Source organism: Gigantopelta aegis, chromosome 3 (assembly GCF_016097555.1).
Source record: "Gigantopelta aegis isolate Gae_Host chromosome 3, Gae_host_genome, whole genome shotgun sequence".
In the NCBI taxonomy this organism is placed as follows: Eukaryota; Metazoa; Mollusca; class Gastropoda; order Neomphalida; family Peltospiridae; genus Gigantopelta; species Gigantopelta aegis.
Genome location: NC_054701.1, coordinates 52,950,255 through 53,094,433, shown reverse-complemented (window position 1 = coordinate 53,094,433; position 144,179 = coordinate 52,950,255). Strand labels below are relative to the sequence as shown.

At 35.9% G+C, this 144,179-nt stretch overlaps 5 protein-coding genes across 6 annotated transcripts; 2 read left to right on the top strand and 3 right to left on the bottom strand.

The window, feature by feature from the left end:
* The first annotated feature begins 418 nt into the window (after nt 1-418).
* LOC121368235 lies at nt 419-11,811 on the top strand. The gene is made up of 7 exons (XM_041492872.1): nt 419-1,005; nt 6,041-7,066; nt 7,933-8,119; nt 8,694-8,939; nt 9,271-9,442; nt 10,653-10,804; nt 11,210-11,811. The coding sequence occupies exons 1-7, from the start codon at nt 664-666 to the stop codon at nt 11,392-11,394; spliced, it is 2,310 nt and encodes a 769-aa protein (XP_041348806.1). The 5' UTR covers nt 419-663; the 3' UTR covers nt 11,395-11,811.
* Nucleotides 11,444-15,181, bottom strand: LOC121368236 (P2X purinoceptor 7-like). Of its 2 annotated transcripts, none has more exons than XM_041492875.1 (3): nt 14,813-15,181; nt 12,004-12,225; nt 11,444-11,608 (listed from the first exon to the last, which is right to left on the bottom strand). In XM_041492875.1, the coding sequence occupies exons 1-3, from the start codon at nt 14,986-14,988 to the stop codon at nt 11,473-11,475; spliced, it is 534 nt and encodes a 177-aa protein (XP_041348809.1). In that variant the 5' UTR covers nt 14,989-15,181; the 3' UTR covers nt 11,444-11,472. The 2 variants fall into 2 exon arrangements, with proteins under 2 accessions (XP_041348809.1, XP_041348808.1); XM_041492874.1 differs by having other exon boundaries at nt 11,444-11,617; nt 14,813-15,174.
* Nucleotides 15,182-48,230: 33,049 nt separating this feature from the next.
* LOC121368233 (zinc finger protein 267-like) lies at nt 48,231-141,064 on the bottom strand. Its single transcript, XM_041492870.1, has 5 exons — nt 140,956-141,064; nt 122,304-122,456; nt 116,143-116,831; nt 74,017-74,379; nt 48,231-50,004 (listed from the first exon to the last, which is right to left on the bottom strand). The coding sequence occupies exons 2-5, from the start codon at nt 122,450-122,452 to the stop codon at nt 48,638-48,640; spliced, it is 2,568 nt and encodes an 855-aa protein (XP_041348804.1). The 5' UTR covers nt 122,453-122,456; nt 140,956-141,064; the 3' UTR covers nt 48,231-48,637.
* Nucleotides 92,031-115,671, bottom strand: LOC121368234 (zinc finger protein 808-like). The gene is made up of 3 exons (XM_041492871.1): nt 115,302-115,671; nt 93,545-93,985; nt 92,031-93,054 (listed from the first exon to the last, which is right to left on the bottom strand). Exons 2-3 carry the CDS (start codon nt 93,972-93,974, stop codon nt 92,417-92,419), a joined length of 1,068 nt encoding a protein of 355 aa, XP_041348805.1. The 5' UTR covers nt 93,975-93,985; nt 115,302-115,671; the 3' UTR covers nt 92,031-92,416.
* LOC121368717 (modulator of apoptosis 1-like) lies at nt 129,843-130,472 on the top strand. Its single transcript, XM_041493464.1, has one exon. It carries the CDS (start codon nt 129,843-129,845, stop codon nt 130,470-130,472), a length of 630 nt encoding a protein of 209 aa, XP_041349398.1.
* Nucleotides 141,065-144,179: the final 3,115 nt, after the last annotated feature.

The window sequence follows — 144,179 nt, the reverse complement described above, 5'->3', positions numbered from 1 at the left end:
AGAAGACTTGGTCTAAAGACTTAAATTTGGTTAATGTGGACTTAGTTGGTGAAATCGGCCGAATATGTTTACAAGAAACTAATTTTAACGACTGGCCTCGGTGGCGTCGTGGTAGGCCATCGGTCTACAGGCTGGTAGGTACTGGGTTCGGATCCCAGTCGAAGCATGGGATTTTTAATCCAGATATACCGACTCCAAACCCTGAGTGAGTGCTCCGCAAGGCTCAATGGGTAGGTGTAAACCACTTGCACCGACCAGTGATCCATAACTGGTTCAACAAAGGCCATGGTTTCTGCTATCCTGCCTGTGGGAAGCGCAAATAAAAGATTCCTTGCTGCTAATCGGAAGAGTAGCCCATGTAGTGGCGACAGCGGGTTTCCCCTCAAAATCTGTGTGGTCCTTAAAGGAAACATGACACGTAACCACATTATAGCTCATTTTAAAAACAAAATGATATAAAAATAATATACAAATAAGTTTATAACAATAAAATGCGTGTAGTTATCTTAAAACGAAGAAATTACACCGATCAGTATCAAAGTATGATTTATGCATATTTTTCCGTAAGCTTTCGGAAAAAACCGGAAGTGACGTCAGAGCCGCTATACTCTTTCATTGTTTATATATGGAGTAAGGGGCGTATGATCTTTTCAGAGCCCAACAATGCCGTACTGTGCGGCCTTTGGGTGTCAAAATAAACAGTTTAAAGGATCGGGATTATCTTTTTTCGGTTTTCCAAAGGATTGTATTCGAAGAAAGGCGTGGATATTTTATTGTAAAAGAAAAGATTGGACACCAACGCCGTATAGTACTTTGTGTTCCGTACATTTTTCACCTTCAAATTACGAGACTTTTCCAGCAACGAAAGAAAGTTACGGATATCGTAATGCTAGAGCAAAATTATTTGTAACAGCTATCCCTGATGTTCACCTATTACTAGCACCAGAAGAGCCAAAGACGCCAAAAACATCACGAGGGGCATATGCTAAACGAAGACGAGCTGAGGTAAGTTTATCTGTTCATTTCATTTTCTTGTGCATGTCGAAATACTTCCATCCCAACTTCCAATAGAAGTGTTTGGTTTTTTTCATTATCAATAATTACACAGTAATTTGATAATTTTAGGACTTTCCTTTGACACATAATACTTATAAATATTAGGGTTACCTTCCCTCTTAACGGACTAGATAATGCACGTGTACCTAAAAGAAATTACTTTTATTTTCAATATTTTTGCTCTCACCAGCACGAATCGGAAAGAGAGAAACTGTATGTTCCGGGGGAATATTTAACATGGATTTATGTAGATCTATACAAAAATACTATTATCAATTAATTCTATGTTTTGACCAGAAAGTTAATTATTGATAATCCACCAATTTACAGAATATTGTATTCATACCAAATACATCCATTTTATGAATCCAAACTGGTGTACACATACAATTAGTATTGTGTCAAAGAATTGTTCAAATACAATATGTGCTGCTAAAATCTTTTATTCATTAACAGATACAGGTATCAAACATGTATTGGAATATATAAACCAACATTTCTCCAGTGAAGGATATATGGTAGCCCCACTTCCATGGCTAGTAATATTCAACGTTGGGCTAGTAAATAACTACTATTGCCATGCCCAATGGCATTTTTTGGGTTAAATGTTGCAGTTAAGTCTATTTTGTAAATATGAATATCCTGCCCCAACCCCTCAATGTTAGTGTTTTTAGACTTTAGGTGACATATTTGATTATTACTGTTATTTAGTAAAATTGTATTAACTTTCAAGTAAAGTAGGGCTAGTAAATTTATAAAATCACTGATCCCATGGCTAGTGGATTTTATAAACATTGTAGAAGCCCTGAGGATATAATCGATAAAGATACATAATACAAGATAAAACTTGGGTTGGGGGAATTCAAATCAATTGTGTCGTTGAGATTTTTGCTATTGTCAATCATCAACAGTTTAATTATTTATATTAATATACATTGTTGACGGTTTGGCATATCAGATAATGATGAACAGAAAGAAGAAACTGTCCAAAAACTATAATTTCTTTACTGACTGGGGTTTATATTTTGAATTCGAATTAAATCAGATTATCATAAAAATACCAACAAAAGGCAAAATATAATATATTATCTAAAAATATATAATAAATTGCAAACAATAATTCTACAGAATTAAATGTCTTGCCTACCCTACCATAAACTTATTCAGTGTCATTAATAGTGCATCTGTAGATATATATCCATCTCAATGAATGTTAATTTTTTTTTTTAAACATTAAAAAAAATTAAACTTCAAAAAATTTAATTAAAATTTTTAAATAATAAATTTTGACATGCACTGGGATGAACATTCATAGATAGAACTATAAATGCAGCTTTACTGATGCAGGACATATAATTTATGAGAAATGTAGCTACATTTGTACAATCAGTGTTGAGCTAAATGCAAAAGTTGATGCTGCAGCCAACGAAAAAGTAATACCTATACTTCGTCTGTTTAGTTTGTACATGTATTGTAAAGATAAGACAAAAATCACCAGACTTAGCAACTTCAGGATAACGATGTTGTTGACAACTGGTATGGTTACTGGTTATAAAACTATATTATATGAATATTGTATGAGAAGTTTATTTTTGCTCGACAGTTCAATTAATTAGGATTTTATGAACTTATTTTGATAATGAAAACACTTAAAACCAGTAAATATAATTGGTTTCATAAATTAACATTGTTTCATCAGTAGTATTTGATATACATATCATTTATTAGTTGTTTAAGTGAACTGGACAAAATGTCACGTCCTGGCTCGTACTGAAATTTTAAAAAGTAAATATTACATCATACAGGATATTTTTTTAGTAATTTGCTATATGGCATTTAGAAATAGACTGGATATTGTATTAAACAGTGTATTTCAATAAGCAAACATTCTACCAGGAGAGTAGAGTTTTGGAAATAACTGCAGTGTTAAAAAAGTGATGTCCATTTTTGTCACATCCTGGCACATTTTACTTTTCACTTTATAAGTCTTTTTTTTTTTGTATACGAAAAATGAAATTAGGCCTGACATGCTTATACTACTATATGTAATGAATCCGGGTCATTTCGCCCTTATTCTTATTCGCCCCCGAGTCGTTTCGCCCTTATTCCCGTTCGCCCTGAGTCATTTCGCCCTTAGAATGAGTCGTTTCGTCCTCCATTATGAGTCGTTTCGCCCCTATGTATTGGGGTGGTCCGAAACAAAATGTGGACAACTACAATAAATTGCTCCTACCTTAATTACTCATTATACTACAAAGATATATTTGTTTAATACCGATTCTATTCGAGATCAAGAAAAGGCCCAAAGAGGCCCAAATTCAAGTAATCACATAGGCTACTCATGCTAAGGATGACCTGCTAATTAAGCAGACAATCCCCTGCAAGGCTATATTGTACCAGGAGTAAATATCCCTTCAGATTCTTTTAACTGCTAATTAAGCAGATAATACCCTGCAAGATTCTCTTGTACTTTCAGTTTCTCCGAGCTGCTAATTAAACAAACAATAGACTCGCTCAATGATTACATCTGTATGTGATTTTTTAAGGGGAACTCTTAGTTTGTACCCAAAATGAGTATATTCTCACAAAATCTTTTTAAAACCCCCACAAAATATGCTTTATTTTAAAACATTTTAATAACAAAATACGCATTATTTTAACAAAAATGCCATATATAGCATACAACAATTTTTTTTTTAAACATATCTTTTTAATGACTTTTTTAATGTAAACTGAAGCAAATGGACCTAATTAGAAGAAAAACACACAAAATGTAATAATATATAAATGGTGTTTATGGTTCATAAAGGGTTACAAATTGATAACCTATATCTGATTTGCAACTAGAGTCACGTAAACAAATTTATTCATCATTCACAAACATTTAAACATGAGGGCGAAACGACCCAGTATGTGGGCGAAACGACACGGGGCGATTGGGAATAAGGGCGAAACGACCTGATACCATATGTAATGAGTCTATAAATGATAAAACTGCATTTCAATTTAAAAAGGATTTTTAGTGAAGGAGATCATAAGAGTCAGAATGTCACATCCTGGCTTAAATCATTACCATGGAATGACCCATATATAATATAGTCGATGATTCCATGAATCTCTATCCAGTGCCTCATTTATAGGAGGATTGCCACTTGCAAAGATATCCTTTACTGGAGATTTCATCCCCACAAAGAGGACTGTCACGCTAATAATAGTTTACTAAATAAAGACAGTGTATAATTATAATATTGTTAAACAATAATATATAGAGGATTCGTCACAAGTGTTTTTTAATGTGGAAAATATGAACCGAGTCTATGTTAATCGGTATTTGTCGAGGCTCTACCGAGACAAATACCGATTAACTAGACGAGGTTGATATTTAACATATTAAAAAACATGAGTACTGAATTCTATTTATCCTATAACACTCCAAAAATTACATTTTAATTATTATTTTTTGTAAATCATAGTACTAAAGCCGCCACCATCGGTAATATGACATCATCACGATTAGCACAAATTAGTTTGACGTCACACGTTTTAAACGAATCTTTGAAAACATTACGCTCAGGTATACAGGCCTTGTTGGCTCATAAGCAAATGACCCATCCACAGTAACAAATTACCTCAAGACCTTGCAGATTTGCATACCATTATTAATCGGGTTAATAAACTAAATTATCACATGGGTTTATGACATGGATATCATGGTATGTAGACAGGGCTCAAAATAGTGGCCTGTGAAAAGCTATCCAATTTATAGACCTACATGTATGATATAGCAGGTGAAATAGAAATTCACTTGTTAAAACCACCCAAAAATGTGCATGTCTATTTACAAAAGACATTATTTTACAATTAACTCATTTGCTATTTAGCTTATGATTCTGTTAATAGTGTTATATTTTAATTCCTTAATGCTCTAAAATAAATCCCACAGGTCCTAATTTTCCACACTATCCCAAAGCCATCCAATGCCCTGTCTTATTTCCAGCAAGCCATATTTGTTCTTAGCAGGACATTTGTTTTTTGGGCCATATTTTACTTTTTATTTTAACCCTGGCCAGAGTTCACCCTCTTCATTGCCAAATTAGCACATATTGCTAATTTTTATACATGGTGGCTATGTACAACATTTTGTTTCGGGCTAATATTAGTAATAAAATAATCATTAAATAAGCAGTTAAAAATTAATTTTCAACAGAATACTACACATATATCTGAACATTTGCTGAACAGAAATTTGTTCCGGTGTGACCCTCTGCCTGGTACACATGCATATATACTATATAAATACTCATGCACATACACATATATTACTTCATGCCACACTATTTCATGCAAATCATTATTTAGTTTGAAATGAAGATCATCAGAACTTTATTCAGAATGCAAATTTAGATAAAAACTATTTTTTAAAGATTTGATGTATTCTTTTAAAAACCAGTTACATGTGTGTGTGTGTTTATGTCTCTTAGATGTCTGTTAGCTTTGTACTTCCACACACACACAGAGATAATCCAAACAAAGAACTACAAAAATGTAGATAGCAAGGGATTAAATTACTAATTAGGGGCAATAAACTGTCTGCTGGTGCATGTACCTGTAGATGTGTGGTGTCACTTCAAGAAGCATGAATGCTTTGTATTCAGTAACAAAAGGATTTGTCTCTATGCATCTTATCCTAAGGGCAATGAATTCACTTCACACATAGGTGATAATTAAAATCACAGGTGCAGTGGGACCAGGTGTGTTAAGTATATTTAAAATAGCAACATTAAAAGATGTCTCTTAGCTTTGTACTTTAACAAAATGCATGCACACTCACACCCTTTTGTGATCCCCATTATTGGAAATTAAATATCATTAATACTGCAGATGCTATTGTGTTCATAATTACAAATTAATTCCAGTTAATCTGAATTTATTTAGTTTTCAATGCATCCTCTGATTTTGCTCACAAATGTATTTTTATTTTCAGGTTCTTCAGGAAATAAACATCGAGACCTATGCCAGTGAAAGTAATCTTGATGGTGGTAATAAAAAAACACCATTACCAAAAGATGCCCCTGCTGTATGTGATACTTTTGTTCAGAGTCCATCAGTATTGTGTGAGGATCCTGTACCCGATTTAAATGCAATCCCCAAATGGAATCCAACAGTGAAAAGGCAGCAGGAACAGAAACTTGTAAATAAACCACAACAGAGAACAAGAAGGATCCAAGTCAAACCAAAAATAAAGGATTTTTGTGTTCAACACTGCCCAACCACTGTTTCAGTGGGTATTCAGTGTGATTTATTAAAACCTGATAATGATCAGATACATGCAGATAAATGCAGTGATCTTGAAGACAGTGGTGATGATGATGACGACAGTGATGATGATAGCGATGACCCAGATTATGTCCCTCTGTTTGATGAATCTTGTGAAGATGATTCTGAATTTGACGAAGAAGAACCAGATATACAGTCATACATTCTTAATTCAAATTCATTGCCAAATGACGAGAGACAATATTTGATTGCCGAGAATGCACTTGCTGACTTAATGTCAGTTTGTCGACTGTGCAGTGGGATCTGTACAGCTACTGTAAAGAACCAGATCGGTTTCATGGTGACTGTAACGCAAGAATGTGCCAATGGCCATTGTTACACATGGCAGAGTCAAAAGAATTATAAAAAACTCCCATGGGCAAATTTGTTTATTTCTGGTGGTATTTTGTTCAGTGGAAGTAGTCCATCAAATGTGATAACTTTATTCAACCATATGAAAATACCATGTATCTCTGTAAGGACATACTACAGAATCCAGTCGTGCTATTTGATACCTTGTATAGAGAAGTGTTGGGCAAAGTATCAAAATGACCTGATGACAACTTTGTCAGGTGCAGATCTCTCTTTGGGTGGTGATGCTCGGTGTGATTCTCCAGGACACTGTGCCAAATATGGTAGCTACACCTTAATGGATCTGGAAAGAAAACTTGTCCTTGATGTTCAGTTAGTACAGGTAAAAGATATTATTTAGCATTGTTATTTTTTTTTCATCTATAATTTGAAGGGTGTGATTACTTACTCCCCTAAGTTACATCATGGAGAGCCATTTAAGATAACCATATTGATATAATATGATTTAAAATAACCATATTGATATCATACCATTTAAGATAACCATATTGATATATTATCATATAAATTGATATGCTATGGGGAACTATAGAACTAATCCCGGGGGAGTGATGTGCATGAGAGTGATAAGTCCCCACAAGGTCTGATATGATTTACTGTAATCATCATTTTCCTTTAGCAATTAATATTTTCTTTTTTATACTGTGGGTCAAGTTCGAGTGATAGCACAGCGGAGTACTAACTATTAAAACAAAAATTATGAAGTGCTTATAAATACTGATTTATCAGTAAATTGGCGTGCATTTATATAGTATTACTATTTGGTGTGTGTGTGGCTGGTTACTAGTCATTTCGTACCATCCATTTCGTACCATAGTCGTTTCGTACGATAGTGCTTTGGTCATTTCATACCTTTTATCCCGTACCATAATGTTTGGTCATTTTGTACCCAGTATTTTATTTTTGTCAGCTGCACAATAAATGATTGAGGTGCAAAATGACCAAGGTACGAAATGACCAAACAGACACGGTACGAAATGACTTGGTTCCAAAATGAGCAAATAACTATGGTACGAAATGGTAAAATTGGGTATGAAATGACTATGGTACGAAATGACTGGTTACTGTATGGCTTACAAAACATTTGATATGATCAAAATTTACAGGTATTCCTATATATGTTATAATTTTTTAAGTGTGTTTGTGCTTTTTTGTACAATTATATATCTTATTAATTTTTACTTTAAGGTAAATGAAGTAAAAAATTCACAGAATATGGAATTGGAGGGGTTGAAGAGGTCATTGGAACATATTAAGAAGTTTGGCTGTCATGCACTAGAACTGGTCACTGATCGCCATGTCCAGGTGAAAAAGTACATGAGAGAGAAAGAAGGCCAGACCAGGCATTATTTTGATGTTTGGCACATGGCTAAAGGTTAGTTTAGTTACTGGTTTTACAAATTAATTGCATCCAATAGTTATAAAATGGACATGTATTTAAGAAAATAAATCAAACAAGATATTATTATGTGCTGAAAAATAGAAATGTGTCTACTTTATCATCCAGCAGCATTTATGATGAGGGTAGGTATGCAGGTCCCACCCTGTCCACTGCCACATTGTTTAGGGTTTTCTTTCTAAAACTAGAATTACCAAATGTTTGACATCTAGTAGCCGATGATTAATAAATCAATGTGCTCTAGTGGTGTCATTAAACAAAATTTTAAGACCTCCTTGGGTGGCTACTGATCTCTTCCCCCCCCCCCCCCCCCCCCCCCCCCCCCCCCCTCCATCTTGTGAGCATATGTATACAAATAAAAGTACATAATTCAGGAAATAACCAGGGAACATTTTCTATCACATCTTCATTTGCTATTTAAGTCTAGAGATTGGTACACAATTGTAAAAAATGTCAAATAATAGTTTCTTTTCTTTTGATTTGCAACTGTTGATAATATATATTTTAAAAACCACATCTTCCCTGATAACAATTTGTATTTTTCATACAGGTGTTAAGAAGAAACTTGAAGCTGCCTCTAAAAAGAAAAGATGTGAAGACATTATTCCATGGATACATTCCATTTCCAATCATATGTATTGGGTATCGGGAACAAGCAGCGATGACAAAGACATGAAGCTGGCGAAATGGAGGTCTGTTTCAAACCATGTAATTAATGTTCACACCGGCCATGGGGCGAAATTTGCTGCCTGCGAACATGAAACCTGCAACACTGAGAGAGTGTGGCTCACAGCTGGCAAGTCAATTTTTTGTTTGTTTTATGTTTAAAACCTAGTGTTTATATAAATATATTTAGCGATATTCCAATGATCAATTATAATCAAAGTTGATTGGTTAGTGTATACATACTGATTTTAACGGATTATTGATTATGAAATTCCAACTAATTCCCAGCACTTCAAATATCAGAGTAATAATTTATGCTATACTGTTCTGTATCATGTCTTTCAAATTTTAGATAAGTATTGCAAAAGAAAAGAATAAACAATATTAAATTTGTAAAATCTCTGCATTTGGCGGCTTTATGTAAATTCTGAGTTTCATTATAAATATGTTTATATTTTCAGGATCAAGATCCCATAAGTTGGTCAAGGCTATCATCAACAGCCCATATCTGCTAAAGGACATTCCACATTTATCTCCACTGCACCAGACATCATCACTAGAGGTGTATCACAATGTTGTAAATCACTTCGCCCCAAAAAGTACCCATTTCTTCATTTCTGCTATGAAAGCTAGGTAAAGTATACCCAGATAATTATCTTTGTTGATTATCTTAGTTTAGAAAATGTTTAGTAGTCGTATATTATTTGAATGACAGATGTCAATATTTTCTTTTAAATAATTTGGGATGTTAGTATTATATTGCTAAAAATAAAATTAAGGTTTGTTTTGTTTAACGACACCACTAGAGCAATTGAATTATTAATCATTGGCAACTGGATGTCAAACATTTGGTAGTTTTGACATATAGTCTTAGAAAGAAAAAACGCTACATTTTTCCATTAGTAGCAAGGGATCTTTTATATGCAATATCCCACATCCTTTGATATACTAGTCATGGTATACTGGATGGAACGAAGGATAGCCCAATGGGCCCTCTGACGGAGATTGATCCAACAGGGCTACATCCCACCCCTGCTTAAAATAATGATCGGAATGTAATTCAGTAGTATTTGCTAACTTAACATGTTTTCCCCATGCTAGTGTATGTCAAAATGTCTTACTAGTATGTGCAAGTTTGTTTGGGCAAGTGTTTTTATCGACATTTTATTTATTCAAAGAGTAGCATATGTAAATAGACGCACATGCACGAAGGCCAACCTGTATAGAAACGATGTAAACCACTTTACGCACTGTTCTGAGAATTGCTATAGCTTTGTAATTTAATCACATTCATACAAAATCTACAATGAATTGCATTAAAATTACATTTTGTTATAAGTTTAAAACCAAATACAAAGACATAAACGCACTCTTTAAACTACATGACGTCATTTTGTGTTTGCCAAATCGTGATGTCATATTTAGTACCAACAAGGTCATTGGTTTGGAAGCGTCAAATTATCCAATAATACTGTTCGTTAAACCAATGCAGAATATTTCTCACTGAGAAAATATGAAAAATATTTCCTGCTACGAGTGACCTCTGGGGTAATAATAGCAAATATCTCTCACTTCTCTGTAAACCGTAAAGCAGCATTCTCGTTAAGAGATGGGTCACACCCAAGTGTCAGCCCTACAATAATCAGAACATACAAGACTGTAGTCGTTCTGATTTAGGTATTCGCACAGTACGGTTTGATTGCATACGACAAGTTGTGCAACTAATCGCATAATGAGAACGCCCAATACCATTCTCCAATAGGTAACAAATAGCCATACATGATACAAATATCAGATGTTCTCCAATATGGTTGTTGATATACAATATACATTTAATTTTCAGACTGCATCTTGCTGCTTTCCATTATAACGAAAATGGAAATAAAGCTCAAGTCGTAACAAAGGATGGCAATCTATGTTGGCGATTGGTTTATCCCAAAGCAAAGAAAGGAAAGGATGCGGTCATAAAAGCTGTGAAGGAATCCTCTAGCTACAGTAAGTAAACACTGCACAGTAATAATATTTGGTACATTAAACTACATATATATTATAGATTCAGGGTGAGATAGTAGAGTATTTACCTCAACCAGTGTTATTCCCCATTCAGACAAATGCTGTATGTCTATTTGCCACATACTGTACTGTTTACTATCTCACATATGTGAAATTGCATATAAAGTACCTGCTGCAGATGATAAATAATAAATGTAGCCTTTGTGATAGTTACAGGTTCCTCCCAAGATTATTAGATCTTCGACACAGAATACTAGTAGCTATAGTATAAAATGTTGGAGGTGTGCTCAAATATACCATTATTATATTACAAGGAAGAACTAATCAACAGTATAATGCCTGTTGCTTCATTTTATATGTTTTCATATTTTTAAACTTCATTTTCAGAGTATGTGGATACACTGATGGAATCTTTAATGCAAAGGCGATACCAGCTGGATAATTACGGAGTTGCAAGAACAGATGTCAAGCAGACAATGTCAAGCATGCCTGGATTCTTAACAAATGACTATTACAGAGTGGAGAAAACAGAAGCTGTGCAAAGACACAGATCACGATTCAATGCTATTTGATAAGCTGTTTATGTGATGAATATCAAGTGATGACCAAAACAAGATATTATAGTGTTATGAACATTTTTATTAATTTATTTATGGTCTAGCATATTGAAAGCCGGTGTAGATTTCTGATGGGAAACTGTCTCTAATCTTCACAACAACACATGCAGGAAGCACACGGCGATTTCTTTGACCAATCCATCTCGCAAATCGTCTATAAGCAACATATCTGTATGTCCTGTAAAGGAAGAAACAGCAAAGAAATTGTAAATATTCAATACATCATGCATATTTTATGGAAACATTACTGTTTCAATGTGTTTGCATCAGATGATTGTTGTTCTAATAATTATCTTTAGAAACTAAAACGTGACCATGTTTAATTGTTTATTAAATAAAGGTCATTTTGTGAGGGCACATGTACCTTGAAAATATTGGCATTTAAATAATATCACATGACTTTATATTTTTATATGTACAATAGAGCTATTCTAGGAAATGCATTAAAAAAGATGAAATTGTATGCTAAACTATGCCAGGGTCTACTATGCTGCATTTGACCATTAATTTTTACTGTGTCAAATGGATACAATTATGTAAATTGAATCAGATTATTCTTCTTACTCGTGAATGGGATCATTGTCATCGAGTGGTCCGTCCATACGAACATAGTCCAACATGGCCAACTCCAAGACATGCATGTTGAGGCAGTTTACAATAAATCCCTCGTGCTGTGACACACACTCATCATCTGCCATGTCGGCCTTGTATCTAGCTGCTGGCACCTCCATACAACATAGGCATTCTTCTACAGTGGCCATCAAGGCACAATTACCACAGTCACACCTGAAACAAACATGTATTTATTAACCAAAAGTGAAGGAAATGGATTGTATTCTTAAAGATGTCATGAATATTTATTAAAAGTAACTGACCTACTTTTCTTTCCAACTTTTTTCTCCACAAAGACAGCAGACCCTAGTTTTATTAAGTACATAATAGGTACTACATACACTGAGAAGATCAGAAACACATTGGATGTTGAAAAATAAATAATATGAGCAAGTTGTAAGCAGCATTTTGTAACAATGACTTGATAATATTAATATACCATAATCCCTTTTACGATTAAAAAAACACCCCGTTATTGATAAATAGTAGATGTATATATTTTTTAATGTTTTTATTTGTAATGTGTGTTGGTTTTTTATTATTATTTATTGTAAAATACTTATGGAAGGCCTTGAAAAGAAATTGTATGTTTCTGGAAAATCAAACCTACCAAGAAAAAAGGCTGGCTTTTATTTTTGATTTGATAAAAAATGTTTGTGAAATGAGTACATGTACATATGAAACACTTTATCTGGACGAACAAGGATGAATGTAGTTATTAATAGCTTGTATTTGTACAAATCTGGTCACTTCCCCTACCCCATGAAGAAAATAGTTGACAGGGCTTTAGATATCTCTAATTTGGACACAACAGGGATTTTTTTTTTCAAAGTACATCAAGGTCTTATAATACTGTAATGTTATTTCAATTACTGAAGGGCCGGCATGTTGTACTTAATCTGAGCATGTTTATGTTGGGTATACTTATTTGGAGTAAAGCATTTATCACCTTAGCTTCGTTGCAATCTAAAGCCCAGACTTCATAGGAATATGATATTAATTCTTTAGGGATGTTCCACAATTGATCCAACAGGTGGGAGAGCACAATAACTATTTTACACCTGGTGATGTATAATTTTCTATGCATACATGATTTAAGCATATTTATTTTGTGGGTGGTGGGTATCTAAAACCGGACACCCTCCATCTTTCATGGAACAGCCCTTAGTTAATTACGCGTGTTTGTGTGTGTGTGTGTGGGGGGGGGGGGGGGGTAATTAATATTTATATACATGTCCAAATAATAAATTATTATTTTATCATCATTTGTTATTATTATTTTATCATGACCTACTGAAAACCAGAAATGCCTGCAAACATCTTGAGGTACTAGTATTCTTTGAATTTGCTTCTTCGGCAATTGAAGTAAATTAAACAATGTCACCATTTTTGGTGGGTACACTGAGGTGGTTTGATTCTCGGGTAAGCACTCAAAACTAACTTAATACTCCATACCCACAAGCTGTTTGAGCACTCAAAAGTAAAATGAGCACCGATATTACAGCACAGAGGTGGATCCAGTCATTACAACATTTTAAAAAGGATTCGTGAGTTTTCAGATGGCAAATGATCCGAGTTTCCAAAGGGACTGAAATCTCTAAAGGGGTTTGGGGGCATTGTGCCAGAAAATTATGAAATGTGTTAGCAGGGCAAATTAGTGTTATATTGTGAATGTTTAATTTGAAGAAAAAAAGAAAAGAAAAAAAAGGACATTCAAATTGATGCAAACTGGCCAGGATTTTATATTGGAGTGGGGAGGGGACCTACAATATGTATGTGTGTAATTATTTGTAAAAATGGGTGGGACATAACCCACTGGTCTCATGCACTGTCGGTTTAGGATTGCCCATTGGACTACTTCTCTTTCCATCCATCCTTAACCAATGTCTGACGTCATATAACCGTAAATAAAATATGTTGAATAAAACACTTCTTTCTTTCCATCCAGTACACCATGACTCGTATATCAAGGACTGTAGTATGTGCTATCCTGTTTGTGGGTTGGTACACAAAGTTCACTTGCTACTAATGGGATTTTTTTTTTTATTTGTCATGTAATTTAATTTGCATGGTGAGGGGCCCCCGAACCTGAAGTGCCCAGACCCAACCCAAGGTCTATATTCCGGCTCTGCCTTAATAACTGTAAAAAAAATGACCATATGTTTGATATCCAATAGGCTAGCTGATGATTAATAAATCAATGTGCTCTAGTGGTGTCGTTAAAAAACAACTAACTTACTTTAAAAAAAAAAGGTTTGATAAGAATGGGGTGGGGCATGGCCTCCCTCTCCCCACCCCAAATTTTATATATTGGGGGGGGGGGGGGGGGGGAGAGACACTGAATACATGTATATATGATTTAAAAATAAAAAAAAAACTAACAAAAGCAACAAACGATGGGGTGGGGAAAAGGCTTTCTTTCAGAAAAATTTAAATTGTAAATAATTTCAATTTGGGTTCACGTAAGAACAAAAGTAAATGTTTTGGGACTAACAAAAATACTATTGTTGTGTGCAATTTAAAAAACAATTGTCCTATAACAGTATAACTTATATAACTTAGGCCCTATACCGTATACGTGGTCGGACACCGTTTGAAGGTTCTGACAACCGACGCTGATGTCGCGTATTCATTTAATTTTCAACTTCAACAGAAATAAAAGAAGTATAATAAATGACAAACGTAATACAAAAATCGCGTACAAGCGGTACAAACAAAAGGTAGGTAATCCTACTAATAGTCATTACCGTCCACAACTTACCAGCCAAGATCGCCAAATCTGCCGTCTGGTATGGGCCTGGCACCATCGGTGTCTCCACCCTCCGACTCGCTATCCGTTTCTTCTTCCGTATCACTGTTGTTAATAAATATGTGTCTTTCTTCATTTACCAACGGCTCAAACTGATATGGCAAAATGTTTTGCGAACGAACATTCATTTTTTTTGGTAAGCTCTGCTAGTCTTGGATTCTTTGTGAGCGGTACCGACTAATGCTAAGTGTAAGGCTTTTCAGATCAAGCGTCTCGTCTCTGACGTCACGGACCACGTGATCGCCTTGCTCATTAAAGATCGGCAATTTCCGCTAAGAGCTCGTATCTGGGGTTCTTTTATGGAGATATTTTAAGTAATTAATTTTTTATAAAAAAATTTTTTAGGTGATTCAATTTATAATTAATTGTACATGGTTGGTGCCAAATATGGTTTACGTGACATGTTTCCGACTCTTTCACAAATAGCAATCCAGACAAACAATCATTCACTCATCTCATCAAAGCTAACAAAACATATATACGCATTGATAAAATCTTCGTGTCAATTAATTTGCTGCATGACCTGAAACAAACAGAAAGAAGAAGAGAAGGGTTTTACGTGCACATTCAGAGCAAGCTGTTGTAGTGCACGCCTATACTGGGCACAGGGACCGGCCTTGGCCGGATCTCTCTGTCCAGGACAGGAAAGGTGGAGGGGGGGGGGGCGGGGTAAGAGAAGGCACGCCTGCACTGACAAGTGCAAGGGAGCACCAGCAGTCCAAATGTTGGTGACAGGCGGGGTGTTATTGGTGCTATGGAATTTTGAATGTCCCGTAGGATTATATCCGAAGAGAAAGTGGTGCGCATTTTCATGGAGGAAATTTGGCACAATTTTTATGGTCGTTCTAATTGAAATAGAGAGGAGAGCTAATAGGTTTTGCTTTTAGTATTCCGAGAGTAGCTCTTTATTATGACCTTCTTGGTGCTGTAGGGTGTGTCCCTAGGTTGCCCGTAGGGCCCTTAGAAAGGGCCTGATCTCTTCTGATCGTGGCATGACAACCCAGGGGAGACTCGAGTCAATGCACCCTATGATATGTTGAAAGTGCATGCCGTGTTCGTGTTTACCTCACATTTTGTGTTAAGGTTGTTCCTACTGTATTGAGTCCTTATTCTATGTTTCCAACGGCTGATCAAAGCCACCCATCCCCCCCCCCCCCTCCTTGAATTGCATAGTGAATGTAAGGAGGTGGGGGGTTATTAGTTACTCTGGCTATCTAATTTGAAGGGGATTTCCCTTATAGTATGAGTGTAGTTTAAAAAAGCCTAGTGCTTTGCATATAATAGTTTTTAGGTAGTAGGTACGATTCATTCATAACAGACACACGAGTATCGATAGGTATGCCTCCCCGTCCCACCCAGGCCCCCCTAGGGAATTATGAGTATCTAGTGTACTTATATAACTTCGTTAGCTAATCTTACTTGTATCTTGTTTCTTGTTTTCTTTTAATGTCAGTCGTCTGTTCTGGTGTAGTAACTATCACTCACCTTAGTCTGCTGTGGAAGGAATTGTATCTACTACCATACATACATACAATTAAGAACGCAATAACATTTTGATATATTTTATTGAACAGTCCTCAGTTTATGTACAGTTCCTGGTCGTTGATTGGCTAAAATCGCTCACTTGATGTTTCTGTAAAAGAGATGGTAGAATTTATCCTAGAGTTCTATCCTGGTGACCTTGCTTGGATTTCTGGTTGAGGATATCAATTGCTACTTGGAACTTATTTACAGCATGCATATTTTTAAAAAAAATATTTTTATGAAAATTTTTTTTTTTATATAACATAACAGTCTCTCGTCAGTTGAATAGGTGGGAGCGTAAATTAACATATTAGGTTTTAGTACTATCGGTTAGCTATCCTGCCACCAGAATCACCCTCCGAATTGGAGTGCTAATCAAGTCGAGTGCAACAGGGTGGCAACTTCTCTTCTGAGGGTGGGTGGTGGCAGTTATGTTTATTTTGGTTAATTAGACGGCTAGCTTTTCCTTGTTTATTTTCCCTATTTTTATAGCCCCCTGTCTGGTGTTCAACCACTGGTTAGGAATGCTAATCGTGGTCGAGTGCAACATGGTGGCAACTCCGTTTCCAATGGCTGAAGGGGTGACAGTTGGTTTATAGCTTTGGCTTGGAAGACTGCACAAATTGATAGAGCACTTGAAAGATTTAGTTTTTAGTTTTTTTTATCTGGTTGTAATAGGATATTTGGTATTATTGTGGCAGGGTTGCTAATGTTAAGTATTTTTAGTAGGTGCATTCTATGGTTGTTATGCATTGGGCAGTCCAGGAGATAGTGTTTCATATCTTGTAATGTTTTTAGCTATTGAGATTATAGTGAGGCAAAGTTATGGTAGAACAGTGCAAAATTTGATACTAACATGCCACTTTGCATACAATTAGGTACTCATCTGTAAAGTAAAATTTGATATAGGACCAAACTGACAGAACCCCCTGTTGGCCAGGTGACGTGATAATCCAAGATGGCCGCCCACTGTAGGGGGTTCATTACGAACATTTCGCTATCTGACTAATTATTGGGCGATTTGAGAAATTTAAACATAAATTTATATGTAAGTAAGGATGATCAGTTTGATAAAAATGTTTTTGCAATCCAATATGGCCGCCATGACTAAAATTTTAAAATAGCGGCCACATGTCAATAGTGAAATTGTCAAAATTGTTAATAAAATCAATTTTAAGTTGATCATATTGTTTTAGATTACATATTTCATGCCTAAATTGTATAAAGGATATGTGAACTGCAAAATGTAATAAGATACAATATTCAAAATGGCCACCATAATTTGTAATCGCATATTATAAATGAGTTACCTCAAGTTTGATATTCAGAAGGTGCATCTCACAAGTGTTATCATAAAGGAATACTATTTTTCATTATTGTTTTTAAGTTTTTGGAAAGTCTTGTGGCATTTAAACATCAAATAAACTCAACATTAAAATTGTCCAAGTAAATATTGTCAGTAGTATACTGTTAGTCAGATTCATGTACATCCTGTCGTGAGCAATGGCCTTGACAGAAGCATAAGTCTGTGCAAGGCAGAGATGACTTTACACATTTACATCTCTCACATCGACTTTTACAACTGCAATGAATTAGTTCTTGACAATGGGTAGAAGCTTCAGGCACCAATGTCCATAGAGGAACAAACCCAGATTGAACTCTTTTCCATCCACAATCGATGATTTCAGGTACTGTTGGATTCTGTACAAGACATTGTTTCCAAATATTTGCTTGCAGAGCTGCTCTCTTTGTGTGTTGCACAAGGGCTGCTTCAGTTGGTGGTATATTTTCTAACTGTCGCTTTTTCCTGGCGAAAAGTACCTGACGACATTCATTGACTTTATCAGTTAAGCTTGTTCTGTCATATAGTAAAACAGTGTATCGCTCGACCATGGCCATTTGTTGACTAGAAATGTCTGTTGGGCAGTTAGACAGAGATTTAAATGTGTCTGTTACCTCTGGAAATACCTTCCATATATCCCATTTTGTCTTTTTGCCACGTCCTGCAAAAGCAGACACAGTATCACAGCCTGTGAAAGCATGCCAGTATGGAATTGCCAAGCAGATATCTGAGCCAAGTGTTTGAGAGCACTCATGAATTGGAATGTAACGCTTGTGTTTACCAGTTCCAAACTCTATCCAAACCTCATCCACTGACAAGCCTTCAAAAGCAAATATTGCCAGAACAACAACATCAGAATCCACAGTTTTGATCATGATTTTCTTATGGCCAAGACTAGCAGCATATTTGGAATGTAAAAGCAGTCTTTTATCCGCTTCTTTCTGTCCACAAGGTGACAACCCTTCTGTGTCAACTGACGATGGTGGCTGTATGATTACTTTATCGAAGATGGTACATAAGACTTACTTCTCCTGTATCTTTGCTGGTTCTTCAGCCAATAAACTGAATAATTCCATTTTATTTTCATCAACTTGAAGAAGTGAATTCCACTGTATAGGGATTTTAGTTGATGGTAACACCTTGTACCTCTTCCCTGATCCACGCCTTTCTCTTGTATCTGATTTTAAACTATCTGGATAGTACCTATCAACGAAGACATCCACTCGTGATGATGAATGTGACTGTACTGCAACAGACTTCCAAAAAAATGGCTGTAGTCCTCAAAGGTTTTGGCATTTCCAGGTTTTATCATGTGCACCAATGCAGGACCATCGGTAATCACAGCAGTTGCCTCTGGCACATAATACTGGACTGTGCAGCAACTTTGTAAGCAACCCATGACATCTGCTTTACTCCCTTTTCTAAGCTTTCCATATTCTGAAATTGATGGTGGATAGGAATGATTTTCATGGCTGAAGAAGGCTGACAAGTCTCCTTGACGTGTCTGGCATGCAGTGAACATCTGTGAAAACAGTCAACAGTCTTTTGTGAGTGAATTTACCTTAGATTGCATCTTTGGAACAATGTAAGTATTGTTTTCTTTAAAAATTTGGAGTTTGTTTTTCTTAATGATGTCATGAACTGATGCTTTGCCGTCAATTAATCTTTCTTGGACATATTTGGTGTACTGTTCCTTGCCAATTACTAAAGCATTCCTTACCGATTCAGTTGCATTCTTGTTCATGAGTTGTGCTGTCGTCAATGAGATTAACTTGTCATCACCATCGAAGATATTTTCTCCATCTTCAAAAGCTTCCACAAGATCTTTCACATTATTCTGTAAACGTTTCTCAAATGCCTTGTCTTCATGATGACTATCTTGCATTTCACCAAAGTATCCAATGCCAGCTACCTCCTCAAACTCCTTTACTATTCTTGCAATTTCTGGTCCACCAACCATTTGTGCATTTGGACTAGCAAACAAACCTACAGCACCTCCATCCATTTTGATATCCCTGTTATTTTGTTCATGGATTTGGCCATCAGGAAGACATGCGAATGCTCTAGTAGACTTCAGTGTAACAAACTTCCCTTTCATGAATTCCTCGTTCACATTTGGATGTTTTACTTTCAACTCTCTCAAAGTTTTACAAAGACTGGTAGCCACCTTGCATAGTGAACGTTGTCTAATGAAAACATCCATGGACATATTTGAGACAAGGCATCCACATACATCTCAAAGTTGGCCTGCCGCATACTATGTATAAACATCAGGAGCAGCAGCTCTAACTCGATGACCTTATACCAGTAAAGAAACTGGACAGACCTATCACACTCCATTTTAATCCACTCACTCAGATGCAATGGGTTTTCACTGGTTCTCTCATAATTCTGCCAAGCCTTTATGAGTACGATGTGCAAAGATGCCACAGACACTTGATATGCATATCTTGCACGTTTCACATGGGAACCTTTGAGAAATTAATCAGCTTTTCCAGAAGAGGTAATATTTGCTTTTGTTAACATTTCGCACCATCCACTGCCTTCTAACCATTTCCCAATCAAATTAAGCATTGACATCTCTATGTGCAATCCACCCATCATAACAATCACTTTGTCTTCACCATATTCTGAAGGTAGTAACCACTGGATCTGCTTCGCTACAGCATATACGGGTTCATCGTATGTAACAATAACGGGCTGATCAGGATTTAACTTTGAAAGTGATGCCTTTATGATGTCTATTGCATGTCGAACCATTGCAGGTGACTGTACATATTCATGTAGAAGTGGAAGCATTGTGGAAGAGCACCTTTGGGTCTGTTTACAGTTCTGTTTGTTGGCATGGAAGGCAGACCAAGCCACAGGGATGTTTTCTGAGACATCATGATTTACACATTTCTCTACCATATTAAGCCATGGGGATGATTCTGAGACAGGATCAAATGTTTCAAGTTCATCTGAAGAGTTGATATATGTTATTGGCAATTCCGCTCCCCCCCCCCCCCCCCCCCCCCCCCCCCCCCCCCCCCCCCCCCGACATGACTAAAAATAAGGTGTATTAATATGGGAGTGATATTCCTTTTAAATGGAAAAGGTTCTCAATAATCTTTTTTAAGGTTTCAGCAGTCAAAAGTGATGCACAAAAAGGTAATCCATGCAAAATGTAAGTGACGGTAGCCATCTTGAATTATGACGTCACCTGACCAATAGGGGGCGCTGTCAGGTTGGTCCTATGTCAAATCTTACTCTACACATACTAACCTATCTGTATGCAAAGTGACATGTTAGTATCAAATTTTGCACTATTATACCCCTATTTGTCACAACTTTGCCTAGTGGGATAGATTGTTTATGTTTTATGTTGATGGCAAGTGCCTTTTTTTGCCCCATAATCTGCTATTTCGTTACCCATAATACCTACATGAGCTGGGACCCATTCAATTGTTACGTCTAGGTTTAGTTGGTTTAGTTCATTTAGTTTTCTATAGATCGCTGAGATAATATCTGTTCTAGTGGTTCTATTAGATTGAATGGATTGGATGGAGCTGAGACTATCGGAAAAGATTACACTTTTTGAGTACTTGTGGTTTTTGATCCATTTTAGTGCTTCTAGAATGGCTGTCAGTTCTGCTGTATAAACTGAAAGATTCTCTGACAGCCTAGCAATTTTTATTAATTTAGGATGCCAGGTAATTTTTTCTTCTACTAATGCATATCCAACCCTGCCAGTATCTGGGGTTTTGGATCCATCTGTGAAGATGTGGGTGTGCACCGGGTAGTTTTCGTTGGCACAGACTTTGTATAGAATTTTTTTGAAAGGTGGAAAAGGGGTTTTATCTGAAGCTGTTTTAATTAGTTAAGGTGTGTGGCAATACACTGGTTGGTTTAGGGTGTGCATTGCCACTGGTATATCGTAAATTCCTATTTCGGTTTCTATATTATATGCTGTAGTAGCGAAGGATTTGCCTAGGTTTATATTGGATTTTAAGATTATGCCTGCTTTTTCAGCGACTGGGATAAGTTCCTGCACTGGGTGTTCATGATCTAACGAGTGAACTTAAGGTAGTACTTAAGGTGCTGAAGTTTTCTACGATGGTCCAGTGGCATGATGTTAAATTCTGACTCTAAATTTTGTCCATTAGTATTAGCGGGTACCCTAGCGATTATTCTAAGAGCTTGGTTTTGAATTACATCTAGTTTATGTAGTAAGTATGGGGAGGCGCTGCTGTAGGCTTGTGCTCCATAGTCGAGTATGGAGAGTATGCAGGCTTTGTATACCATGAGCATTGCCTCAGTTTGTGCTCCCCAACTCGTGCCTGATATAGCCGTAAGTAGGTTTAGTGGGTTAACTAAGTTTAGAATATGTGGTCGAAAGGTTAGTTTCGAGTCAAAGATGACTCCTAGAAATTTAAATTCTTTAACTCTGGGTATTAGCTTACCGTTGGAAGTTAACTGACATTTTTCTGTAATATTGTTTTTGCTAAAGATCATAAATAGAGTTTTAGCTTCGGATAATTTAATCCCCAGGTTAGGGCCCATGTCTAATTGCATTTTCTTACAGAGAGCTGAGGTTATTCTGCCTGTTCGCCAGATGGCGCAGTCATCGGCAAATAGTGCTGTATTTAGAGGTGAAGCTTGGTTTGGTTTTTCTTTGGCGTTAAGCGCCGTGGTTAGATCATTTATAAATATGTTAAACAAGGTTGGTGATAGGACCGAACCTTGTGGTATTCTGTTTAGTGTATCTGTTTTTTTCTGAGTACTGGCCGTTTACTCTGACTGCTATAGATCTGTTATGTATAAAGTTATTAATAAAGTTAAACATGTTCCCTTTTATTCCTTTATATTTAAGTTTAGTTAGTACACCTTGTCTCCATATCATGTCGAAAGCTTTTTCAATATCTATAAATATGGCTATTACTTTATTAGATTTTCTGAGAGCGTCATTAATGGTATTTTGTAGTCTGACTATTTGATCAATGGTGGAGTGTTTAGTTGTAAATCCACTTTGGGTATTTGCTATAAGGTTATTTTCTATTAAGTAGTTGTTAAGTCGTTTATTTATAATGGTTTCTAAGGTTTTACATAGGTGTGACGTGAGCGTTATCGGTCTGTAACTACCTGGAAGAGAGTGATCCTTGCCTGCTTTAGGGAGACTAAAGCATTCAGCATGTTTCCATGCTTCGGGCATAGATCCCTCTCTCCGGATCTTGTTAAATAGCGATAACACCACCCCTAAAGCTACTTTCCCACATACACGACCTTTATCAGGACCTTAACACGACCAAGCTCGACCTTAAGGTCATGCATGGTTGTGGAGCATCGTAGAAAATATGCAAATATGTGCCATGTGTACGACAGTCATACGGCGCATTACGATGGTGTACGTTCTTTATATGGTGGCAATACGACTTGTATACGACTGGTTACGACTGTGACACGACTTAGCACGATGTCAACACGATGGCCATAAGACCTAACAAGACTTCAGTACGACCTATACGAATGTCATACGACTGTACAAGACCGCGATACGACATCCATACGATTTATATATATATTTATTTATTTTTGTCACGTAGCCTGATGTGTATATATATGGGATACAGATGCCTTCCTGTGCCAGTCACCATGATGTTTGAGGAGGAGCAACACCTGCAAGAAGATGCTTTGGATGAGGAGGAGAACCTTCTGCTCGGTATGTGTTTTTCAGCTATTTTTAGAATGTTATTAGTGAGTTCACTAGTGACTTCATTTACTTTTAATTCAGTATTAACTTTAAGTTTTAGGCATTCTTTGGAGAATCCTACCCAGTTTGCTTTAGAGAAATTAAATTTAGGGGTAAATATTTCTTCTTCTGTGAAAGATTCATTAGTTATATTTAGTTATTATGGGCATGTGGTCACTATTAGGAGTTTCCAAGACTTCCCAGTTTGAATGAATGAATGAATGAATGAATGTTTAACGACACCCCAGCACGAAAAATAAATCGGCTATTGGGTGTCAAACTATGGTAATGGAAATAAATGAAGTGATGATCAACATCAATATAAAAATTCAAGATTTAAACAAAAACAGTGTAAAGAACTGTGCAAAAACTTAAATTTTGTGCTGTATTGGCCATTTTCAAAGAAAATGTTACACCCCTGCACCACGGTGAGGTTACAGCATGCGCAGGGGTCCCAGTTTGAGTTAGCTCCTATATTATTTGAAGTAATTGTTAGGTCGACGGCTGAAGTGCTTCCATTGATATCAGAGACAAAGGTGATGTTTTCGTCGTTTAGGCAGACTAAATTGTTATTATTAATAAAGGTTTCTAGAATGTCGCCTTGGAAATCTGTGGTGGGGCTGTCCCATAAGTTACTATGGCAATTAAAATCTCCTACTATGATTACCTTATTGTTTGAGTTGATAAGTTTATTATAGTCGTTTAGGGTTAGTTTATTGTGCTCTAATCCTGGCGGGCTATAAACGTTAATGGCGTCTATACTCCTAGTATCATGCTGGCTGGATTGTTAGGCCGAGGACTTCTAAGTTAGTATTGTTTGGTGTATGGAATTTTATTTCTAAGTGGGGTATATTATTTTCGATTAGTGTGGTTAGTTCTCCTCTAGTATTGGTTTCTCTATTTTTGAAATAGCTCGTATATCCTGGTATTTTGAATGGTTTGGTTAGATTATTTTTATTGTTATTTTTAACTTTATTTTTGGTAGAAGTTCCTAACTAGTTGAATGAGATCAGCACTATGTCCCATTGAATGGAGGCCTTTAGCGTTCCACTGGAGAACGCTAAGGCCCTTATTATTTGAGTTATGTTTATGAGTATGGGCGTATGGAGACTTGTCTCCCATATTCGATCCCGTAGTTAATTTAGGTTTTGGTTTATTTTATCTAGTTTTAGTTTCAATAAGCATTTCTTGGCTTGTAAGTTTGTTCTTAATGTTGTTTATTTCAATAAATAGAGTTTTAATCATTGATTTTAATTCACCGACTTGGGTTAGTTCATTTGTTTTTACTTTGTCTGCGTAGGAGATATTGGCTGTTACAGGGACTGGTTTTATGAGGTTTTCTTTTGGTTGGCTTATGAGTACTTTTTTATTGTTTAGCTGCCGTAGTGCCCTCTGGTAGTAGTGGCATTTGTCGTCATGGGCCATGTGCCGACTCAAGCAGTTAGGGCATTGAATTGGGCGGGTACAGGGGGAGTTGCGGGAGCTCCTTGTATGCTTCTAGCCGCATCTGTAGCATGTTTGTTGTTCTCGATGGCTGCGGCATTTGTTGGCTCCATGGCCCCATTGTTGGCAGTGGCGACATTTAGTAGGTTTAAGATCGTACGTCAGGAGCGTGTGTCGGCGACCTAGGATGTAGATATAGCGGCTGGTGGCGACAGAAGTTGTGACTAGTAGGTACCCATTTGTCCCTACTATGACGTCTTTGATGTTTAGCTGGGGATTTCCCGCTTGAAGTGCTACTCTAGTTGTTTCCTGGGGTGGGAGTGGGTTTAGTCTAACTAGCCATTTACTGTTGGATGGGATGCTATGGCTATTGCCTGGGTTTTCAGTTGTTTTGGGGGTTTTAGGTAGGGTTTGGGTAGGGATGGTGGTGGTGGGTGTAGGAAAGGGGGTAGTGTTAGAGGTTGTGAGTGGGGTGGGGGTAGTGGGTGCAGAGGTTTGGGGGGCTGAGGTGGGAGCTAGGAGTGGGTTGGGGGTGGAGGGAGTGAGAGAAGGAGGAGGGGTGGTAGAAGAGAAAGAGATGGATATATGGGAGTTGACTTACTTGCGGGTGATTGGGCACCAGGTGTTGGTTTTGTTGGCGCTGCTGTCGGTTTAACATTCCTGATCTTTTTTGTTGGTTGAACATTTTTGGTTGATTTTGCTCTTAGAAAGTTTGCTGCGGTTTGGTATCTGCTTTTTAGGGGGCTTTTGGCTTTTGGCGTCAGCCCGTGCTTTTATAGTGACCATAGACTTGTTTGGACAGAACTTGTTAGTTATGAAACAATTACGAAAGGGCCTGGCTTGTGGGTATTTAATAATAGCATTTTAAAAGATAAATCTTATACAGAATTATATTCTGGGAAACTTGGCGATTAAAAAAGGGTGATTATAATAATTTATTAATTTGATGGGATTTAGGTAAAAAGAGAATTAAAACTTTAACTATTGATTATTGTAGGGAGAAACGTAGGGAAGAACGGAGGTACATAAAAGACTTGAAACACACTGAACAGCACTTAACACAATTAGCAGAACAGGAACAGATGGATGAATTAATTAGGGTACAGAATAAAATTTTAGAGTATGAACAAAAACAATTACAGGGAGCTAGAATCAGGGCTAAAGTTGAGGAAATTGAACAAGGTGAACGATGCACGTCTTATTTTGTTAACTTAGAAAAACAGAAGCTAATAATAAGTATGCATTCTTTATTAACTGACGACGGGAAATTAATTGAATCACAAGAAGATATTCTAAAAGAGACAACTAATTTTTATAAACATTTGTATCAATCGTAAAAGACGGACACTTTGGCACAAGACAACACAAGACAAGACGAAGACCGGGATTCAATTGAAGGGGAGATAACATTTGAGGAAACTTTAATCGCTATTAAATCCTTTGCCAATGAGAAATCCCCGGGATGTGATGGATTGACGGCAGAGTTTTATCGAACCTTTTTCAGCGTAATTGGCAACGACTTAGTCGAAGTTATTAATGATGGCTTCAAAAAAGGGGAGTTAAGTGTAACCATGCGCCGTGGTGCCATTGTTTTAATTTGGAAGGGGAACGACAAAAGATTCTTAAAAAACTGGCGACCTATTTTCTTATTAAATTGTGATTACAAAATTCTTACTAAAATTTTGGCCTCAAGAGTTCGGGACATTTTACCAACTATTATACATCCAAAGCAAAAATGTGGTATTAAAGGCCGATCAATTCATGATGGAGCGGCACTGATAAGGGATTTAATAGATGTTGTTAACTACAATGATCTTCCAGGGTTAATTATTTCATTAGATCAAACAAAAGCTTCTGACAGGGTGGAATGGGATTTTCTTTTTAAAGTGTTACGAAAATTTAACTTTGGGCCTAACTTTATAAACATGATAAAAATGTGTTATACCAATATTGAATCAGCACTCTTTTGTATATTTTAGTTGCAGAAACTTTAACGGAAGATGTTCGGGTGGAGTCGGAAATTAATTAAATTAAATTACCAGATGGTCTAGAAAGTAAATGGGTAGGATATTCTGATGACGGAAACGCAACACTTTCAGATTTTAATTCAGTAAAGAAATTATTTTTACTTCTAGAAATTTATGAACGTGCATCAGGAGGTAAAGTCTTGGGTTTTTAATGGGTAAACTTAGGTACGAGAAAGACACTCCACTTGATATAAGATGGACCAATGAAAAAATCAAAATACTTGGTTTTTATTTCGGCAATATTGATGTTTCTAAAGATAACTGGGAGCCAAAAATAGCAAAAATTAAATTACTTTTAAATATTTGGAGTAAACGAAAACTAACACTACATGGTAAAGTAACTGTTGTAAACTCACTGGCTGCTAGCGGAATTTGGTATTTATCAAACGTAATCGAACTACCAGAAATATATGCTAAACAAATTGACATAATGATTTCAGACTTCATTTCATGCACTTAAAACGTGATACAGAGAGTGTTCAGCAAATCTTGGACGAACCTCTACACGACAATAAGTACATACCACAAAACACGACTAAGAGCAGACTGATAGGAGCACGATTAATTTTAGTTAGGGACATTTGGGGACGAAAGACTTTCGACAGCGCGATTTTTCGCAGACATTACACAGACATAAAGGAAAATTTTCCTCGACAATGGCTACGATGGCGAGTTAGACGCCATCTTTCTACTAGAAACCGACGAGACGCTCGCCGACGTACAGTTCGCGACCACGAAGGACTTGTATACGGTCATGCCATCGAAAACATATAAAGACGTATTGTGAAAGGCCAAATGGGGAAAAACGTTTGGTGAAAACTTAATTTGGAAACATGTTTGAAAAACCATCCATTCTGGGTTAATTGAAAATTGGAATTTTGATATAATTTACAAAATAATTCATAACGTCATTTGCAGCAAGGAAACACCTTTGTGATTGGAAGATTGTGTCCTTGCCAGTGTGTCTTGAATGCAATGACGTCGACACAGTCTTACACGCCATTTTCCACTGCCCGAAAACAAAACAATTTATTAACGATGTGTAATATCTTTTTCAAAAACATTTTGAATCTAATTTCAAGTTAAATGCATTTATAATTGTATTCGGTATATCACATAAAGTTGGCAATAATGCGTCGAACTTGGGAATTTTTCTTTGGAGTAAAGTAATTAAAACAATTTGGGCCTCTCGTAAAATGCTAAAAGAAAATAAACCATGTAATGAAATGGCACTTTTCAAATGTTATGTCAAAAATCGTCTAGAAACTGAATATTCTGCTGCAGTTGAGCAGCCACAGAGAAGAGAAACATTTCTAAAATATTGGTGCTACGAAGACATCCTTGCAACGTGCACGGATGCCTTCGAATTACAAATGTTATTATAAAATGAAGATGTTTCAAGTTAACCGGGTATAAAATTATTATTACTTTTAAATCATGATAATAATATCTTCTTCTTTTTTTTCATGTTTCAAAACTGATTTGACCTGTATGTATATATATTAAATTTTATTTCAATGAGACCCGGTTAATTTCGTCAAATAATTCGTTTAATGTATACAGAATGTGTGACGTTGTTTTGTAAATAAATGGAGTACCCGGCATGTTTGGGTGTCCCCGAAACATTAACAAAAAAACCCCCAAAAAAAACCCAAAAAAAAACCCAACAACATTGTTCTCTTTTGTTCTTTACATTTACATTCTTCTTTCTTTTTTCTATCTACTTTCCTTTGTTTTTTATATCTATTTTCGCTTTATATTCCTATCTTTCTGTTTATTCTTTTGTGGGGGTTTTATCTTAAATTTTCTTCGTTTTTCTTTCTTCTTTCCAGTGTATCTATCTTATTTCCTTTTGTCTCTGTCTATTTTGTTTGTCTTTCTGTTATATTATTGCTATTTACTTTTCTTATCTTTCATTTTCACTTTCCTGCTCTCTTTTTTTCTGTTTGTCTTCTATATTATCTTCGTTTTTTATTTGACCATCTTTCTTCCTTTTAGTTTTCCTTTCCCTTTATCCTGATCTCTGACACTTTTATTTTCTCTTAATCTTCTATTCATTCTTTCTTAGTCCTATTTTCACTCGTCTATGTTCTCTTCCTTTTGTTTGCCTTGTTTTCGATAAACAGAAGGAAGAGAAAAAAAAGAGACGTGAAAATAGGAGGTAGAAAAAGTAAATAGCAATAAGATAATAGAAAGACAAACAAACTAGACAGAGACAAGGAAATAAGATAGATAAACTGGAAAGAAAACGGAAACTACAACACAGGCAGGAAACAAAAAAGAAGAAACTATAAGATAAATAAAGTCAAAATAATAAATAGGAATATAAAGCGAACACAGATTTAATTATAAAACACATGATAAGCAGACAGAAAAAGAAATGTAAAGAATATAAGAGGAAAATCTGAGGGGAGTGTCAGGGGCCTACTTTACATTGCGAGGACGAGTTTCACCCCTGTCAGAATAAGTCTCAGAATAAACTCAAACATTAAGTTGACACGCCCATACGTTATTTCTAAATAACATTTGGTCTGAGGAATGAGAGACAAAAATAAAAGAAAGTTTGGAAGGAAAGAAGACAGTAGAAAAGAGGTAGAAAAAGGAAAAAGAGAAGAAAGGAAATGAGAAGTAGAAGATAAAGGAACTAGATGAGTGCTTGTACAGGTGTGTAACGCTAGAAATAAACATTTGGATGGAGTAAAAGACCGATTTTTTTTTAAAGAATATAGTTTGTTAATTGTATACGTCTGTGTCAATATGTATTTTGTTTAAGCTAGAAGATCAAGCCACTTGGACCAGTTGTTATAAAATGTATCATATTCGCAATTTTTTAAATATATATTTTTTTCTATTTGAAATTTTTTACGTAGAATAACTTTAATCGCATTGATACATAAATTTCTTTTAAGTATTTTCATCGTATAAATATAGTATTTAGTATTAATTATTAACCAGTTTATATTTTGGGCCATTTTTCCATCAATCATCCCAAAAATCACTAAATGTTTTGTTAGTGAAATGCGAAATCCCGTTTCATGAAATATCCAATTTTCTAAACTTTTCCAAAGCTCTCGTACCTTGTCACAATCGTAAAACAAATGTTGTAAAGTTTCAGGTAGTTTATTGCAGAATGAGCATTTATTTGATTCAGAATAGTTTATCATATACTCTTCAAAAAAAGAAACGCAAAACCACATTGTTGTAACATTTGGAGAATTAATTTAATTATTGAATGGTGAGTCCGATAATTACCAAATGTTGCAGGATTGTTCACAATTCACTCTAGTCCATTGTGATTAAGTGATAGGACACACAACCAAGGTCAAGGTCATCTGGAGTCAATACCGGGTGTGGCCTCCGCGTGTGTTGACAACTGCCTGGCACCGCCTGCCCATTGAAGCAACCAGAGTACGGATGACGTCCCGGGGGATGGTGGCCCACTCGGCCTGCAAGGCTGCTGCCAGCTCGGGCAGGGTCTGGGGCTGTGATTGTCGCTGTCGGAGGCGTCGGTCCAACTCGTCCCATAGATGCTCAATTGGGTTCAAATCCGGTGATATCGATGGCCAAGGAAGGACATTAATGTTGTTGTTCTGTAGGAAAGCCGTTGTGAGACGTGCTGTGTGAGGCCTGGCGTTGGCCATAACTGGAACGATGTGTGGCCGGAGGATCTGGTCAATGTAGCCCTGTGCATTCAGGTTGCCCTGCACGTGGACCAGGTCAGTTCTGCCAGTGTGTGAGATGGCTGCCCACACCATGACACTACCCCCGCCGAATCTGTCCACTTCCTGCACGCAGTTTGCCACATAACGTTCACCACGACGCCTATACACGCGACATCTTCCATCATGACGTTGGAGCAGAAATCGGGACTCGTCACTGAACCACACCTGTCTCCATCGCAGTTGAGGCCATTGTCGATGAATCTGGCACCACTGCAGTCGGAGTCGACGGTGTTGTGGTGTTAAGATGACACCTCGAACTGGACGTCTGGCACGAATTCCTACCTCACGTAGGCGGTTCCGTACGGTCTGGTCGGATATCCTGCGCAAACCTGGTATTGCTGCGGCTGTGGAGGTGGCAGTAGTCAATCGTTCCCGAAGGTGGCGTACCCGGATGTAGCGGTCCTGCCCGGAGGTAGTGACCCGTGGTCGACCGGATCTAGGGAGGTCACGTGTTGATCCATGTTGCTGGTAACGGTCCCACAGTCTGGAGATGGTGCTTGGGGACACATGGAATGCCCTGGCAACGGCCGTTCTGGATTCGCCTGCGTCTAGTCGGCCGATGGCATTGTTTCTCTGCGGTTCACTGAGACGTGGCATGTCCTGGATTGTCAACTGTCGGCCAGATACAGAGGCCAGGCAAGCGAACACCCTGCACTTTTATACTGTCGGTGTTCATGTTGCACGTGCAGACAACGCACGTGCAGTGGTGACATGGTTTGCACGTGGTTGCGTTTTTGCGAATATTCACATTTTGGAACTTTATTGTACAGTAGCTGCGTTTTATCGAATGTAACCATGGGAATGTGTTTGGGACATGCAATGGCCTTATATTCACAAAGCATGAACCGGTAGGAAACATAAAATCGGAGTTATAACCCATTTGTACCCTTTTGCGTTTCTTTTTTTGAAGAGTATATATAGAAATGTATTTGTGGCAAGAATTCTGTGCAGCAGTCGATATTGAAACCATATTAATGTAGTGTCTTTTAAACATTTAAAAGGTAAAACATAATATTTTGTCCATGTAAGATGGTCAAATATTAAACCCTTGCTTGCATACTTTGTTTGTGACTTTGGAGTGGTGATTTTATTATTCAAAATATTGTACATAACCTTACTTGTTGTATTCTTGTTCAACAGAAAAATCAGTTTAAAAGGAAAAATTGGTATTTTAATTTTGCTAAACTCTGTTACAGTTAAGCTATCTTGTGTTTGTAAAAAGGCTTTTACAGCGTTTGTTAGCGATGCATAATGTAAAAAGTTAGTATTTATGTTATATTTTTGGGTAAAGGATTCAAATGTAAGAAAGTCTCCTTCCTCGTCCAGTATGTCGCTAATAAAAATGACTCCTTTGTTAATATAGTTCTTATACATAAATGGTTTATTATTTAATAATATGTTGGTATTATACCAAATATTCAATCCTTGGATATCTTCAGTGGTTTGTAACTTTTCATATTTTTGAACTAGTGCCCAACTACACAAAACATCTTTCCAAAACATATTTCTTACTCTTTCCTTTTTAATTACAAGAAAGTAATCTCCGTATATAACAAGGTCTTTAGTTCGTAACTTTGTGGTGGACTCAAATAATGTAACCCATTTTGTACTTTGTCGGAAAATTCTTTGTATCCACGTTGTTTTTAAAGATGTAACAAGGTGTACTATATCAGGAATATTTAAACCGCCATATTTATAATCTTGTACTAATACATCTCGCTTGATTTTTTCTGGTTTATTTTGCCAAATAAATTTAAAAAACATGTTTTTAAGAGCTAGTATCATATGTGTTGGTGGATTTGGCAGTGCTATTAAAAGATGTGTGATTTTTGGTATTATTAAGGTTTTAAGGACTGTAACCCTTCCAAGTACTGACAATTTCCTAATTGACCAAAGTTTCATTACATTCTGCATATCTTTAATTTTCGAATTATAATTACAATCTATAATTTCATCTAAATTAACTGTGAAATTTATACCAAGGAGGTTAAATTTATTTCCACCCCATTCTAGCTTCCACCGTGTATGATGGTATACTTCTTTAGAATATTTTTTGCTGCCTATCCAAATGGCTTTAGACTTTGTATAATTTATTTTTAAACCTGAGATATCTGAGTAGTAATCAAGTAAAACCATTGTACTTTCCAGAGACTGGGATGTCCCGTCAAGAATAAAAGTAGTATCATCTGCGTATTGAGTTATTAAATATTCTTCGCCTTCAATAGAAATACCTTTAATGTCATTGTTATTTCTCACAAGAATTGAAAGAATTTCGGCACAAATTAAAAAGATATAAGGTGAGAGTGGATCTCCCTGCCTACATCCTCTTTCGAGTTTAAATGTTTCTGACATATGACCGTTTTGTATTACACTCGACATCGAATTTTTGTACAAAGTTTTTACCCATCTTATAATTGATGAATCAAAGTTAAATATATTTAATGCATTTTCTATAAAGGACCAAGATACTGAATCGAATGCTTTTTCAAAATCTACTAATATTAAAAGACCAGGTATAAAGTGTGTTTCGGTATATTGCATAATGTCATATATTAAACGTATATTTTCTCCGATATATCTTCCCTTAATGAAACCTGTTTGGTCATTATTTATTATTTTATCTAGGACAATTTTAATTCTGTTAGCTATGCAACCAGCAGCTATTTTATATATACAATTTAAAAGAGTTATAGGTCTCCAATTTTAAAAAAACTGCTTTGGCTTATTTGGTTTCGGAATACAAGTGATTATTCCTAATTTTTCTCACACTATTAATGAACGATTTCCATAGAACATGCACTAGAGGACGGATCTGTAGAATTTCATAAACTTTCTTTGTTTAGTTTTAGATTGTGTTACTGTAAATGAGAAAGAAAGAAAGAAAGAAAGAAAGAAAGAAAGAAGTGTTTTATTTAACGACGCACTCAACACATTTTATTTACGGTTATATGGAAAGAAAGAAAGAAAGAAATGTTTTATTTAACGACGCACTCAACACATTTTATTTACGGTTATATGGTGTCAGACATATGGTTAAGGACCACACAGATTTTGAAAGGAAACCCGCTGTCGCCACTACATGGGCTACTCTTCCGATTGACAGCAAGGGATCTTTTATTTGCGCTTCCCACAGGCAGGATAGCACAAACCATGGCTTTTGTTGAACCAGTTGAACCAGTTTACACCTACCCATTGAGCCTTGCGGAGCACTCACTCAGGGTTTGGAGTCGGTATCTGGATTAAAAATCCCATGCCTCGACAGGGATCCGAACCCAGTACCTACCAGCCTACTGTAAACGAGAGTGGTGTAGTTACTGTAAACAAGAGTGGTGTAGTTATACTGTGTATCATATATATCGATAGGGCATTACCTTGATTTCTTTTGCCCCTGAGCCACCCTGAGTTTGTTATATATGGGTTGAATTTGCATTGCTCAACACCTCTTTATCATATGATAAACATTATATGTTTAGTTTCAGAATAATCTGAATATTAAGCTGATCTACGAATTTCAACATTTAACGGGGCGTCACGTTCAAATAAAATCTTAAGCCACCCCAGACTCTTCATATTTCCACAGAGCATGCACTACAGGACCGATCTGTAGCATTTCATACAGTTTTTATGTTTAGTTTCAGAATTGTGTGAGTGTAAACGAGCGTCCCTTAGTTATGCTGTGTACGATATAAATGGATGGGGTGTTACCGTGGAAGTTGGCCCTGAGACCTACTCAAAACAATTTAAGGGTCAAAAATTTATAACCAAATAAGTTTCAGAGTGTATTAGATTGATGATGTAAACTACACCAAAATTTTTATTTATTGTTCCATATTTACAAAAAACCACAAATAAACGTCACTGTATACAAGAAAGTCACATGACATGCTGTCAAAGTTGAAGGTTGTCAAACATGGATTTTACACATTAGAACATCCGTTTAATAGTGTGTGAATCCACCCCTGGCGCGAATACACTCGACACATCGTTGCCTCGTGCTGTTGATCAGACGTCTGAAGAACTCTTGGGGAATGGCCTGCCACTCTGCCATAAGAAGTTGACCCAGATCATGAAGGTTGGCCGGAGGGGCATGGTTATCCCGAACTCTCCTGCCTAATTCGTCCCAGGCGTTCTCTATTGGGGCCAAGTCAGGCGAATATGCTGGCCAATCCATCCTGGCGATACCTTGTTGTCTGAGAAAGTCCATTACCACCCTGGCGCGGTGGGGTCTGGCATTGTCATCCTGCAGAACTGCCCCGCCGCCAATCTGCTGAAGGCCTGGGAGAACCAACGGCCGGATAATCTCATTTAGATAGCGGTTTCCATTCAGATTGCCATCCACCACATAGAGGGGAGTCCTGTGGTGGATAGAGATGCCGCCCCACACCATGACGCTGCCACCACCGAACCGGTGACGTTGTTTAACGTTAACGTCAGCGAAGCCTCCCCAGGACGTCTGTAGACACGAACCCGACCGTCGTTGAACTGGAGACTAAACCTGGACTCATCAGTGAACATCACTCGACCCCACTGAACACGTTGCCACCGCAGATGAAGCGTGCACCAGTGCCGTTCTGTGACGTGGTAGGAGTGGTGGTCGAACAGCCTGGCGACAGCAGCGTAGATTATTGGCTCTCAGACGATTGCGTATGGTTTGATCCAGTCGCAGTCCGCAGATTGTCACGTAATCGGCGTGCAGTGGTTGTGCGTTGACGTAGAGCCATATTGGTGATGTAGCGGTCCTCTCTATTTGTAGTGCTTCGGGGTCTTCCCGAACGTGGACGATTTCGAACAGAATTCGTTGCTTGGTACCGTTGCCACAGTCGGCCAACGACACTCTGACCGACACCAAGTCTCAGAGCAACATTTCTTTGTGTATTGCCATCCTGAAGCCAAGCAATAGCCCTTCCTCAATCTTCGATAGTCAGTTGAAGTCGTACCATTGTCGAATTTGGAGTGTGCACCGTACACGAACGCAAGCTCCAATTATACGGAAATTCAGCATTGGGAACATGGAATACACATGCAAAGCGTGCAAATGAAGCGCTTTGTGAAAAAGCAAGTTATGGGCACTTAGCAGACCTTTCGCTTTCGCCCTAATTTACGTGCAAATGTAAGCATGTTTTCGCCATTAGAACTAGTCGACAGTGTCAATGACAGTGGATTTTAATTCATTTATGGGTTGCTTAGACCCACTTTCGTCAAAATGGAACAATACCATGCGTGACATTATGGTCTAGCTAATATAACTGACATTCAGAAAATAATGTCGAAAATATCGTCTGACCCTTAAATTCTTTTGAGTAGTATATATGGTTTGAATGTGCAGTGCTCAAAACCTCTTTATCATTTGATAAACATTCTATGTTTAGTTTCAGAATTGTGCTTAGCTTTATTTTGCACTGTGTATGATTTATATTGATGGGGAGTTACTTGGCAAGTTGCCCCTGAGCCACCCCGTGTTTGTTATATATATGTATTGGATGTGCACTACTGAATATTCGGTTATCATATGATAAACATTCTATGTTTAGTTTCAGAATTGTGGGTCTAATCTGAATATTGAGCTGATCTTCGAATTGCGACCTTTAATAATTTTTTGCGTGGATTACCACTTTGCTTTATTTCCGAGCCATCCCATATTATCGTTTATTCCTAAATCATCCTAAATTGGTTGTTTTCATAGACAAACACTTATATCTGAATTGAAGTTTTTAAAGAATGTTAATTGCATCTTTCAAAAAGATATACTGAATGTTGAATGTTGTTCTGTCAGAGCAATATTCAATATTGAATGTTGAACGTTGAATATCGAACCAACTTCCGCTTCCCCTTCTGCTTTAGCTATTATGTGTGATAATCTTGGTTACCTGGGAGGGGAGGGGGGGGGGGGGGGGGGTAGAGTTTGCACATTCTATTCCTGAAGAAAGAAAGAAATGTTTTATTTAACGACGCACTCAACACATTTTATTTACGGTTATATGGCGTCAGACATATGGTTAAGGACCACACAGATTTTGAGAGGAAACCCGCTGTCGCCACTACATGGGCTACTCTTCCGATTGGCAGCAAGGGATCTTTTATTTGCGCTTTCCACAGGCAGGATAGCACAAACCATGGCCTTTGTTGAACCAGTTATGGATCACTGGTCGGTGCAAGTGGTTTACACCTACCCATTGAGCCTTGCGGAGCACTCACTCAGGGTTTGGAGTTGGTATCTGGATTAAAAATCCCATGCCTCGACTGGGATCCGAACCCAGTACCTACCAGCCTGTAGACCGATGGCCTGCCACGACGCCACCGAGGCCGGTCTATTCCTGAAGCTGCATTTGGATTTAATTTCGGCAGTCCACCCACTAACTGGTTTATTTTTAATGTCAGGCTTTGTTTTTGGAATATTTCTTCCGCTAGTTCTATTATTTTATTAGTTTCGAAGTGGCGTCATCAATGTTTACGTTATCCTCTAGCGTTTTGTCTTGCAGTCGCTGTTGAAACCAAGTCGTTAGAAAATTAAAATTTTGGGATACAAATTTCATCTTCAGAGAAGTTAGCGTTGCATCTATAACTGGTTAAAATGGGAAAATTGTCTCTATTAAGGGTATCCATTAATTCCCATTGAGCATTTGCTCCTATATTAGCTGATGTTAAAGTGAGGTTGACGGAAGTACTTTTGTTTATATCAGATATATAAGTGATACTGCCTTCGTTAAGACATATTAAATTATTATTATTAATAAATTCTTCAAACATTTCGCCCTGTGGGTCGGTGTTAGGATTCCCCAACAGTGTGTTATGGCAGTTAAAATCACCGACTAAAATTATATTATTGTTTTTATTTATGAGATTATTATAGTTTTGAATGGTTAGGCCACTCCGAGCAGTTCCTGGAAGGTTATAAACATTAAAAACGTCGAGTGGCATAGTATTATGTTGAACTGTGAGTCCTAAGACTTCTAAGTTGTTATCAGTAGGTTGATTTTTAATTTCCAAGTGTGGTATATTTTTCTTAATTAGTGTGGCTAGTCCATCTCTAGTGCTATTTTTCCCATGAGCATAGTAACTGGTATAACCAGAATTTTAAAATATTTTACAAGTTTTAATTTTATTTGTTTTAGAGTTATCGCCAGCGCCTAGCCAAGTTTCTTGAATGCAAATGATATCTGGCTTGTTGTTACTAGTGCTTATCAGTTGGGTGAGCTCAGCACCATGTCCCATTGAATGGAGGCCTCTAGCATTCCACTGGAGAATGCTGAGGCCCTTATTTCCTATGTTAGATTTATTATTGGGGGCATTTGGAGACGTGTCTCCCATTGCGCGGTCCCGTAATTAAATTTAGTTTAGTTGTAGTGGTTTATTTAATTAGTTTTTCGAAAGTCCTAGATTATTTTTGATAGTTTAAATTTCTTGAACTAATGTTTCAATGACAGATTTTAGTTCTCTAACTTGGATTTGGTCTGTAGATCCAAGTTTATCTGCATAGGTTACTGTTTGTGTTACCAGTTGCTTTATTAAATATCGGCCTAGCTTCCTTGGTTTGGTTTTCTTGAGGTTTTCTGTTGTTTAGTTGCCGAAGCGCCTTTTGATAATGATAGCACCTGGTGTCATGTGCCATGTGTTTGCTCAGACAGTTGGGGCATTGGATCGGGTTAGTACAAGAAGAGTTGCAAGAACTTCTCGCATGCTTTTGGCGGCAACGATGGCAAGTGGGCGGGTCTCTATGGTTGCGCCATTTGGTAGCACCATGCCCCCACTGCTGGCATTTATTGGGCTTCCGTTCAAATGGAAGGAGGGGATATCGGCGACCTTGAATGATGATGTGATGGTCATCGATGGTGTTGGTGGTAACTAGTATGTACCCGTTGGACCAAGTAGTGGCGTCTCTGAGTTCGAGTTGAGGGTTGTTTGCCTTTAGTGTAGCAAGAGAAGTAGCTTGAGCTGGGAGGGGGTAGAGTTTGGCCAACCATTTGTTAGAGGAGTGGTGGCAGGGTGTTTTGTTAGTTGGGGTGTTAGAGGAGGATTGAGTGGGGGTGGTGTTTGGCTGTGGATTTGTGGCTGTTTGTTCAAATTGCCAGCGGCTTTGGAAGTAGGCTTGGTGGTAGAGGGAGAGTAGAAGCAGTGGCATTTCAGTTTCTTAGGTGCTTCGGCAGATTTTTTTTATCTGGTTTGGATCTCTTTATTGGCTGTACTACTTTTTTGGTTTTATTTTTGATAAAGTTGGCTGCTGTTGGGTATTTGATGGTTTTCATAGGGCCTGTTAGCTCGTTTGTTGACTACTGCTTTAAAGGGTCTTGTAGCAGCTGCTTTATTGCTAGTAGTAGTTCCAGTACGAAGCTCTAGTCCTGGTTTGCTACCTGGTTTGTTGTGGCTTTTTGCACTTACCGAAATACCCGTGACTGATGTATGGCTGTCAGATTTGACAGGTGGCTTCGCGGCGGACGTTGTGCCTTCGGTAGGGTCCGCCACAGTCATCTGGTTGATAATTTTGACAGATGGCATTTCGGCGGACGTTGTGCCTTCAGTTGGGTTGGCCGCAGTCAGCTGTTCGCCAACACTAGATAGATAGATAACCAATTTAATGTGCTCATATACCACTAGGGTTTCGAACACCGACTCGGGATGGGGGGGGGGGGGTGTTAGAGTTGAACATGAGCAGAATTTAGTAAAAAGGTTAATAGAATTTTGTAAAAAAAATAATAATAAAAGGTTACAAGCCAAAAATTAAAAAAATTGACTGCTTGGCCGAAATTTGGAGCATTTTAGAAGGACAGTCCAAAAATAAATAAGAGAAAGAAGAGTGGATCGGACTATTTAATAATATTTTTAAAAATAATAATTTCGACATAACATTTGGAACAAAGGTCTAAAAGTTTAAAGTCCGATTTATATATGTCCACGTGAGTGGCCTCGTTTAGGCCGTTTGGTTGCACAGCTTATAGAGACGAGATGGGTTGCATCCCGTCAAGAAGACCCCTAGATTGACAGTCATTAGACATTGAAGGTGTAGTGCTGTGCTGAAATACAGATTTTGAGAAGCTGGATCTGTCTGAACGAGAGAGAATATCAGACTAGGGTATAGTCCAGTCATCATGGGTTAGTATAGTGGTGCGGACGGGCCCGACTCCGGAGGATACGAGATGGTATCAATATAAACAAAGTAAAGTCTAGAAAAAAGAGTAGTAGGGGCTGACCCCGCTTCCTTTTTCTTCTTAGAGTGGGGTGGTCAATCTTCCAGTGCTGCTAGGACAGGATCGGACATGTAGAGACTAAATGAGAACAACCGTGGCGTTCTGCAGAATGGCCGTCATACGAGTCATGGAGAAACCAGTCGATATAGTTAGCCGGAGAAATGACGTGGAGGCAAGGAATCTCGCTAAAAAAGAATCCAACCTGGTGTTGCTGGCTGTCGAAACGAGAAGCGTTCCAGCGTTCAATCAGTTCCAATGGCCACATACATCCCAATAGAAAACTTCATTTCACTGGCAAAAACAACAAAATGAAGGATCCCCAAGTCGAGCACACGAAAGCATGTGCAGTGTCCAGGAGCAAAACAAACACGTCTTATCGCGTCAAGCTCCAGACTGGGAATGTCGCCAACACTGCCAGATACCTTGGTGGCGGAAGTCGTGCTTTCAGTTGGGTCCACTTGTCTTTCACTATTGACTGGTGCATTCTGCTGCTAGATCACAATGCTGTTTGACGTGTCGCCGTGCTCTCTCAACTTGCCCCCCCCCCCCCCACACACACACACACAGACACACACCTGGGGGGACTTATGGCAAGCTTTGGAATGTTATTGGAGTTCTGCATTGCGTACACTGGGCCACGGGCGAACTGTGGTGTACGGGGATGCGGATACCAAGAAGAGGAGCAGAAGAGGAGAAAGGAAGAAGGAACGTGCGACAGGGGCGGCTCAACCGAAACGACCTCGGACATAACAAGCGACTTGCTGGACACCGCCATGGCCCAGTCGCCGCCGCCTCCCGTGACGTCTACTCCCATGCCTGCTCCAGTGCAGCGGTTGACTATACAGACCACTCCCATTGAGCCGCATGTTGCTGTTGTTGGTGCGATGGTGGCTGGAAAGAGGAAAGCGTCATCTCCTACAGTCCAGCCAGTCCGACAGCCAAACCCCCCCCCCCCCCCCTGCACGCAAGGACGACTGGCACGTAGCCCTGGGAAAACTGAAGACACAGTACCACAACTTCGTGCAGGGAGACACTACAGATACGGTGAAGCTGAGAGGCAGGTTCTCCAATCAGGACTGAAACCACTACCAGACGGATGCCACTATGAGCTCCACACACTCAGGCTGCAAGAGAACAAGATGGGACTCATCGTGACACACCGGCGCCAGAAGACAATTCAGACATGGATAGCCACACCATTCATAGAATCTTATCGGAGGTCAGACTCAGGATGGGCGTGTTTGAAACCCTAGTGGTATATGGCCATGTTAAACTAGTTATCATCATCATCATGGTGCGTAACTATCAGTTTGTACTGACTGGTCCAAGAACGTTATTTTTTTTTTTTGGGGGGGGGGGGGGGGGGGGGGGGGGCAGGGCCTTATTGGGGTTGCCGTTGGCAGTATGGAGATGTTTACTATCATCCGTGATTTGCTTGAATGTACTGGCGACATGTTGGGTGCAACCGTAGCTGGGGTGACTTTTGGTTCTGCCAACATGTTCAACGTCCGTGGGTGTACCGTGACCGGTAGAACCTGTACTATGGAGCTATGGTGAGTTGAAATAAAATGTCTACAGATTTGAGCGTCTCTTCTCGGCCTTTAATAAAGGTTTTGCCATTGTCAAGCCGGGTATGAAAAATTACATCAGTGATCCCGTTCTTTGTTTTTTCGTTCTGGATATTAGCTACGATATGCTGCCAGTAAATATACTGGTAGAATGTTGGGTTTTCACCGTCAAATATGACCTGTCGGAGTCCTGGGATGTCGGGTGACTTGGGTATATGCCTTTTTGCGAATTCTAGCGGGTGTGACTAGGGCTTGGTATTTGTTATTAAGAATCACCTCGGGGTGAACATCTAGTTCCGTTTCGCTATCCGATTCTAAGTCGATTTCCTGGCTGAGATTGGGAGATCCTCTGTGTTTAACAGAGCTACAGGGAGAGGGGGTGGAAGGGCGGTCCAGTGATTTAAGAGCTACTTCGTTTGCCCTAATCTGAGGTCTTGTGGAACTGAACTCCATGTCCGGGTCGATGTTAAGGTCATTACCTGGCCCTGTGGCCGGCACTTTTGAAATAGTGCTGCGCGAGTCGGTGGTCTTTACTGCCTCAGCAGTGGTAGTCATGGGGGATGGAGGGGGCAGGGGGATGGAGGGGGCAGGGGGATCTAGGGGAGTCTGTCACTATCTTATCGGTTGCTATCATTGTCTCAATCTCACTCTAATTTCAGCTATACTCTCTGGTGTGGTCGGGCTATGCCCGCTACCTTGTCTGACGATGGATCCGGAGTTAGTGGCTTCCATTTTTGGTGTGTTTAAAAACTAAGTAAGATACATTGGGTCTATGCAAATAGGGATACGCTAAATTAAGAGCTATCTAATCTATCGCACAAGATAATGAATCAAATAGCAAACAGAAAACTACAATGTAAAACAAGTCTATTCTGAAATAGAAATGAATGCAAAATACAAGTGTGACGTAATTAACAAAGAAATTAATTGTAAATATTATTCATATATGTTATTAATAGCAGGAATTAAGCCTGCACTTATGCATGTTGTGTAAGAAAGGACACTTACACTAAGTTACAGTGACGTTTGGTTCACCGATCGGCTGGGCATAGGCCCTTCCGGTTGTGGCTCTTCAGCTATGTTTCCCTTGTATACTTTTAGCCAGCTGTGCAAGTCAGCTGACCATTGGCAGTGCACGTAGCATATAGCTGGGTTTCCCTTGTATATTTTTAGCCAGCTGGCCTCAGACCACAATTAATTTCGCTATATGTTTCTATATAGCCTTAGTGGCTATAACATTTTTATTAATATCAGCAGGCCCGTGAAGTTTTGTATGTACCTTTGCCTGCATGGGGGACACATACCCTGAAAAGGACAACCCCTGTTGTCCAGCTCTTTCTCCCAGCATATTGGTTTAAACAGACACACCCTCTAAACCAGGCCGGAGTACACCCATTTTACACAAAAAGCACTACTTTTGCATGGGCCGGAATTACCACAAACAAGTCTTCAATGTCAACAAGTTACACATGTTTACAAACTACATGCTATCCCCTGTCACTTCAGTCAAACAGTTGCCACTTCATAGCTGTCTGCCATGAAATAATCACAGTCAAACAGCAGACTACTTGCGCGGTGAAACTTCCGGATTTTGGACAACCAAATGGGAAGATAACTGTAATCTGAGGCCTATCAGTCCATTTTTTCCCCTAAAAACTGGCCCACACTAATGCATTCCAATGATATACATATTAAAGCAATGCTCGGTAAGTATCGGTATGTCACCTTTAAACTGAGAGTATACAGAGGCTGTGTTAAAACACCTACCACAGTGCCTTGCCATGGCCAATTTTAGCAATGGAAACTTGAGGGACACCAACTTCAAAATGTAATAACTTTATCAAATTTTGGAATTTCTTCATACAATGAGCAGCTATTTTTTCTTCTACATATGTTCTATCTGCACAGTGTTGTCTTGGAAAGATTTTGAAATATTTATAGGAAAAAAAATCAATCATTAGATTTTACTTCATTTTTAATTAAATATTAAACTTAAATTTAAATTTTTGAGAAACAAAAAAATCTAAAACTGTAAAATTTTGCATTTTAGATATGATAAGTGGAGGCTTAGTAAAGATATGGTGACTGAATTCATGATACATTATTAGAAATGTGTCAGAGGGATGGTGAAAGTCACAAAATTGGGGCCATTTGCAACAAATGTTTACACACTAATTTCAGGGAAAATTAGACATGATAGGCCTCATATTCAATTTTGACCTGCTGTATTTACTTAATCTACTTCATTTACTGTATTAGACATGTAGCCACTTTGTAAAAGGCAAAACAGTCCATATAAATGCATATTAAATGAATATGCCCTACAGATATTACTTAGGTATACACCATAATATTTTTTTTGTTGACGACAACTTTGAAAATGAAGATTTTGTCACAAAATGCTGATATAAATCCTACCAAGAGGTACTTGCACCATATTTTTCAGTTTCCAGTGATAACTGTTAACAAGTGTAGTCATGTGCCAGTGTCTGGGATACCTCAGTGTAGTATTTCTTGATTGGAAGGATGTTTGTAGTAATGACCACTGAATATGCATTATGGATTATTCTGCCATATGTATTACAAGCCAAATGTTAACCTTTTTGGCACATTTTCTGCAATAAACTTGACAAGTATACCAGCATCTGATTACTGAACACAATAAATACATTCAGACAGCATAGAATATTAGCCTATTAGATTTTCTAAGGATAAAAGACCATTTTTGAAAAATGACTGAAGTGTGTAATTTACATAAATGTAGGTGAAATGTATTATTAGAGTACTTAATCTTGTTAAAAACTGTATACTATTTATTTAAAGTGTTTAATTACATTTAGTAGTGATATATTCATTATATTTAGATCTTCTGTCCAATTGCAATAATTGAGAAACTCATTAAAATTCAATATGTAAAAAATTTTAAAATCTCAATATTGACTAACAAAATCCAACTTTTGCTCTTTTTTACCAAATTATTAGCTCAAAACTGTTAAAAAAATATTGCAACAACCTGTAGTAACATCAGAGGTCATATTATGCTATTTTGGAGGATACTGAAATTTAAAAGTTGAAAATTTTAATTTTAATTTTTAATAAATTCAAAAAAAATGTTTTTTAATTTAATAAAATATTTAGAAAATAAATAAATTAGTTTTCATATTCCTTGTGGTATGCACAATCAGTCTGTGTAATTTCACCTCTCTGGTTATAATACTTTCATCAGAATCAAGCATTTAACCGGTGTAATGTGTGAACTATATCAGGCCTCAGACCACAATTAATTTCGCTATATGTTTCTATATAGCCTTAGTGGCTATAACATTTTTATTAATATCAGCAGGCCCGTGAAGTTTTGTATGTACCTTTGCCTGCATGGGGGACACATACCCTGAAAAGGACAACCCCTGTTGTCCAGCTCTTTCTCCCAGCATATTGGTTTAAACAGACACACCCTCTAAACCAGGCCGGAGTACACCCATTTTACACAAAAAGCACTACTTTTGCATGGGCCGGAATTACCACAAACAAGTCTTCAATGTCAACAAGTTACACATGTTTACAAACTACATGCTATCCCCTGTCACTTCAGTCAAACAGTTGCCACTTCATAGCTGTCTGCCATGAAATAATCACAGTCAAACAGCAGACTACTTGCGCGGTGAAACTTCCGGATTTTGGACAACCAAATGGGAAGATAACTGTAATCTGAGGCCAGCTGTACGAATCGGCCGACATCGACTGACCAATGGCAGTACGTGTAGCATATGCATTGCTGAGAGGGAACGTTTGCATTGGGGAAACTTTTAAAATGTAAAGGGGGAAATTTTTTAATGAAGTTATGTCTACTCGTAATTATTATGGCAAAGATACAAATTATTGACACCGTATCATATTTTGCATTGACGCAAGAGAGTAGAAATAATTGGGGATTCCCTCATGAGATCAGATGCTGGGTCTCGCCAATCAGTGGATTGTTTGGGATGCCCCAACCAATCGGATGGAAGTTTGCTTTGAAAACCTCTGCGGGTTTCAAGCAGAGCCACTTTAATTTCAATTTTCATTGAGCGCAGACGTTAGTTATTAAAAGCGAATTTTATCTTTCTCCCACTGTCCCTTTATACCTATGTTTAAGAAATACATGTATGTAGTTGTAGTTTTGTATTAATAATAGTATAGTTTGTATATAAATACATGGTTATTCATTTGTGTTTAAATTCATTGCGTGCATTCAATGAATGCAGGGAATGCATTTGCGTATTCCACTTTCAAAATAAAACCATGATTTTCTCCCCTAACCTGTGAGTTTTGTTTTGTTTACTTATATATGTATGTACTGATGTTAACGCCTACCTTGATCCTTAGTACGAGAACTGCTCCAACGTCTTACTTCATCCGGGTCCAAGTCGAGAGTGCTAACTTTGATAGCATTCGGCAGCATTCGGCTAAGCTATACATCACTGAAGAGGACGTGACGAAAAGCACCTACAAGTAATGATGGCTCACAACGTTCTAAGTGCTAATTGTCTGAAGTTGTGTTTGTTTAATTAACGTATCTGGTAATTAGTACTCCCATCCCTGGTGTTAAATAACGTTATGATACCTCAAATTAAACTGTGAGCCACTATCTAAACAGTAATTATTAATAACTAAAGGTAAACATGTATTTAAAGGATAACCCTTGTGCAAAGCCCAAATAACCAATAATTTACCCGATTAACTAATTAGTACAACTTAATTACAACTCCCAACTAATTTCCTTTTGCCAATTTACTCTACAAAATACATATCAAGATATATTAAGAAAATCAACTAGAAAGTTATAAAGTTTAGCCAAGTTCAAATACCAGTATTTATTAACTCCATTACATGTATAACACACCTCATCCCGGCAAAAGAAAATGTTCACACGAACTGAGCGAACACAATAAAGTGTCCGCACACACAAAATGTATATAAATGTTTGCATAGGAATAAAGTCATCAACCAATGCCGATGTTCACTTCATAACAAGTTATTAAAGACATTGATACAATACACGTCATTCATCACGGGGGGGGGGCGGTGCGGGCGGGCGGGATAAAATGTCTGCAAGTATGTTTGACGATCCTGGAAGGTATTCAATTTACAGGCTGTATCCTTGAATCATCAGAATCAACCTCAGTATTCTTGGGTTGGTGTGCTTCACACGGTTAATAAACGTCAGTGGATTATTGTGCGTGTGTGTGTGTGTGTGTGTGTGTGTGTGTGTGTATATATATATATATATATATATATATATTTTTTATTTATTTTTTATGGGTTTTTTTTTTTTTTTTCTATTTGTTCATAAATGTATGTATTGTAATTCTGTATTGTTTGTAGCTAAGGGCCTCAGGGAAGATTAGCTTTTGCTAACTGTGTTACCCTCACTAAATAAAGAATTTATCATTATTATTTATTATTATTATTATTGTCCGTGTAGACGAAAACATCACGGTGATTTGCTTTCACGTAAATGTCAAAGTGTTTCAGCGATAATATTAACGCAAATGCCTCTTTCTTCATTGTTGAATAATTTCGTTGATGAGGGTTAAACTTCTTTGAGAAATAACTAACCAGGTCATCGAGGCCATCGTCGTCTTCTTGGAAGAGCACTACACCTGCACCAATATCACACGTGTCAACTGCAAGCTTAAACTGTTTTGTAAAATCAGGAGCAGACAGGACTGGTGCACTGCTGAGCATGGTTTTAAGTTGTTTGAAAGCATGGTCACACTTTTCACAAATTTGGTTTGTTTTCCCAGCAGGTCAGTCAATGGTGTTGCGACTTTAGCGAAGTAAGGACAGATTCTTCTATAATATTCCGCCATTTCCTGGAATCGCCAGACTTCCTTCCTGTTAATAGGTGTAGGAAAATGGCTCATGGCATAAACATTTGCGACCACAGGGGCTACATGACCATAACCCACTTTATATCCCAGAAACAGTATCTCTGCTTTAACGAACTCACACTTGGCAGGTTTATGGTTAAGTCCAATCACCTAGTCTTTGTAACATTTTTCTAAGAGTGATTAATTGTTGTACCCACGTAGTGGTATGAATGACAACATCATCCAAATATACACTAACATTTTCAAGTCCGTGTAGAACAAGTTTCATCAGTCTCTGGAAGGCTGTTGTCACGGTTTTCAAACTAAACAAGGGCGGGATGTAGCCTGTTGGAAAGTGTTTGCTTGATGTGTGGTCTGTCTAGGATCGATCCCCGTTTGTGTGCCTATTTCTCGCTCTAGCCAGTGCACTATGACTGGCATAATAAAGACCGTGGAATATGCTACCCTGTCTGTGGGATGGTGCATATAAAAGACCCCTTGCTTTACATTTTTTTCTCTTCTTTGTTTTCAATGGTTAAATCTCCCGGATCTTTTGATCAGACCAGTGGGACTGACGAAGGGCAATATCATTATTTACGGAAAATCATGTGACTAGTTTTCGACCAATAAGAATACACATACACTCTCATTATGTAATAATATACAGTACACAAAGCTGTCAAAGGTACATACATATATATATGTATCCTTGTGTACATGTGAACCACCCTATTAAAGGGACATACCATAGTTTTTAAACATGGCATATTTTTTACTATTATAGCCATTTTTGATAACTGAAATCATACTTTACTTAGATTTTATGGTTTACATTATTAATTTCCGTGTTTTTGGTCATCCTGGTGTTTTTAATATCACAAAATGCATTTCTCATATTTTTAAAATCACAAGTGTGTCTAAAAAGTAAGTTATGGAGTCGAGTGTTAGTCTATTTTCAGAGGGTACTTCACCATTTCAAAGTCATAGACTCATGTTCCTCTCAACTGTAACTTTATCCAAATGTGTTACAGGTTTGTAAATTAACTAAACTTAGTGTTAATTTTCATGGGTTGAAACTAGGGTCTGTCCCTTTAACAGGAATTGTTTCTGTGCACGTGCACTGTAATGTACGATTGATTTGATGAAAGTGTTTTATTTTGTTCAATTTACTATCGTAATCAATCAACAAATTGTGTATTTTTTATGCCTACTTGTCTTGTCTTAATTTGTGCATTTTTTAAATTATGTTTTTGTGAATTCAACAAAGGTATTCTGTTTGCAGGTTAGCCACATTCATGATTTTCATGATGTTTTAAATTTGATATTAATAAATGTTACATCTCATAGAAAATATATAGTAGCAACACTTGAAATACAGACATTAATATATTAATAATCTTTGACATAAACAGGAACCTGTGTTGAATCAACTTTCCATTCATTCGGCAGTCCATCATTTACAATATTGTTCAAAGATGGCTGAGTTAAGCTCATATGCATGTGGGACACATTTGTGACTGGCACCTTTGACAGGTTTGACATATGAATTGGTACACTTGATAGAGATGACACAGGTACATTAGACAGTGTTGTAATGGTTTCATTTGACATGGTTGAAACTGGTAAATTGGACAGGTTTGACATTGTCAAATTTGACGTAGTAGCAGTTTGCCCATTAGGAATGCCTACCACAGGTTGTTCTGCTATGCTTGACACATGCAAGTTAGAGAAAGTAGCCACTGGCAGACTGGATAAACCTTGTACTGATACATGTATATTAGACCCTGAAACATCTGATAAGTTTATGAAGTTTGACACAGATGTACTGTTTAAGCTAATGTTTGGCAAGTGAGACATGGGAATACTTGACAGGTTAGAGATGGGTAATCCTGACAAATTGGATACTGTTATTTCAGCATGTGCATTGGAACTGTATGTTGGAATTCGATATACTTTCCATGGGTTACTAGTAGGTGGTGCTTCAGCTTTGATAGCCTCAGCTGCTGCTTGTATAACCATATCTGTTGCCATTCGTTCGTCCAACATCTCTTCTTCATCTTCATTTGGTCTTGCAGCCTGGGGAAGAGGTGCATCCACTTTTAGTTCAGTATCTTCACTTGAAAAATCAGGAGGACGTGATCGACATCTCTTTTTGTGATGTGACATGGATTTGTGCCAAATGAAATCCTTGCCACAGTAAGGACAAGGATACTTACGGTCCAAATGTTTTCCCATAATGTGCACCCTTAAAGTATCTGAATTTTTGAAGGTCTTTTTGCAATATTCACACTGCAACGGTTCAGGGTTTTGATGCCTCCTTAGATGAACAGCCAACCGTGGTCTGTAGCGATATGCCATGCCACAAATATGACAAACATGGTTGCGAGCACCTGTGTGTTTGTCCATATGATCTGCCATTTTGCGCCTGTCCGTGAACTGTTGTGAACATACTTCACACTTGTACTTGTATCTGAGTTCATGGGTGACCTGTGTGTGACGTAGAAGACTGGATCGACATGAGAACTCCTTTCCACACTGATAGCACAAAAACTTTGCATTGGAATGAGCAACATTCATGTGGTCTCTGAGGTCACCTTCACAGCAGTAACTCTTGCTGCAGATTTCACAAGTAGGTTTGCCAACTACAGTGTGTGTAAACCTGTGCCGTTTGATGCTTGTGCTCCATTCAGTTTTATAACTGCACAGCTTACAGAAAAACAGTTTGCCTTGCTTTCCATACTCATTATTTTCAGTAACTGAAAAAAATAAAACAGAAAAAAAAGAAAAAGACATTATTACACGTGTAAGTTTGTCAGAAAATACATCTTGGTATGAAAACTAAAAGTTTATAGTTCTTAAACAACTTTTATGATAATTGTCCAACGATCAAAATCATCTAGCAATGCGTCTAATTTTTCCATTTGAACTTAACAATTGCCATAGTTATGATATGAATTGCTGTAGGTTTACATGTACCAATGACAGTTTGTTTCCTGCTGGATAAAAATCACTGCCTTTCAGTTGAAAGGATAATTTATGGTTTTAATCTTTTTTTATTTATTACAAGTCACTGGTTTAAATTGTTTGGTTTTTTGGGGTTTTTTTATTATTACTTTTTTAATAAATAGTTTATTGCTCCAGAAATATGTGATGGTAGTGTCAGGGTTGAGGCCCTAAATTGACTACCTTACAAAGTACATACATGTAGTTAACAATCATTACAAAATATTAATCTATAAATAATGTACATACTAATATAAAAAAGGAGCAGCGATAAAAGTGGAAACAAGAAGATTGAAAGGAGAAAAGTAAAAAATGAAATGATAGATATATTATACATGTACTTCCAAACTGGGGTCATGTGTATATATATATATATATATATATATATATATATATATATATATGTATGATCATTGGTTTGACTGTATATATATATATATATATACACAGTCAAACCTGTCTTAAGCGGTCACACAAGGGAGTAGTTAAAAGTGGCCGCTTAAGACAGGTGGCCGCTGATTACAGGTTGCAACATATAGTCTTTTAAAACATATGTTGTTGTTTCTTGTTTTAGCGTCTTTACTGCTAATTAATGGATGTGTGCTTCACAGTTTACTATAGATAAACTTTTGACATGTCACCTCTTTCAGGAAAAGCTGCAACTGGACTGTATTAAATTAACTGTTCTCAACAAGTTTGTTTTCTCTTTTCATTTAATTATTTAATTTCTGCTTCATGCAGTGTATTGTCATAGTAAGTGAATCTACAAATGTCAAGCGTAGCTAGGACAGGTTTGACTGTGTGTGTATATATATATATATATATATATATATATATGTATATGTATATGTATATGTATATGTATATGTATATGTATACATATATATATATACATACATACATACATACATACAGAGACAGAGACAGAGACAGAGACAGAGACAGAGACAGAGAGAGAGAGAGAGAGAGAGAGAGAGAGAGAGAGAGAGAGAGAGAGGTGTTATTACCAGAGTGTTTTTCCGTATCGTCAATATCATATATTAGGAATAAAAATTGTATTGTATGGTGGGGCAATTGGCCTTACTGACAACCCCAGCACCCTGCAGCATTGGATGGTTGCTGGACCAGACATTGCCAGGGTGATAGAAGAATTTGAAGAAGGGCAACATCATTGTGGAAGACAAGTAGATACACGTCACCATGATCAGACACACAGTGTGCGGTCTGCATTTGCCAAAGATGTACATTCTCTTGTCAGCATTATAGAAGATATCGGTAACCCATTTAATGAAGAAAGTACAGAACTGATTGTTCTTGACACAAAGGAAATTGCATGCCCTGATGCAACTGACACTGTCCACAATGCAAAGAGGATCGGCCAAGAGCAGTTTCAAGCATTCACCACAGACTGTCTAGTTGAAAGGACCGAACCAATTCTTGATTCTTCAGCTGTTAGAACTGTTGACAAAGGAAAGCAACAGTTGTCGTCCCTCAAGAATGACATGCCACTCTTCTCCCGAATGTACATTAGTTGCCAAACAAGAGATGGAAACCTTCAGAAATTCTTTCGAAATGAAAATCAAGCATGCCCACCATCCCTCTCTGATAATGGAGGAATTCAAATCTGCACAAAGAGTGATCTTGTCATCTGCTTGGAAGATATTTCTGATGCTGCACCAATGGCTCCCTCGTCAACCTGCATTGTTCTTGATGGAGCCATCATCGTACAACTGCTTAGTCCAGCTACAGCCAAAACATTTGACAACTATGCCAAACACATTTTCATCCCGTATATCCGCACAGGGTTTGAAACTGTATCACGCCTGGCAGTGCGAGGACAAAACGTAGGAAAGGGATATGAAGACGTGTGGCCGCCGCCGCAGCAATACCAGGAAACTGGCAGAACTTCCTGAGAGTGGACAGCAACAAGATAGAGTTGTTCACATTTCTATCAGACACTCTACTCCAGTGGTTCGATTTGTTGGACAAACAGCTTGTTATCACCGATGGAGATGATGTTTTCAACAAGCCCCCCCCCCCCCCCCCCCACCAGACCTGGAATTGCTCACCCCATGCACTCATGAAGAGGCGGACAGTCGCATGATGTTATATGCACACCATGCAGCCCGACATGATCACCACAAGATACTCATCCGTACTGTTGATACTGACGTCGTAGTGCTAGCCATATCAGTAGTCCAAAAGCTGCAGCCAGGTGATGAATTGTGGCTAGCATTCGGAACAGGGAAGAACTTTCGGTATCGTGCAGCTCACATATTTGCAGCTGGTATTGGTGAAGAGAAAGCAAGAGCTCTGCGAATGTTCCATACTCTGACTGGCTGCGACACAGTGTTGTGTTTCGCTGGTCATGGCAAAACGACTACTTGGGAAATATGGACCGTATTACCAGAACTCACAGAGGCACTACTGAAGTTGTCATCAGCACCAAGTGATATACCAGATGTCATACACACAATCGAACGCTTTGTTATCTTATTGTATGACAGAACCAGTACATCCAAAGACATTGACAAGACACGAAAGAAACTGTTTGCAAAAAGGAACAATGTCAATCTGATCCCCCCAACCAAAGCAGCACTAGAGGAACATGTCAAAAGAGCGGCCTACCAAGGTGGCCATGAGTTACCATCACCTACCAAGTGGGGTTGGACAAAGAATGACAAGGGGAAGTATGAACCACACTGGACAAGTCTACCCGAAGCCGCCCTGATTTGTGACGAGTTAGTGTCATGCAAGTGTAAGAAGGACTGTGTGAAACGCTGCAACTGCAAAAAGGCGGCACTTGAGTGTACAGCTCTATGTGTCTGTGAAGGGGAGTGCAGACAAGATTATATTAAAAGAGCAATAACTCTATATATTTGTGAGTAGAAGATGAGGTTATGTAACAGTAGACAACGAATGTTCATATGGTGTTAAGAGATGTGTTACAGCCGCACCAATCAGCATATGGGACTATGACTAGAGACATAATGTGTATGACATTTGTGGCCTGCATAACTCCTGAGTTCTAAAATCTTGCAGCTACATACTATTAGGTGTTCTATGTTAAAAGGTTGAATGTATCACTGAATAGCAAGTTTGCATCTACATTGGTCACAAAAGTCATTCACATACTTTTCCAGTCATATCACATATATTATTCAATTGTTTTATCGTTTGTGATAATTGCCAACATAAATGCTGAGATACGTTGAAAATAATCCTTGATCTATTTCAATCAGATTATTTTGGGACCATTTTGAAAGCTGCCACACTGGACTATTCAAACATAGCAAGGGCATATTGTCATTAGAATAGAACTTTTATGGAGCCTGATCCATTTGACTTCAAAACACAGCTGACATGGCTGAATACATTATGCCAACTTAATAGGATCTTATTGACAGACTAGTGAATAGTGGTGGTTCTGATCAACATACTTTGAGGTCCATTTTGAATTTGATTATCATTTGTATTTGTTTTTAATTTGTCAAATGTTTTTAACTAATTTGTATTTCAAATAAGAACTAAAATTAGTAAACATTCCAACATTCTCTATCTGTAAATACCAGTTAAATTTCACATATTATTGTAAATTGATACATTTTGGCGGCCATTTTAAAAATATGTGCATAGCAAACATGCAAAAGTGAATCAGAAACAGTTTATATTCATTTTGATAATATTTAATGACAATTTAAAGAGTATATAGTTATCATAATGTCATGTATCTGGCATTATTAAAACAAAGGTCTATTGTTTGGTGGCCATTTTGAAAAATGGCGAACATTTTTGTTTGAGCTCAAATTTCAGATGGCTCAATATCTGAATTTGTTTATAATATCATTGTCTATGTGTGTACCAAATTTGGTGCTTTTATCACATTGTGCACAATTCTTATGCTATGCTGCCTCACTATAATAAGTTCTGTACAAAGTCAAAGCTGAAGTGATGCTATCACCTAATTTCCCACTACTGGGATTTATTGACAACATTCTCTCAAAACCAGAGGGGGGGAATAAAAAATTACAAAACTTATTAATCATTTATTGATATATCTACATGTAAATTAGTTAAACCATATATTTTTGTAACTGATTCATGCATTCATTCTGACATCAAATGTATCCATTTTTATTCAGTAAAAATATTAATATCAACCTTCTGAGTACTGAGGGTGAGATATCTCAACTAAGTCCATAATTATAAAAAGTATAGAATTAATTTTAACTCGATTATAAATAGAACCTTTTTTGTACTATTTATACCATCTGATATTTTAGATATTAATATTTTGTTTTATTAATAATAAAGATTATTATACACATTGTTTTCTCACAACAAAAAACAACACAAAAAAAACACACAAAAAAAGCAACAAATACAATACTAATAAAATTAAAAAATTAAATAAATAAAAACGGAAATTGTTCTTGGCACTTTAATTTCAATGCAGTTCGTATTTAAGGTCAAGGTTAATAATTAACATTTATATTTTACATGCATCAAGTGACTTCAGTAAAGTAAATAATTTTGCTACTTAGCTTTGTTCAATATGATGCAAAACATATACAAGTTGTGCCGATTTTTTGTACTACGAACATTATTAAAGCTTGAGGTATTTCCATTAGTCACCTAATATCGTGTATATCGTTTTTCATGGAAAATGAAAATTTATCTAAATATATATATATATTTTTTGCTACTTAAATTTTAAAACTTATGATTAGTTTTAAAATATATGTAGTAAAAAATGTATTTAGATAGATTTTCATTTTCCATGACCAATATCAAAATTCCATGACTTTCCAGGACTGGAAAACAACATTTACATATTTCATGACTTTCCGGGATTTCCATGACCCGTACGAACCCTGTGGAACTAATTTGCACAGCACATGTTTGAGATCAGAACGCGGGAACAGAATAAAGCTGGGTTTATACTTTTGACGTCATCACCCGCCTTATACTTTTGACGTCATCACCCACCGTATACTTTTGACGTATTACGGCGGGTGATATATATATATTAAAAACCCGTATTTTTGCAGTGATGGTAGGGCCTACCCGTACAATCAGCGGTAAAATCCGTACACCGTACAAGTCGGCATTTTAACCGTACAAAATAGGCCAATCCGTACAAGTACGCAGCCCTGTATGTGGCACGGTGTATTTTTGAAAGGAAATGATGTCAAACTCGAATGACGTCATTTTGGATGTCCTTACATCAAAATAAAGTTATGTCTAACGTTTTTTGTTTTCTGAATGCTGGACAGCTTTCAGTGTCAAATTGCCATTGAAATGTTTTTATTTGATGACTATGAATGCCAGTTTGGAAGTATATCTATCGCCTCAGTGTCTCAGTTGTTATGTTCTAGAACTTTTAACAAGGGTTCCCAACTGTCGTCGAATTCTGTATGTAAACATTTATAGTAATACACTCATGTCACCTTAGTCTGCGCGGCACAAAAGTCTACGCACGTAAATAACGTTACATTACATCTTGAAACAAGTGTCGGGGTATGTTTGTATACACAAACAACGTTAATTTAATTCACAAAACCATTGTTAAAACAACACATCTTGATTGTGAATATATGTATAAAACTGGTCGAAAACACTTTTATTGAAAAAAACTCCGAATTAATGCACTAAAAGTATATTTTTGCCAGCCTCAATCAACGTGTTTTTCTCTCACCTGTCAACACGTGTCTGTAAATGTTGTAATGATCAACCTTGCATATCAACTTACATAAATTTACATAGAAGCTTCAATACATACCTTATTGTAATTTATGAATCCATAAATGAAATGAATGTCTTATTTAATCTGTTAAAGTAAACATCCAAGCATACTTTGAATTTCCCTCCAAGTGACACAATGCAAAATGGCTGCACACAGACTTTGAAGATTGCACTTATTTTAGCTATAGTCCGTTTCAAAATTATCATTGATTGTCCTATGTGTCTAACGAACACTATTTGTGCTCATTTACACAGTTAATAACAGACAAGCTTTTTTTTATATTGTCATTTTGTGTTGTCCAAACTAAGGAGCATGGAACACCATTTATATTTATCTTATTTGCACAATCTAAATGTTTCTGAAACAGCTATAACAGGAAGTGTTTGTTATTTAGAACTTATAAAAAGTCGGATCCATTGTTTGTTGCTGTTTTGTGTAAACATTAGCGACAGAAGTGGTTGTTTTAATGTTTGCTGTGCAGACTTATGTGCCGTCACGCAGGCCAGTAAATGCAGGGGGGTCCCACTAAAAATGCGCTCATTACTTGAGTTTAAAAAACATTAAAATTAAAATAACTTTAGTTGTAACATGTTTATTGTTCCATTGTACTGTGGCGGTGAAACAAATATTTTTAAAGAAATATTTTAACTTTAAAATATAACACAAATGCTTAGATGCACAGACTTAGGTGCCACCAGTGTATATATGTATTTTTCTATTTGCAACTTATCTTTAATACAGTTTTTGATACCAGTTTCATTTAGTGTACTCTTTTGTAATTTAGATTTGTATAAATAATATTTTACATTAACAATTAACCAATTTACAAATGTATTTTTACTATTAAATGCATTTGTAAATTGGTTAATTGTTAATGTAAAATATTATTTATACAAATCTAAATTACAAAAGAGTACACTAAATAGTAAAAATACATTTGTAAATTGGTTAATTGTTAATGTAAAATATTATTTATACAAATCTAAAGTATTAGAATAGAATAGAATAGAATAGATGTTTAACAACACCCCAGCACGAAAAATACATTGGATATTGGGTGTCAAACTATGGTAAGTGCAGAAATGTAGTGAGTATCATCATCAATTGAAGTATTACTCAACTATTTAATACATCTTTCCAAAATAAATTATTTATATTCCTTTTCTTAATTTGAATAAAATTATCCTGGATATATTACTAATTGTGTGTTGTTAAACCTTCTTATCCAAGTCAATTTCATTGTTGTTGTAAAATTTGTATACATGTATCTCGTAATCTTGCACTGGCAGGATTCTGCAAGTAAGGTTTTGATTGGTGGACATGAGCTCCAACTGGCTGGTGTTAGATCCACATGTAATAGTGGAGCTAATTTTAATTAGATTGCAGGTGATCCATATAAAATAAAGGTTGTATTATCTGCATATTGAGATATAATATAAATTTCCCCATCTATATTTATACTTTTAACATCTTTAAGAGTTTCTAATTATTATTGCTAATATTTCATGTTTCTAATTAGTATCTAATATTTCAGAGCATATTATAAAGATATAAGGGGATAGCAGATTACCATACATCCTCTTTCTATATTAAAACTGTGATAAATTAGTAATATTCTCGACGCTAAGTTATTATAAAAAGTTTTTATCCAGTTTTTAATTGAAGTCTGATGATCACTTGATAAATACACATGTAGGTGCATTCGATTTGTTATTTCATTCATGGATTAATTACTCCAGGTCTGGTAATGATCTCTGGTTACAACTAAGTGACGTATTGAGAAAAGTTTATAGAGTTATTTGAAATTGTTGTTCACTAGTGTTGGGAATCGATTGGAATTCCATCATCGATCATTGGTTATAATTGGTTGGCACCGATCAGCTTTCTATTACACAATCAGTTAGAGTTATATAAACATAAGAAGGATTTTAATTATAAAGACCATCCAACTTTGGTCCTGTTCCACAGGATAGACACTATAAATTGCAAATGTTTCCTTATTTAACTATTTAATATCTTTTTTTCTTTATGTACACATGAAAACTTACTCCAAACTCAACATATTTAAACTGATTTTATCATCTAAACTTGAAAACAGTTACAATTAACATTTTCCCCACACAATCGATTATGGATTTTTATTATCAATCATCACATTAGTTGACCCAAATCCCATAACTGTTGACTTTTATAATAACACAAGCACTTTAACAACAATTCCTGGCATTTTGAAACAAAAAAGTAGGAAAAACTAGGTATTTTGAAGAAAAAGTAGGACAAATAGGACAAAGACCAAAAAGTAGGCAAAGTAGGATCGCTGGAAAGTCTAAGAATTCAAGATGGCTAACAAAATGGCTACAAAAAAAAAATCAATATGTTATATGCATCACCTAAAACAATCTTTTTGAAACCAACAGCTACATGCAAGTTGTTCAATCCATTAAAAACATATCTACCAGTAAAGTTATCTAAAATATTATCTAAAATAATAATTTGTATGCTGACCTCTATGTTTTACGGGTGCACTAATCTACTTTTAAACTATCTAGAAGAAATGTTACATCATACAGGCCAAGTCTGTAATCAACCCCTGCAATTGCCCACGACAACCAGCAATGATGTGGAGATTTCCGTTGAGTTTTTCATTCAGCATTTGTTTTTGCCTGGACTTATATTGCACCGACCAGTGACCCATAACTGGTTCAACAAAGGCCATGGTTTGTGCTATCCTGCCTGTGGGAAGCGCAAATAAAAGATCCCTTGCTGCCTGTCGTAAAAGACAGTGGGTTTCCTCTGAAAAACAGTGTCAGAATGACCATATGTTTGATGTCCAATAGTCAATGACAAGATTAAAAATCAATGTGCTCTAGTGGCGTCGTTAAATAAAACAAACTTTACTTTTATATTGGATTTTATTTTCAAGATGTATTTTTTCCTTATTGTTAAAAATAAAATATACTTAGTTAACTAAAAACAAAGTAAAAGTAAATAATAAAACAGTAACTGCACCGTGTGTGAATCTCAGCGCCATCGAGCATGATCAAAAATACATTTAAATTACGTTTTGTTTTGTTAACGTTTGCAAACTACATGTATTTGATTAGTTCGTGACGTGGCCATTTGGTTTACCGTGAAGTGCTATTAAACCAGTCTGGTAGACTTTTTATGCTCGGTAAGGCTGAATTTGATCCAGCATTAAGTGAGTTTCAACTAGGTCATTGAACTCTGTTGACTGTTCTGAGCACGTGCATTGCAAGGACCACTGGCTTGCAGGGAGTGACAGCTTATAAACTGTTAACTGTGGCTATGGTGCATTACGGGTCTTTTATTTTCAGTAAAATGTTCAACATACACTCCTATACAAGCCTGATGATGAGCTATTTGTAGATATACATATAGAGAGAGATCATTCAGATAGTTTAATAAAAATTTCTCTGTCATTTATATTGACAAAACATGCTACTATATACCCTTTTCTGGTGCCGAGTGGCCTAATCCAGAAAAACAAAACAAACTTTAGCGATTTACTTGGGTTAGAAAGCGGGGAATTCAGTTTTGGTGACAGATTTCCTAACAGAAAGTGTGTCATTATTAAGGAAAATTATTTTAATTCTATATCGCATTAAATATATTCTGACACTTTGATATAATATAATTAAAAAATAAAGATTGAACTGGCACATCATTGCGGACTGACTATGCTGGGTAGGTGTAAGACCACTACACCCTCTGATATCTCTCACTATAACCACTAGCATCCAGGGCATAAAATTTGGCACGGATGATTCTGTCGTTCGTCTGTCGGTTATGCAAAACCAATATCAACATAAACGACGGATCATTCGTGCAAAAGCTGTAATCGCTTGTCAGAAAAAGAAAAAAAACCATGTGTTACCTAATATAATCAATGTTTTGGAAAACTGCGTGCAGTAGGAAATCCCTGACCTAGATGTACGTCATAATGTGCTTGATTGTAATGTTCTAACCAGCTTTCCCTCCGTCGTTCAAATTGTCCAGCTATTTTTTTCATGACTACCATCACTTTCGTTATAAAACGCTACCTAAGTTGGCATGCCACCGACATATTTACAATTTGCTGACATTTGCACGCGTCATGATATCTGGTGTTTGAAGCATGTCACAGAACTTTAATGAGTAGTTTCTTAGAATATTATATTATATACCAATGCAATTTAATGACACTGACAAAAACAAAATATGTTTTTAAAATAAAAATAAACGTGTGTCATCATAAGCAGTGCTGGAGTAAAACCTCTAATTCGGGCAAAAATTATAGAGATATTTGGGCAAAATGTGCTAACCTGATACCTTTTTACCATATACATGTATATCCATCATTCTACCATCAAAATTAGTTGTAAAAATGTGTAGTGGTTCGTTTGCAACCCTTTATAGCTGTTTGGTAGTAATACTAATATGAATAAATGATGTTATCCAGATTCGGGCATTTTCGTTTAATTCGGGCAAAGAAAGCAGCCTGCCTGCTTCACAAAGGGGAGTCCGTACACCTATGGGTGTCATGGAAATATCTCTCACCGCTACTCCAAGCCAATCGGAATAAGTCGGCTGATTATGGATTTCCTGCGGAGTTCGACACTTGTAGGTTCTTCCAGACTGCATGATTCGAGTCTATTAATAACAAACACGATGACATTCTAGCGACTGTACCTAGTGTCGGACAAAATGACCGCTATTAACTGTGCAGCTACCATTAGATTGATTAGTTTAAAATCCATTTTGCCTGTCACAAGAGCATGTAGTATTATTAACATGCACCGCGGTGCACGAGATCTCGTGACAATCGTGTTCTCGTTACTATGAATAGCATTTTACAGGATTCTTAATTTCCAACAAATCGAAACTAGCTTAATTTTTAGTTTCGCCTGGCAGCTTTCAAGTTAGTCATAGCACACAAAAAGTATATTTTCGTATTTATGGTAGGATGGTTTAATAGAGAAAAGCTACAAAAATCACTCATCTTAGATTCTCGTTTGATTATCGTTGCCCATTAACATTTTCATTTTTATCTAACTATTGAAGAACATCATGCGTGTAATCACTAAAACCACACTAACTTAATTGGTTGTCCAAAAAATTTAAATTTTATGCCCTGAACATCTAACAACTAACCAACTGTCCTGGACAGCCCAGATACCCGAGGTGTGTGCCCATGACAGCATGCTTGAACCGTAATTGGATATAAGTACGCAAATAAGTTAAAGAAAGAAAGAAATGCTATACGACCCTGAGTCATAACCCCCACTGCAGAATTATAATCCGTGCCGGTAGTGCTGGTCCGACTATAATTTCTGGTAATCGATTATAAACAAACATACACATACCTTATGCTATGGAAATTGCTGTAATGATCCAAATGGTGTCTATAAAAACGGTAACTACAAATTTCAACTCTAATAGTCTTGGAGCCAATTTCACTAAACATCGTAATTAGCTACGTTTTGCACGTAAACGTATATCTATGACTGAAGAGCATTTCACAAAGAAGTGTAAACGTAAGTTACGAGTAAAGTTAGACGTAAATCTAAGAGTGCCCTCGACCACAACTAGTCGCACACGTAAATTGCTACATCCACTTCGATAATTTAGTATTAAATCTACCAAAATAATTGCCAGACTACGCATGGGTGTTTCAGTTGCTTTAAACCAAATTAAATTTAAAATGAAAAAAACTAATAGCCCTAATTGCACCCAATGCAATACTATAGAAGATATAAACCATTATTTATTCTTCTGTAATAAATACACTAATAATAGAATTAAATTAAAAAAATTCTTTAATAAAAATAATATTGCTTTTATTCCTAAAAATTTATTAAATCCAAATAAACAGTATAAATTAACGATAGATAGGTTATTAATGGCCTATATGTGATGGAGACAAATGTTAATATCTAAGTATTTAATTTATTTTGATTGATATTGGTGATGTTGGCCGACTGTTACTTGGGTCTGACGTTCGCCCCACGTTGTGTATTATCCCTCGGTGGGGCCGGTTGGGCCCGTGCCATAGTCCGCACAGTTGTGTATTATCCTCTTGTGTCGGCTATTTTTGGCCGGCCTTCATCGCTAGTATAAATTTAATGAATAGATGATAATAATTAATAATGACAGTAAAATCAAATTAAATTAAAAAAAATTAAAAATAGATTTTTTCCCCCACCCCCCCACCCCTCTATCGCTCTCCCAGAGGGCTGTAATGGTGTATGGTTTGTATTAATTAATATTATTATATAACTAACTTATTTTTAGTTAATTAATTTTAGTCTTTATTATAATTTTATTCTAAATTTCATGTTAGTTTGGTTATAGTTTAATTTTTCCTTTCTTTTATTGTTGTACGGCCGTGGCGCATATCGATCGATATTTCGAGTGTGTAGCCGACTCTGCTCTCTGACGTCAGAGGTCGGAGCAAGGTCAGAGCTCAGTGTCAATGCGCTCCACGTATCGATCGGTTTTGCGGCACTATGTACACACTAGCTACTGTCCTATTTATAGCCATATGGCTATTTCTTTTATTCCTCTTTCTTTTATTCTTCCGTTATTTGTTTATTTGTTACTGTTCAGTATATTTATTAGTATTTATTTATTATATATTCTTTTCTGTTTTTTTACATATTAATTTTAGCCTTTGGTTAATCCACGCTTTGTTGTTGTTGTTTCCCTAAGGTCACAGTCGGGTCACGACCTGGTATCTTCACGCTAAGTATCTCGGCTACTTGTCTATTTGTTGTTTTTACGATAAAAAACGTTTTTAACATTGTATATAATTATATTCAATATACTATAAACCGTGAAAAAAAATGCGTGCGTATAAATTTTGCATCGTTCGCGTCCATCCTTGTCGTGAAATTAATACGCACACACTATTTTCCAGTTTGAAGTGTACGTGCTTAAAGTAATTTGTTTTGTTTTGAAATATTTTATTGAGAATAAAATTCACAAAAAGATTCACTCAACAGGACACAGCCTATACGTACATGAGCTCTCCTTGATGGTGACTAATCGTTAATTGTTTCATGTAACTTCAATCGATGGCAACTAATCGTTTATTGTTTTATCTACCAAAGGGTGTTAGCAGTTAACAACTGAAGCTGTGAGTTGTGATTCTAATACAGGTGAGGTGGGTAGGGCCTATCCCCTCTATAGACTCTGTACCAGGCACAATTGATTGATGTAGGATAACAGAATATTGATTTACAGACAGTAACTTTATAACAATTACAGTGAGCTGTCTTTATCCACTTTTGTTTCAGAGCTGTCAACGGTCGTTCGCGAAACTTACACGTTGCAAACATGCGCTAAGGTATACATTCACGAAAAAAACACATCGCAATATTAATACGGTTTACAGTATGTGCCCCTCGCCTGCCCCTACAATTTAGTGGGGGGTTGTGATGCCGGTGGTTAGGTTTTCTTTGGGGCCATAGAACGTAGGCGGTTTGGCCTTAGGCTTACTAACTTACTTTTCACGTAAATCTACGCCTGTTTTCTTTTGCAGCTCATTTAGCATAAATTTGACATCTAAAGCTGATTATTAATAAATCAATGTGCTCTAGTACTGTCATTAAACAAAACAAACTTATAACTTTTCAAAGAAAGAACGAATAAACTTGATAAAGTTTAGAAACCACCGTTTTCGGTATACCAACACACGGTTGTACTGTACCAAATAAACTCCTATAGGCGATAATGTTAACCTATGTAGTTAAAATCACTATATTATGGGTCAATTCCCTATATTTGCTTTGGGAGTGTGTGTGTGGGGGGGGGGGGGGGGGGGGGGTTGCACTGGTGGGTCGGGTACAAACTCTATCAGATATTGAGTTACAATGGTAAAATTTAATGTGATAAAAAAAAGTCTCACAAGTGTGTGTGTGTGTGTGTGTGGGGGGGGGGGGGGGGGGCGGCGTATCCCCAGGCCCCCTCCAGTTCCTACTGGCCTGATTTGGACAAGTTGATATGCACTTTTCAACAAAGTAGTATATATACTGCAAAAAGGGTCTGCATTAAAAAAAATAACTCATGTCCTCCCCATGGATCCACAACTAAAAAATGTCCAGGTCATAAACAGCTTATTATTTGTGTAGGCAAAATGCAAGATGATGTTTGGGTGCAGTGGCGTTGCGTGGGTTGCCAGCATCTGGGGCAAAGCAAGTATTGCGCCCCCTAACCAGTGGACCATTAGCACTCCCCGAGTCCCTTCCACCAGTCATTTTGCGTCTAGACAACTTTCACCCCAAAGAAAATAATAGTCAGTTGACCAGGCAAGTCATTTGTGCATGATGTTGAATTTTAAAAAGATGAAAGTAAAATATGGTACAGTGCGTCAAATATAAGTTTTAAAATAATACATTTGATAGCAGGGGCGGATCTAGACATTTGTAAAGGGGAGAGGGAAAGAAAGAAAGAAATGTTTTATTTAACGAAACACTCAACACATTTTATTTACGGTTATATGGCGTCAGACATATGGTCAAGAACCACACAGATTTTGAGAGGAAACCCGCTGTCGCCACTACATGGGCTACTCTTCCGATTAGCAGCAAGGGATCTTTTATTTGCACTTCCCACAGGCAGGATAGCACAAACCATGGCCTTTGTTGAACCAGTTATGGATCACTGGTCGGTGCAAGTGGTTTACACCTACCCATTGAGCCTTGCAGAGCACTCACTCAGGGTTTGGAGTCGGTATCTGGATTAAAAATCCCATGCCTCGACTGGGATCCGAACCCAGTACCTACCAGCCTGTAGACCGATGGCCTACCACGACGCCACCGAGGCCGGTAGGGGAGAGGGTGTCACAGAATTGTAATAGGAGCAAGTTGAGTTTGTGCAAGGCAAATGAGCCGAGGTCCGAAATGTTCGTAATGAATGAATGAATGTTTAACGACACCCCAGCACAAAAAATACATCAGCTATTGGGTGTCAAACTATGGTAATGCAAATAAATAAAGTGATGATCAACATCAGTATAAAAATTCAAGACTTAAACAAAAACAGTGTAAAGAACTGTGCAAAAACACATATATCACAGAATTTTACGGATACTGAATTTTACTCAAAACTTCAATTTTGTGCTGTATTGGCCATTCTCAAAGAGAATGTTACACCCCTACACCACGGTGAGGTTACAGCACACGCATATTGTCTTTTTTTTTGCTGCATACATTTGCATATATCCAAAAATATACAGACTCGTCTTAACAGAACGCTATCAGCCTATTTGAAAAAAAAAATTAAAAAAAAAATTGAGTGGATTAAAAAACCTTTTTTTGGTTTAACGACACCACTAAAACACATTGATTTATTATTCATCGGCTATTCGATGTCAAACATTTGGTAATTCTGACAAGTAGTTGTTAGAGGAAACCCACTACATTTGTTTCTTAATGCAGCAAGGGATCTTTTATATCTGCTTTCCCACAGACAGGAACGCACATACCACGACCTTTGACCAGCTGTGGTGCACTGGTTGGAACCAGAAGAAAAACAAATCAGTTGAATGGATCCACCGATGTGGTTCGATCCTGTGACGCTGGCACCTCAAGTGAGCACTCAACCAACTGAGCTAAATCTCGCCCTGAGTGGATCAAATGACATAGGTAACAAAATGGGCTATCACTGGATTAATAAAGGGAGTTAATTTGTTAAACACTTTACAAAAACCAAAAGTGTAACCATTTTATGAATTATCGAGTGGATGTAGCAATTTACATGTGCGACTAGTTGTGGTCGAGGGCACTCTTAGATTTACGTCTAATTTTACTTGTAACTTACGTTTAAACTTCTTTGTGAAATGCTCTTCATGCAGTCGTAGATTTACATTTACGTGCAAAACGTAGCTTACAATGTTTAGTGAAATTGGCTCCTGGCTCTGGGGGTAGTTCGCGTACATTTTTCTTTTAGAGAGTTAACTTTAAAAAATGTTCTTGTCCTTATGTCAAAGTCTTCAGAAGGAGCTTGGGTAACACTTCCAGATTAAGTACAATTTCTCAGCAGCGCACATTTATGTTTTTTGATTGGCCACCAAAGGCTAAAATGAGTAATTATTTGACAGCTATAGATGATTCATTTTGATTTATTTAAATTGTTTGGGTGTTACCGACTATATTTTAGCATTATTCATTGCCATAAACCTGATTTGGGTGTCAAAATTACCTTATTTTACATATTTTTAATCGGAAATCGCTTTTGATTTGAAAGTATCTCAGTCTAATGACTTCTCAGTTAACCAATACTGTAAGCAGAGTTCCACAAATTGGCCAAAAGTTTCTTCATTAAGTGCTCAGATCAATAAAGTTTTCAATTTGATACCTCGCATTGCTGGATGATAACCATCGGGCACACACTGTATTCCTACCCCCTAAAATAAACACTTTTAGGACATTTCATCAAATGACCATATCTCCTAAAGTAAGTGTCTTAAGAAGTTAATCTTTGTGTCTATAAATATGTTTTTAACCCCAAAGAATTGATTGGTACCATTTTTGTGATTTTTTTGGAGTTGACCTATTAGCATAATTCCAAGATGGCGTCCAAAATACTGAATGAGACATAACTTCACATACAGAAGAACATTTCAAGTGACACTTAAAAAAAAAAAGAGTCAAATACACAAACTCTCCACCCCTCCTCCTTTGTACCATATCCCAAATAATAATTAAAAACCCCATCCAATCAAAAAGTCCACGTTAAAGAACAATGTTCAATCATTAAAAACATCAGGTGTTTAAAGGGACACACCCTAGTTATGGCTAGTTAACCATTACAGCGTTGTTTTTCGCTATTAAACCCATTTTTTCACAAATAAAATTGCACTTTACTTACTGTTTATTTAGAATATACATTTCCATTCACCTGAAGTGTTTTTGGTAATCCTGGTTTTTGTAATACCACAAAATGCATTTTTCGTATTTCATAAAATCGCACGCCTGTCTGAGAAAAAAAACGTTGAGCAGACAAGGTCTAATCTATTTTTAGAGGGGATGTTTCCATTTCAATGTCACAGACGTTGGTATATCATGTGACCGTTATCATTTTGGTTCGGTTTGTTTTCTCGTGCACGGTTCGCGCAATCAACATCCGATTTGTTGTTGTTCATTTGTAAGATTTTTCTTCACAATTCGTGAACATTTTCAGTAACAATAAAGTTCAGACAAGTAAGTGTCTCAATACAAAACGTTACAAACCCTTAAAACAAATAATTTTGCTAAGTCTTACGATATCTGGAGAGGGGATACAACCAGGACAGAACAGTTAGAACATGTCCAGGAGAGGTGAAAGAAACGCACCCCAAGTCTGTGAAATTTGTCGTGACATAGGCATTGTTGTGCTTCGAGCGACATCTACCGGTGACATCAGAATACTAACTTTCAAAATTATTTCAAGCAATTGGGACATGCATGGGGATTCCCATGGTATTTATCGATATAAAACCTGCTTTTTCACTCCATTTGATAAAAACATGATCTAAGTGTGTTACAGGTTTGTAGATTAACCAAATTATAATTTATTTTCGCTGGATGGAACTAGGGTGTGCGGCTTTAATATAGTACAAATGAACCTTTCATGAATTATCATTATTTATCCTAAATACTATTATTTGAAGATTACTACATTATTAATACAAAAGTGATTCAACCGTTTCAGGGTCAAGGTGGCTCTGTAAGGCATACATGGTGGTGTGGGCATTATAGAACGCACACTGGATATGAGGCAGAATACTGTGGCTGGTCAGAGGCAGGATGTAGAGAGAGCTGCCTTTAATGAAATCAAAAACCTCTGCATGGAGGTCACAGAAATTTGTGGCATCACTTCCTCTTCTCGGCTGAATATCTTTTCTTGTTACCTAGTCCAGTACAGTGGGGTAGTGCATATCAGAAGTATTTCTACGAAGATGACGATAGATTAGTTTCTCCAGAAGACAGAAGAAACTTGTTTTTGTTTGAAAGCCAAATTATAAGGCTGTTTATATATGGTAGAGTTGTTTCTGGTTCGATGGATCTGAATTCGATTGGTACAGTATCGGTGCTCCTATTTCTCTCAGTATTGTTTACTGATGGGTCATCCACGTACATGTCGAACACATATATCATATCGGTGAAACTGATCATAAACATCAAAAAATGACATGAAAACTGAGAGATCCTGAAAGTTGGAAAGGGTAGTAACATGAACCTTATGTCTATGACAAATTACAAGTTTCTATGATGTGTATATTCGTAGTTCTCAGGCTTGAGATGAGTCTCTAACTTGAGTAGCTAGCTTTTCTCTGGGCTGGTCATCAGCCCATTGTTGAATCTCAAAATAATGAAAACCACCAGTTATATGCTCATGCCATAAGTGTACCAGGTCAATTTGCCTTTGCAGGTTGCCTGAGGTCAAATGTTGCACATTCTGTCAGCATAAGAAAACATCATTCAATTCCTGTAAAAAATGTAATTGCCCATGTGTATCATCCAGCAACCTGAGGTATCACACTGAAACTGTATTGCTCTGAGCACTTAATGAAGAAACAGTTGGCCAATTTGTGGAACTCTGTTTATACAGTATTGCTTGACTGAGAAGCTATTAGACTTTGAGCTACTTTCAAATCAACAGCGATTTCCAAGTAAAAATATGTAAAATAAGGTCATTTTGTACCCCCAACCCAGGTTTATGGCAATGAATAATGCTAAAATATAGACAGTAACACCCAAACAATTGAAATAAATCAAAAGGAATCAACTATCGGTGTCAATTACAGGTAATTATATATTGCATGAAACTCCCAATGTATTCATTTGAGCCTTTTGGCGGCCAACCAAAAATCATAAATATGCTCTGCTGAGAAAATTTATTTAACCTGGAAGTGTTACCCAAACTTTTTCTGAAGCCCTTTGCATACAGAACAAGAAAATTTGAGTTAACTCTAAAAGAGTCATGTATGCAAACTACCCCACAGAGCAATTTGTATTATTTGCAGATTGATCTGTGAAATGTAATGTTTATGCGGCATTATCATTTTGCATAAATACATAATATTCATTATATACCCTATAATAAAATTAGTTAAATCAATTTTGTGTTAATTTATCTTAAATTTATTTGACGAAGGATAAGTCAAGTCGGGTAATTAAGAGTTCTATTTTCAACTTGCAAGATCTGTGCATTTCACCAATAATCTTTATTTTATAACAACCGGTTGTTCTAGATGCTTTTATGGTGTCAATAAGCAAACAAACTTACATATTTTTAACCTTGAGTAAAAAAAGATATAAAATGTTGACATCCGATTATAACCGATGATTGGTTGGTTCAATTAACCAATCATCAGACATGAAAATCCAACCAATTCCCACCACTACTTGCTAGATGTATATAGTACACTAGCTCATGGGCAGACCGTATATCCTCATGCATCTCAATTCAAAGTCCAGAATGACTGAATGAAGGAAGAACTCCCTCAGGGTAGGTGGGAGGTAACTTCTGTTGCGTTAACACCAGGTAAGCATGAATAATAATGAAAATTAGAAACAATGTTCTTATAGTCATATTCAACTTACTGTGCTAGTACAACAACAATGCTATAATGGACTTGATGTAACACTGTTAGAGCATGTGAATTTAACATTAACAGGAGTAGGTAAGAAAAAAGGAGGACTTACCCATTCATCCAGTATAGTCTCAAGAAATGATACAGTGAAATGAAACCACATCATACGAGGTATAAAATGTCAAAAGTGACTTTTAATATAAATTGACTACAACCCCAACTGACATTAAAATCCAAAACCCAACAAATTAAGGTGAAGAAAAACATCTTACAGAGTACAGGTAACAGCAAAAAGACACTACACATGTATCTCCCAGAATGACTAGCACCAGCGACTATTTGGAATAAGGGTATCTATTCTCTCATGGCCCCGCGCACTGATGACTTGCTGCCCCACAATGACTGTTTGAATCCGCTGGGTTCCATCCGGACCAAGCACCATATTAATGAAGTAAAAACAGTCAAACGTGTGCATGTCGACCTTTTCAAACACTTGACCTTGAAGATGTCTAATGAATCATGGAAATTAAGGCAAGCAGAAATCACCCGAATCTCATGAGGCCTGATGGAGAGGTTCTGAAGAACATGATCACTCCAATAGGTTTGTACACTCCAACAGGGTTGAAAATTAGCAGTCGTCCAGTCGCCTATGGCGACCTTTATTGACTACGGGTGACTAAGAATTTTACAAAGATAGTCCATTGGCTAACCATTGATTTTAGGGTCTAGTTGAGCATGAAACTAAATCTTCTGTGCTGGCGCGAACTACATATCTGGCAGAAGACATAGACCAGATCATAGAACAGAAATAAGAACAGATCAGATCTAAAGTCTGACACCAAGACTAACATGATGACATAACCTTCCAAAGATTACTGTAATAAGCAGTAAGTATGCTTTTGTGCTTTGTAATATGATAAAAACAAAATGTACATCATATATTTTGGTAAAATTATTGTTTTGATTTATTCACAGATTTATTTTTCTTTCAATATTTATTTTATTAATAGTCTCGTACTATAGAATTTACACTCTGGTATACAAATTAAGCACGTATACATGCATGTATACACACATATTACATTTTACAGAGGCAGAAAATATAAATTTTTAGACTATTGTCCGTTTGTGTCAAAAGGGAACCAATGAATTGGCATGTAACTTCATAATGAATAATGATCAAATTCATATTGAAACATATTAATTTATTAAGTGTTAAACCCATACCATCTCAAATAAAAAAAAATGCAGAAAAACGTTCAAGACAATTCTTTACAAATTACCATCTACATGTAAATGAATAGGTTAAATCTTCTTTTCTGATACATGTTTTAAGGCAATTGATGGAACATCCAAAGTAATCTGTACGACAAAATTATAAAACATGATCAGGGCCATATCTCTGCACAATGCATAGTCGAATGGGCATTTGGAATAATAGTGGATGATTTCATGGATCTATAGTGCCTCATCTCTAAGAGGACAGCCACTCTTAAAAAAATCTTTTACAGAATATTTCATCCTTCTTACATCGCCACAAAGAGGACTGCTACTACTAGACTAGTTTATTAAAGCATGTGTAGTTCTACCTTTAGTCTATTTGTACTGCATTATGTTTTACTTCATACCAGCTTGGCTGTTCTAGCATATTTTGCCTTTACCGCTGTATTAAAACTGAGATTTAATCTGTATATAATTTAATGATAATTTGTAAAGAAACATTTTTATTTATACTGGATTTCTTTTTCAAAAAATATTATGTGTCTAAAACTTTATTCATTTATTTATTATCGGTTTTCTTTTGATGGAAACAGACTATTCATAAAGAACATTCTAGGTTCGAATTTGACTTCGCATTTAAATTTCAATGTGATAATCGAAGCACTAGTGGAATTTAAGAAGGACCAGTAAGAGTTTTCTTCAACTGGACCTGCTGGCGATCATGGTTTTCATGTTAATTTTCAACCCTGCTGCAAATAGTACTTCGAAGCCCGGACCGGACAGAGAAACCTATTGAAATTATCCACAGGAAACATATGGAACAAACTCTGAAAGATTGCCTGAAGAAACTCTTCTCATGTTGCCTTGTTCTTAAGCCATGAAAATGGGATCAGTCCGTGACTGACCCATCCATGTTGTAATCCACCAAATCATGCAAAAAAGCATGAATCTCACTAATACAACAACACACTGCTAATGAGACAAGAACAAATGTCTTCTACGTCAAATGATAGAGACTAGCAACTTGCATGTTTGTGCATGTTGAACCAGAAAAACATTCCACTTTGGCAAAATGGAAGGCCTCTCAACTGTGTTCTGCATCATGAGATTTGTAGAAAAAATATTGACTTCCACACTGCCTAAGAGTAGTGAAAATAGACAAATGGTGACTTCTCACTCTCTGAACCTGCTGCTTCCTTTCCTGGACAATTAAGAGCCTGATAGGTCATTGCCAGTAGGCGACAAGGGATCCACATTCCTCTTAGCCACCCAATGAATCCCAGCAATCCAGTGACACTGGTAGATCCTCTCCATAGACTGGCCCTTTGAGGAGACAAGCTCAGCAACCTGCTGAAAAAAGCCTGTCTCGCAGGAAAACCCCGACAACCTCGGTCTCTGGCTGAGCAGATCTAGTATTAATGGCAGACGCACCAGTTCCTGCACCAAAAGTGACAGGATCTGAGGACAAGGTTGGCATCTGACCTTGGCCAGAACCTTGCCTAGCAGCATCGGAGGCAGGAAGGTGTAAAAATCCAATCCCATTGAGTCTATGCTCAACACATCATACTCCAGTGCCAGCATATGAGGAACCGGTGACACAAACACTGGCAACTGGTTGTTCAGTCAGGTGGCAAACATCTCGAGTTGGGGGCTCCCACAAAACTGAAGAATTTGCAGCATCCACTCCGTTTGGACAGATGAATGTTGACACAAAGTGTCTGCCACGACGTTGACTGAAGAGGGAATGTGTTTGGCTGACAATACCACTCTCTAACCAATGTGTAGTCCAACCTCAACAAAACTTGACAATGTTGAATTACATTCCGGAAATGGAGACAAGTGCGATGAACTGCTTCCATCTCCAAAAGGTTGATGTGGTGACTCCCCAACATCTTGAAATTGTGAAGGCAGGAATCTGTTGGATGAATGGACACCTCCAGAAGGTTGAAAACTACCCCGAAATAAGTACAGGGCTCGAACTTAAGACTTCGTCTACCACAGCTTTTTTTTTTTTTTTTTTTTTTTTTAATTGCCATCGGTGAAATGGTCCACCGACGGTAGATTTGACCATGCCTGCGGTAATATTTTAAAAAGTGAATTTTCTAACAAACAAACATGACTGAAAGGTTATTTTGCTATGTAGACATATTTAAAATGTACAAATGTTATATACTGGCAAATAATGTACACCAGGTATATACATTTTGCCATCGTTGAGCTTTACCAAGGGCACAAAAGTGCCATTGGGGATCCTTCTAACCTATGACAATTTATATCTCAATGACGGCAATTGCCATCGCGGTGCCATTGTTAACATGTAGAGTGTTAGGTAAAGTATTAAAACGTTACATGGAAATGTTGTCATAGCGTCGCTATGGTTTGACTGGTTTTTTGTGGGTTTTTTACATATGAAAACCAGAATTACAAGAACAGTGTAGTTTCACTTCAAAATATTACTCAAAAGTAGTCATCTGGATGCAACACATTTGATTAAACCTTCACCTTCTGACTACTGTAGGCGACATACTTTACACTGTATACAGTGCATTCCCCAATTCATATTTCACCGGAAAGACTTGTATAATAGGAAACAGAAGTCAATCGAGCTTCCTGTATCTTTAGTTGTTGTTTTTCTTTGGAAAATAACTTGTAATTTTGAGTTGAAAAAGTGTTTTCGGCAAGTATTTTTGCTTGACAACAATGACAGCACGTTGCGGTCACTTTCGGGGATTGATAGCTAATTGTGACAGCTAATTTGATAATAAATTTGATAGTTTTACCAACAACGAAATCACCAAATATTGGGATATGAATCTTAGTTAAAAAAAAATTAAACATTCTGGTCAGAAAACCACCGTTATTGGGAATAATAGACATAAATACTGGACAGCTGGCCACAAATGCCGGTAAAATAAATGTGACTTATTTGATTTTTTGCCTAATTTTAGTCAACATTAACATAAAAATTATAAAAACCCTGAAAATAATACTTACCGATTCATTTATGAACTTTATTTTATGTATTTATAAATTATTTAAGTGAATATATGCGAGTAAAAATTATAAACATGTACCCACTCAACGTGGTTTTGTTAAAAATTAATCCAGCAGTACAAAGGTTAATTGGATATGAGCACAAAAATAAGTTGTATAATGAATGAATGTGGATAACAAAAACAGAAAATACTGTATAGTATATATGTAAAATATTTTATCACTTACAACGCTGTCGACCACATCTCTTCAAATGCTGAGTCAAGTACTCTTGCTTTGAGAATCCTTTGTCACACTTGGGACAATGGTGCAACCAGCTGCCAGGATGATCCAACATGTGCTCTTCCAGCTCAGACTTGTAGCCAAACACATTGCTGCAGACAGGGCATGGGAAGGCAAATGCCTGCTGTTTATGGTTCAGATTGAGGTGGCGCTGTAGGGCCTGTCTAGTTTCAAATGTAATCACACAGTCTTTGCAGGTATAACTTCTCTGTTTGTGCTTTTGGCAGTGAGTGTTGATGTCATACTTCCTAGTTGTGCAGTAGCTGCATAAACTACATCGGTACTTGCCCAAGTGCTTCATATAGTTTGCTGCAATAGAATTAATAACATAAAGTATAATTAATATTATTCCAAAATACATTAAGTATGCATGTTTACTGTGACAATTACTGGCTATTTCTCAAGTAGCAACCAGATTCTTCACCACAAAAACTGTTAAGAAATGAACAATTACACTACACAAAATGCTAAAATTTTAAAATAAACAGATTCGAATCACTGAACATACTTAAAAGTCCAAACCAAATTGTTAACAACTACGATAAATTACTCTCCTACCTTTAAGTACTGTTAGATTTTCTCCTCCTTTTGTCCAAACATATATCGTGAAAAAAACATTACAATGACAGATTCCACATAAAAGAGTCAGACTGTAACGATGTCACTAATATCTACTTTGCCGAGATTCCATAGGGCAAAATACATGCACTTTTTTATCATCTGCCATTTTGCTTTTTTGTGGAATACACTTCAAGAGGGGTTGAAGCCTCCTAAGTATATGACATAATTATTCAGTATAAAGTTGCTATTGAAATGTTTTTGTTTGATGACTATGAATGCATATGTCAATTATTGAGTGTCACCGTAGTACGTTTGCTTACATGTAAATGTCAATAAACATAGTGCCATGATTTCGATTAATTCAGATCTAATTTGTAAAGCCTTACGGAAATAACTTATACAAACGTATAAGTGGAATATACTTTACTTATACGCCACTTATAAGTGGCCTATAAGTTACCCATATATTGGTATAAGTGAAGTATCAGTGTATATAAGTATAAGTGAAAAGAATGGTTAACTGATACATCACTGATACTCCACATATATTTCACCTATAAGTGGTTTATCAGTGGTATAAGTGAACTGGAATTAAGACATTTTTTGTTTGTTTCTATAAGTGAAATATAAGTGAACAATTAGTTTGGAGATAGTCCTTTTGCAAAGGAAATGATGTGTTCCAAATGAACATGGAAAAAACTAAGTCCAAAATTTTTTTATGGTTATTTTTTTTTAATTCATAACTTCTCACAGGATTTATCAAATTCATTCGGAACAGTGGCTAAACAACCAAACATACATTAACAGAATTTGATAATATTTCCAATAATAATAAAAAAAAATATTAATATTAATACACATGATGCTATATGATTATAATTATCCCATGCTACCTCCTCACTTAAATAGACCCTCCAGACTCACCACCTGTCACAATAAATATCTGTAAAATTGTAGCGGCAGGGCGGGGTGTGTGTGTGTGTGTGTGTGTGTGTGTGTGTGTGTGTGTGTGTGTGTGTGTGTGTGGAGGTGAGCTTCATTTCAATGTTTATTGCAGTATGGATTTATTTTATCTATTAATGGTAATTTGTATATATACATATAAAAAAGTTAACTAAAACAAAAACAAACAAAAAAATCAAGAAAAGAAAAACCATAACAAAAACAAAGACAACAACAATGACATCAGGAATTCAGATAGAACAAGGGATTATTATGAGAGGTGCAAAATCCTGCGATTAATAGCCTTGCCACCTTAGGCAATATGGTGCAACTTCAAAAGGACTTAAAGGAGGGGACAATTAAGGCATTTGGCCTGGTATGCATATTCAACGATATATAATGCACATTATTGCTTAATATCAATAAGTATAATCGTATAGTTAATTAATAAAACGGTTAAATGTGACGGCTATTATATATAACGGGCTCAGCCATTTTGTACCATCCCAGTGAATACACCCTCTGGTGAGCTGTAAAACCCTTGATTAAGTACTTAGTAGACTTTCCCATCTAAAATCACAAAACTTACCAATTATGTCGTCCCAAAGAAAAGTATCACTTGGGTATCGTGAGTGGTAGTTTTTGCTCGATAGGCCTAATAGTATGCATTTTTTCTTTGGATTTTTAAAAAAAGAAAAATACTATAACTCCCATTTCATTCTATTGATGTAACCTGAAATATATTTAGTTAAATAGTTTATTATACTATCAAGTCATTTATGTTGTTTTACAAGTCAGGTTGATGAAAGCTAAGCGCCTTGTCGTAAATTAGAGCGTTTGTTTACACTGTGCATAGAGAAGATCGATGGACGGAGCGGACGTCACTTCGCCCCAAGCTATACCACCGGAAGTCACAAAAACTACACAAAATGGCTGCCCCCAGTTAGCAGGAATAATCATGGTTTTTTATTAACTCTAAAATTACGCGTTTTTCATTTGTTAAAGTGTCAGTATGTGTTGGTGGTCTGGGTATGCATCTTTCCAACACATAAATCTCTTATTTGAGTTGACTCTACCTTTAATGCTTTGTACATTCTTGTGGCCAGAAATCTGCATATTGTGTGTCGGAGCCATGTTAGAATTCTGCATTGTTTGAATCATGTACTCTCTAGCGCTGTGGTTTGTTAGACTTTTGTCGCTAACTATTTTCGCATCAGAAATCATGTCTTTTAACAGCATACCCAGTTTGGTTTTCCCAAATGGTTGACGTTTAAACCAAAGCTGGCCTTCAAGTGGGGTAGTTTTACAGGCAGTGGCAAGATAAAATGGAGTTGATACGTCATGGTAGTCGTAAGATCGAACATATTTGAATTTTATGTACATTTCAACTGGACATCTATTGAGATTGTCTGGCGGGGCCCACATACGAGGTGGACTTTTTCTTGTGTTTCTTGGATCGGTCCCTGTGCGTGTTTTTGTCTGCCTTTCGCACATTTCTAAAAATTATAATCCGTCGGTATCAGTTTTTAATGTGATATCGCCCCATAACATATTCCTATGTGGTGTTGGTGTTATTCCACCAAAGTGTATTGAGTAATGACTGTGGGTTATGTGCACCCAATAGACCTCTTTCTCATTCCACTGCGCATGTGCCCGTTGCAGAGTTACTCGAGGACGCAAACCGCGAGATTTCGCGAGATCTCGCCAAAATAGACCTATCTGCAAATTGGGGGGCAAAAGCAATGGGAGGCCACGACCATTGTTCAATGATTAACTGTTCCAATCACATATGTCCGGGAAATTCGTTATCCTTCCATCGATATCCAGCCAATGGATATCGGAAACGTTTGTGGGTAATCGTTTCACGTAGAAAACGATTTTAATGTTACTCTAAGTACGAGGGTTTGTTGTCCAAAATCCGGAAATTTGTCCGCGCAAGTAGTTTGCTGTTTGGCTGTGATTATTTCATGGCAGACAGCTATGAAGTGGCAACAATCTGATTAAAATTAGCTCCACTATTACATGTGGATCTAACACCAGCCAGTTGAAGTTCATGTCCACCAATCAAAACCTTATTTGCAGAATCCTGCCAGTGATTTAAAAATAATTTGAAAACATTCCGAATTATCCTGAGGGTATACGACATGTGAATGTGTCAGTGTTCGCAGCGCACTTTTCTTCCAAAAACGAAATAAATGACCTTGTCAAAATAGGTCACCTGCTCATTTTGTCAGTACAGTAACATGATTGTAAATTAATCACAAATTAATAGCAAATCACACATCATCAAAACGTTTTATCCCTAACTAAATTTGAAAGGTATTCTACAAGCTTCCTGTGTGTTTTTCTGATGGCTTTAAATAATAAATAATGAATTTAAAGTGACTCTTGTTTTTAAAACAGGCAAAATGAAACCTTTCACTGTTGATTAAAGTATTTCTTTCGAAACGAGATGTTGCATCAATACTTTATGAAATAAAATAACATTTGGACCACACATGAATTATTTTATTCCCTGTTACGGTACTCACTTACACGTTACTTCACCCCAAGCTATACCACCGGACGTTACAAAAATGAAACAAAATGGCTGCCCCCAGTTAGCGGGAATAATCATGGTTTTTTATTAACTCTAAAATTACGTATTTTTCATTTGTTAAAGTGTCAGTATGTTTTGGTGGTCCGGGTATGCATCTTTACAACACATAAGGCTCTTGTTTAAGTTGACCCTACCTTTAATTCAGACACCACTGTGTGGGTCTCCAGCCAGTAGGACGAAACCAAAGAAGAAAACCAAAATGGCGGCACCTGGACATTTTCTTTGTGCACATGTGTTTAGTTAAGACTATACCTCATGTCCGTGGAACAAGTCTATCATACAGGAAAAATAATTTGGAAAGTATCTGACTACATGTAGCACCTATTTTTTTATTTTAACAGTTCATGTTTTTCATTTAAAAACCATGCATTACAATCATTGTTGGATTTTCAAATAGACAAAATGGAGGCATTCCTTTGTCTGATTTAAATTCTCTTTATTTATGTTAATGCATGTGCATAGACATTTCATTTAGTGAATACAACTATACTAAAAGTTCAAACTAGTGCTGATTATAGTTATTTTGTCACACAAAGGTTTGGTGTTGTTGTTTACCTTTAAATATTATAAGTAATTAGTAGTAATTAATTAAAATATACTTGTGGTTTCCCTCTGTTACCAACAAACATGGTATTTCTTTCTTTTTTATGTCAAGGCAAATTCTAAAGTTTTTAAATTCATATGATCAATTAATAGCTTGGAAGTATTAATAAGTTATAATTTTTAATTATATAATTTTGATCATTGTGACCTGTCCCTCCATTTCCGGTAATGGAGGAACATTTGTGCCATTGTATATTAAAACAGTTTATGTGATAAAACCAACTTGAAAAGCATCATATATATACATATGTATTTTGATTAAATGAACTAAAATAATTTATGTAATGTTCATCAACTTCTGCAATTCACAAACACTGGGAATCTTTAGATATCACCTTACAAAGGGATTACATAGCGCCACTAATTGGGGCAATAAAATGTCTATAGGAGAATGGGAGTTGTCACCTGACCAGTTTGTACCTGTCTTGGATGTGTATCTCTACTTCTGGCAGACTGGGAGTAATTAATTTACTTCACAAAGTGCTAATTAAAAGCCCAAGGGAAATGGGGGGCAGTTGTAATGACTGACATTTTAAACAGTAACATGAAAAATATTTGTTAGCTTTTATGTTTGCTTAATACACATATTAATTTTTATAAGCCCAATCATTGTATGTTAATATCATTTACATTAAAACTTTTCTAAAGTCAGAATACCTATTGTTTGTTCAGAAAAATAAAGATGCTACAAATAAACACAAAATGCACAATTAAAATGGATGTTTTCATTTATTCACCAGTTATCTCCAGATACAAACATGTTGTAATGGTTCATGTACTGAACAAATCAGTCTGATGTTTTATTAAAGTTGATCATCCCAGCTTTAATATCCTTAACATGTACATACAAATACATGTGAGCTAAATACCCATACACTCAGATATTGGTATCGGTATGTATTTTATTTTCTGGTTTCTTCTTAATTAAAATTAAAGTTCAACATTGAATATTTCAAAGTCTGGTTTAATACAAAAATTAACGTTTATCCTAGAGATTTGATTGGATATTTTTTTAAACTATTATTTTTAGAAGTAGAATTGAAAATTTAACTGAAAGTTAGTTTTTTCCTGAAGTTTTGATTCCCCACATCTGAAACTTGGTAGGCTGTGATTCTCCAACTTAGTCTTTAAAAACTAATAGAAAGAACTAAATGTTTACATTAAACAATTGCTAATTACATAGCAGATCTATCCAGACTATATAAAATATTTTTTTATTTTAAATTGTTTTGCAGAATCCCATCTGAATGTTGGATGACATATATCAAGATGGCACTGAACAGGACATAACTGAAGGAAAGGGATGTGAGAGAATCCAATCTAACATTTAAAAATAAATATACATTTATATTATTTATCAAATATTTCTTTGCATATACTGTTCAGATATATTAGTGGATCACTTCGGGAAGAATGAAACACCACTTTGTTAAGACTATTGTACTTCAATTTTTATGTCTTGCTGACAGTTTACAGATAGGGTGTGGAAGTGCTGTCATACTGTACCAGTGACATAAGAACAATAACTTTGTAAAACAATTATTTGAATTAAATGGGTCATGGGAATTTACATGGTATTCATGGATTCTTTTTCTTGACAAAACATTTGTTACCAGTTGGTAGCTTGACCAAAATTGGTGTCCATTTCCATGGGTGGAGATAGGGTCAGTTGCATTAATACACTAATTACCTGAGAATATTGAAATTTGGCCTCCAGGGACAGATTGCTGCCTAATTTCATTTGTTTAATGATGTCACCAGAGCACTGATTAGTTCATCACTGGCTACTGGATGTAAAAAATTAAATTGATAATTAATACTGACCTATACATGTAGTCTTCAGAGGAAGCTCTCTACATGTTTCAAAAGCAGCAAGTCATCTTTTATATGATCTTACCTCAGACAGGACAGAACATACCACAGCCTTTGATATTCACTTATATTTCACTTAAATTATACAACGTTTTTGTAAATATCAGTGAATCACTCATACTTCACTTATATTTCACTTATACAGCATTTTTTGTAAAATATCAGTGATTCACTTATACTTCACTCATACAGCAATGTTTGTAAATATCAGAGAATTACTTATACTTCACCTATACTTCACTTATAAGTCACTTGTATATATCTAACACTTCTGTTAAATATAAGCGAATGACTTACACTTCACTTATATATATGGTTAACACTTCACTTATATGTCACATATACTTTGTATAAGTGATACCTCATTTGCATACAAAATCCTAATCATTTCTTATAAGTCACTTATACTTAATTACTTATACTTCACTTATAAGTGAAAAATATAAGTCATTTCGGTAAGGGAAGTTATCAAATTATGAAAGTATGTGATCTGAAAAATATTACATACTTTGATTACACTGGATATGCTAGCTATTATATAATAAAAATATATATCATGTTTTTATTAATAGTTGGTTTTATGATTGTAATTGTAATGTGTCTTCATTATTTACATATCAATTCATATACATGTATATTAATGGAAAAATAATGCTTATAAAAATTTTGCCCGATCCGTTTAAGTTCACTCAGATAAATGTTGTTCCTGATGTTTTCTAAATATATAGAGGATACTAAATGAGTGGCTCTTTGAAACCATTATCTTACAAGCAGTTTCTTAAAAACGAATCTAACAAGTGAATAGCTGTTGATGCTCTGCAAGCTGTGATGGCCACGTATTGGAATAATGAATGTCACATATTTTTTTAATTAGATATTTCTGTGCAGAATGATTTATAAGATGACCATGCTAAAAAACCAACACAATGATCGAGCCATTCATTTCATAGTGGATGAAAGTTTGTTGACACAAACTGGCTGTCGATTAAACTAAGGGTTGCTGGGTGGTGATGTTTTAGAATTTGTCACCAAATATACTAAAAGGCAAAAGTTATTGTGACATGGATTGTTTGGAGTAATAAATTTGTGAATGGATTTATGGATGTAAACCAGAGAAAATGTGCCTGAAACAGCTCAAAGAAATGCAACCAAGCAGTTGCATGCTTTGTGCAAGAAACATGGAATATTAAGGAGAAATGCTGTCCAGTGTTCACCATAAAAGGCCAGACATTCAGTTGCAAATCATTGCCACTCTGTGCAGCCTTCAGAAGTCCAGAAGTCAGAAAAACACCATTAGTGAACTGTTTGATGCAATTTCGTCATGCCACACCTCAGTGAAAATTACAGATGGCTAGTTATAGGGATGCTTGAATCTGGGGCCTCGCAGCGTAATGTTGCACGTAAATTCAACGTCCACAGAAACATATGGCACTTATGGCAACGATATCAACAAAACAACTAGCTCTGGGACCGTCACCGTAGCAGCTAACCACCCATGACAACCCCTCGCCAAGACACATGGATCTGAACAGGTTCCAGCCAGCAACCCTCACAGCCTGTAACATCCCTTTTTCCAGCGTTTAGTGGCCTCAATGAGACGACAGTGCCAGGCCTGTATCAAAGATCAAGGTGGACACACTCGCTATTGACTGTGTGAACTTCGCTCTGGACCCCCTCTAGTGAAGTGGCACATTTGCATATGACAGATGCGCACTTTCATGGACTATTGCTAGTTTCCATACCTTCGGACATTTCTCTTTTCATGTTATAATATTTTATATATGGCAGTAAAAACTAATCATCAATTATCTTTGTGTTTTGTGTGTCACAATAACTTTTGCCTTTTAGTATAGAAAGCTTTTGGAGGTAATAAATTCCAAGTATTTTTACCAATGCAGGTTTTTGTTTGTCGTTCATTGTATTCATGATAACAGTATTGTTGCTTTCAATATGTGCTGGAATTAGTGACGTAATTAGGGGAATGATCGTGACTTGCTGGCCCAATTCAGCACCAGATCTGGCATACTTGTAGTCGAGGACAGTACACATTTGTTTAGAGGAGGCTACCTGATTTTAGAGGTAAATGTCAGATTATAAGGTCAACGGTAAAATTCAGACAATATCCAGAAAAGCTGTTTTAAAGTATTATATGAAGCATACATGTGGAAGTATGTGGTATTTGTTTTAGTTAAGGTTTGTATTTAATGTTTTATTTGCAGATATTGCCTGCTATCAAACTTTTGTAATTAATGTAAGTTTTATTTAAAGTTTGCCTGCTGTCAGCTTATTGTGTAACTAATGTTTTATTTTATCCGTAGCCAGGTTATGTCAAACAATAGGCTGGTAACTTGTAATTGTGGTAATCTTTTATTTCAGCTACATACTAACTCGCGCTACTTGCCTTGCATGTTAACTATTGTTCTCAAACTCCTCTCCCAAGCCCATTAGGGAATAAAACAACCTGTCTCTAGTGTTTAGGTTTATTCTTAAAGGTCAACTCAAACAAGATCCTTGTGTTGGAAAGATGCATACCCGGACCACCAACACATACTGACACTTTAACAAATGAAAAACGCGTAATTTTAGAGTTAATAAAAAAACATGATTATTCCTGCTAACTGGGGGCAGCCATTTTGTTTCGTTTCTGTGATGTCTGGTGGTATAGCTTGGGGTGAAGTGACGTCAGCTCTGTCCATCTCCTCTATGCACAGTGTAAACAAACGCTCTAATTTACGACAACTTAGGCACTTCGATCGCTTTCATCAACCTGACTTATAAAACAACATAAATGACTTGATAGTATAATAAACTATTTAACTAAATATATTTCAATCTGAATCAATAGAACGAAATGAAGTTATAGTATTTTTCTTTTTTACAAAATCCAAAGAAAAAATGCATATTATTAGGCCTATTGGTAGGGTATGTTTGAGCAAAAACGACCACTCATGATACCCAAGTTTCTTTTCTTTGGGACGACGTAATTGGTCAGTTTTGTGATTTTAGATGGGAAAGTCTACTTAATCAAGGGTTTTACAGAATTACTTACAGTAATAAAGCAGGTAATGTCCATTACGATTGGAGGGGTATCCGTGCGGTTATCGCACAATACCCTTTGATCTTAATGAACGAGGCACGTCTTTTAGTGTGTCTAGACACAGTGTCTGGGGACTGTCTAAATATAGACCTGCCAATCAGGAACCACAGGTACAGGCCACAGAAAGAAAAGACCAATTAACCAAGAAAACACTCCGATTATTATTTCAGTACATATGGGTTAATTTATGTACAAAACATAATACCGTTATTTCAACACTTTGACAATGGTGGTTTATTTTGTATTGAAAAATCATATATAATTGTTACTGGCTTACTGGGATGGCCATTATTACAGAATATTGTGATGCACCAGCTCACCAGAGGGTGTATTCACTAGGATGCATGGTACAAAATGGCTGCGCCCGTTATATATAATAGACGTCACATTTAACTGTTTTATTAATTAACTATACAATTATACTTGTTGATATTAAGCAATAATGTACATTATATATCGTTGAATATGCATACCAGGCCAAATGCCTTAATTTGTCCCCTCCTTTAAGCATTTGTCCTGTTAAGATTATATTGTCAGGCCAGTTTTCATTTTAAAGGTGGAACTGAAAGTATTACTTGAAGGTGGAAATTATCTGAAAGGTTAGTCTGTGTATTTTGTTTTATTTTATATATGTATGTTTTGTATACATGCATTGTTAGTTAACACCATTAGAAAGTACTGTGGCTAGTTGTTTAATTACTTTATGAATGTATAAAGTAATGAGTATTTACATTGGGTATATAGATTAAATTACATTGTATAAATATCTGTTCAAGATAGCTGGCTTAAAGAAAATCTACAATGTGTTAATTGTGTATGTGCATGTATGCGTATGTGTTTTAGTTCATCGTGTTTAGCAATACATGTATGTGATGTATTAACTGTGTAACTGTCAATAGTTTCTTTTATATGTCTTGCATTTGAATTGTAGATTGTCCTGTTCTCTTTCCGTGTGCAGTAGATTCCAGTTTATCTCATACCCAGGTGTCATCTACCTGGTATGAGTTTTATGTATTATGTTTGTCAAGTATCAGTTTTTCATGTATAACTGTGGTAAATGCCTATTTGTATTTGTCATGTTCATCAAGTGTATCTGTTACACATATTTGCTTTATGTCATTGAATGTTTTATAGTTTGACATTAAATACTTTGGATTTAAAGATCAGGATAATTCAATTTACATTATTTTTATGATGGGATGAATATGATTAAAGATATACATTTGCTTAAATTGTGATATAAATGTTATATGTATATATGTAAATTATTTTACTTTGATGGCATATATACATGAATTCTATATGCATTCTATGTTGTGATATTTATTGTTGTTTTATTGTTTTTGTAGGGTGTTTTTCGTCGTCTTCTATTCCATTTTGTTGTGACATTGAATAAATTGTCTGAACCCACCCGTAGCTGTTACGTTTTCCTTCCTGTGTTCTGGAAATGTGTAAAATCTGATACTGCTATATTTACCCTAAACATGCATGTACAAAATGTTTAAGAGGAGACTCATCCAATTTAGACGTCCAGGTCAGGTAAGGCTAATGGTCAAACATTTTGAATAATTAAACTAGTACTTTAAATTGCCAATTAAATCCTTCATTATTTTTGTGTGACTTTTGCATCAATCCGAAAATACAAACTTGGCACTCTTGAACATTTTAAAATATTCAAGATGATGTCCAAGATGGCTGTCAAAACAGAAATGGCAATATACAAGATATATTATTGCCCATGACAAACTGTTGACCGGCTTTTATAACAACTAATTAATTTTGAATAACTATCAGATAATCAAGAAATTGCTACATTATTTAATTCCAAGATGGCCAATACAATATCAATCAGAATAAGGAAATTAAATTGTAATTGATCGCATTTTATACACACACACACATTCACAATGCCAACCTTGCTATGATACATGTCCATATACATGCAAATCACAAGTGTCCGACTAATGTCTAGTTTTCACCATTTTGTCGACAAACACCATTTGTCATAGAAACTGTCTATTTCATTAATTCGAACCAAGATTTCTCACTGTAACATTCACAGGATCCAGATAACAACAGAAGGTACTATACTTTGGAAACGCACAACCCAGTAATCAATGGCTTTATGACGTAAACAGTATATTTTTAACGATATGTTGAGCCTCTTCACCTTTATCCTTCTCATAGCACTGTATAAGACTGATTCGTAGGGCTATAAATGCCGCTATATACAAAAACTATATCGTATCTGAGCTGTTAACATCTACACTTTGTATTAAAAAAGGCATTTTTGTTTAAAAGTTAATTAGATGCAAGATTTCAGAGAACTTCAATTAAAAATGGGGCAACAGCAAAGAAAATTAAAAGACTGCATCTCGTTTGCTGACCTAGCTAGCTGTACCCATTCAGACTACAATAATGCTGCTGACTGGGTATTGTCGTGTTGACAGTGAAGTTTTCTGTGTGTGTGTACATTGCTTGGCCACCAATCATTGTGGTGCATTTTCAAACCCAATACTATTTTTGACAACAACCTTTTTATTGACATTTGTATCCTATTTCTGGAGATATTATAGGTATAACCGGATACATAAAATAGTAACTGCAATGTTATGGTGAGCAAAGTTAATGTTGGACAAACTACATTGTTGCTGATACAATTTGATACATACTCATTATCAAGGGACAGAAAATGGGAAACGTTATTCCACACTTTATTTCTAAACTTCAATCATTGCTTATTTATCATATTAAGTTTGGTATATATAGACATAGTCTATATGATGCAACATTACTTTTAGATTCTGTACCACATAAGATATAGCAGGTGGCTTAAGAAAGATTGTTTTACATGGTATTTTAGATAACATTATCAAAGATGGATTAAAACTTAGCTAATGCAAAACATAACATATGGTTGTCCTTTGGTTTTGTAGCCATTTTGGTACACATCTTGGATTCAAACAATGATAAAACGTATCTCCATATTAGAAGTGTTATTATGCAATAAATTAATTCCTTGCACCTTTAAAGCCTGTATTTAAGTAAAAATTAATGTTTGGGGTAAAATGTAGGATATGTTCAATACTGTAATAAGATCTGAAGCAATGCACATCGGAGAAATAAAATCAAAGTTGATAATCTAAAAATATTTAAATATCATAAATATGCTGGAGACTACAGCTTTAAGTCTAACTACTAAATGTGTCACAAATGCATTAAGAAACTTAAGAATATATTATATATACAGGCCTCATGTGAAGTCCAAAATAATAATAATAACATGCTAATAATTTCCATATCTTTATTGTCAGGGCTTGACTTCGCCATGTGTTACATATACACCTTGTAAAAATAGTGACCACGCACTTGCATTAATCTGTACACCATTACAGATGAATGGTGAAGAACTTGAGGAACACCTATTAATTCATAGATTATTATTAAGTGTCAAGTGTCTGAGAGTTTGAAGCGACACTGGCACCACAAAATCATGCGACAGGCTGACAGATATGCAGTCTAGCTCGTAGGCCTACATGTGCTATTGAAAGAAAGAAAGAAGTGTTTTATTTAACGACTCACTCAACACATTTTATTTACGGTTATATGGCGTCAGACATATGGTTAAGGACCACACAGATTTTGAGAGGAAACCCGCTGTCACCACTACATGGGCTACTCTTCCGATTAGCAGCAAGGGATCTTTTATTTGCGCTTCCCACAGGCAGGATAGCACAAACCATGGTCTTTGTTGAACCAGTTATGGATAACTGGTCGGTGCAAGTGGTTTACACCTACCCATTGAGCCTTGCGGAGCACTCACTCAGGGTTTGGAGTCGGTATCTGGATTAAAAATCCCATGCTTCGACTGGGATCCGAACCCAGTACCTACCAGCCTGTAGACCGATGGCCTGCCACGACGCCACCGAGGCCGGTACACATGTGCTATTGACTGCTGAAAATTGTACAAGGGCATACACACTACCATTTTATCCCCTAGACAATTCGTACCCAGTACATTTAGGACACGTTTTATGTTGAATATTTCCCAATGTGTTGTATAGATATAAATTATAAATTGCATACCACATAATTAAATATTAAGTCAATGGAAGCATTTGAAATGATGAAATACACCATTGTATAAAAAGATATGTATATATATTTCAAATGCTTCCATTGAGTTAATATTTAATTTTGTGGTATGTAATTGATAATATCAATATTGATATATTATTGCATTATAATTATGAATTTTATTTTCTCGTTCCAACCAGTGCATCACACCATTAAAGGCCCTAGTATGTGCTTTGCCATCTTTGGAAAAGTGCATATAAAAGATCCCTTGCTGCATAAGAAAAAAGTTATGGGTTTGCTCTGATGACTACAAGTCATACATGCAATTACCAAATGTTTGACATACAACAGCCGATGATTGATTAATCAATGTGCTCTAGTGGTGTCATTAAACAAAACAAACTTTAACTTTATAATTATGATATTTGATGAAATGACTGATTGAATATTGATTTGAGTGTTGTGCAATGCAAATGTTTTATTTCTTATTTAATGTATTTTTTAACAATCTGTTAAAGGGACATTCCTGAGTTTGCTGCATTGTAAGATGTTTCCCACTAATAAAATATTTCTACGATTAAACTTACATATTAAATATATTTTCTTGTTTAGAATATCAGTGTCTGTATATTCAATGTGTTTTTGGTTGTCTTAATATGTGTAAGAAGCCCAAACTCGATTTTGTCTTCAAATAATTTCGTACATACGAAAAAATATACTTTAGGAAATAAAATGGAATTTAACTAGTACAAATATTAGAATGATCAGAAACATGATTAGTATACAGCCACCAATATTTTATGCAGAAAAATATATTTGATATGTAATCACAATCGTTAAAAGGTCTCTGTTAGTTGATAACATCTTTAAAATTGCAGCAAACTCAGGAATGTCCCTTTAATCTCAATAAAAAATATTATAATCATAATTGTTTGAGTTGTATACAGAGAATAATACATGAGTGGCTGTTGGATACCATTTATCTCACAGCGACTTGTTTTAAAATGTATCTAACGAGCAAAAGCGAGTTTGAACGAGTTGTGAGATAAATGGTATCTAACGGACACGAAATGTATTATTCTATTTCTTACATATCCCCAAAAACCAGGTTTTAAGCAAATTTTAACATCTTTTTCAACTAAAAGTTATTTACAGCCGTTTTACTTGTATCTAACTTACGCATCACAGACACATGATTGTCAGGTTAACTATACGTCACAGTGTAATCTACTTCCACTGTGTTGTTTTTCAATGGATCTGGTACTAACTCACAGACATCGTCTTGCAAGACAGCATTGGACAGCAAATGGTGCAAATCTTCAATGCAGAGGATGGCGGAATGTTTTTTTTCTTCTGATGAATCGATATTCAACGTTAGTTTTACGGATGGACATCAACGAGTCTATCGTCACCATGAAAAACGATATGTTCAAGCCTGTGTGATGGAACAAGATTGTTTTCAAGGCAGAACTGTGATGGTATGTGGTGCAATCAATAGAGATTTTTGGTCACAACTGGTAGTGGTCCAACAAAACCGTAATGCTGCACGCTACATCGACAATATCCTAATGGTGGAATCGGACGACTTGTCATTAACAGGATAACGCTAGACCCCACACTGCCAGACTCACTCGGGCATTTCTTCGTACCAATAACATCAATGTGATGGACATCAATGTGATGGATTAGGTTGCATTATCACCCGATATGAATCGAATTGAGCTCATGTGGGATGAACTTGGGTGTCCAGTTCATGGACAAGTGAACTCACCTCAAAATGTTGAGTTGACTCAAGCTTTACAGCATCACTGGGAAGCCATTCCACAGGCACGAGTGCCTAATTTGTGCAAATCCATGCCCAGAAGATTCCAAGCATTGGTTAGCTCACATGGTGGACACACGAGATATTGACTGTTGTCTCAAAAAGCTGAAACAGCTGTGTTATGGAGCCATTTAGACATTATTTAACATACATAAATTTAAAATTGCCATATCCATTGTGTACTTGTACTTGTAAATCGTAATTAAAATTCATATTGCCTTATTTATGCCTCTCAGTATATATTTGGGTGAGTTGCCATGGGCCATTTTAGATGTTTATTTTAAGTTAGTTTTATCTGGTACCATCTATATTTGAATATATTCATTTTGCACTTAGGGTCCATGGGGTTGGTTAAATGTATTGGTGGTGTTTGGCAGGGTCAAAGCAGGGTCCAAATTGTCTGTGTTATATCCCTTTTCATTTAAAATAACTACGTACTACATGTACATCTATGTATAATCAATTTACAGGCACGTTTTGGGTGTATGCATGGGTCATTGTTCACCCTAACAAGTGTCTGCTACATGTGAGCCCATATGGTCAGGTTAGCAAGAGGTAATATTTGGAATTGGTTTTGACAAGAATGATTATGTGAGCTAAATATCCATACACTCAGATATTGGTACCGTATTTCTCACCTGTAAGTCGATCTCGGCTATAAGTCGAGTCCCTAATTTCAAGCCCTGAAAACGTATTTTTTTTATTGACCCGTTTATAAGTCGACCCATGAAAAACAATTTATAAATATTGAAATATTTCTTATTTTCAGCACATGAGAACAATAATGTACATTAGGCTATGAGCCAGACCCCCCAAAATTGACCGGTCGGTACCATACAGATGGAGTAAGGCTCATTGTGATTTTTAGCAAGATATATGTCCCTAGATATGAAAAAGAAGTGATAGCAGTGTATAACTCTCGGCCATCTCTGTGTTATGACCCGAAATATTATTATATGCCCGCTTCGCTTCGCCAAAAAATGTGATATTTGCTGAAATTGGAATAAATATGTTTTTAAGGACCACAGAGTGCCAATAATTTGCATACTGGATGCCAACTAATATAGTAATAGAAATATAGAACATTTGTGGGGGTTATTTTATCAAAATTTTGATATGACAAAAAATATGTTAAATTTAGTGAAAAAGTGGTCGAAAACGCTTGGAGTTCAGAATTCACATTGTACGTTTTTGTAAATATTTCAAAAATGAAAACTCCCAGAGTAACATTTGACCCCTCAAAATCTTCGCAAGGAAGTCATAATGAAAGAACAATTGATAGGTTGCAGTGAACATGAACTTTAAAATCAACTAAAGTGTTGACCTCAAGATTAGCATGCCTAAAACTCATTCATGCACAATGGATTGTGTCGGCTTTTAAAAGGTTGGCCAGAGAGACCCTGCAATCGTGCTCCAGTTGTTTTATAAATGTAGTCAAATTTTAATCTTTGTTTCAATAGCCTGTACATGATACATAGCTTGCTGTACCTTTTTGAGAATTAGTCCACCTCGCCTACAATGAATTGTTTTCCAGTTGTGTTTTTTAAATATTTTAGAATTTTAATCTTTTTTTCTTCTTTTTTTAATAACATGGGACACATAGACAAAACAGCAATAAATGCATCATATTATTAAACCGAATAACACGAACTCACTTTTTTTTGCATTAATATTATGATCGCATTAATTTCAGGATCTACATTATTTAATGTTTTTATGAATTGAATAACATTTGATAGGAAACTACACTGGACTGTAGCTGCCAAATTCCCACATAAGAGAAACAAATTGATGCACATATATAAGACTGAGTAAAGAAAAGTTGGAAAACTTAATTTTGAAGTTGCTATTTGCATTTTATTGCCAAAGTGCTTGGAAAAATACCTTTGCTCATTAATATATATATATATAAAGTCTACAGCCATTACCAATAATACAAATATTTTTTGCCATGGATTCCTATTAGCAGGGCCGACAAGTAACAGTTTTGTAAATAGATTTTGTGGAAACCAGACTTTAAATTATGTTTAATTAATGATCAAAACAAGATGTGCTGGCATATACACCTTACTTATCTGGGCTGTTTGTCCAGAACAGTATGTTAATGGTTAATTGTTAGTGTTTAGTGAGAGATATCAGTGTAGTTGCCTTATGCAACTGCTAGTTAAGCTGCTAAAACTCAATCAGAATAGGAGCAGGTAGCGGGATGCGAACACAATACCTATCAGCGTCAAATGTGATAAATAAACCACTTCACCACGTTGTTAATAGGTGGTGATGCTACTGAAGGTGTGTATGTCAGCCCATTTCTATGAACCAAATTGCCAACGAAGAGAACCGAAAGGAACATGTTTGTTTAGTTCTTACATAATAAAAATAGACAGTAATTAAGTGTTCCCAAATTTAATAATACATCAAACATTTCTATGTTAGTTCGCTGATATTATGTTCCTAACCTTGAATTACCTGCTCTTTTTAATCAATACATCTTTTTGTCAGTTGTGGAAATGTGCTTCAGTAATATCCATACAAACATTGAACCATGCAATGCTCAAAATACATCGGCAAAAGTATCCCATCCACTGTTTATGAATAAGCAATCTATATACATACATGTACTAACACTGTATTAACACTGTTGATAAAAGTCTTCTCTGAAAATGTTTAGAAACGGAGGATTCCAGTGGACTATTTCCATAGGAATCCACATGGATTCTCGTGAAAAAAGCTGAATTTTTAGCCCTGTTTTTGCTTACATTGTACTTCAGGTTTATTAAATATTTGGTTGAAATTGACACGTTTTCCTCTTATGAAATGACAAGGATGAGCTCCATTTGAATTCCTTGCTGCACCACGGACACCTATAGCAGTGATCTATACTGTGTTTTCCTATCATGTGATTCTTCAATGAGGCCATTGTGTTGAATCTTTGTTCACATATGTTGCACAAAAAATTCTCTGAACTGGTATGCATTTTCAGATGGGTTATAAGTCTTGGTTTATAGCGGTATGCTAGACCACATACATGACAGATGTGATTCTTTGATCCAGTGTGTTTGTCCTTATGATCATCAAACTTGACCTTGTCATAAAAGCGCTTTGCACAGACTTCACATGTGTATTTGTAGACGTTCTCATGGGCATGGCTAGCATGTCTATTTAGTGCTCGTCGGGAGTTGAATTTTTTGCCACATCCGTAACAGAGGAACTTCAAGTTGAGATGTGCTGTGTTCACATGTTCCTGCAGTTCTAGCACAGAACAGTATAATTTCTCACAGTGGCTGCAGGCATGCTTGTTTTCAGGATTATGCTGGTACCAATGACGTTTGATGTCTGTGTACCATTTGGTGATGTATCCACATTCCCGGCAATGCAGTCGGCCATCTTTCTTTTCATAAGACACATTTTTGCCTGTAAAGATATAAAGACAGTCAGGCAGTACTTCACAAATGGTTTTAAACATAAAAGCAAATTAAACTTCCTTTTGTTACATGGTTTGTATCAATCCATTATTTTAAAAATTAATTTTTTTTTTTTTAATTTAGCATAAACACATGTACATTCAAGAACTACAAGTATCAACACTGAATTACTGCAACAGTTGAGGTCAATATTTCACTGGCAAATGAATATACTATATCCAAATGTCAATACATGTATCTACACATGTACATATATAGCATTCAATTTATAGGTACACTGGTTACTAAAATATATCAATTAGCTTTTTTTATAAGAAAAACCCTCTTATGTGAATTTGCACCAGCTAGTATACATGTAAGTGTTACACAATAGTTTAGTTTATGTTAGCTATGAGGATTTCTTTTAATCTAAAACTGAATTAGTCAACATGACTAAAGTGCTTAAAACCCTAGCTATTCAATGATGAAGTCACACTCACCAGTACAAATCATAGAATGGTGAAGCAGATTCTTTTTGAATCTGTATCCCTTTCCACACTTCCCACAACAATGAGGAGCAACACCTGTGTGCTTCGACATGTGGGCATCAAATCGACTTCGACTATCAAAAAACATGTCACAGGCTTTGCAGTGGTATTTGGCCTTTCTCAAGTGCACAAACTGTTTGTGTTTTCTCAAAGCATTTAAACTGAGAAAGGTTTCACCACACACGGAACAGCAGGCCCTGGCATCTCCACCCTGGCCATGTACTGTTACCATATGATTTATTAAGTGAATGCTATCCATAAACTTTGTATTACAAATCCTGCAAACAGGCAGGTCAGAGTGTTTAAATATATGACGCTGAATGTTATACTTCCGGGTAGTATTGTAACTGCACTGTTCACAAACGTATTTTCCATTTTCCATCTTGTATATTGCTGGAAAAAACCCAAAGTAAATCTGTCATTATATAAAAGTCTAAATATTTTGTTTAGTTCATAAGGAGTTTTAGTAGCAATATATGGCCATAGGATTAAAACGTTTCACTTACTGGTGTATTTTTAGAGGCTAGTACTTAACTTTACATTGGGTATTATTACATGAATTAGGACTTGTCCAATCCGACTGAAACCAAATCATACTGGTCAACCTTGTGGTTCCATGAGTAGACTGACAATAACTTCAAATACATGTAATCTCAGGGGTGGGACGTAGCCCAGAGGTAAAGCGATTGTTTGATACGCATCGGTTTGGGATCGATCCCCATCAGTAAGCCCATTGGGCTATTTCTTGTTCCGGCCAGTGCACCATGACTGGTGTATCAAAGGCTGTGGTATGTGCTATCCTGTCTGTGGGAAGGTGCATATAAAAGATCCCTTGCTACTAATGGAAGATCCTTTGCTACTAATGGGAAAATGTAGCAGGTTTCCTCTCTGAGACTATATGTCAAAATGACCAAATGTTTGACATCCAGTATAGCCAATGGTTAATAAATCAATGAGCTCTAGTGGTGTCGTTAAACAAAAGCAAACTTTAGAACAAACTTTACATGTAATCCCATGTCCAGGTGACCGTACCTAAATAGTCGAGCTAAACTGATGTCCAAATTGGATACAGTTGCGATGTCGGTAAAGCACACATACAGAGGGAATAAACCTATAGGTGGCTGATATACATTTCTCTCATCCTCGGGTATATAGGACACAGCTATGCCATGAAAGAAAGCTATGACGGAAATTTCTATCACGCGCACTCATTTAACATGTGACATCGTTGGTAATATATGACTTCATATTAATGTGATATAGTGACATGAGGTCATTAGACACAGTTTTAAATTAATATTTTGTTATTAAAACCTTCATTATAAAAGCTATCTTGTTAATTTGTAGTGTTAAATTTTATTTAACACATGAAACAAACATGATAAATATTATAGTGTAGTTTATTTATGATAAAATTATCAAATAAAAAAGTTACTTGTTTAGCTATCTTTGTTCGTATAAAATAATGGTTTATTTACCGAATGAATGAGAGAAAAAGACTCCATCATACGCGGTCATGTGGGATAGAAAAAGTACACCCTCGGTGGTGAACATTTCCACCACCTCGAGTGTACCTTTTCTATCCTACATGACCGCATATGATGGAGTCTTATAATATTATATGCATGTATATGTATGTGTGTTGTACATGTAGTACCTGTACTATTTTATTAAGTTTTTAATAGGTCAATACCTATTGATGTAAGTACCTTGTAATTTTCATAAAAACAATTAGAGTACCTTGCAATTCTCATAAAAACAATTCAAAGTACAGAATAACCAGACTGCTAATTCCATACCTCCACAATTTAAATCCCAGATTTTGGTTTGTAAACTTAAGATTATGAGATGGAATCCCACAAGACACATCTTATTTAATTTTTACGATCCTAAAATATTTTCCCAATTTCAATGCCTGATAACCTAATATGTTACACAGGTAATGTTAACAATGTATGAAAGAAAACAAAAATCTCATTTATGGCTGTGTAGCTATAATTTTATTACATACCTATTCAATCTTACTACATGTACAGTGATAAAGACATTTTGAACAGTGTGATAAATGTATTTTGTATTGCACATACATGTACACATGTATGTGCAATATGGACCGGAACTTTTAAATGAGGAATTCCCTTTTTCTTTTTACTGCCTTTTATTTACTGACGTCATATATGATTTACAAATGACGTCACATCGTATTTGAAACATTACACAAGGCTGCCGCAGAGCATGATTCTTAATATTAAGTAAATCCATGAAAGGAGTTTTGATCATAGATTTAACAAAGTGTTGTTATGACATTAAATTAAAAAAAAGTTTTTGTGAAATATAAAAGAAGGTATGTAATAAATATAGAACTTCACATACATTGTTTTCGCTTCCTATTCATTGCACTTGGTTTTTTTGCGACAGAACATACCACTAGACCGCTACGCGGTCTTGTGGTATATATTCTTGCACAAAATGAACAAGTGCAATAAATAGGAAGCAAAAACAACATAAGTGAAGTTTTGTATATTTATTACATACCTATTCAATCTTACTATAGTGATAAAGGCCTTTTGAAACTGTGTAATAAATTTATCCTGTATTGCACATACGTGCAATCTGGACCGCAACTTTTAAATAAGGAATTCCCTATTTCTTTGTACTGCAGTTAGTGCCTTTTATTTACTTACATCATATATGATTTACAAATGACGTCATATCGTATTTGAAACATTACACAAGGCTGCCGCAGAGTATGATTCTTGATGTTAAATGAATCCATGAAAGGAGTTTTGATCATAGATTTAACAAATGTTGTTATGACGTTAAATTAAAAACTTTTTGTAAAACATAAAAGAAGGTATGTAATAAATACAGCACTTCACATACGTTGTTTTCACTTCCTATTTATTGCACTAATTTATTTTGCGAAAGAACATACCACTCGACTGTCATGGTATATATTCTTGCGCAAAATAAACTTGTGCAATAAATAAGAAGCGAAAACAACGTATGTGAAGTTCAGTATATTAATTCTATACATGTACCAACATCAATAACAAGTGGAATATGACTGTAGCTAGCTGAATTAAATATGTTTCCAAATATATTGCAATAATTGCATGGCACTCTTTTCTACATTGTATGTTAATATTGTAATCATACAGTTTATGAGAATAAAAGCCTAACAACAGATTTCCTTGGTTTACATAAACACATAGCACAATACAGCTGCACAATCATACATGTACTGCTACATGTGATATGTGTGCATAATTAATACATACATGAATAAATATTACAATTATTGGCATATTGGAATAAATATTACAATTATTGGCATTTAAGTATACAGTACATACATGTATCATTGTAACTTAATTACATGTACTGTACATATGTATCCTTATAACTTACCTGTACCTTCTACAAAAACTATTTTTAAAACCCCCAGAAAAAATGTATAAATAACACCTGAAAATTTCAATATTTTAGACTTCAATCTGCGGGGACATGGACATATAGACCGGCTTCAGAATGAGCTACGTGCCACCCGGAGAGGACATTATGTTGACTTGCTTTTTTGTATTCCTCATCATATATATTAATAAAAATGTTTTGATAAAGAGGCTTCTGGTGGTGGATGTGGCAAATACGCGGGTCAAAATAAGGCCACCCTCCCAAAAACTAGGTCAATTAACTACATGTACTAATAGCATTAATAGGAGAGCAGATAACTGTGAGAACCTTTCAAACGATTATAGAAACATCAAACTTGGCACAGATGATCTTCTTGGGGTGTTTGTCAAATCCAATCAATGAACCACTTGAATTTTCAATATGGTGGCCATGTTTCAAGATGGCCACCATACTGTTCTACCAAATGGTCACAGACCACAATTAATTTAGCTACATGTATATAGCCTTAGTGGCTATAACATTTTTATTAATATCAGCAGGCCCGTGGATTTTTGTACATGCATGTACCTTTGCCTGCATGCATGGGGGACTCATACCCTGAAAAGGACAACAGGAGTTGTCCAGCTCTTTCTCCCAGGATATTGGTTTAAACAAACACACCCTCTAAATCTGGCTGGAGGACTACTTTTGCATTGGGCCGGAATTACCACAAACAAGTCTTCAATGTCAACAAGTTACACATGTTTACAAACTACATGCCGTCCCCTGTCAACTTCAGTCAAATAGTTGTCACTTTATAGCTATCTGCCATGAAATAATCACAGTCAAACAGCAGACTACTTGCACATACAAATTTCCGGATTTTGGAAAACCAAATGGGAAGATAACTGTCATCCGAGGCCTATCAGTCCATTTTTCCCCCTAAAGACTGGCCCACACTAATGTATTCCAATGATATACTTATTAAAACAATGCTCAGTAAGTATCGGGATAAAAAACCACCTTTAAAATGAGAGTATATAGAGGCTGTGTTAAAACCTCTACCACAGAGCCTTGCCATGGACAATTTTAGCAATGGAAACTTGAGGGACACCAGTTTCAAAATGTAATAACCTTAAGGCAATTCCACAGTAACTGATGCAACATTCAGACATTTTTTAATGTCTTGATTTTTTTTTTTTTTTTTAACGTATTCAATAAAATTCTTAAGAGTGTTTTTGATTGAAATAATTATGTTGTGACAAAGTCATATCAAAAGAAAATTTCATTGCATACAATATCAGTGCAACTACATGTGTGTACATGTAAAATCACAAATGAAGTAACTGACACAACAAAAAAAGTAACTTGTATTTGACATGTCTTTGAACTTGCCAAAATTCTCTGAATCTTAAGCATCAAGTTTTCAGGTATATATTGCAATGTTTTGATTCAGCAGGCTTAGTCTTGGCATCTTGTAACTCATCTATGTCGAAATGGAAATGAGGCATCATTGCGAGCATTGCAGCTTTAAATACCCATCAGTACCCCAATCGTTTCCCCGAGTTTCACGTGCATTCGACAAAATCGACCATTTCACACCGATTTCCTGCAATTGTCGCACAACGTGCCACAACGTGTTAAATTTGTTTTAGGGTGCATTTGGGCATGCTGTCCCATTCCAGGAACATTAACAAACATGGTCATTCAGCAACATTGTACACAAAAAAAATATTTTGTAAAATCAAACACTTTTCTTCTTTCCCTATCACATATGCGGGTTGTTGTCTTTTTTGACAAAGTATACATGCATTTGTCATGATGAACTTTACTTGTAGACTGCAAGAAATTGCATTTTAGGACATCAAGTTCTCACAATTTTCCAAACACCCCCTCCCTCAGTAACTTGGGCAGTTACACCCTCAATGCCATCCAGTCTAAACCCCCACTCCCTTCAAAATTTTCTACACACATGCCTCAACAGTGAGAAAACAGCTTACGTTTACATGTACATCTTGATTGAAAGTGTAATGATTTTTTTATGTTTTTATTTTTTGCAATTTCCAAGTATATATACATGTATATATATACTGCATTCACTTTCTTATGACATTACCAAATATTTCATAAGAAATCGATGGGAATAAGGCAAATATTGTAAATAACTCATATTCTTTCTTTAAAATCAGGGGTTTTTTTTTAATTTTCAGCATGCTGTCCTGTCTCTCTTTTTTTTTCTTGTTTGATTACACTTTATCTTGCTCCATTTTTCACTATTCTCTGTTCTTTTCTCTTTCCAGCCTCTTTCTGTCTTCGTTCAAATGTGCTTGATTTTCGTTCATGCTGTCTTGGGAGGTATTCTACTAAAAATATTAGCAACTTGGGATATTTTCAGGAGTAGTAACCAATTTATCAAATGAAAGGACATTTGCTATTTATATAGAACTATTAAAGGGGCAATCTCATAGTTATCTTTTGAAATGTAAAGATTATTCTTGAATTAAATTGCATGCCCATAAAATATTACAACCAAATAACTTCATTTACAGGTAAAAAAGAATTATATCATTACAAAATTCATTCTAGGTGACCAACAGTTAATTGTGTGAAATCACATTTTGAATTTGAGTTGCAATTCCACAATGACAAAGGATTGGCTGTTTTGTTGAATAACTGATGCAAACTGTTTAAATGTACTTTACAATTTTAGCCAAGAACTCATGGGAAATCACTGTGCCAAGAGGTACTTGCACCATATTTTTCAGTTTCCAGTGATAACTGTTAACAAGTGTAATCATGTACCAGTCTCTTGGTTGGAAGGATGTTTATAGTAATGACCACTGAATATGCATTATGGATTATTCTGCCATAGATGTATTACAAGCCAAATGTTAAACTTTTTAGCACATTTTCTGCAATAAACTTGACAAGTGTAGCAGCATCTGATTACTGAACACAATAAATACATTCAGACAGCAGAGAATATTAGCCGATTAGATTTTCTAAGGATATGTGTACACTATGTGTAATTTACATAAATGTATCTGAAATGTATTATTAGAGTACTTAATCTTGTTAAAAACTGTATACTATTTATTTAAAGTGTTTAATTACATTTAGTAGTGATATATTCATTATATTTAGATCTTCTGTCCAATTGCAATAATTGAGAAACTCATTAAAATTCAATATTTAAAAAAACAAATCTACATTATATAACTGACCAACAAAATCCAACTTTTGCTCTTTTTTACCAAATTATTAGCTCAAAACTGTTACAAAATATTGCAACAACGTGTAGTAACATCAGAGGTCATTTTATGCTATTTTGGAGGATATTGTAATTTAAAAGTTGAAAATTTTAATTTTAATTTTTATTAAATTATTATTATTTTATTTTTTTTAATTTAATAAAATGTTTAGAAAATAAATAAATAAGTTTTCATATTCCTTGTGGTATTCACAATCAGTCTGTGTAATTTCACCTCTCTGGCTATAATACTTTCAACAGAATCAAGCATTTAACTGGTGTAATGTGTGAACTACAGGTATACAATGTATATCAGGCCACAGACCACAATTAATTTCACTATATGTTTCTATATAGTCTTTGTGGCTGTAACATTTTTATTAATATCAGCAGGTCTGTGGATTTTTGTATGTACCTTTGCCTGCCTGGGGGACACATACCCTGAAAAGGACAACCTCTGTTGAACATTGGTTTAAACAAACACACCTTCTAAACCTGGCCGGAGTACATTTTACACAAAAAGCACTACTTTTGCATGGGCCGGAATTACAACAAACAAGTCTTCAATGCCAACAAGTTACACATGTTTACAAACTACATGCTCTCCCCTCTGGACAACCAAATGGGAAGATAACTGTAATCTGAGGCCAAATATGGTCCACGTATAAGAAGATTTCAACCAAATCTATTCCAAATTATCCTCTCATGGCCTTGATCAAGTATTGTTATTTTTCAGGCCGATTCAAAATACAAGATCTACCATCCAGGTTTTAACCAAACTTGGTTGAAATGATCCTCTCATGGACCCGACAAAGTATTGTTATTTTGAGGGCCAATACAAAATCCAAGATGGCCACCCTGGCCTCTGATTGGCTCAGACATTTTCAACACCTTCTCAAATTCCACCAGGCTAATTTCAACCAAACATGGCCCAAGTCATCCTCTCATGGCCATGCATATGTTGTTATTTTGGGGGCCAACTGAAAATCCAATAATTACAAGATGATCCTGTTTTAACCATATTACATTATCATATGTATGTATTAATATTAATTTTGTTTTAATTATTATTGTAAATACTATCTAATCTGTTACATGTATGTTTGGTTGTTTAGCCACTGTTCCCACTGAATTTGATAAATCATGTGTGAAGTTATGAATTTAAAAAAAATAACCATGAAAATTATTTGGGATTAGCTTTTTCTGTTCAAATTCAACTACCGTATTTTTCGGCATATAAGCTGCTACTTTTTTGCTGTGAATTGGAAGGTGCGGTTTATAAAACTTTTTTTTTTCATTCTCATAATAATAATAATATAGCATACCAAATGACTGGAACTGAAGTATTACAATGAAATGGCTCTTTATTAATAGTCTAGTCAGGCTAGAAACAATACATCACTTGTGTATTGTTATACTTACAGTTTCAAAAATGGACTCCTCCATGAACTTTCTTAGTTTGATTTCTGTAACATTTATTGTTAGTAGTGCATCAGATATGTTTGTCAGATGTTCTAAAATGAAGTAACTTTCCTCCTATTATACAAAGTAGTGTTGTTATACTTTGTAGTAAACACACCCAACTTGCATGTTCAATATTGCAGATAAAAAGCCAGTGGCAGCCTGAACAATGTCAAGTGATACAATTACAATGTCATGGCCATTTATAGCCACTTGCAAAAGCTGGACCTTAACAAGGACATCAAAACAGTTTCTTGATATCTTTAACGCCACTGTTTCTAACCTGTTTGTAATGTTTTTAATTAATATATCAAAATTTAAGTTTAGTACGAAGCTTGCGAATTAAAATCACATAATCGGAGTACCTGTAATGTTTGTATTAAATGTCGACATTTCCGATCTAACTAGCCTGCTAATTAATACAGAGCATAATGTTGTTGTAATGTATTTCGTTATATTACATGTAATTATACATATATAATTCTCGTCAAATATATATATATATATTAAAGGCCGTCGTTTAAAAGTTATAAAACAATGTCGAAACTGTTTAGATCGATAGAACTGTGCTTAGTTTTGGTTCACTGCCACTCCAGCTTGACCGGACCTCATTTGGATATGTAATTTTTGCACACGGCACACTAGTTAGATTACCTAGAAATGCGTGTTTTGCAATCGAGAAAGTCGATCTACTAGTAATTTTCACTTGTGCCTCTTTTTGGGGGGTTCACGCTTTGTAATCATACTGGGACAAATAAAATATTATCATGTTGTTGTTTTTTTCTTTGCAACTAATGCAAGATTACGAAATTAGCATTATCAAGTTCTTGTTCATATTTTCGTAAAAATAGCGGAGTTAATTTGTCAATGGTGTTTTGTTTACGAAACTTTCTCATTAGGTGAAATGAAACTGAAAGCAACACAATCAACAATTATTTATTGTTTGAATTTAAGGGAGAATGGATCTCTTTATTATTATTAAATACAAACAATAATTAACTGTAATTAAGATTGTGGCTTTATTTTAACTGCAGCTTATTTAAAGGTGCAGTTTATGTACGAACAAAGGTCAGAACTTGGTCTAAAAACAAGGGGTGAGGTTTATATTCCAGTGCGTGTAATAAGCCGGAAAATACGGTACATGAACTAAGCCTTTCTTGTGTGGAACCTTGCGCAAGCTTCCACAAGTGTAGACAAGCTTTCGCAGTTGAAGATATACATGCAGCAAGCTTGCAAAAATAAAAACATGCTTGCGGGAAGCTTGCACAGTTGAAGATATACATGCAGCAAGCTTGCAAAAATGAAAACATGCTTGCGGGAAGCTTGCACAGTTGAAGATATGCATGCAGCAAGCTTGCAAAAATGAAAACATGCTTGCGGGAAGCTTGCACAGTTGAAGATATACATGCAGCAAGTTGCAAAAATAAAAACATGCTTGCGGGAAGCTTGCACAGTTGAAGATATGCATGCAGCAAGCTTGCAAAAATTAAAACATGCTTGCAGGAAGCTTGCACAGTTGAAGATATACATGCAGCAAGCTTGCAAAAATGAAAACATGCTTCCGGGAATCTTGCACAGTTGAAAATATGCATGCAGCAAGCTTGCGCATGCTTGCACAAATCAAAACATGTATGCGGCAAGCTTACAGAATTACTAACAATCTTACACAAGCTAAATGTTAGCTTGCAAATAGCTTGCATTGCTTGTACTACCTTGTAACAACCTTGTAACTACCTTGTGACAACCTAGCCGCAAGCATGCATTTTTGTTTGGGTATTTCCAATAATTAAACAAATTATTAATATTAATACACATAATGATGTTATATGATTATAATTATCTGATACTACCTCCTCACTTAAACAGACCCTCCCCACCCACCATCTGTCACAATAAATATCTGTAAAATTGTAGCTGCATTATGGGGGGGGGGGGCAAGCCCCATCCCAATGTTTATTACAGTATGGATTTATTTGATCTATTAATGCTAATTTGTATTTACATATAAAAAGAGTTAATTAACTGCAACTTTGGTGTAGTGGGTTAGGGGTTGAATCCTACCCAGTGAAACTGCATGGAAAAGAAAAAGAAATTAAATTAAAAAATCAAGAAAAAAACAATACAAAAACAAAACAAAGACAGCAATGACATCAGGAATTCAGATAGAACAAGGGATTATTATGAGAGGTGCAAAATCCTGAGATTAATAGGCTTGCCATCATAGGCAGTATGGTGCAACTTCAAAAGGACTTAATTTAGACACCACTGTGTGGGTCTCCAGACAATAGGAAGAAACCAAAAAATAGAAAAGAAATAGCGGCATCTGGACATATTCTGTGTGCACATGTGTTTAGTTAAGACTATACCTCATGTACCTGGAACATGTCTATCATACAGGAAAACTAATTTGGTAAGTATATGATTACATGTAGCACCTATTTGTTTTATTTTAAAGTAATGGACAAATAAGGCATTTGGCCTAGCATGCATAGTCAACGATATATAATGCACATTATTGCTTAATATCAACAAGTATGATCATATTGTTAATTAATAAAACAGTGAAATGTGACGGCTATCATAGATAACAGACACAGCCATTTTGTACCATCCCAGTGAATATGCCCTCTGGCGAGTTGGTGGTTACGTAATACCTAACATGTCACGTCAGGAATTAGTCTTCAAACTGAAGATTTTTGCGGATGCATCGCAATGTTCTTTAATAATATCCATCCCAGTAAGCCGCAACAAGTATATATTATTTTTCAATACAAAATAAACCACCATTGTCAAAGTGCTGAAATAACTATTATGTTTTGTACATAAATTAACCCACGTACTGAAATAATAATCTGAGTGTTTTCTTAGTTAATTGGTCTTTTCTCTCCGTGGCTGTACCTGTGGTTCCTGATTGGCAGGTGTATATTTAGACGGTCCCCAGACACTGTGTCTACATGCCTCTTTTATTAAGATCACAGGGTATTGTGTGATAACCGCAGAAACACCCCTCAAATCGTAATAGACATTATCAGCCGTCCTGCTTTATTACTGTAAGTAATTCTGCAAAACCCTGAATTAAGTAGACTTTCCACACAAAATCACAAAACTGACCAATTACGTTGTCCAAGTGAAAAGAAAATTATCACTTGGGTATCATGAGTGGTCGTTTTTGCTTAAACGTACTCTACCAATAGGCCTAATAATATTAATTTTTTCTTTCGATTTTTTAAAAGAGAAAAATACTATAACTCCATTTTGTTCTATTGATGCAAATTGAAATATATTTAGTTTAATTACACTATCAAGTCATTTATATTGTTTTACATGTGAGGTTGATGAAAGCGAAGCGCCTTGTCGTAAATTGTCTTGTGCAGAGAGGAGTTGGATGGAGCTGACATCACTTCGCCCCAAGCTATACCACCCGACGTCATAAAAACAAAACAAAATGGCTACCCCTCCAGTTAGCAGGAATAATCATGGTTTTTTATTAACTCTAAAATTATGCGTTTTCATTTGTTAAAGTGTCAGTATGTGTTGGTGGTCCGGGTATGCATCTTTCCAACACATACGGCTCATATTTGAGTTGATCCTCCCTTTAACAGTTCATGTTTTTCATTTAAAAACCATGCATTACAATTATTGTTTGTCCCCTTATCGAGCTACTCTCGATGCACTAATTCAAAACCTTACGTAGCTCCCTCTTTACCTTTTAGACAGACCATTCAAAAATGCACTTAAATCCCTTCATTAAAATGCACACCATTTCCCCGTCTGTTACCATCTTGGTCGGACTGCCAGTGCTCTCTTGCAGGCGGTCTCTTCTTTCCCCACCCCCACCCTTTCCTGTCCTGGACGGAGGAGCCGGCTGAGGTCGACATCTGTGCCCAGGACAGGCGTGCACTACAACAGCTTGCTCTGAATGTGCACGTTAAAACTCTCTGACCTGACTTGATCATTGTTAGATTTTCAAATCAGACAAGATGGCGGCATTTATAAAAGATAAAATTCCTTTGTCTGATGAATTCTCTTTATTTATGTTAATGCATGTTCATAGGCATTTCATTTAATAAATACAACTATACTAAAAGTTCAAACTAGTCATGATTATAGTTATTTTGTCACACAAAGGTTTGGTATTGTTGTTCTGTTGTTCAACTTGTTGTTTTGTTTTGGGCATGCAAGATCATGCTAAATGCCACATTAAATTATTTGTGAATTTAGTAACTTGTGTGGCATGATCAGAAATCTATTTATGTCTAGTTTCCAGTTCTTAGATACACCTAGCCATTCATAAGTTATGCCCATTTTAGCAAATTATATTTTAGACTTCAACAAGAGTAACTTTTTTGTCAAAAATGTATATGGTTTTTTAGACAGTACTACATAGTACAAAATTATCTAAAGACATATTAAACAACTTTATCTTGTAAAACATACTTTATTTTACATTTTGTTCTTTATTATGATTGGTTAATTACATTCTTTTTCCAGGATCAAATAAAAATAACACACGGAAAGATAACATTTTGAACAAATCACACAAAGATTTTTAAGGTTTAAAATATTTTTTATAAGATAAAATTTCAAATAAAACACAAAAATATTATTTTTTAAAGGAATGCAGCTTTATATGAATTTTAGAAATATACTAACATTTTTTTTAAAACTATTTATACACTAAGATATGCCATTTACCAGATAATACTATAGAAATTAAAATGCTATAACAGTAACTGAAAATATTTCTACTTTTATCAGGGTAATACAAATCACTAATCTAGATTTAACTACAAACATTTTTAACTTTAATTATTAATTGGAATGCTGTTGATTCTTTTTTGCAATATTTCTGATTCTGTATGATTTCTGAATCGTTTAGCCATTGTAGCGAGTTGTCAAACACAGACGATTTATAAACAAAGGGGGCAACTCTTATCACCTTAATGACACGGGTCTTGTCAATTTATAAATAAAATTATTACATGGAAAACTACCAAACAACTGATTACACTCGGGCACATAGATATTTATCAAACTATACTTACCCGTATAACATTCCAAAGAATGCATGTCATGCGTTTTTCAAAGAAATAGTTTTGTTATAGTTCGGTCGCCTACACAGTGATAGTTCCCGCCATTAAATTTACAATGCAGTAGCATGAGTATGCGAAAATTAACGATTTTCTATATTTTTTGGTTATAACATGTTCAAGAAAGTATGTATTTAAAAATAATAAAGTAATTAAAAAACACTTACCATAAATCGCAATCTCTTTCAAACAGAATTCAATACGTATTTCCTAGTTTAAGAGCTGAGGCGCGAGAGTGAAAAAACAAAACGATAACAATTCGGCCGAACTTACAAAGCGGAAGTCACATGACAGTTTCGTACACCCTGGCAAATTTTGTATTAGTGCCCAAATTCTGTATTGACCCGGAAAATGACACAGTGTACCTGTGGTATGGATTAGCTATTGACCAATCAAAACGCATGAAATTTATCTAAAAGGTAATAAAAGGGTCTACAGTTAGATTTTAGCCAGGTATATTTTTCAAGAAATACCAAATATACAGTTAATTAGTTCCAAAATACCCACTCAAAAATGACATTTATGGTATCAAATAGACAATAACACCTGCAAATCTAAAAATTCCATATGGTTATCTCCTAATATTTAGCTTAATTTTTTTACATTTAAATACTGTAAGTAATTAGTAGTAATTAATTAAAATATACTTGTGGTGTCTCCCCGTTACAAAACAACATGATTCGTCTAAAAAGTATTACGTCAAGGCAAATGTTTAAGGTTTTTTTATCCATATGATCAATTAATAGATTGGAAGTATTAATAAGTTATAACTTTTTTAAATTTTTAATTGTATAAGTTTAGTCATTAAATCTTAAACGGAATTTACAATTTTCCGAGTTGTCAAATAAAATGCTAGCTTTTGTGATCAAATAATACATTTATTTATTTATTAATATACATACATTGTTTTACTGCTTAATTGATCATTTGAACCATTAAGGCACAACAAGGTATGTTACTCTACAACAAAATGTAAACACACGTTTCCGAACATTGTTGGCCACCATTTTGTTTTTATCGCTCGGCTCAGTTCGGTTTTATTCGGTTGGGTAAATTCCTAGGATGCGTTCGAAAGAGTGCTCGCCTGTAAATCGATGCAACAGTTCATGCAAGCACTTTATATAAATTAATCAATTACACTTCAACACGTACTTCATCTTTTCACCAAACATTGAAGACAGGAGTACCAAATTCTTAAAGGTAATTAAATATGACTTTTCTGAAGCTACATGTATGTACACTACAGTAGATAAAGTACAGTTCCTTTAGGATAAGGGGAACTGGCCCAAACTTTATCTACATTCTTTCCTCTTTTTATATATATATATTTTTACATTACAAATTCCACTCATTTTAATTACAAATTCCACTCAACCTTTTTATTTTCACTTGCAAATAGTGGGCCTACATGTATGCAGTAGAATATATCACTACTTATTATACCAAAATCATGTCTGGGATTTAGTTTTTATTAATTGCAATTTATGACCAACAATACCTCTTCTTTTCTTTTTTATCACAGAACTTTTATTAGCCTTTTACAAAACAAAGATGGACCAAAATTTTAATATTAAAACTATTTGACCAAATTAATACATCAAGGTTTATTCAGTATATACATTTGCCTATATTTTTTCCTAAAAGGTTCTCTTATGCATATTCGAACCCATAAACTGATCTGCTGGCAGGATCATGGATTTTTTATTTATTAAAGTGACCACAAATAAAATTCATTCTTCCTGTGTTATTATTGTAACTGTGTTTTTAAATTCTTGACATTTGTGATATGTGTTTCAATATCTCCCCCTTCCCCCTTTGTTCAACACGTGCATGTGAATTATAGTTATTATTAATTAATTTGAATACATATTTTATAATCAATTAAAAAGAAATTAAGACATTCCCCTCCCTAAACTTTAAGTTCTAAATGTATATTTCACAAAATTATTTATATTTTGCCCAGTGTGCTGAGAATGTATTAAAATTACCTGGTAATGACCTCAGTTTGAGATCTGCTTGGTTCCATTTTGATTTTAATTGATATTTATATGTCTGTCTTTTCAGAGGCAGTAATATATCTTTGGATCCTGATGAAAGATGACTGAACCAATGAAAATTTGGCTTCACCCTTTATATAGAATAGCTGTTGTATTTGTACCATTACATTAAATAAATGTATCAATGTTTATTAAATACCACTGAAAATGCATAGCAATCCAGAAGTTTTACCTGACTATTTCTGAATATACATGTATAAACAGAATTTTAGTTCAGTAAACGGAAAAGACATTTTATAAGCGGAATTGGCAATTTTCATAAGCGGAATTGGCAATTTTTATAAGCGGAAAATCGACACCCCTATGTATGGATGGAATATTCTTTTGGAGATAGTTTTCAAATGTAAAATATGGTGAACCACTGTTTAGTGTTTGGATGTATCAAAGCAGCAGTTTTTCCTAACTTTAAAAAAACAGACAATCACAAGGTTTGCATGGAAGTGGTTCTTAAACAGAACCCGTCTGTAATGGAAAGGACCATCACAATGGGATAGGCTCTGCAGTGACCACTTCATCCCTGAGGATTACGACAATTATTTAAGGTGGTCGATAAATATGACACCTATTTTTAAAAAATTTAACATATCTGTTCCAAGCCTGTATCCCCACCGGCATATGTTTTACAATTGTGCATGATACAGCAAACAAAAAACTACCACGAGCATGAGGTAAACTAGAGTTCAAAAGGGGGACGGGGAGGAGAGGAGGAGGGAGGGAGGGTACCTGGGGCGGCAGTGTAAAATATATAGTGGTACAGCATGAGGTTGCCAAATTCATCTTTCGAAATTCAATTAATTGAGAAGGACATTTTCACAGATACAACAAATATAACCCACAAAAATGCCTCTTTGAAAAGTGTTCCGGCTATGTGCTGTCCCTGCAGTGGTGTAGGGAGGGGGCTCATGGGAACACGCCCCCACCCCCATCAAACTTTTTTTTTTAAACTATTAAATTTTATAAAATCATAAATACGTAGAGTGGGTAGTTTCCCCCCCTCCCCCCCCCCCCCCCCCCATCCCCATATAAAATTCTGACTACGCCAGTGGATGGTACCAAGCCTAGAATGATAAAAAATATGGGGCTTGTATTTCATAATTAAATACAAACTTTTTGCGCGTGCGTGTGTGCGTTCGTGCATGTGTGTGTGTGTGTATATATATATATACACACACACACACAAAGTTTGTATATACATGTATATATACACACACCCGCCTTCAATTCTGGACATCAGATGCAAATTCAAGAACAAAACAACGGGTCATGTAGTAATTAGCTCTGCCTAGACATGCACACTATCTTGTGCCTACTGTCTACACCAGCAAGCGATCATACCTCTACTGCCTGCCAGTGGTCACCTTTTAAACAATGACGGCATTTCCCCAGTAATTAGGACACCATGGAAAGTGTTATGAAATAATCGCGCCTTTTTGAAAGCTTAATAATCAATGAACACCTGTAGTAACGGGTGTAGGTAGCAAGATAAACTGTATTATTATTTGTATGTGTTCATACCTGTATTGCATATTATACTGATCTGTCTAAAACAATAAATTCAGATCCCTATTTTATGTGATATTAATCAATAAAATAATGATCGAACTTGTATCCTCCTTCTCACAGGTAGGTAGGTAACTAGGTTAACATGCTTATATACCACTTCCTCACCAATTGAAATACCATTCGAGTAGATGTACAAATGTTACGAGACAAAATGTCCAAACTAGCGTCCGTTAAGAATCAGCTGTTTTTCGAAAAATCATTCTCTGCTGTTGGCATATTGACCTACTAACAGAAGGCTGAATGCTACGTCACAGGTCTGATGCGGGTAAAATCGACTGAGCAGTGGGGTTTATCACCAACCATTTTACAAAAAGTCACTTTATTAATAACTGGGTCGGAGGGTATTTTTGTTTTTCATTTTTAATACTGTAATGTTTATGTATTTGTTTTATACATGTATATACTGTGTATTAATAATGTGCCATGATTGGGGACCGTTAATATTTGTGCCTTTGTACTTGAAACAGTTTGTGTGATAAAACCAACTTGAAAAAAATCATAATATTTATGTATATGTATTTTGATTAAATGAACTAAATATACAGAACTTCACAGACGTTGTTTTCGCTTCCTATTTACTGCACAAGTTTATTTTGCACACGAATATATACCACGGGACAAGTGCAATAAATAGGAAGTGAAAACAACGTATGAGAAGTGCTGCATTTATTACATACCTTCTTTTATGTTTTACAAAAACGGTTTTTAATTTAACATCATAATTAACAACACTTTGTTATATCTATGATCAAAACTCCTTTCATGGATTTGCTTAACGTTAAGAACCATACTCTGCGGCAGCCTTGTGTAATATGTTTCAAATATGATGTGATGTAATTTGTAAATCATACATCACGTCAGTAAATAAAAGGTGCCAACTGCAGTAAAAATAAAAAGTGAATTCCCCATTCAAAAGTTCCGGTCCAAATTGCACATATGTGTAATGCAAAATAAATTTATTACATGGTTTGAAAAGTCTTTATCACTATAGTAGGATTGAATAGGTATGCAATAAAATCATTTATGTAACATCAACTTCTGCAATTCACAAATACTGTAAGTCTTTAGATATCACCTTACAAAGGGATTATACAGAACTCCACTAATTGCCATGGGGCAATAAAATGTCTGTAGGAGAATGGGAGTTTGTCACTTGAACACCCGCCCCGGGGTTGGTCACTGGCGAAGTCAGAGGCCAAACCCGTGGTGGGCGTGCCTGAACCGTAGTGGATATGGGCACGTTAAACGAGCTCCCATCCCATCCCATCACTTGAACAGTTTGTACCTGTTTTATCAAAAGGATGTGCATCTCTACTTCTGGCAGACTAAAAGTAATTAATTTACTTCAGGCAGTGCTAATTAAAAGCCCAACGGAAATGGGGGCAGTTGTATAAATTAAATTTTAAACAGCCCGTTACCGACCACTGTCGGGCTGCTGGTGCTCACCTTGCACCTGCCAGTGCAGGTGGTCCCTCCTCTTACCCACCCCCACCTTTCCTGTCCTGGACAGAGAAGCCGGCCGAGACCGGCTCTTGTGCCCAGGACAGGCGTGCACTACAACAGCTTGTTCTGAATGTGCACGTAAAGCCCTATGACCTGACCTGACCTGACCTGACCTGCAACATGAAAACTATTTTTTAGCTTTTATGTTTGCTTAATACACATATTACATATTTTATTCCCCACACCTGAAACTTGGTAGGCTACGATTCTCTAGGGTATTACATTAATAAACAATTGTTAATTACATATGGTAAATCTATACAAACTATATAAAATATTTTTTCTTTTTTGTTTTGCAGAATCCCATCTGAATGTTGGATGACATATGACAAGATGGCACTGAATAGGACATAACTTTACATTTGAAAATAAATATATATTATTTATAAAATATTTGTTTGCATATTGTTCAGATATATTAGTATCAGGAAGAATAAAACATCACTTCGTTTGTTGACTATTGTGCTTCAATTTTTATGTTTTGCTGACAGTAAATTTACAGATAGGGTGTGAAAGTGCTGTCGTATTGTACCGGTGACATAAGAACAATAACTTTTTAAAACAATTATTTGAATTAAATGAGTCCAGGGAATTCCCATGATATTTATGGATTTTGAACCTGTTGTTTCACTCTTTTGTTTGTTGTTGACAAAACATCTGTCCATCTGTTACAGGTTAGTATGGCCTCTATTAGAAACATATTTATCTGCCCTTGATTTGCATGTGCGCTAAGCAGCCAAAACAAGCACTAAATTACTTCCGGCGCATTCATGCAATCACTTGCAACAAAGGCTCTTTATTATTACTGAATTGTGAAGTATAGTCGTCGACTTGTTCTTTTACTTTTTGACGTTAATAAAGTTTCCTATTTCTATTATACAATTATTTGTCAGATTGTGTGCAATGTCTTTCTTTTACAGAAAAGAAAATGTACTTGTAATATTTTTGGGTGCTCAACAGAAATACTTACGACCACGTCTTGGGTAGACCAAGAAAATAGGGGCTCATTGATCAATGACTAATTGTTAAAATGGCATCTTAATAAAGTTTTGATATTTGCAATTAATAAGCATGTGTTGGTCTATACATCAATGTGTACGAACGGAAGCTATATAGCTAGTGTACATTAATTCGACTAAATGACTAGTTGCGATTTTCTGTACCGCTAGCTTCATTAACTAAGACCTATATACATGTATATATACCACCTATCAGTATTAGAGAGCAATCAACATAAATATACATCATGCAGTACACTGTCATTGTCAGGTAATGTGTAATGGACACAATTTTACACATGTATATATACGATGCACTAATCACCAGCAAATAATATCTATCTAGTCAAAAAGCACCATGATAACCAACATTTTGCTCACATAATTGCCAGGATGGATCCTTGAAATAGTCTGCGATGTAGGAATATGCTAATGATTTTGGAAATGTCAATTTTCATAGAACAATGAATAGGCATCAAGTTTAGTTAAGCCAGTTATAGGTTTTGACATGCCATAGTCAAAAGAAAGCCCCACCCCCCAAAAAAATAATACAAATGTGATTAATGTTTGCCATTATTACGGCACTGTGGGCCTATATCACTTTTTTTTATTATCCAGTAGCAGCAGCAATGGTGTATATATATCTGTGTGTGTGTTTGTGTTCCCCCCACCCACTTTACCACCTAGCTTCCTATACCACTGGAATACATACATAGATAAAAAAAAAATTAATGTGCGTGGTCGTCTGGGTTAAGTTTTTAGTTGTGCGTGTGGTGTCTTAATTTATAGGCTATTGTTTATTTGGGGGGCAGATTTGTTGTTGGTACTGGGGTTTTCTTTGGGGGGGGGTAAAATTGTTGCGCGGGGGGGAGGGTATTTTTAAAATATTAGGTTTTTTGTTTTGCTTGTCACTTATGCTTATAATCACCTACCTTAAATAATCGGCATACAAATATTTTAATGTAAATAAAACAAGTACTGTTACTAGGTAGATGTTTTTAGGTTAAATTATATATTTAGTTGTTATTATTTTAGCCTAATTAATTTGCAGCAAATGAAATATTTAGTCAAACAGGCGCGTGTGCAGGAAATTGTGTAGAGGAAGTCTAGACTGGCTATAGTGGTGTTTTTAGGGGAGGGGTTAAGTCTAAACAACAACATAATATATAGCACATGGGGAAGGGGACTGTCCTACAAAAATGTTGGGGGGTTTTCTTGTAAATAATTTCAGTTTGGTTTGATGTAAAAATAACAATAAGTGTTTTGGAAATAACAAAAATATACAATTTTTGTGTGTAATTTAGAAAACAATTGGCTCAGAAATAAATAACTTGTAGTAAATTCCATAGTATGAAAAATATGTGTTCCCCGTGGGACGCACTATAAACATATTATGTTTCTATTATCTAACTATTACAACTGTGTTACTGTCACACACAATTCATTAAAACTGCAGGTGAGTTTGTATGTTTAAATGACATTATGATAATTAATGTGAGGCAACTAGATTCATATCCTATATTTAACACAGTCAATTATAACAAAATGCAATTTCAGCTACTTAACTTTTACCTGTATTATTCTTTATTTTTAAAGCATAGGTGGGGACATTTATGATGCCAAGGGCTGCGTGGCATGCATAAATCTCATCTGAAAATTCACAAATAACTGTGGTCATCGGCCATGCTTGCTGTTACCAGAACTGGAAAGTGGTTAGGGGACATAACTCTGTCTAATTTTTCTCGCTAATTTCTAATAGAAAGAAATGTTTTATTTAATGACACACTCAACACATTTGTTTTAATTTACGGTTATATGGCGTCAGACATATGGTTAAGGACCATACAGATTTTGAGAGGAAACCCGCTGTCGCCACTACATGGGCTACTCTTCTGATTAGCAGCAAGGGATCTTTTATTTGCGCTTCCCACAGGCAGGATAGCACAAACCATGGCCTTTGTTGAACCAGTTATGGATCACTGGTCGGTGCAAGTGGTTTACACCTACCCATTGAGCCTTGCGGAGTACTCACTCAGGGTTTGGAGTCGGTATCTGGATTAAAAATCCCATGCCTCGACTGGGATCTGAACCCAGTACCTACCAGCCTGTAGACCGATGGCCTACCACGATGCCACCGAGGCCGGTAAATTTGAATTAAGTAAATATACTAAATATGATAGTTAAATATCAATATTCACAAATGTTAAATAATCAAATACTAAGTAAATTCAAATAAAGAAATCTGCAATTCCTGAAATAAACCAAATTAATTTATGTATTAAGACTAAAAAACTAAATTATAATAATCATGCAACTATTACGGTATATAATAATTAATTTAACCCAATAATAATTATTAATAAAAAATACTAATTAATTATTAGCTAACTGTACCTAAGATGTTACATTGCTGCTCAAATGAGCATGAGTGACTCGTGTGGCACAGCAAATGCGTATCAAAATGCTAGAGGTTTTTGGCACACCCGTCTTCCACGCAGGGGGCAGGATTTAACTCAGTTGGTTGACTGCTCAGTTGAGGTGCTTGCATCGCAGAATCGAACAACCTCTGTGGATCCATTCACCTGACCTGGTTTTTTCTTGTTGCAACCAGGGCACCACAACTGGTGTGGTATGTGCTTTCCTATCTGTAGGAAAGTGCATATAAAAGATCCCTTGCGGGTTTTCTCAGATGACTAATGTATAAAAATTACTAAATGTTTGACATCCAATAGCTAATGATTAATTAATCAATGTGCTCTTCTAGTGGCACCCCACCAGCCTTGTCCAGATGGAGAAAGCCATATATCAGAATCCTAAAACCAAGATAGCTACCCCAAACTGACCTCGTATGAAGTAGTAAAAGATGAGAATCAATGAGAAAAAATATATAAAATAGAACGTTACAATTTATCAACACGTAAACCATTTTGTCAGAGCACACAGGACCACATCTGTAATGGAGGATTGCAAAATTGAAGATGAGGTTGATGTTCTGCTAATGCGTGGATGTACTAATATACATCTGGCAAGGGAAGACAATTCTACTGTGGACATTGTGACTCAGTTTTTTGTATAGCATATTTGTTGTCCTAGCACAGTAAGTTGAATAATTATACTAATTAATTTTTAGCCCATCTAGGTTTCCTATAGTATTCAACAAATCACCAGCTACATAAATTACATAAGCAATACCTCATTGTTATCCCAGTTATATTCAGATATACAAATTTAATACCTTTTTCCACAACTTGTTTACTGGTGGTAGAACCATCACTTTCAATACTTGTCACCATTTTCCTCTTCTGCTTTTCTTTGTTTTTAATCGATAAAATATGTGTTTTCTTTTCTCTCTTTTCATTTGCAGAAACTGGTGGCTTTTCTTCAGTCAAACATTCTGTTGGTAGTTCTTTTGACACTTTTTTTTTGTGGCTTAGTCTCTTAAATGTTTTGTCATGTATGTTTGATCTGGTCTCATTTGTTACACTACATTTTTGTGTGGCTTTGACAGTTTCACTCAAACATGAAGTTTGGTTTGTGGATTCTTCAGGGTTTGTATCATCTGCTTTGTCTGGTGACCCATCATCAAGTGTAGATAAGAATGAATTATCTTGATTTTTCTTTGGGCTCTCCAACTCATCATCATCAGAGGTATTACCTGCAGCATTATTACACAGACTATCATTTTCAGTGTGAACACTAGATGAATCTGCTGTTGGTGTCTTTGGGATATATGTGATTGTTAGATGTTTTCTAGCCTCTGATCGAGTGTGCCGGTGGACAGACTGTGAAGAAGATGACACAAAACCTTTAGGTTTCTTTGTAAATGTTAGCATATATTTCTTAAACTCTTCCAGTTGGGACAAGAAGTAGTGAAGATTACTCAGCGTCTTTTTTGGCCTGTTTACTGTCAAAGTTGTCTTTATACTGAAAAAGATCAAATATAGTCAAATAAGTTCTTCCATGTGTACATGTACTTATGTACCAATACATGTTTGTGTATTCCTTATCCTGTGCTATGGAGAGGCATTAAATTTACACATGTATATATACAATGTACACCTACCGCCTGTTTGCTGATCCACTATACAGTGGACTCTGTCTAAACCGGATTCTGTGTAATCCGGATGTCTGCGTAAACCCCTCCATTTCTAGGGGCTGTAGAAATCCAGAGCTCCAAATTACACAGCTTCCAGCTACCATTTGTCTCTTAGGTATAAATCTCTGCCCAATCTATATTCTGTCTACTCCGGACTCCGGATCAAAAATCAAGAATGAAAGAACCGTTCATGCATTAATTACCTCTGTCTACACCGGATTGGGATTTGATTGAACGACGGGCTAGTTGAACAATGATCGTCAATTGCGAAGTAATCTGTGCTCTGCTAGACTAGTTTGAGGAATAACTTGATCTATTATAAATCCTAATCCAATATAAATGTAAGTGTATATGAACACGTCATCAGTAAATTACTGAAATCATACTTTTAAAACATTTTCCTTTTTTAACTTTCAAAATCACTAGTTCTTTTTAGTGCTTGTAACAGTGGTGAATAGGTGAAACACAAAACATATAAATGTAATGATACATGTACACAATTATATTGAGGTCGCCATTGTCAGGATTTTCTATCCAAATAATTAATGGGAAATTTTACTAATGTATGAAATGTTACTACATGTATAGCGCACAGCAGTAAAACTGTTAACTAGCAGAGAGACTGGTATGACATCACAAAGAATAACAAAATATCATCTATCTATAGCCATAGTCTGTTTTTAGTTTTTAAATGAGGTGTGTCAATGTAGGGGAAAAAAAGGAAAATTGTTTTGTGCATGTTTTTTCTTCTGCAAAATTAAATAAAAAAATTGCATGATTATGGGAGACTAACCTACATGTACAATGTAGGCTTACAATGAATGGCAATCACGGGACTGTGTTGAAGCCCAAAATGTTCCAACTACTGAATAGTGTGTTGTAGCAGAAATACATGTATATATGGAGAACAATTGTTGAAGCCCAAAATGTCCCAACTTGATAGGTACCAAGTCGGACCAAAATGTCCCAACTGCTGCATATACGTATGTACGTGTATGTATGCATTCATGTATGGATATGTGTGTGTGTGTGTCGATCAGGCCTTTCCCCAGGATTTTTTTAAGGCGCTTACATATTTAGCATCATTATAACACAAATCAAGCCAAAAGAAGTGGGGTAGTGGGTTAAAAACAGTTAAGTGTTCATTGATGCAAACAACTATTGTTTTTCTACGAATTTACATCAAAATTTACTTCTGTGTAATCGTATTGTTTAATGTTGCAACGATGTCTCTTGACTCTGAAGCATAACGTATATTCGCGCCGAGAGTTTTCCTCAGTTCAGCCAACGAACATTCTTCCTAATGTTCACGAACTATTTGATTGGTGTCCATCATGTCCATTTGGTTCAACATGAAGCGCACAAACCAGTGTAGTGAACATTTTGTTTTCACTTGGTCTGGCTAAACTCAGCCCTTGGGATAGCCTACATGTCTTTTGGCCCTGAACTGGCATGTGTATTCAAATTGACATGCATTATCGGTTTGTTTTTATTACTTTGGTTCAAAGACTTTACAAAATTAAAATTACAAGTTACAGATCTTCTAGACATTGAATCACCATCACATTGCTGTCATACATGTCGAATGCATGCCATTAAAATTAATAACCGTGATTATTAAAATAAGCAAACATCATAAGGCATATGTTGTATTCTGGATAACACCGTTTCTTGTTACCGGTCGAGAGATCGCTATTACCCGGTACGCTAATTGAATATTTGGTATTATTATACTTGAGGTGTCGAATAGATTATGTAACCGTTTGTTCACATTAGAAGATAGAAAATGGCTTAGCCAAAATTGTAGCCACTTGCAAATTTTATTTGTCATTTTTTGTAAAAATAATTTTTAATTACCCAACAATGGCTAAATTGGCTAACGACAGTGCAAGCCCTGGATGTTTTCAGTGTGTGTTTTGGGAAGGGGGTGTTAGGATGGAAATTACTGATTGCCAACTTAACTGTACTTTTAAAAAGTGCTTCACCTATCGTTTATTCAGTTAAATAGTACAGTTGATTCTGTCAATGGGCATTATCTTTGATCGGCCTTGAAGCTTGCAATTGATTGCTCGGCACGGGAATCCTGTTACGCATAAGTGCCTTCCTGACGGATTAGGGGTCCCAGTAGATGTGGTAAAATTACCAAACACCAATTGTGAGAAGACGACTGGTCCATTGTTAGGTATTTACGAAGTTTTTTACCTGTCTTAGTGATTAGGTGTGCTTTATATACTGGTACACAAGTTGTTTGCAAGAGGTAGAAGACTGCCACGCTCGTACTTGTTATAATTGGTTTTCTAAAGCACTTCAAATCAAGGCGTAGCGGCAATTGATTTTAAGGCGCTTCTATTAACACACTGGCGCAGGGAATAATTAAATCCTTTCTGGCCTCAAAAACTGTTCCATGCCATTGCTGGGACTCGAACCTATGGCACCGAATCGCCCTCAAATTGCAGACTTGCCACGATACCTCATGAGCTATTAAAGGATCCATAAAAAGGATACTTTTTAAGTCAACCAAATGCATGGGGCCTACAAGTTACGCAATCGATCCCGCTTACGTGCATGAAACAGTGGGTAGAACTGGCACTGGCTAGTATGTATTGATGTATGAATATCTTTATATTGTATGCATGTTAAGGTTGACAATTACATACATAGATACATGTGTTTGTGTGTATAGATACATGTGTTTGTGTGTGTGTGTATATATATATATATATATTCATTACATAATCATTGCGATGCCTTATTTCTGTTTGTTTTTCTTTTAGCAAGCCTAATGTTTAATTATCAAACACAGAGAACGTTACTGCATTTTTCTCTGTTTTCTTATCAATTATTGACCGTCATTTCGTTTAAACTGATGGGATTTAGTGACGTCACGTAATCCTATGACGTTGTATGACACGCAGAGGAATGCGGAAATAAACAGTTGAAACATTACCAAGACAAAAAATCAAATCTGAGACATTATAACCAGTAAGAGCAACAAAATCATATTAATAGCAAAATAAAACACAAAATGTGATAAATTTGAACATACATTTATACTAACAGTTACCGATTACCTTCAAATGCATTTTTTATTTGTAACATAACATCCTGAGAGTGCCGATTCCAACTGCATTTTGATGTATCATGTACGTTTCTAAATCTGCGATATATTCTATACACAATTTGACGATTACTGACCTTGTTTTTGTCGTATTTGTGGAATTAAACTCGGTATGACTAAAGATGTTATCTTTTCGCTGAAGGACAGCAAAACGTTTTTTTCACAAGTTTGTGCTTGTTTACATTAGAATTAGCAGTTGACGTTGCATTACGTTATCTACTCATTTATTGGATAGAATTTTGTCTAATCTTTATTGTAACTGGTCAGGGCAATATCATTTTTGATGGACCGGTGAGACCGTCTCAGGGCAATATCACTATTTATGGGCGTTAATTGTTCAATACATTACTCTAATGATGCCAATCGACTACGTAAATACACGTGGACATTATCTAACTGATCTTATCAGTAAAGTTGTTTTTGATGCATTGCTGTTAATGCTACTGATTGATAAGATACAAATAAGATACAAAAATATTATTATCGGTTCACTGTATATGCACTAATTTACACCGAAATTGGTTAATTTTAATAGGTACTTCATACATAGTTCGTTCTACACAATAAAATTTATTAATACTATATGATCGGGACTTTACGATCAGTTTGTTCTAACCGGTAGTTTCTTGTAAGCGTATACGTTTTAAAAGTACTTTACCGTATATATATATATGCAATTAAGAAAATGTCCATGGAAAAAATACATATATACCATATTACCAGTGATCAAAATATATTTTTGTAAAAGAAGAACAGGGAAATCATCATGTGGGTTGAGTAGTGGTAAATACACTGACTGTAAGATAAGTACGAAGTATAACTATAATTGAAAGTCAACATTAATTGATCTGAAAAACTGGGACATAGCCAAATATGCATGCATCCATCTATCTAGTAGCTTGCCTGATCTGCAGTCGGTCTATAGGATCAATCCCCATCAATGGACCCATTGCACCATATATCGTTGCAGCCATTTAGTGCACCACGAGTGCTATATCAAAGACCGTGGTATGTGCTATCCAGTCTGCAGGATGGTGCACACAAAAGATCCCTTGCTACTAAGGGGAAAATGTAATGGGTTTCCTCCATAAATCCCTATGTACAAAATTACCAAATGTCTGGCATCTAATAGCTGATTAATAAATCAATCAATGTGTTCTAGTGGTGTCGTTAAGTTCTGCTGTTAAGTTTTCCAACCTGCAGGAAGAATCCTTCATCTAAGGCACTGCCACATTTGAAAAAAAAAATATCGACTGCCAAGGGGACTACATGTACCTTGAAATATAACAGGCAGGCATGCCCATAGAACACCTCTGTCCTAATTAGGCTAAGAACTTTTTGATCACCCCTCATAAACCTTTAAAACTATTTTGTTGATGGACTATATATAACAATCATTCTAAGAATACTGTATGCTAAAGCAATACTTGTCCCCATCAGGGCCCAACAAATGTTCTTATCTCTTAAATTCAATGGCCATAATTCTATGAAATTGGGTAAATCGCCATAAAAGTTAAACTTAATTTGTAACAGTACATGATAAACGTATATACAAAATTTCATCTCAATATCTTGAGACACTGATTGGGGAAAAAAGTCTGAAACAATTGTTTTTACATAGATCAAGGGCAGGACGTAGCACAGTGATAAAGCATTCGCTTGATGCGCGGCTGGTCTGGGATCGATTCCTACTCCAGCTAATGCACCACGACTGTTATATCAAAGGCCGTGGTATGTGTTATCCTGTCTGTGGGATGGTGCATATAAAAGATCCCTTTCTGTTAATCGAAAAGAGTAGCCCATGAAGTGGCGATAGCGGGTTTCCTCTCTTAATATCTGTGTGGTCCTTAACCATATGTCCGACGCCATGTATAACCATAAATAAAATGTGTTGAGTGCATCGTTAAATAAAACATTTCCATTTCCAAAGTTCAAGGACGTAACTGTGTCCAAAATTGCCATGAAAGTGAAACTTGATCTGAAACAGTACATGATAAAGCTATACACAAAATTTCAGCTCAATATCTCAAAGCATTATGAACAAAACATCTGGAAAACTATATGTGGGACAGACAGACAAACGAACAGACAGAAGGATGGAGATGAAATAATAGTAATATAATATACATCTATGTAAATTAAATGATGCATAGATATGTAGAAATAGCTGTAAGATTCTTACCATTGATAAATTTGAAAAAACTGTTGCAGCTGATCATCAGCACTGAGACTTGTTTCCACGAGGATAGCATTGAACTGGACAAGTGTCTGCGGGAGGACAACAATGAAAGATTTCCCCTCTTGACCATAATCTGGCAGCTCATCCGGCATGTTTCTAAAAGTAAATATCATGGTGTAAATCATTTATCAGATCTGCAGTGAATAACAATTAATAATAATAATTTAGTTTAGTTTATTATTATTATCATCATCATTATCATCATGACACTATTGTAGCTACATGCCCGTACCAGCAAGGCACACAGTTTGGAGATGTTTTTTGTGTTTATTCCCCTCAGTAATCCTGACTAAAATAGTAACAGTGATTTCTAAACAAAACAAGTCATTTTATTTGTTAAAAATAACTGACCAGAGATCACATAATGGCTTGACTCACTGTACAAGTGATCTTTGTTCTGAATTTTTTTTTAAAGTAACCGGTAGTTTCATCCAAACTACATTCATTCATTCACAACTTCTGTGTTTCAGGTTTTATATGGAATTCCACCAAAGTTCCTTTGCACTGATACAAATGGAAATGATTTTCCAATGGGATTAGTACATGTAACTGTAAAGGTCAAAGCAGACCTTTACAACTTTGTCGCATGCACTGATCTGCACACACATGTGACAACAAGCAATTTTAGTCCAGCAGTGATTATGTGACAGTCAAAATGGCAGCAATCGACTTACATGCTGTTCTAGCAATATACATTATATTAATGTGTCGTCAGTGACAATGTAGACTCTTACAAAATCGTGTTCTTTGGTCGAGAGGTTGGCTTCTAAGACGTGAAGCAATGGGAGTAGTCCAGAACTTGCAGAAAGAGTAGTTACTTGAAGATAAGGAAGGATTTTTAGCGTTTCCTGCGAATCACTCCAGAAACTTGTAAGATTTTGGTTGACATTGTCAGACCAACAATTGTCAAAAAGGGCACCTTTATGCGCAAAGCAGTTACCGTTGAATAAGAGACTGTCAATAATTACAATTTCTAGCAACATGTGCTGTGTAACGTCTCAATTTTAATCAATACTCATTACCCACATTGACATTAACATGTCCCTAATCAGGGATACTGACAGTGGGGAGTGTGTATTTCCATATTTTTCACCATCAACAGATGATTTTATTTTAAATGTGTTAGCTAGGATTAAATAGGGTTTAGTTATGTCATATGACACAGACTACATGTATATTAAAAAGTTGCAAAATATAATTTCATTCAAATATAGATTAATTAATTTCACGTGCACCCCTTCCTTTTGGCTTTGGGGGATGATGTGTCAAAAAGACATGGCATTGTCTGTCACATCACCACTAATTCATCCTCTTTTTCTGTAGACCACATGCTGCTGGAGGCTGCCATTGGCAGTTTAAATTATTACATCAACGTTTTGTTACATCGAAGGAAGGAAATGTTTTATTTAATGATGCACTCAACACATTTTATTTACAATTATAATATATATGGCGTCAGAAATATGGTTATGGACCACACAGATATTGAGAGAGGAAACCCACTGTTGCCACTTAATGGACTACTCTCTTCAATTAGCAGCAAGGGATCTTTTATATGCACCATCCCACAGACAAGGTAGTACATACCACGGCCTTTGATATATCAGTCGTGGTGCATTGGCTGGAATGAGAAATAGCCTAATGGGCCCATCGACGGGGATCGATCCCAGACCGACCGCGCGCTTTACCAGTGGGCTATGTCCCACCCACTTGTTACATCAAAGACACACACGTTTGCGACAGTGAGCAATTAGATGCAATTACATGCAATAAAATCAAACATGTTTGATTGGAGCAATTTCAATTGCATGCAACAAAAATTGCATCACAGGCTAGCACACACGATGCAACGATGTACAATTTTTGTTGCATGCAACATAAATTCCACCTTGTCGCAAAAGTCTGGGGTGGCCTTAACATTGTGACTTACATATACTTTCACACTACCAATAGCTGAATTTGCTTGGGAGTCAGAATTGTTTTGTGAAAATGTAGGCTAGTTTTCCATCCAGTGATTTTCCAGTTATTCCCCTTAATCCGACTTTTTTCCTTATTGGGCAAGACATAGCTCAGTGGTAATATAACCATGTGAACGAATGTAAGTATATTTTCACTGGCTGTAGTGACAATGTGCATGTCAGCCATTCATATAACATGTTATTACACCATCCAACATGCCTTGAACATTTCCAATACTTTTAATCTATTGGAAATCCTTGAAAATGTCTTTAAATGTTTTTATTTATAATCAAACAGAGCTGGCAGTGCAATGTGACCTCAGTCATTATAATTCGATCAAGTGGTCAAATAATGACATTTGATAGAGAGGGTTGCCCCAATATTCGACCAGTAGAAAAACTTGAGGATATATTCCAAAAATAAACCCACAAGAACCACAAATGTACTCGTTTTACGTCTTTTGGTGCTATTTGCCAGGATCGACTTAGACAATTATTTTTTATTTTATTTTCAGTTTAATATCTTTATCTGTAAATGGAGACCAAAGAGATTGTTCATCAGTAATTATGTGTGCATACGTGAATGTATATGCAAGCATGCACGTGCGTGCATAAATGCATGAATATGTATTACAGTTGTTAAAATCAACAGTTTTGGGATTTAGTTGTTTACATTTACTATAAAATAAACTTCAAAGTTTTGTTTTATTAGTTAATTAGAAAGTGGTCGAATACTGGGTCATCTGGTCGAATACTGCATACTGTTCATTGTGGCACTCAAACCCAGTCTAAATGTTTTGTTTGAACATTACTACATGTAATTCACCTGATTGTGTTTGAACAAAATCTTGTGATTATTTTTTTTTATCTTTTACGCAATATGAATTTCAAGTGAAATCACAGTAAGATATACCATCGATGTCCCTAACTGTGTTATATATGCTTTCAACTCCGTTCAGATTGGTTTCTCGTGCACGGTTCGCACAATCAACATCTGATTTGTTGTCGTCTGCTAAACTCATTTGTTATGTTCTAGAACATTTTCATTAACATTAAAGTTCAGACAAGTAAGTATCTAAATACAAAACTTTACAAACCCCTAAAACCATTAATTTTACTAAGTCGTTTTTGTTTATTCCTTAAAATTCCTGATATCAGGTCTACATGACTCATAGAAACTGACTTATAATGGAGTAAAATGAATTAATATTTGGTGCATGTCATATGACCTCACACGTGCCAGATCATTTAATTTTTTATGATTTTTAAGCCCCTGTTCTTAGAATTTGTTTCAATTATTATATTCGATCATATTCCAAAGGTATGCTACATTTTTGTGCGTCTACAGTAGTGAATAATGTTCATATAATCCATTCATAACAATTGTAAATAATTTTGTGTTTATAATTACTATTAATGGTTTTTTATTTTTTTTAAATGATTTATTATTGTCCCCAGGTCACTGGCAATGTCAAGGATGGGGTGCCTTGAATCACTGTCTTATATTGTACAATATTTTTAAATAATTATACATAAACAGTGCATACACTGTGGCATATAGCCAGAGAGAAAAAAAACACTGATGAAAACCCAGACCTAAATATCAGTGTCATGGGAAAAATAAAATAAATCTGGGGAAATTCCATGAAAGCAATACCTTTCTTTATATAATTGCTGTACAGAAACGGTTTATTATGTTTCAATACTTTAGTATTGTAACAAATATTCAATCCTTGTACATCTTCAGTATTTTCAAGGTTTTGGTTTTGCTGTATTAACAGCAGAGTTCGACAAATCCGCTAGCCCGACGCCCGTGGCTAGTGGTTTTTAAGTTCGGGCTAGTGAGAAATGCAACCCCCTCTCCTTATCGCTCGATCGTGTTGTTTTTTTCTCTCGGCTGAAATTTCGTTTAATAAATTTGATTGTGATGTTTGTCGTAGAATAATATCAACAACACCATCAGTATATAATAATAATCCACTTGAACTAGGTCTGCACACTGCAGTAACATGCTATCTCTACATCGTCACAGTTACAGCATGCATTGTTTACTTTTCCCTTTCAAGTTTCTGGCACAGGAAATAAGTCTAATAACATACGTGTTTTGATTGGATAACGTCTCACAAACTGCCAATACAAGATAATACGTGGTGACTATCGGCTAGCTAGCTACATTTTTGTTTTTGTGAGTCTATTGCAAGATTGACATCCGTTGATTCTTTTGGATAACTTTTCAAGACAGTTTCTGAAGTGACAACTGTGTATTGTACTTTTGTTACTGTGTTACTATAGTAACTACTGACTGCACATGCTGGATATGCGCGGTTGACTTTTTCGTTGGTGTAACGTGTCAGGTGTTTTCAGAACAGTGGCGTGTTCTAGATGTATGTATGTTTATTTTTAAATACCTGATGTTTTTATGACTTTATTGTCAGTGAATAGTGTTACAATAAGTTGATATTTTTATATTTTTTCCGTAAATATATCATAGTTATTAGGTCAGAGATCTGATGTGACAGTTTTTCTGTGTCAGTGTTGACACTATTGATTACAAATAACATAGATCTCAGATTAGTATATTTAGTGTTAACTTTCTTCACATATCCTTTTCGGACGTAAATTTTTGTAAAAAAAAATTTGACAATATATTTACAGTAATTGTTATTTAATAGTTTTGTAAATGTGATTTTTTTTCTTAAATGATATAGGTTAGATTTTTTTTTTCACTTCATGATTATGTTGATTTTTTTTCTCTCTCTCTCTCTCTCTCTCTCTTTAGTAAATATATATAGTCAACTGTTATTGTAGACTGGTGCAGATATTGTATTTGTTTTGTTTTTGTTCAAACATTTTTGATTTTGTTTAATTATTTTATTTTAAGTTTTTTTTCTTTTTACTGTGAATCAAACTTGGAAGTTGTTAGTATTGGTGATTAGTGTATACACATTTAATATAATTTTTGATTTTTTTTTGTCTGGTCATTTCACTTTGATGGAATTTTTTTTTTTAAAAAGTGAATACTCATTGTATATTTAAAATTTTGTTCACTCAAACAGTATATATTGTTGAAAACAAATTTAACTAAAAAAAAAAAAAATTCTGATTAGTAAGCCTCATTGAAAATATGTGGAAATATACATGTATATATTTTTTTTGTTTTTACTCTTTCTTTCTCTCTAGTTAGGCTCTATTTTTCCACACACCCCCATATTAATCTATGCAGTTAACTGATTATTTTTTTTTAACACTTGACAAAGACTGATACATATTGGACAGATTTACATATGACAGTTGATTTTCAGGTGTATATTTAAAGTTGATTAGTTTGGGTTCATTGAGAAAGTTTATCTATATTTATTAGTAGGTACAGTTAGCTAATAATTAATTAGTATTTTTTTATTAATAATTATTATTGGGTTAAATTAATTATTATATACCTTAAGTTGCATGATTATTATAATTTAGTTTTTTAGTCTTAATACATAAATTAATTTGGTTTATTTCAGGAATTGCAGATTTCTTTATTTGAATTTACTTAGTATTTGATTATTTAACATTTGTGAATATTGATATTTAACTATCATATTTAGTATATTTACTTAATTCAAATTTACCGGCCTCGGTGGCATCGTGGTAGGCCATCGGTCTACAGGCTGGTAGGTACTGGGTTCAGATCCCAGTCGAGGCATGGGATTTTTAATCCAGATACCGACTCCAAACCCTGAGTGAGTACTCCGCAAGGCTCAATGGGTAGGTGTAAACCACTTGCACCGACCAGTGATCCATAACTGATTCAACAAAGGCCATGGTTTGTGCTATCCTGCCTGTGGGAAGCGCAAATAAAAGATCCCTTGCTGCTAATCGGAAGAGTAGCCCATGTAGTGGCGACAGCGGGTTTCCTCTCAAAATCTGTATGGTCCTTAACCATATGTCTGACGCCATATAACCGTAAATTAAAACAAATGTGTTGAGTGTGTCGTTAAATAAAACATTTCTTTCTATTAGAAATTAGCGAGAAAAATTAGGCAGAGTTATGTCCCCTAACCACTTTCCAGTTCCGGTAACAGCAAGCATGGCCGATGACCAGTTATTTGTGAATTTTCAGATGAGATTTATGCATGCCACACAGCCCTTGGCATCATAAATGTCCCCACCTATGCTTTAAAAATAAAGAATAATACAGGTAAAAGTTAAGTAGCTGAAATTGCATTTTGTTATAATTGACTGTGTTAAATATAGGATATGAATCTAGTTGCCTCACATTAATTATCATAATGTCATTTAAACATACAAACTCACCTGCAGTTTTAATGAATTGTGTGTGACAGTAACACAGTTGTAATAGTTAGATAATAGAAACATAATATGTTTATAGTGCGTTCCACGGGGAACACATATTTTTCATACTATGGAATTTACTACAAGTTATTTATTTCTGAGCCAATTGTTTTCTAAATTACACACAAAAATTGTATATTTTTGTTATTTCCAAAACACTTTTATTGTTATTTTTACATCAAACCAAACTGAAATTATTTACAAGAAAACCCCCCAACATTTTTGTAGGACAGTCCCCTTCCCCATGTGCTATATATTATGTTGTTGTTTAGACTTAACCCCTCCCCTAAAAACACCACTATAGCCAGTCTAGACTTCTTCTACACAATTTCCTGCACACGCGCCTGTTTGACTAAATATTTCATTTGCTGCAAATTAATTAGGCTATTAGGCTAAAATAATAACAACTAAATATATAATTTAACCTAAAAACATCTACATAGTAACAGTACTTGTTTTATTTACATTAAAATATTTGTATGCCGATTATTTTTCCACACACCCCCCATATTAACCTATGCAGTTAACTGATTATTATTTTTTTAGCACTTGACAAAGACTGATACATATTGGACAGATTTACATATGACAGTTGATTTTCAGGTGTATATTTAAAGTTGATTAGTTTGGGTTCATTGAGAAAGTTTATCTATATTTATTATTACCGGTAGGTACAGTTAGCTAATAATTAATTAGTATTTTTTATTAATAATTATTATTGGGTTAAATTAATTATTATATACCGTAATAGTTGCATGATTATTATAATTTAGTTTTTTAGTCTTAATACATAAATTAATTTGGTTTATTTCAGGAATTGCAGATTTCTTTAGTTGAATTACTTAGTATTTGATTATTTAACATTTGTGAATATTGATATTTAACTATCATATTTAGTATATTTACTTAATTCAAATTTACAAAGCCTCGGTAGCATCGTGGTAGGCCATCGGTCTACAGGCTGGTAGGTACTGATTGGTTTTTGAGGATTGTCAGATATTTGTTGGTCAAACTTAGGGAATTTGGTTGAGTGAAATATTTAAGTTGTTTGGTTTATATTCAATATGTCACATCAAATGTCAGAGGCTGACATGGTTGATGCTTTGAATGCCAGTGGGAGATACAACATATAGAAAGAAAGTTTAAACCAAGTCAGTATAGTACTCCAAGTAAAGATGAGTTAGACATGATGGAAAAAGGAACAAGGCCAAAGGAATTATTTCAGAACAGCCAGTATAATCAACCAGAACTGAAGTCATCTACTTATGTTCCTAAGATACACCAGTTCTCTGGAGATGATCCTCCTCAGAAAGGAGATGTGAGTTTTAATGAATGGAGGTTTGAGATTCAGTGTTTGTTAGCTGATCCAGATATGACTCCTAGTGTTGTGTTGCAGGCAGTACGAAGATCTTTGAAGAGTACTGCAAGGAAGATGCTGATATCTCTTGGGGAAAGAGCTGGAGTTGAAGATATATTGTCTAAATTGGATATTCTGTTTGGTGATGTGGTAACCAATGGGATGATCATGCAAGAATTTTTCAATGCTTTTCAGAAGAAGGATGAAAGTGTGACAGCATTTGGATGTTGGTTGGAATCCATGTTGCAGTTGGCAATAGATTATCACTGCTTAGACAGAAACTCAAAGAATGATTTGTTAAGACATAAATTCTGGATATCATTGAAGTCAGACCAGTTGAAGTCCCAAACAAGACACAAGTATGACACCATTAAGGAGTATGATGAGTTAATGAGGGAGATAAGGCAAGTGGAAAAGGAACTGAGTCTCACTTTACCAAATGTTTCTGCAGTTCATTAAAAAACAGTTCATCAACAGGCTATGTCTTTAGATGATGTAGATAGAGTGGCTATGTTGGAAAAGAAGTTTGCTAACAGGATAGATGGTTTGGAAAAGAGGTTTGATAGTAGGATAGATGGTTTGGGAAAAAAATTGGAGCATATAGGATAGATGAGAAGTTTAACATGATTTTAAAGAAGTTGGATGGAATGAATGTTCAGGAAGAGGTCTTATTCTGGATTTAGAGGATGTGGTAGAGGCTACTCTTATCAGCCAAGTAGAGGACATTTTTCTCAGCAAGACAGGATTCACCATGGAAACTCAAGTATGAATCAGAATAGTAGAGGCCGAGGTGGATACAATTCAACTGAACAGAGGAATCGTTACCCAAACGAATAGTGACATCTGATGGTGGCCAATCAGAAGTCAAGTTTCATCATGTTCAAGATGCCGTTTGATTGGTGATTCCAATGAAGGTACAATCAGTGTTAATGGACATGAACTCAAAGCATTGATTGATAGTGGATCAATAGTTTCAACTATCTCAGAGACAGGATACAATAACATGTATACATAATCCCTTTAAGCCAGATTTATTTAGCTTAGATACATTAGGATTGCAGGTATCTGTAGCGGATGGCTCCAAGTTGAAATACTTGGGATATATTGAGTGTTCTGTTGTAGTTCCATTTTTATCAGATACTGAAATTCTTGTTCCTGTGTTGGTGGTACCTGATACAGAATTTGCGACAGATTGTCCTGTGATGGTTGGTACAAACATTATTCGATTGTGTAAAGAGTTATCTTCAGAAGAGACAAATAGTTGTAACATCCCTTCAGAATGGAAAGTGGCTTTTGAAAGTATTGCATGTAATGTTTATAAAGTCAAGTCTTTGAATAGGAAACCTTTACATGTAGCTCCTTACCAGACAGTAGTTGTTGACGGAATAGCAAGAGAAGTTGACAATGATGTTATAGAAGTGGGTACAGAGAATTTGGATGAAGGTTCAGGTTTTACAGTTTGTCCAAGAGTTATTAAATTAAATCAACCCTATTCCAGCATCAGAATACCAGTGAACATTTGTAACATGTCTGCAAAGCCTTTAGTTATCAAGCCTAGATCAGAGATTTGCTGTATTCAAGAAGTCAAGGTTGTTGATAGCTTAGCTGCAGAATGTAAATTACCTGAAAGGGAGAAGAAATCTACACTAGAAGAACTTGGTGTTCAGATGGACACAGATAACCTCAGTGACAATCAGTTGTTTCAAGTGAGGCAGGTTCTTGGCAATTGGAAACATGTTTTCTCTACAAGTCTATTTGACATAGGAAACACAGATCTTGTCAAGCATAGAATACAGCTGGACAATGAAAGACCATTCAAGCTGCCAAACAGGAAGATACCTCCTTGTATGTATGATGAAGTTCGACTACATGTCAAGGAAATGCTAGATGCAGGGATCATCAGGGAATCCAGTAGTCCATTCTCTTCTAACATTGTGCTGGTTCGGAAAAAAGGTGGATCTCTGAGGTTTTGTTTGGATTATAGAACATTGAATGCAGGAACACACAAGGATAGTTTCACACTTCCAAGATTTGATGATGTAATTGATATTCTCCATGGATTAAAATATTCTTCAAAGTTAGATCTAAGATCAGGTTATTGGCAAGTGGAAGTAGATGAAAAGGATAAAGAAAAGACTGCATTTAATGTTGGGAAATTAGGATTCTATGAATGCAACAGGATGGGTTTTGGCTTAAGTAACCAATGCCCCAGCTACTTTTCAGAGGTTGATGGAAAAGTGCATGGGAGAGATGCATTTGAAAACATGCTTAATATTTATAGATGATATTTTGGTGTTTTCCAAGACTTTCGAGGAACATGTCAAGCGTCTTGAAGCAGTTTTTGCCAGACTTTATCAACATGACTTGAAGTTAAAACCATCAAAATGTGAATTGTTTAAGACATCAGTATCGTATCTTGGACATGTTGTTTTCGAAGAAGGAATTTCCACAAATCCTGATAAGACATCAGTTGTCAAGAAGTGGAAGGTACCAGGAAATATCAAGGAACTCCGTCAGTTCTTAGGATTTGCTGGATATTACAGGCGCTTTATTAAGGATTATGCAAAAATCGTGGAACCTTTGAATATTTTACTTCTGGGTCATGGACCAAGTTCAACAGCAAAAAGAGTAAAGAAGAAACAGAAGACAATGGCAAAGTATACATGGACAGACAAGCAGCAGGTAGCCTTTGATACAATCAGGCTTCGAAATTCACGACAGCTCCACAGCATTTGCCGTACTGCCTTGTGCCTTTACCGTGATGCCTCAAAAATACCAGTTACTTTATGGCTATGAATAACCGTGCCCTTTTAATTACTTGCCGTGGTGCCCCTGTTGTGTATGGTTGCTTTTTTTAAACTTGTATAACCCTAACTTTTATTTTAAAACATTAAACATGCACGAATTCGATGTTCCTCGGTAGTGTTTGTATACAGTTTCTTGGTCATGTATTATAATTGCACATCGAACGTAACAAATGATAAATTACGGTTGAAACATACAGCGTTACGGGTAAAAAACCCACCGTAAATTGCCAAAAGTTTTAACATAGTACATTTACAGGAAAAAAAACGTAAATAGCCGAAAAAGAATCCCAGGGCAAAAATTTTTCAAAATAGGCTAAACCATGCCTAAGAAAAAGAAGACTAAAGAAGACAAAAATTGCCAAAACTTTTTCATTATTTTAGGTAAAAATTATTATTATTATTATTATTAGCTATTTAAATGTCAGCTGCGTTCAACCAGACCGAGCAGAAAAACGTCCGCTAGACTGGTTTATGCGCTTCACAATAAACCAAATGGCCACGTTGAGAACCAGACAAATAGTTCACGAACGTTAGACAAACGTTTGCTGGCTGAACTTGGGGCTGTTGTTATCGATATTCTTCATGACAAATTTTGAAATTATAAAAAAAAAGTCTGTCCCATCTTCTATAAAAAATGTTTTTTGCTATTAATTTCAGTTTTGTTTGACAAGTAAAAGTGTATTGGAAATAACAAAACAATACTAATTTTGTGTGCAATTTACAAATCAATCGGCTTAGAAATGAATGACTTGTAGTAAATTTCATAGTAATAAAAAAGCCGTTCCCTGGGGGACGGACTTATAGTTTTAATGTTTATTAGCCTATTGAATGGACCCATGCTAAAATCACCCAAATTAATTTATTCCCAATTAACTGAAACTCTGAAATAAATGTGAACTGTTTAATGTTTGTGGTTATTCTTGAATATTCCGTTTATTTAATTATTAGGCCTACCCATGCTCAGCAGTTGATAGGCCTATACACACTAGCGTAGGAAGCGGGGAAGGGGGTACTTTGTAGCAGCATCGATGGTTTATATATTAATTTTATACGTGTGTCTGTGTGCCCACCCACCCCACTTTTTGGTATCTTCCTACAGGCTACACCCGTGTATATTAACAAATTCTGGGTACTAGGCCTAAGCAGTAGCCAACAACGAAAATTGTACATCTTCTTCAAATGACCTTCACCTTTGCATGCGGAAAACAAACGCGATGACTTTAGACGTGTAGTCTGTGCATGTGGTATCGAGAAATCCTTGATTGTTTTGTTGAGATCGCACGTTGTTGGTTTTGGAAAATAAACCTACAATGTATGAGATGACTGGAGTTAAGATAATACGATATATTTTCCTCTATAGGCCTACAGTATTTAGCCGTTTGTAATAAAAGCCGTTTAATCGCCACACACGTTACCGTATTGTCATGCGATCTCGTGTGTCACCAATTACTGTGGTACCTAATAAGAGCACGTGTTAATGATTCCAATTTCAAACAAATTAGTTATGCTCATATCCATTCAACGTCCAGTCTCTAACAACGCCACTGATTAGGTACAGGGCACGGCATAAGAAGGTGCCAAAAAGTGGGGTGAGGGTGTATCAAAACCATCGCTGTTGCCCCCCCCCCACACGCACCCCCCCCCAAACCTCCATTTAACACACACACACACACACTAAAAATAATCCATAAATGCTGAAAACATACTTAAGAAAATAGGCCATGGTGTCCTCCGACAATGTTTACGTTTTTGTGGATACGGTCACATGACAGAATGGGATTTCCCTCCACATTTTTTATTCTATAATTAAATGGGTCATTTGGTTAATCTTGTTATTACAATTATGTTTGTTGGAGAACATTTTTAAATTCGGGTGGATTTTTTTAATTATTGTTAAATATAGAAGTTACAACAACAATAATATAAAGATTAAATTTTTAAAAACCTAAATGATTTGGTTTGAATATTTATTTAATTATTTGTATTTCAAATAATTTAACACTGAACATTTTATCCCTTTTCCTAAAGCTTTGATTGTATTGTTTTGAAACATAATACACATATTCTCTTGGTAGTCTCCACAAAATAATAAAGATGTCTAAACTTGTAAAAACATTTTTTTTTTTTTTGGTTTTTTTTAAAATTAATGAGATTGTAAAATTGAAATGGAAAGGCCGTTACACACTATACGCGAATTAGACAGGCGAGTGAGTGAAAAATATAGAACAAACACAAATTATACTGTGAATGCACACTGCACGCGTACAAATGGAGAGCGAGCGAATACTTAGGTGAGCGAATTTAAAAAATAGAATCAATCCTATTTTTTTCGTACGCGTTGACAATTTGCCTGCACCGTCATTTCCTCTTTCCGGTCAAGAAGCACGTGGTTAAAAAAAATGGCACCGTCAACCAAAGAAAAGAAAAAGGAAGAACTGATAATAGCCATCCAAGAACATCCAGTGTTTTATGATAAAAGCAGCTGCAACTACAACTCCACAACTGGTGTAACAAAGGCTGTGGTATGTACTATCCTGTCTATGGGATGGTGCATATAAAAGACCCCTTGCGTTAAATAAAACAGCTTTCTTTCTTTCTTTTACAACATGGGGATAGAAAATTTTAAGTTATTGTCTATTTTTACTATTTATGAAACTAATAAATGCATACAATGCCTCAAAGTTATTGCTAATCATTGTTCAGCAGAAACTGCTTCACGAAACGGTGAGTATTGTCACTGACAACTGAAAATTCGCACAAATTTTTGGATTTTTTCGCGAGCAGTGTGCATGTACTTGTCGCTAGTGTCAACGTGAAATTCGCGCCAACAATCGCATGCGTACAGTGTGTAAAGCACTGAAATCTTGATTGGTTAATTCTGAAACTTAGTACCTGTATTCTACAGTGATTCTCTGGAGATACCTTCACAAACTAATAGATAAAATTAACATATCTACTTTTAATATAGATTATTTTATTTTATTTCTTTAATCTTAAGACTTTAACATAACTGTCCAGCCATTCAAATATAATTTTCTTTCAGTCATACTCCATCTGCTCAGATGGTCCGAAACCAGTGGACTTTGATCCATTACCTGCTGTAATGAGATGGAACAGCAGCAGTGTTTGTTCAAGGAGACCAGATACATCATAATCTCTCTCCACCAAAGTTGTCTTTAATTAAGGACACCACAAAAAAAAAAAAAAAAATACTGTTTTGTTTAATGACACCACTACAATACATGTACTTTGATTTATTGATGAATGACCAATTTGGTTAAATTGACTTCCTAAAAAAAGACTGCCTTGGTGCCCTTTGAAAATGTATGAACGTAGCCTTTGTGCCTTTTAGGTTAGCCTTGGTGCCCTTCATTTCCTAGATTTTGGAAAGGCTATTATAGCCTGCCCTTTTAACACCGAATTTCAAGGCCTGTACAATCAAGGATAAATTGACGCAACCACCTATTTTAGCTTATGCAAATTACTCGTTACCATTCATTCTTCACACAGATTCCAGTGGATCAGGACTTGGTGCTGTTTTGTACCAGAAGCAGCAAGGTGTAGAAAGAGTGATTGCCTATGCTAGGCGTGGACTTAGAACAAGTGAACGGAACTACCCAGCACACAAGTTGGAATTTTTATCTTTGAAGTGGGCCATAATGGACAAGTTTCACGATTACTTGTATGGTAGTACTTTCCATGTAGTAACGGACAACAACCCACTAACATATGTCTTGACCAAAGCCAACTTGGATGCAACAAGTCATCGGTGGGTAGCCGCTCTAGCAAATTACAATTTCACCATATCCTACAGAGCAGGAAAACTGAATGCAGATGCGGATGGCCTAAGCAGACAGGTTTTTGTTGATGTAGTCAAAGCAGTTTGTCAGGCAGCAGTAGCAGCAGTTCCACTAGTTGAGAGTGTATCAAGCCAGACTACTTCTCATTCGGCCGGTGAGAATGTATGTCTTAGTACAGAAATACCATAGGCAGTGGAAACGTCTTGAATTGGTGGATGGTGTCTTATACAGGAATGTTGTTCACAGAAGGTGAAGCAGTTGGTGTTACCAGAACTACATAGACAGTCAGCAATGAAAGGAATTTATGATGATGCGGGACATCAAGGAAAAGAGAAGACAGTTTGGTTAGCCAAGCAGAGATTCTATTGGCCAGGACTTGAGAAGGACATAGACAGAAAGGTCCGCACTGTAGTCGCTGTATTAGACAGACGACTTCAATTCAACCAATAGCAGAATTAGTGCCTAATGAGACTACACGACCAATGCAATTGGTATGTATGGATCTTTTAAGTTTGGAATATTTTAGTTATTACTGATCATTTTACTCGTTACGCCCAGGCGATACCATGTCGGAACCAGACAGCACATACCACAGCCAAAGCTTTGTATGAACATTTCATCTGTTTTATGGTTTTCCAGAACAGCTTCATAGTGACCAAGGTAGAAATTTTGAGAATAAGGTTATAAGGAACTCTGGAAACTTGCTAATGTACAGAAAAATAAACCAGATAAAATCAAACGTGAAGTTTTAATACAAGATTACCAGTTTGGGGGTATTAAAGCACTGAAATTGACTTGGATAAGAAGATTATTTCTATCACGATCCAATTGGACAACTCTCCTTCAATCTGTAACAGGCTTAACAACTAAACAATTAATAATATATGCAGAGTTCGACAAATCCGCTAGCCCGACGCTAGTGGTTTTTAAGTTCGGGCTAGTGAGAAACACAAAACCAGTAGCCCGCAGGGCTAGTGGTTTGCCCCCTCCTCTCGTTATCGCTCGATCGTGGATTTTTTCTTTCTTTCTTTTTCTCTCGGCTGAAATTTCGTTTAATAAATTTGATTGTGACGTTTGTCATCGAATAATATCAACAATGCCATCAGTATATAATAATAATCCACTTGAGCTAGGTCTGCAAACTGCAGTAACATGCGATCTCTACATCGTCAGATACAGCATGCATTGATTACCTTTCCCTTTCAAGTTTCTGGCACAGGAAATAAGTCTAATGACATGCGTGTTTTGATTGGTTAGACACGTCACGTGGTAGTTAATCTCGCACATATGTTTTAGGCTAAGAACTTGGAAATCACCAATCGCGACGACAGGTTAATCTCAATCAAGTAAACCCCAGCCATGCTTTGAATTTCAGTGTTTGTTTTATTTACCTATTGTTTTCTAATTTAACACTTCGCTGACATGTGGTTATCGCCAATCAGGAAAACAATTTACTTTAATGGTAACCGCATATGCAATGACTCGGCTTGGCCTGTTACGTGTAGCGGTTTGGATAATACGTCACAGCTGCCGATACAAGATAATACCTTTTTTGTTCATCAGTTAACAACGGATTAGATGTCGCCGTTATATTGGTTTTGATATCGGTCTGACACTGGATAATGCCCTGTATTTGAGCAATTGGCATCACCGTTTCTGGCGACATAAATAGAAGGCCCTAAATATATAACCAACTACCAAATACACTGAACCATCAATTACCGTGTGTCACACTGTCGTACACTCATTTAAATTTAATTATTTTGATAGTGTCTTTAGATACCAACCAAGAGTTTGCTCAATTATTTTTCCCTGGGGGGGGGGGGGGGGACGGCAAAAGCGAAAACGGGACAATGACGATGGATCATACTTGACAAAAGACCAAACGTACGACACGACAAAAAACTGAAAGTTACAAGATGATTTAAGTGTTTGTTTTATTTTACTGTTATACTCGTAAATTATGTGTAATGTTACAAAAATTATATAAAAATCCAATTATAATTGATCAGGAATTTGGGTAGTGCTTTATCTTGGTGGGCTAGTGGTTTTCACAAATCCACCAGCCCTGTGGCTAGTGACTTTTCAAAATATTTGTCATACTCTGTATATGGGGATAATTTTATTCAAATTAAGAAAAGGAACATAAATAATTTGTTTTGGAAAGATGTATTAAATAGCTGGCATTATCCGTGGGGGTTTTTGTGGGGGGTTTTCAATTATTATTATTATTATTATTATTATTTATTTATTTTTAATTAATAAATGAAATACAAAAATGTAGTTTCATTGTTTTTCATCAGTAAGCCAGTTAAACTTCAAAATAATTATTAGTGAATTTTAATTATACATAACTACATGTATCAAGTTTTAGAAATATTAAATCAAAACTGTACAAAGGTTAGACTTAAAAGGAAAAGTTGACGGCTGGATGCTGTGCAAATCGACATTAGAAAAGCTTCGCTGATGAACGCCATAACAGAGCTAAAAAAGGATATGAAATTTTAAAGATTTAAAAAAAAAAAAGTGATACCAAGAATTTGTTTTAGTTGAAAACCATTTTTAAATGTAATTTTTTTTATTGAGATGTGGAAAAAATTGCGTTTCAAGCCAGCTATATTTCAAAACACTTCCAGGAATAGCATGCAGATTCGTCCCGTAACCCCCTCCCCGCCAACTCCTGAGTCCACAAACTCATTTTAGATATCTTGAAATGTATTTTAACATTAAAGTGAACACATTTGTATGTTTGTTGTTGTTGTTTGTTTGTTTTCTTTCTCCCCCCCCCCCCTTTTTGTGGGTTTTTTTTTGTAATTTTCATTGGGTTGCCCTTTCCACAAGTGTGTCCATAAGCTCTTTTTGCCTTAGTCCCCCCCCCCCCACAAAGAAAAAAAAATTGACATATAGTCTTAGCAAGGAAACCCACTACATTTTTTCCATTAGTATAGCAAGGGACCTTTTATATGCACCATCCCACAGACAGGATAGCACATACCAATGCCTTTGATATACCGATCGTGGTGCACTGGCTGGAATGAGAAATAGCCCAATAGATCTACCGACGGGAATTGATCCCAAACTGACAACGCATCACAGGGGCATAGGGTGATCTGTACCTGGGGGGGGGGGGGTCGAATATGAACCAAGTGGACTTTTTTCTATTTTGTTTTTGCACCACCAGAAACTCCATATGTATAAACCTGTATGTTTTAGTTCTGAAAGCGGACCATTTGACACCCCCCCAAGGATTGTAGTCATAACGGCCCCAGTACTAAACGGCCTTAACAATAATTGGTCAAAACGGCCCTAAAAAAGTCAAAACGGCCAAAGTGAAAAAGTCATAACGGCCCTTAAAAAAAGTCAAGACGGCCTTAGATATAATACTTTAAAAATTTATTTCATCTACACAATGTCATCTACACAATGCCACTAGGAACTCGTTCAGACGATACGCACTCACCCGGAAAACCTAGATGGTCCACTAACCCTCCCCCCCCCCCCCCCCCCCACTTTCTGAGATTGAATTCAGTGTTGTTAAATAAAATGTCAATTGGTGGTCTTAATTACAATAGTATATTGTGTTGTGTAGGCTAATAAATTGTTACCAGTGATTCCGTTGTTTTTATATTTTTTTTTTGAACTGCCTGTGATATAGGCTATATTGATTACTAATTATTACTAATGGGAATTAATTTAACTTGATAGTACCTATTGGCCGTTCTGACCATTTCTTTTGGCCGTTTTGACTTTTTTCTTTGGCCGTTTTGACTTATATGTTCCGGGCCATTTCATCTTGGGGTCGTTTTGACTGCATACCCCCCCCCCCCAAACCCCCTTAGTCTACGCCCCTGCATCAGGCAAACGCTTTACCACTTGGCTAGTCCCATCCTGGCTAATAATGATAAATGTCTAATAATAATAATGATAATAAGTTTATATAGCACTCTGTGCCATACATTCCTTCATTATATTAGGCATATCACATGACAACATACTTCACGCTGATTGGTCAGTGCAGTAGTTTTGTCGCCAACATTGTTGGAGTTTGCCACACACGGACGATTTTTGTGTTGTAGATGGTGATTTTGTTGCCAACAAAATTGAACATGTTCGATCTCTCCAACAATTGTTGGCAACATTTTTTTTTTTGGTTACAAATTGCCGCACACGACCAACAAATGTCGAAAAACATTGTTGACAACAATGTAACGAATGTTGGCTGACAAATGTTGGCCGTGTGCGCTAGGCTTTAGTAACGTTAAATGAAAAAGGCGTTCCCTGTGTGAGGGACTATAGTATAGCATATCTGGCTAACCTACATACAAATATACTCACCCTCATACACTGGTTTCTTTTTAAACAATGTTTATGAAATGCTCTGTGCCGTTTGGGATTCAGCAAAAAATGTATTCACCAACCGGACATAAACAGTTTCATAGTGTACCTTTCTGCCACCAGAGGACAGCCCTGGCGTAATACTAATACACGTTGGGAAACTAAATCAGTTCCCACTGCCAATAATGTTAACAATGTCAAATAATCATAACCGGAATATACTTCAAATATTTTAATTTTGCAGGACTTTTAAGCACTATTTTGGTTCAATTTCCAGGCCTTTTTGTATTTTTTTCATAACAGTCTGAATACATTAACCGAATGTTTGTATAACAACACACCAGCACACTGGCTCAAACATATCATACAGTGCTGCCCGGTGTATCGGCGCACCTAAGCATTCAAGGACCATTTTCTATCCAGGGCCGTAGCTAGCGGGGGTGGGGGCAAGGGGGCACTTGCCCCCCCCCCCCCCTCCCGAAAAAAATCTGGAAAGCATTATAGAAACTTAAAGAAAATTCTCTCCATACCTGTTTAAGGAGTTTTATACTATTAACTACTCAGTTGCCCTCCCCCCCCCCCCCCAAAAAAAAAAATCCTAGCTACGACCCTGCTATCTGAACACTGTGAAATACTTAATAAAATGTGTCTCTGGCCAATTAAGCAAAGAAAGAAATGATAAAATAATTAAAAGATATAAATTTGTATTGTTTACTTTTGGAAACTAGATGAAAAAAGAAACATAAAATTATATCTGACCACGCAGAACTGTAATCGGCCTGCACGTGCAGACTAGACACATGTTACTCTATGAACAAGCTCATTATGTCATTGGTGTTTCCGGACAAGTGGGATAGTTCAGCAGTGTGATATTGATCAAGAGCACATGGATGTGTTATTTGGGTGTCCCTAATAACATATATGGAATAACTTTAGAATTAACAACTACCCAAGGGTGTAATTGTGCATTTCCACACGGATATTCTGTATGCGACTTAAATTAGGGCCTATACACTGTGGCAGTTTTAATTATTTAAAAATATGGAGTCCTACAAAATAAAATTCATCAAAGTCATAAAGGTAGAAGGTAGGCTTTCCTAAATAAACAATTTAAATTTCAAAAATAAAGTTTCTTGAGAAATGAGAGCTAAAATATTCTTGCATAACACCAATGACAAAAAAGTAACACCAATGACAATGTAAAACACCAATGACATTCAAAGACTGTATCCTTGAAACACTATTAGGGGCCTATTCTTGAGACTACCACTACTTGTTAGCAAAAGTATGTAATTAATATTTCCTTAAATGTTGTTTTTGTGTTTGTTTTTTCAGCCTACAGCTATTAAAGACCTATTAGAATAATTCTCGGAACCGGCGTGACGTCACACGGCCTAGTTACCGATCATCCGGGTCTTTGGGGGTGAAGCAAAGCCTTAGTGATTACTGGTTTACATAGAATAAAGTTATCATATTAACTTTTTACATGCCTTACATATTGTCATTTATTTTCTGTAGCTAACACATAGTTGCAATACGTCTTATGTGTATTATAACAGCTTGGGTTGCCATATAAGAGAAACGAACAACGGGAATCTGAATTAGTATAATCTATATTTAGTACCGATGTGTTTCCGTGTACTTTGAATGTCGAGGGGACAGGGCAGGTTGGGCAGAATATAATTTTTGTTGATGCAATTTTCAGGTAATGTTAATTATAAATTTTAACAATTTTGAAATGATAAGATAATTATTAATATAATAATTATGATGTGGGCTCAAAATATATAATTTGTATTAATATAATAAAATTTGTATGCATGATTAAGTTAATTATTTTTATGATTTAATAATTATTTTATTTCCAAATAATATGTAATAATTAAACAATGGCTAATTTGTTACTTTACAAGTTCAAAATTACAATAGTATTATTGTCATATCTTATTATATAGATGTATTGGCAACAGTATAATGTTCCACTGAATACATTATTTTATTCTTAAAACAAAATACAGTTCTTGAAATAATGAAATGCTTTTGTTTTTACAGATTGCAAAATTACCATATGATGTTGCCCTTCCTTACCGGCTGAATGCAGGCAACAAAAAATAGCAATAATAAAATATAGCCATCCTCAGACCTTGACATCTAGGGGGAGCAATATCTCTCTCTACTTACCTGTGACGGAACATGCTCTTAATTAGTTTTCGCCTGTGGCGATATTAATTGTTTTAGAGGGCCGTGTGCAGTCTCAATATGCACTTAAGCCCAGATGGACCTTGTTACGTAATACCTCTGCGCGACGGTCGTCGAGCTGTACTTTCCAATACACACCCGGACGAGGTGCGCAGGCCATGTGGCCAGTAGGTACGTAATACCTCCGCTAGTTCGGTACGATCGGGGTATATTTGGCGAACTAGCCGACAGTAAGTCTAGGCTTGTAAGAAAAAAATACCGCTTGGTTACTGTGGAAATATACACATCATAAGATTCGGTTCCGCGTGCTGTCTCCGGACCAGTCTGGGATTTTATAAAATTGCATTTATAAAACACCCCAAAAGGTATTATTAATTAATAAAATATGCCTTTTACATCTTTTGCCATTCATTTATTAAAGCAAGCACATAAATTACATTAATGTTTATTTCAATTAATTTTTGTGTATTTTTAATGAAAAAAAGTGCCACGAAAATGGTGAAAATGCCCCAAAAGTGTTTGGTCTACCATACCTTTACAAATTTCTAGGGAAATCACTAATGTGTATGTGTATCTATATATATATATATGTATATATATATATATATATATATATATATATATATATATATATATGTATATGTATATGTATATGTATATGTATGTATATATATATATATATATATATATATATATATATATATATATATATATATTGTTGTGGCCGCGTCCCAAGGATATCAACAAAGTCCAGAGAATACAAATAACATCCACAGATGACAACGACGAAGTGTTCCAGTTTTCAAAATTATAAATTTATTTAAAGGTGATGAGTAAATGGAAATAAAGTTAATGTTCACAGGTAAGTTTCCAACATATAGATAGATAGATCTCTTTCTTTCAGATATAGTTATATTAAACCATTGAGGACTGCATCTCCAATAAATGTAAACAGCTTGCAGTTGCTTATAAATATTGTTTCCATAAAACAAGTTAATTAAATAAAGATGGTAAAGGTAATAAAA

What these genes read in the sequence shown, in the direction of transcription:
- LOC121368234 (XM_041492871.1), bottom strand. Translation starts at nt 93,974, where the DNA reads ATGGAAAATGGAAAATACGTTTGTGAACAGTGCAGTTACAATACTACC. An exon ending in CCATTCTATGATTTGTACTG is followed by an intron (nt 93,055 to 93,544) that starts GTGAGTGTGACT and finishes ATATCTTTACAG; the next exon opens with GCAAAAATGTGTCTTATGAA.
- LOC121368235 (XM_041492872.1), top strand. Translation starts at nt 664, where the DNA reads ATGCCGTACTGTGCGGCCTTTGGGTGTCAAAATAAACAGTTTAAAGGA. An exon ending in CTAAACGAAGACGAGCTGAG is followed by an intron (nt 1,006 to 6,040) that starts GTAAGTTTATCT and finishes TTTTATTTTCAG; the next exon opens with GTTCTTCAGGAAATAAACAT. An exon ending in TGTTTGGCACATGGCTAAAG is followed by an intron (nt 8,120 to 8,693) that starts GTTAGTTTAGTT and finishes TTTTTCATACAG; the next exon opens with GTGTTAAGAAGAAACTTGAA.
- LOC121368236 (XM_041492874.1), bottom strand. Translation starts at nt 14,988, where the DNA reads ATGAATGTTCGTTCGCAAAACATTTTGCCATATCAGTTTGAGCCGTTG. An exon ending in AGATTTGGCGATCTTGGCTG is followed by an intron (nt 12,226 to 14,812) that starts GTAAGTTGTGGA and finishes TGTTTGTTTCAG; the next exon opens with GTGTGACTGTGGTAATTGTG. An exon ending in GACAATGATCCCATTCACGA is followed by an intron (nt 11,618 to 12,003) that starts GTAAGAAGAATA and finishes CTTCCTTTACAG; the next exon opens with GACATACAGATATGTTGCTT.
- LOC121368717 (XM_041493464.1), top strand. Translation starts at nt 129,843, where the DNA reads ATGATGGAAAAAGGAACAAGGCCAAAGGAATTATTTCAGAACAGCCAG.
- LOC121368233 (XM_041492870.1), bottom strand. Translation starts at nt 122,452, where the DNA reads ATGCCGGATGAGCTGCCAGATTATGGTCAAGAGGGGAAATCTTTCATT. An exon ending in TTTTTTCAAATTTATCAATG is followed by an intron (nt 116,832 to 122,303) that starts GTAAGAATCTTA and finishes GATCTTTTTCAG; the next exon opens with TATAAAGACAACTTTGACAG. An exon ending in GAGATGTGGTCGACAGCGTT is followed by an intron (nt 50,005 to 74,016) that starts GTAAGTGATAAA and finishes TATTTTTTTCAG; the next exon opens with TTACTGAAAATAATGAGTAT.